Raw genomic sequence first — 142,895 nt, 5'->3', positions numbered from 1 at the left:
GTTTACGGAAATGTCCGCTCAGGGAAACTATAAATGGCTACCGCTCTTACCAAAAGTTATGGAAATATACAATGGCAGATTTCATAGGACTATCGGTATGAGCCCCAACGAGGTGAAAGATTATTCTCTTCTTAAAACAGTTTACAATGTTGTGAAAAAAATAGACCACAGGCAACTTAAAGCTAGTGTCGGAGATCATGTACGTATCTCAAGAAATAGGGATTTATTTGCAAAAGGTTATTCTGTAAATTGGTCCCACGAGATTTTTAAGGTGATATAAATACGCAACTCTTACCCTAGAACATACTACTTGTCTTATCTAGATGGTAATAAAGTCAGGGGCGGTTTTTATTCTCAAGAAATTCAAGTGACGAAGTATATAGACACTTATTTAATTAATAAAATTAACAAGCGACTTCCTACACATCTTCTAGTCAGCTGGAAGTGATTCCCGGAATCAATAAAAACATGGATTTCTAGAACCGATGTGGAAGACTGATGGAGTGAACCAGCCGTAACAAACACTAACCGCGGCTCTCTGGAACCCTTGGAATGGGGGTGTGACACATGGTGTGTAGTAGACTCCTGCAGCACAGATGTTCACGTGTGAAAGTGTCGCAGCCGTGGCCTAAGGGTTTTTATATTTTTATTTTTTAGAGCTGGGCTGCTGTCGGCTGCCTCCCTTCTGTGATTGGTGGAGAGAGAGAGGGGGAGAGGGGGAGAGAGAGAGAGAGACGTGTCTGGGTTTAAACTCATTGACTGTTACTTTTTTTTTGGAAAACGCACGTAATATTTAATATTATTTGTAGCAATGCACTACTCGTAAAAGATATTAAAAACTGACGTCAGAAAAAATATATATACATACAATATTTTTTAACAGAAACATTACGTAAACGAGACTCGTAAGAGATATTTAAAAAAAAAGATGTGAGAAAAAAAGTATACAGACATTATATTTTTAAAAGTAACGTTACGTAAACGAGACTATAGCAAAAGAATATTAGTAGTATAGGATAGCCGGACCGAGGACAGGGTTCAGGGTGTGGAGCGTGGCGCCGAGCCACATCTCTGACGTCACGTCCATCTCTGATGTCACGGCGGCCATTTTTGACCCAAAATTCCTCAAAATTCCTCAAAAATGACTCAAAATGACTCAAAATTTCCCGTTTTCGAGGGAAAAATTCCCGTTTCGAGGAAAAATTAGGATTTCAAAAAACCACAAATGTCTTTTGCCTTAGAAAGAACACAAATTCCTAAAATAGGCTTAAGCATCCTTAACTCAAGCCTCAGTTAAGCCATTTCTAGGAATAAGGATACCATGACCTTTGACCTTGACCCCGGCGGCCATCTTGGATCCGCCATCTTGGATACCGTCGGCTTTGTTTCAGCTGTTTGTTCCTAGATAGCGCCAGCATCGCTCTTGACTTTTTTCTGTTCCACTGGGGGCCGCCATCTTGGATACCGTCGACTTTGTTTCTGTTTGTTCCTAGATAGCGCCAGCGACGCTCATGTTTTTTTCTGTTCCGCCGCAGGCCGCCATCTTGGATACCGTCGACTTGGTTTCTGTCGTTTGTTCCTAGAGAGCGCCAGCGTCGCTCTGTCTCATCACATAAGGTCGATGTTCCATTACCTACCATAGCTATTATGAACCTTATCGACATTTTAAATTTAATTTTTTACGAAAAATATATTGGAAACGCTGTGATTCGAACCATCGCAGCTCTGATCTCTAGGTTGGAAAAATACGCATTTAACCGCTCGGCCATCGAGACATTTACCAGACCGAAGATTAAATAAGGTATATATAAAAATAACATGCATATTTGGACTTGTAATTTTTTAAATTTAAAGTAATAATAGCACCACCTGTTCGAGACAGACCCACCATCTTGTCATTTGGCCGCCATCTTGAAAATCCGTAATTTTTATGCTAGAGATGCAGGAAAAAGTTCAAAATTCATTAAATAAATTGACAATAAATATAATGATTGATTATATCGATTCCCGTCCTTGGTTCGAAACCGGTGAGGGCAAAAAATAAAAAAACATCAGATCCTTCCTCCACGGAAGCCACCTACAGACCGATCTACCGTCACCAATACCAAGGTTCATATATCGTCAGCTGATATGACGTCATGTCCGCCATCTTGTCTTCATATGCTGGAGACCACCATCTTGTTTTCGTCTGCTAGAGTATGTCGATACCACGTTAGTATAATTATCTGGTCACCACACCATTGACCTTGACCTTGACCTTGAAATATGACCTTGACCTTTGACCTTGACCTTGAAATATGACCTAAAACCTTGAAATTTGACCTTGACATTGATATTTGACCCTGACCTTGAAATTTGACCTTGAACTTGAAATTTGACCTTGACCTTGAAATTTGACCTTGACCTGGAAATTTGACCTTGACCTTGAAATTTGACCTTGAATTTGAAATTTGACTTTGTCCTTGTCGACCATCATGGACCCGACATTTTATGTTCAGTACATGCTACAAGAAGCTACCACCTGCTGGAATATGCCATATTGTGTGTGTGTACTTGTATTATAGAGTACATTTCCATCTGGATAATTTTATTCTAACCCGCTACAGTGCAGTAATCATTTATTATGGAGATGCCCCCCGCCATCTTGAAATTCGGCCACCATCTTGATATCATGTAATAATGTAGCTAGAAAAGCGGGAAAAAATCCAAAATTCATGAAATAAATTAGTAATCCTATAAAATGATTGATTGGATCGACTAAGGTCCATGGTTCGATCCCTGATCGATACAAAACAACTTTAATTAAAAAAATAATACTAAAAAAGTGTTAGGTTTGAGAAAATGAAAACATCACAAATTCTTTTAAAAAAAATGTTATTACATAAATTCAATACACTACTACAAGTACAAAAAAACACTGACAAATTACCAAAGCCTTTTGGATTCCTCGATTCAATCAACCTTTTTATTGTACGGACTAAGCCTTTTACATGACTTTAAATGTCTATCCGATCCGTTCATCACCACAGCCAGAGACGGACTGAAGTTCATAGCACTTATATATATAGTCTCATTAGCCGGTACAACACATGAGTCAAATCAATAACCATGTTCATTATACGTCTCGGAGAATTTTTTATAATGACGATGTAAGCTATCGAGTCGTGAAATTAGTTTATTGCACTTATTGCACTGAAATTGTATTATTTGAACATTATTAGAACAACCGCTTCTTTCATGTCTGCGAGCATTTGAGGTGATAGTAAATGATGCACCACAGTATTTGCACTGATGCGAAGAACGCTCTTCATTAATTGAAGTATTCAATGCTGATGAAACTTCAGCTGATGGTGGAACAGCACATATCGAAGTCTCCTCCAGTGTTGTCAGAGGCGTTGCCAACGGGATCTGCTCCAACATCGTCGGCGCCGACGTCATGGTTCCCGTAGTCAGTTGGTACATTCTCCATCGAGTACGACATTAAAGTCGGTAAAGATGCCATCGAAGTCTCAAGAACAGGCAATTACGCGACTTATGCACCAGAAGAAACCAACTAGGTGATCCGTACACCGTCGACGGCAGTAACAAACTGAGTGTCCTGCTGTCTAGGACTCGTTTATATACATTAACCGGTTTGAATAATACGCTAGTCAAATCAAGAACAATTTACTAAAATACTAGAGTCAAAACAACATTAAAAAAATAGAAGCACCATCAACAAAAAAGGAAGCACATTTGGAAGCACCTTCAAAAAGGGAAAAACAATAGGAAGCACCGACAACGAAAAGGCAGCACAATAGGAAGCACCGACTACGAAAAAACAGCACATTTGACAGCACCGACAACGAAAAGGCAGCACATTTGGAAGCACCGACTACGAAAAGGCAGCACATTTGACAGCACCGACAACGAAAAGGCAGCACATTTGGCAGCACCGACAACGAAAAGGCAGCACATTTGGAAGCACCGACTACGAAAAGGCAGCACATTTGACAGCACCGACTACGAAAAGGCAGCACATTTGGAAGCACCGACTACGAAAAAACAGCACATTTTACAGCACCGACAACGAAAATGCAGCACATTTGGAAGCACCGACTACGAAAAGGCAGCACATTTGGAAGCACCGACTAAGAAAAGGCGGCACATTTGGCAGCACCGACAACGAAAAGGCAGCACATTTAAAAGCACCGACAACGAAAAGGCGGCACATTTGGAAGCACCGACAACGAAAAGGCAGCACATTTGGCAGCATCGACAACGAAAAGGCAGCGCATTTGGAAGCACCGACTACGAAAAGGCAGCACATTTGGAAGCACCGACAACGAAAAGGCAGCACATTTGGAAGCACCGACTACGAAAAGGCAGCACATTTGGAAGCACCGACAACGAAAAGGCAGCACATTTGGAAGCACCATCATCAAAAAGGAAGCACATTTGGAAGCTCCATCATCAAAAAAAAAAAAGGCAAAAAGGAAGCACAAGTTACGAGATCTAAGTCTTAGTTAGAAATCAGAATACAAGAAATAAAAACATTAAATTCTTATAATTTAAATTATTTATTTTATTGCTTTACATTATACAAATGCAAGTAAAACAAGCCATTATTGTATGTAGCCAGCATTCCTCAGTTCCTTGAGTATGAAGGATATTTCTTTGATGCACGAATAGTTTCCTGCACTAAGCGAACCATGTAGAAGTCTTAGCCGGTCAACCAATACGTTTGGATCTTTCCACGATGTGTAATCATTCTCTTCTACCACCATCTTCCTTACACCTTTATAAATATTATGATTTCTGGTGTCTTCCGCTTTACCACCAACCTCAGGGTAACTTTGATGTTTGAGACGTTGATCATCACAAGCTTGATCAGATTTATTTAATATATCACGTCGTTTCCACCGTTTCGGTCTCAGGACACCGCCACATTCTTCGATCTTGGCAGCTTTAGGTGCTTCATCATAGTCTATGTCTTTGTCAACAGCCTCAGAGTCACTGTAACAATCAGCATAGAAGTAATCGTCTTTACCCAATTTACCGTAATAATTCGATGTTGATGATGTTGAAGTGTCTTCATCGTCTTCATGGTTCCTTTCTAGGAGTCCATCATTTTTACAAAGTAGGAAAGATTTACTTGAATTCGGCTGGAATATATTCTCACTTTTTACGTTAAGGATTCTTCCATTGTCTTCATTCTTCCGTAAATCATCAACCTCCTTCAATTTAAGTTCTTTGTCAAGATCGGAAGAGCCAAGAAAATTATTGTCGTAATGCAGATCACTCTTCCTTAGGCTAGTAGATTCATCGTTGTCCTCCAGCTTGTACGCAGGCTTGGCGCTACAAGTTCTGCCATGTCTTTTTAGGCTCTCTCTCCGCGTAAACGACTTGCTACATCGAACACAACTTATCATATTGCGCAGTGGATTTTTAACACAGTCATTCTTCTCGTGTTGTCTTTTATTCTTTCTCAAGATAAACTCTTTACTGCAAAACTTACACCTATGTGCTTTCGATACAGCGTCAGATCCCAAATCAGAATTCATATTAGTTACTGAGATTAATGCCAGATAACAATTGAGTGTTTTAAATTAGATCCAATACTTAAATAGAAATTTTTTCATATTTCATCAGCGAGAATTAATATATCTCATGCAAAAGTACTTTATGCATGTAGTTCTGCTTTTCAACAACAGATGTCGCCACATGTTGCTTGCAGGTAAATAATATTTAGTTCTTTTATGCGGGATGCGGGATGCTCACTAACGATCGCAAAAGAAGGATGGCTTCGCAAGACTCCAAGGAAATCGAAGTTCGTCTTGCATGTTGGTGCTCCACAGATGTCTCATGGAATAATATTAATTTGACTGAGTAATGATATGTGTAATTCCACCTTATAAAAATATTGCAAGTTTTGATTTAGTAACAGAAATAATCGAATTAAATGTAACTCCAAATAAAATGACATGTCTCATTAGACAAAAAAAAATCCATGCAGAGAGCGGGATCTCAGAATAGTCAGAAACACTTGAAGAAACCACAGGAATGATTACAAGAACACGGGAAAAACCATCAAAATATTGACAAGAATAATCAGGAGCACACGGTGAAAACCATAATAATATTGATAAGTATAATCGGAAGCACACGGAGAAAACCGCCACAAGTTTTCTTTGTTATCATAAAATTACAGAAAAATATGAATAAAAAAAAACACAACAAATTCAAAAACAGATTATGCTAGCTTGTGAACATCTCATTGTTGAGCAAAGATAGAGTTCTAGTCCAAGCCAGAATCAGTTTTTGAATTTGTTGTGTTGTTTTTATTCATTTTTTTCTGTAATTTTATGATAACAAACAAAACTTGTGGCGGTTTTCTCCGTGTGCTTCCGATTATACTTGTCAATACTATGGTGGTTTTCTCCGTGTGCTCCTGATTATTCTTGTCAATATTTTGATGGTTTTTCCCGTGTTCTTGTAATTATTCCTGTGGTTTCTTCAAGTGTTTCTGACTATTCTGAGATCCCGCTCTCTGCATGGATTTTTTTTGTCTAATGAGACATGTCATTTTATTTGGAGTTACATTTAATTCGATAATTTCTGTTACTAAATCAAAACTTGCAATATTTTTATAAGGTGGAATTAACACATATCATTACTCAGTCAAATTAATATTATTCCATGAGACATCTGTGGAGCACCAACATGCAAGACGAACTTCCTTTTCCTTGGAGTCTAGCGAAGACATCCTTCTTTTGCGATCGTTAGTGAGCATCCCGCATCCCGCATAAAAGAACTAAATATTATTTACCTGCAAGCAACATGTGGCGACATCTGTTGTTGAAAAGCAGAACTACATGCATAAAGTACTTTTGCATGAGATATATTAATTCTCGCTGATGAAATATGAAAAAATTTCTATTTAAGTATTGGATCTAATTTAAAACACTCAATTGGTATCTGGCATTAGTCTCAGTAACTAATATGAATTCTGATTTGGGATCTGACGCTGTATCGAAAGCACATAGGTGTAAGTTTTGCAGTAAAGAGTTTATCTTGAGAAAGAATAAAAGACAACACGAGAAGAATGACTGTGTTAAAAATCCACTGCGCAATATGATAAGTTGTGTTCGATGTAGCAAGTCGTTTACGCGGAGAGAGAGCCTAGAAAGACATGGCAGAACTTGTAGCGTCAAGCCTGCGTACAAGCTGGAGGACAACGATGAATCTACTAGCCTAAGGAAGAGTGATCTGCATTACGACAATTATTTTCTTGGCTCTTCCGATCTTGACAAAGAACTTAAATTGAAGGAGGTTGATGATTTACGGAAGAATGAAGACAATGGAAGAATCCTTAACGTGAAAAGTGAGAATATATTCCAGCCGAATTCAAGTAGATCATTCCTACTTTGTAAAAATGATGGACTCTTAGAAAGGAACCATGAAGACGATGAAGACACTTCAACATCATCAACATCGAATTATTACGGTAAATTGGGTAAAGACGATTACTTCTACGGTGATTGTTACAGTGACTCTGAGGCTGTTGACAAAGACATAGACTATGATGAAGCACCTAAAGCTGCCAAGATCGAAGAATGTGGCGATGTCCTGAGACCGAAACGGTGGAAACGACGTGATATATTAAATAAATCTGATCAAGCTTGTGAAGATCACCGTCTCAAACATCAAAGTTACCCTGAGGTTGGTGGTAAAACGGAAGACACCAGAAATCATAATATTTATAAAGGCGCAAGGAAGATGGTGGTAGAAGAGAATGATTACACATCGTGGAAAGATCCAAACATATTGGTTGACCGGCTAAGACTTCTACATGGTTCGCTTTGTGCAGGAAACTATTCGTGCAATAAAGAAATATCCTTCATACTCAAGGAACTGAGGAATGCTGGCTACATACAATAATGGCTTGTTTTACTTGCATTTGTTTAATGTAAAGCAATAAAATAAATAATTTAAATTATAAGAATTTAATTTTTTTATTTCTTGTATTCTGATTTCTAACTAAGACTTAGATCTCGTAACTTGTGCTTCCTTTTTGCCTTTTTTTGGTTGATGGAGCTTCCAAATGTGCTGCCTTTTCGATGATGGTGTTTCGAAATGTGCTGCCTTTTCGTTGTCGGTGCTTCCAAATGTGCTGCCTTTTCGTAGTCGGTGCTTCCAAATGTGCTGCCTTTTCGTAGTCGGTGCTGCCAAATGTGCTGCCTTTTCGTTGTCGGTGCTTCCAAATGTGCTGCCTTTTCGTTGTCGGTGCTTCCAAATGTGCTGCCTTTTCGTAGTCGGTGCTTCCAAATGTGCTGCCTTTTCGTTGTTGGTGCTTCCAAATGTGCTGCCTTTTCGTAGTCGTTGCTTCCAAATGTGCTGCATTTTCGTTGTCGGTGCTGTCAAATGTGCTGCCTTTTCGTAGTCGGTGCTTTCAAATGTGCTGCCTTTTCGTAGTCGGTGCTTCCAAATGTGCTGCCTTTTCTTAGTCGGTGCTTCCAAATGTGCTGCTTTTTCGTTGTCGGTGCTGTCAAATGTGCTGCCTTATCTTAGTCGGTGCTTCCAAATGTGCTGCTTTTTCGTTGTCGGTGCTGCCAAATGTGCTGCCTTTTCGATGTCGGTGCTGTCAAATGTGCTGCCTTTTCGTAGTCGGTGCTTCCAAATGTGCTGCCTTTTCGTTGTCGGTGCTTCCAAATGTGCTGTTTTTTCGTAGTCGGTGCTTCCTATTGTGCTGCCTTTTCGTTGTCGGTGCTTCCTATTGTTTTTCCTTTTTTTAAGGTGCTTCCAAATGTGCTTCCTTTTTTGTTGATGGTGAATCTATTTTTTAATGTTGTTTTGACTCTAGTATTTTAGTAAATTGTTCTTGATTTGACTAGCGTATTATTCAAACCGGTTAATGTATATAAACCAGCCCTAGACAGCAGGACGCTCAGTTTGTTACTGCCGTAGATGGTGTACGGATCACCTAGTTTGTTTCTTCTGGTGCATAAGTCGCGTAATTGCCTGTTCTTGAGACTTCGATGGCATCTTTACCGACTTTAACGTCGTACTCGATGGAGGATGTACCATCGACTACGGGAACAATGACGTCGGCGCCGACGATGTTGGAGCAGATCCCGTTGGCAACGCCTCTGACAACACTGGAGGAGACTTCGATATGTGCTGTTCCACCATCAGCTGAAGTTTCATCAGCATTGAATACTTCAATTAATGAAGAGCGTACTTCGCATCAGTGCAAATACTGTGGTGCATCATTTACTATCACCTCAAATGCTCGCAGACATGAAAGAAGCGGTTGTTCTAATAATGTTCAAAGAATACAATTTCAGTGCAATAAGTGCAATAAACTAATTTCACGTCTCGATAGCTTACATCGTCATTATAAAAAATTTTCCGAGACGTATAATGAACATGGTTATTGATTTGACTCATGTGTTGTACCGGCTAATGAGACTATATATATAAGTGCTATGAACTTCAGTCTGTCTCTGGCTGTGGTGATGAACGGATCGGATAGACTTTTAAAGTCATGTAAAAGGCTTAGTCCGTAGAATAAGAAGACTGATTGAATCGAGGAATCCAAAAGGCTTTGGTAATTTGTCAGTGTTTTTGTACTTGTAGTAGTGTATTGAATTTATGTAATAAAATTTTTTTAAAAGAATTTGTGGTGTTTTTATTTTCTCAAACCTAACACTTTTTAGTATTATTTTTTTAATTAAAGTTGTTTTGTATCGATCAGGGATCGAACCAAGGACCTTAGTCGATCCAATCAATCATTTTATAGGATTACTAATTTATTTCATGAATTTTGGATTTTTTCCCGCTTTTCTAGCTACATTATTACATAATTTCAAGATAGCGGCCGAATTTTAAGATGGGGGGGGGCACCTCCATAATAAATGATTACTGCACTGTAGCGGGTTAGAATAAAATTATCCAGATGGAAATGTACTCTATAATACAAGTACACACACACAATATGGCGTACTCCAGCAGGTGGTAGCTCCTGGTAGCATGTACTGAACATAAAATGTCGGGTCCATGATGGTCGACAAGGACAAAGTCAAATTTCAAAGTCAAGGTCAAATTACAAGGTCAAGGTCAAATTTCAAGTTCAAGGTCAAATTTCAAGGTCAGGGTCAAATATCAATGTCAAGGTCAAATTTCAAGATTTTAGGTCATATTTCAAGGTCAATGTCAAAGGTCAAGGTCATATTTCAAGGTCAAGGTCATATTTCAAGGTCAAGGTCAAGTTCAATGGTGTGTGACCAGATAATTATACTAACATGGTATCGACACACTCTAGCAGACGAAAACAAGATGGTGGTCTCCAGCATATGAAGACAAGATGGCGGACATGACGTCATATCAGCTGACGATATATGAACCTTGGTATTGGTGACGGTAGATCGGTCTGTAGGTGGCTTCTGTGGAGGAAGGATCTGATGTTTTTTTATTATTTGCCCTCACCGGTTTCGAACCAAGGACGGGAATCGATATAATCAATCATTATATTTATTGTCAATTTATTTAATGAATTTTGAACTTTTTCCCGCATCTCTAGCATAAAAATTACGGATTTTCAAGATGGCGGCCAAATGACAAGATGGTGGGTCTGTCTCGAACAGGTGGTGCTATTATTACTTTAAATTTAAAAAATTACAAGTCCAAATATGCATGTTATTTTTATATATACCTTATTTAATCTTCGGTCTGGTAAATGTCTCGATGGCCGAGCGGTTAAATGCGTATGTTTTCCAACCTAGAGATCAGAGCTGCGATCGTTCGAATCACAGCGTTTCCAATATATTTTTCGTAAAAAATTAAATTTAAAATGTCGATAAGGTTCATAATAGCTATGGTAGGTAATGGAACATCGACCTTATGTGATGAGACAGAGCGACGCTGGCGCTCTCTAGGAACAAACGACAGAAACCAAGTCGACGGTATCCAAGATGGCGGCCTGCGGCGGAACAGAAAAAAACATGAGCGTCGCTGGCGCTATCTAGGAACAAACAGAAACAAAGTCGACGGTATCCCAGATGGCGGCCCCCAGTGGAACAGAAAAAAGTCAAGAGCGATGCTGGCGCTATCTAGGAACAAACAGCTGAAACAAAGCCGACGGTATCCAAGATGGCGGATCCAAGATGGCCGCCGGGGTCAAGGTCAAAGGTTATGGTTTCCTTATTCCTAGAAATGGCTTAACTGAGGCTTGAGTTAAGGATGCTTAAGCCTATTTTAGGAATTTGTGTTCTTTCTAAGGCAAAAGACATTTGTGGTTTTTTGAAATCCTAATTTTTCCTCGAAACGGGAATTTTTCCCTCGAAAACGGGAAATTTTGAGTCATTTTGAGTCATTTTTGAGGAATTTTGAGGAATTTTGGGTCAATAATGGCCGCCGTGACGTCAGAGATGGACGTGACGTCAGAGATGTGGCTCGGCGCCACGCTCCACACCCTGAACCCTGTCCTCGGTCCGGCTATCCTATACTACTAATATTATTAAAATTACTTTTAACTGATAATAATAATCAAATCGCATGTACAGGTAACTAACACACCAGGTACACGTAATATTTTTAAGTGTGGGGAAATATATATTTTAACTTTGGAAGAAATTACATTTGCATACAGCTCTCAGCGAGCGCTTCACGCCACGCCGCGTCCCTACGCCGCGTGAGGCCGTGTCTGGGTTATTATTAATTGACAAGGGTTGGGGGAACGCGCAGTCGCTGACACCGTCTGCGAGGCTTTCGCGACTCCAGTGCTTGGCCATATTTAAAAATTTTTTTATAATATAATGACTATAAGAGAGAAAACTATCTATATATGCACAATACATTCTTTTAAATGACAAGTGTATGTGACATAATAAGAAAACTTCTAATAAAATGGTGTTTGAAATCGCCGAATAGTACTAAATATATGTAAAGAATATTTTTTATTAACACAGTAATATGTATATAAGCATAGCTAATGCCTATAGCTTTTTTCATCTTAGTGGTATCCAAGATGACAGACATGCTACACAACAAATTAAGCATAGTATGACTATACTGTTCTAGTACTATAATAAAAAATAAACATGGCTACCCTCCAGTGTGTGTATTGAATTTGGCACCTAGTACTACTACTATAGTCATAGAGTAGTGGCTGCCGAAATAATAATTTTATTTAAAAATTCAAACTTGAGAAAAAAACAATGACTTAAATGGGAAAAAAGATAACTGCCTGGTATGCTGTGCTACAAAATGGCGGCTTACAGCAATCGATTGTCATATATAATATTATTTTATTTTCAAAGTTGGCTGTTCTGGATACTTCCTAGCAGCCGAAATTAATTTTTTTTCCCAATGTTCACGTAAAAATAAACATGGCGGCCGCATAGCAGCCGACACTATATATTTTTAATTTCCCGCTTACCACTATAAAAAAAAATATATAAACATGGCGGCCGACTAGCAGCCGATGCGGCTTGTTTAAATTTACCGCATACCACTATAAAAATTATAAACACGGCAGCAGACTAGCAGCCGATTTGGCTCGTTTAAATTTACCGCCTACCACTATAAAAATATAAACATGACGTCCGCATAGAAGCTTGTTTAAATTTCCTGCCTAGCACTATAAAAAATATAAACATGGCGGCCGACTAGCAGCCAACAATATATTTTTAATTTCCCGCCTACCACTATAAAGAATATAAACATGGTGGACTACATCCCTTTGCTTAAAAATTACACGACACAAAATTTTATAACCATATATACAACATCAGAAATTATTTTTCCAAGATGGTCTCGTTGTCGTGTGTTTAGCGTCGCGGACTACCAATCCAGAAATGACGGTTCGGATCCCCGCCACCTGCCATCCTATTTTTGTACTTGTAAAAATATTTCCATCGCGTGCAACACCAACGATCCCTAGCTTCCTCAATTAGAATCATCCACACAGCCTCCACGTGACGTCAACAACCACCTGCGGATTCCCTTCACGTGGCTCCCGGCAACGCCCACCCGGCCACATGTTGTCACGCCCACCTCCTGCCACGCCTACCCAGGACACGTGCTTAGACAACTACCTGTTTGATTGTTTACAGTGTCCTGGAACCATCCCGCTCTCACTACTTGCTCAGAAAAATGAAAATAAATAGGCAAATTTTTATGTATTCGAAAAATTTGCCAACGTCGTTAATGTAAACAAGATAATATAAAGCAAAATAGAAAAATGAAATTAATCATTTTTGCATTAATTTAGTACTTTTTTTTGTACTCTCTTCATGCTAGATTAATTACAGCTGTTAAATATTGTTTAAAATATAAAAATGTTGTTACTTGAGTCAAGATTTGACAAAATGCTGGTTGATCATGATTTTGGTTGCATTTCGGTGCTAAATGATGTATTAAATTTCATTTCTGTGTTGTATGGGATATTTACATGCTTTTTGGTGCTATTTCGGTTTCATAGTAATTCACCAAACAATCTTGTCCCTACTTATTTGTGCTTGTGCGTCATTCCAGTAGGTTTTAGCGCTGCCCAGCACTAAATTTCGTATTTACATAACTCATTTCCAAATATCGTGACAACTCACATAGCCCAATATACACATATCCAAGTAGTATTTAAAATCGACACGATAGATAGCACTACTATAGCAAGTTAGTTCTTTTGTATATCCATAGAGAATTTTAATACTTATTCAATAATAATTGAAATGTTTATAATGGAGTTAAATGTATAAAATAAGTAATAAATATGTAGTACTTAAAATATAATTTAACATGATTGTTTGTTGAATGTGGTTGTTTCTATGGTAATGTGTTCTCAAAAGATTTCTTCTATAATAACTTAAGAAAATGGCATTATCAGTTCCAAATCTAATATAGTTCCAAATCTAAAGAAGATGTGAATATAATAAAAACAATTTTTTCAGCATCCGGAAATTATATAAAGTATTCTGGCAAATAAATAAATTTTTTGATGTTTATTATTATTAATATCTTGATATCCAGTGCCTCCATTCAAGCTTAAAAAAATTAAAAAAATCTATTTTTTTTTCAATACATTCTATCATCACGCACTTTCGTTCACGTTAGTTAATTTGCACAGTTCACTGCAATAATGCACTGAATATGCAATTAGGTGCAATAACAGTGTAATAGGTGATTGTATGCGGGTACAGAAAATAACCTTGAGTTTTCAGTCTTTCATATGTAGAGTCGTTGCTCATAATGGCGTATGTGTGGTCATTTCTCATAACAGTGTAAGTATGGTCGTTGCTCATATCGGCGTTTGTGTGGTTGTTGCTTATGACGGTGAATGGCGCTGTGGGAAGCGCGTAGCTGAGTCAAGACCAGACACTGGACATCAGGAATATGCACAAAGACACACCGCACTCATCGCAGACCGCGCTCAATTCGGTGACTCTGGAGAGTGTACGACAGTGAAGCATTTATGGCGCACGGATAACGTTCACTAGCAAGTTGATGTGAAGCGGTTCTAGGGCGAAGAAAAATCTGCAATGGAAAATATCATTAACAATCAAATTTGAATAATAAATATTAATGCTGCACACTTGGTTAGAAATAGGAAACCATGCAGATAGTCGTAGGGGGAATGCAACATGCCATATAAATGTGCAAAAAATCCATTTCATCTTAAATAGCAAAATATTTGTTTCAGTATGTGTCGGAAATTAGGTATTTTGGCACTTTTTTAATTTTTATTATAATTTTAAATTATTTCTGGAAATTTTATTTTCTATATAATTTGGTTACAAAAAAGTGATTTACACTTTGTTAGGCTGGTGTACTCTACTTAGTAAAACTTTGTGCCGGTAGCCTGAAGCACCTTTTCTCAGGGACCTATCTGATCTTTTGCAAGTCTAAGACATTGTTGGCAGCCCGTTTGACATCTCTCCCGCTTACAGTCACACTCCCGGCCTGTAACATTATTTCCCTGCATGACCAAAACTGCATACAACAGCTCTGGACGAGTTGTTACCATTTCTCAGAGACGAGCTTACCATAGCCTTTCCCGTCACGCATACGTCTTAGGTTCTCTCCTAGAAAGTCACGGCTAGGACGCTCGTTCCCAGCGTCGTTGCGTTTTTTGTCCCCCCTTCCCCTTCCCAGCTCCCTCTCAGTTCTCAGAATTTGGCCCAGGATCATTGGCCTAACGTGAACCCTGCCAAGCATTGGCCGACTTCAAGGACGATTTGCTATAGAAAAAATATGTGCAAAGATGGACCACACACGACATCTAGCGGCGGAAATAGTAACTTCTCTTGTCGCCAGCGCGTGGAGCTGACGCCCACGACATCTGGTGGCAACTTTGCTAACCTCCCAGCTACCATCCCCTGTAGGCCGCCAGAGAGCAGCCCCTGACTGCGCCATTAGCCCCAGGCTATAGCATATATCTTGGGCGAGTCGATTCTTTTTTATTTCAGACACCCCTCAACAGGTAGCGCTAAAATCGGCCAGTGCTACCAACTTCGAGACATCGAAGTCAGAGATTTTTTTTTGTGATTCCCACTTGGGGAACTTCGGAACCTTTCGGTCCGGACGCCCCAGTCTCCCCCTCCACTTTTGATTGAACATTTACTTTTAATTATGAGACGCGGCTCTTCCGCAGACACTTCGCGTCGCGATTGCAGACGGACTGTTTGAGATTACCAGCGGATTGACGAGACGCACTACAAGACTTCCATCCGGCCGCAGCCGACGATGTAGTCGATTAGATAAGGGATGCTATCCCTGTAAGTTTCTTTAAGTAGTTTAGTCCGTCTGTATAGTACAATGAATAATAAATTTTTTTTATTTTAAATATTTTTTTTAAATAATGGAAACGTCCGCGCCTGCCACATATTCGCGAGCTCCAGATCCGGATTGGCGACGCATCAGAAACTAGAAGCCAACTTCCCTGTCTGACAGGGTCCAAGAGCCGGATGCCTAATTGGCATTTTCACGCTCTTCCTCTTCAACAACCAGGCGCCTTGGCACCATATTGACTACTGGTCTCCGGGAAGCGAAGCACCGACCTCCGGTGCTACAGTATTTATAAACCTTTTTTTTTGGAACATTCTTTATATTACGACGTTCAAAGTAGTGAATCATATAAACATCATTTCTGGACTTCAAGAAAATATACTGGGTTGGTTTAAACATATTTCTATTTTTTTTTATTGGTTTATGTATTTTTTTAATGAAACCTTTTTATAATCTAATTTAGGGCCGGCCCATATTTTTTTCTTTCTGAATATACCTGAGAGCTCTTTAAGTACGTAATTGGTATTGTATGTTAATATCTTTTAATATCTGTTATAAGTATCCTAAGTATGGAGTAATTTATTATATTCAGACGGAATTACACCTTGTTTCTGTTCATTCCTCATATCCTTGTGACACCTTAAAGATCCCCAGCACAAGTACTAAAATCTTGTTGTTAAAAAAATACTTGAATTTCATTCAGAAACATTTAATCAGTACTGAAACCGATACCTCTACGCACGTAGAATCAAACATGCATCCTACAATAAATGTCATAAAAACTTTGACAAGTATATTTTCTCCACCACAGTTCACATTATTACCCTGGGGTACTAAAAATGTGACAAGCAATTTCACGTATCTATTTTCTACAAATTGCTAATATATATTTTTCCTTAAAAATAATGAATTTATCATGCTAATTTCACTTTAAAACTCTGAATAAATACTACAGGTTATAATGCGTTAAAACGGACGAAATATTCGTCATATTATGGATGTTAAAACCATTTTTCTGTTTATGAAAACTCCTTCCCCATTTATACCCCCTTAGTCAGATTTTGTCCAACGAAATCGACCGGGATTTTCCTTTACTAGATTTTATGTATTATTTAATAGTGATTTGTGCAAAATTACAACAGTTATCGTGGCCATTAAAATGCGACATATATATCCTACTAATATTATAAAAGCGATAGTTTGTGTGTATGTTTGTTACACCTTGACGCCCGAACCATTAAACGGATTTGGATGAGATTTGGCATACAGCTAGATCATATCCTGAAATAACACATAGGCCAAATATTACTATGAATTTCCATCACTGATGAAGTGAAAACGGGATAAATAAATTTTTATAACAGAAAATTCATAGGTCATAGACATACAAACAGTGAATGTGTGTCATTTCTCTATGTCCGCCACACGGTCATACACATAGTAAGATCTGACAAATTTCCATCCTTCTCCTTGGTGAGACCCGTCCGCTTAGTGGAGCTAGCGGCTGCTAGCGAACTAACGACGCTAATAACAGTACAGTTTTGAACTTCCTAAATAGATGGCGTGGCCTTGAATTTTAAACGCGCTATCGTTTGGGGCGTCCGTCACGCCTTGAATTTTTGTTTGTTCGTCCCGTACGCGTTCCTTTACCATTCATCCGATTGCGATGACATTTTGGTGAGTTGTTATGCGCGTGCCCACGAAGGTTTCTGATTAAGTGTAACTATTTTTCAATAGGTGTCACACGAATCGTTTCAACAAATATGTATATTTCATATAGTTTAGTGGCAGTTCGTGTGTGTTCGGTGTAGGACTGCACACACATTAAAAAATTGAAATGAATTAAGTAGAAACAATTATAATTCGCAGAATTGAATTGAATAAAATACAAACAGCGACATTTCAGTTCGTTTGTGATAGAAATTATAGGTAACCCGAGAGTAGTTTCAACAAATGTGCTATTCCAAATTGCATAGCGGAAGTTCGTCTGTTTTCGTTGTAAGAGTGCGCACGCATTACACAATAAAATTGAGTTAAATATTAACGAGAGACAGAGAGATACAGACAGAGTGATAGGTATAGAGTGAGATAGAGAGATACAGAGAAATATAGGGAAATAGAGCGAGGTAAAAATAATGAAATGCAGTTAGAAAAATAGATTAGTATATAGAAGAGTAAGATAGAGATAGTGAGTGACATATATGTATATATTTAGAAAAAGAGATAAATAGAATTAGAGATAAATATATATATATATGGAGAAAGATATAAAGAGATATATAGATTTATATATGCATATAGAGATAAATATATTTATTTATTTATTAAGAGGAATAGAGAAATGCTTTGTATGTGTGTACCTACTTTTAAAAAATTGGAAAACCTAAATTTATTGAGGTATTGCAACATATGCCAAGAATTAGCTAGATATTGTAATCTTTTCAATATCAGTAATGTTTTATTTTTCCACTTATTTATATAGTGCTTTATAGAGTCTAGATTACAAACAGACCGTCTATTTTTAGATATATCAAGGTAAATAACTATACACTATCAGAAAACTTCTGCCATGTTCTGCCAGTGATAGAAATTATTTTGCACACTTCACATTCAAATTAAGAAGACAATTACTGTCTACATCTGACTTCGAAAATTGTCCCCTTCACCCTGTGTTCATCCCGGGCAATGCTGGGTACTGCATCTTGTAAATCGTGTATAAACTTTTGATTTGACTATTTATTTGAGGTCTAGGGACCCTGAAACAAACAAAAAACAAAACAAATATAACATTTTTCTGGAAGTCGCACCACGGTAATGGCTACAAGATCATATATATTGACTTTTAATGCTACTGCACTGGCATATCAGTCAAGTATCTGCTTGATGATATATTCATCACAGTAAAACAGAAATAGCACTAATCATTTGTTTTTTTCCGAATCGCCATTTATATTTTAGGTTTCTTCGAAATATACCTAAAAATGCGTTCTCCAATCGCATTACAGCTGATGTACCCATGCTTTGGCAAGGAAGTCTACGCACGGAACACTTACGCACGGAAGACCTACTTATACATGCCCCTCTTCGTGGGTACGCCATTGCCGTTGCAAAAGATGGAGAAAGAGAAGGTATCAAAAAATCAAAAGCCCATTGTCATGGATACCAATAAAGCTTATATATACATTTAGATACGACTAGCGCGTCACCTATTGTACGTTGATGCTTTTATATCAGAAAATTTCCATAAAGTGCCATCAAAAACTGTACAAAGTCTCAACTCAATCGGATCAACGCGACGCACCAACGCGAATAAGACGAATACACAAACAAACATTAGTAAATATTATTAATGAAATTCCAAGGATTCCGGGCGTTTCTGACAGCCAAAATACAATCCAAGCAACATGCAGAGCTCTGGGCATGGACTTATATTTATAAAACAAGAAAGATTTATTAAATAGGTTAGACTGTAAATAGCATTTAAGAGCATTTAAGAGCCAATGTTCCTTTGTAAAATGGATTAGAGAATGATTACAAAATTGTCTTCACAAGCCAGGACTTGTATATTCACTTATATGAACACCGGGGGATATAATAATGTCGTTTGTTAATGAATTTTTGTGACAGCAATACTATTTTGGAATACATTTAATAAATGTCATACCAAAACAAGTTTAAGTCGTCTACTTATTAGGTACAGAAAAACCTGTAATGTTTTTATAGTTTTAGTTGATACGTTTCAATTTTTTTTATAATCCTTCGTTTTACGGAAATTCTATTCCTATTAAGAATAAATACAATTTAAGTAAGAACATAATAATTCTTTCTCGTGGGGGGGGGGGGGGGTGAGGCTGAATTAATTGACATTGTTCCATTATGTTTTTGCGCACTTTAGATCCACATAATTCCCTTAATGCACGACAGATAATCTCTTGCAACCTTGAAGAGATCTACAGACACGCGTACTTTTGATTGTAGTGTGTGGCTCGTAAGCCCCAACAACGTGAGAGACGAGCCCCCGCCAGCAGTATATAAGGGCCTCCTTCGCTCGATGCCGGTGTCGTTGGGGAATTACTAGCTCCACCACCTGACCCGCCCCCAGCCCACCTCCTCGCGATGACGCACTTGTTGGCATTGCTGTTCGCTCTGGTGGCGGCCCAGCAGGTCGTGTCTGGCGAGGATCTGGGGACCATCATCTTCTCCAGTGTGGTGAGGATCACGTGTCGTTTCTCCAGATCACTAACCAGAGAGATCATCTAAGTACGCCTGAAATTAAAATCAAAACCTTTAGTAGATTTTCAAATCGGGCCTGGAAAATTACTGTCGAACTCGTCACCCCAGCAGTTCGTGAATCGATGCCGCAGTAAAATAGAATGGCGATTTAAAAGATCACAAATGTTTAGGGTTTTGGCTGTTTTACTGTGATGTACATATCATCCAACCTAAACTTGTCTTATATGCCAGTGCAGTAGCATTGCAAGTCAAGATATATGATATTCAACAATTTTAATTCTAATATACTTGGTGTACAGAAATGATCATTAACTATGCCTCGTCTCTGTTTTGAAAACTGCAGTTTTATCAGCCAACTGGAATAAATGTTTGACCCAACAAGACCAATTGACATTTGTTGTCTGGCCGCTACAGTTAGACATGCTTTTAACTAACTTTAATTTTAGTTGGTTACACGGAAAGGTATATTCACATCGATTACGATTGTTTTCTGTATGCCGGAGTCAAGACGATGGACGATGAACGATATTTCGTAGCCCATTATCTTGAGAATTTAGTCATTTGGGATTTGGTTTAAGCCTAAGATATGGGTTTAATCTAACCCAAATTTATTGGTTTCTATAAACATATTGCCTTGTTTGGTTACGAAAGTGTCATATAAATTTAATATTTATACTAATATGATTGAATAAGCTGGTTTCTTCTTATTCATTTTGCAGCTCTACCGCCATGGAGATAGAGCGCCCGCTACTGACTACCCCAACGACCCGTACAATGATGTGGCGCAGTATTGGCCTAGAGGGTATGGCCAGCTCTCTGAGGTGAGAGTTAACTTTTCTTCAACCATTTTACTAGACAAATAAATGATGTGTTTGAAAATTAGTAGTATATACGACAAGGGGGCGACAGAATGGAAACAGACAGTATAAGTCACCATACAATGTATGCCCAACCTAACTAGTGAAGTGCTAGAGGCGATTTCGCGGCAAACGATAAAAACGCGCAGTTAACAGAAATTAGCGTCATGTGTGCTGTGGATCTCTCAACGAGAAGAAGGCCAATTGACATGCGGGATTGCACATGGCAGCGCAAGGGAAGCATAAAGATTGTATCAAGAACATTTTCCAACAAGACGCATGTGAAGCCTGTTTTTGGTGGTCGCAATTTCGAGGAGTAGTCGTAAATTATGATTGTTGAAGATGTCAGTTCTATTTCCGTGTATGTCTGTCTTGTTTATCATTATTTCATAATAATACTTTAGACAAAGGCGGATCCAGAATGAAGGTAAGGGGAGGGCCAAATTATATTTTATAATTAAATTGTAGTACATTTAGAATTGAAATATTTAGTACATTTTATTTGTGGTTCAAAAAGTCCTATTATCTATAGTACTGCAGTATCACAATACTTTGAAAAGTTTGGTAAACTAGGATAAGGAACTTGACTTGGATAAAATCTGAAAATTATTCTGGATGGGGGGGTATGCCGCTTGAGTTACTGATTTGTTCTTGTCTAGTTGTGTTCTGTCACCCTCTAACGTATCTACCACGAATTTTGAAACATTCCTATAATTAACAATATAAGATTTTTTTTCTTTGATTTCACCACTGCAGCTCTTGAGTGATCGGTTTTGTTTTATGTTGCAGATCGGCGAAGAGCAGCACTACAGGCTGGGCTCGTACCTCAGACAGAGATACTCTGACCTGCTGCCTCTGACTTACAACTACAATGACACCTACATCAGGAGCACGGATGTGGACCGTACCCTGGTGAGCGCCCGTTGTAATCTGGAGGGACTGTACCCGCCGACAGAGAGGACCTTGAGCCAGCCCAGCATCAAGTTCCAGGCCATCCCCATACACACCGAGACTTCGTCGAATGATGATGTGAGTGCGCATATAAACGTGCATGTTATGCTTTCATGGTTCATAAAATTTAAACCAATTGATCGTTGACTGCGTAACGTACTACAGCTGCAAGAGTATTTATGTATAACGTTTCTTTAAAACATAGCCTACTTATTTTAAGAATATAGTTGCTAGTTCTGAGTAAATATCTTATCTCGTCGGCCTTTATTTCTCAGTTTTCTTTTTAAAATTCATCATAATTTAATTTTTATTTATTTTTGATACATAATATAGGTATCAAATTTGAAAATACACTGAATAAATTTTTTAATTGAATTTCGGATCTGATCTGATGCTAAACTAAAGTAGCCTATCTCATGTAAGAAAAAAAAACTAAAATAATATTAATAGATTGAATTTAAATATTTCAGCCCCCCCCCCCCCCCCCCATTAGAGTAGATTTAGTTGCCATTGCGGCTAACAAACGAATAATACCTAAGTTAGTTTCAATTACAAAGAGTAAGGAATCTTGCCGCTTGATATTTTATCATCTGAAATGTTTACAACGTCAACCATAGTCCTCTGCTCAGCACATCGTACCTTGCCTTGATAATGGGAATTATTGAAGTTATAATCATTAGCGGAACAAATAAAAAAAAGTCGTGTTTTTATATATTTCATTATAAATGCCTACGATTTTCTACATTGGGCTTTAAAGATTAAAAAAAACTCTTAGAAACACACACAAACCAGATAGTCATACCCGGCATTGCCCGAGTAATACATATTTATATTAGACTAATTCTGAGTGGGGTTGGATGGCGGAAATGCGCGATGTTACAAAATGTGTTTGGTTACTATTTTTACAAATAAAAAAATATATATACTTGAGGTTATTTTATTACAATCTTTTTTCTTACTACACTTTCAGTCGTATTTCGCTACGAAATCTTCATGTAGAACTCTCTCCCACTGCTAATTCAATTACGCATTTGATTAACAAACAATACCTTATGCAATGTCTGGCGTTGTCGGGGTAATAATATATTAATATCCTAGATTTGTAGTGGGTGGTTGATAGTTTGTTGATAGTCAAACTATAACTCAATGAAAATTAAAATCGTTAAAAAATCATGGTATTTTGATTAAAGGTATTCGGGTTATAAATATCATTTCCAGTTTTTCTTTGATGGTTATTTGGCTCGCTATGATTATGTTATTTTGCAGACGTTCAATACAGAGACATGACGTAATTTCTGTGAATTCAGATTTCGCAGATAAATCTCAGTGAGCCAACCTTTAGTTTGAGGCAGTGCATTAGCGTTCCTGGCAAATTGAAAGAATTAAACATTTTTCCAGAAGACATCGACAATGCAAAAGCCTTCCCATATTAATCATCGAGAAAACGTGGTCAAAAATTAAAATTTACAAAGAAAAAAATATTAAAAACCCACAGCCACTTCCACTATACCCTCTTAGAATTGATAAGAGACCAAAGGACCATCACAATCACGAGTGGAAGGCAATAAGTGGTTGTGGAGGCAATTGAAAATTTACAAAAATATACAACTTTACTTATATATAATAACAAAAATACATTTTTACTTATATATAAGTAAAGGTGTATTCTTAATAAATATTTTTAAATAAATTTCCAAAATATATCTTTACTTAAAGGTAAGTAAATGTGTATTTTTATTTTGTATATGAAAAGGTGTTTTTTGTAAATACAATAATTTTTCCTAAATATCATTCCACCACTTGTGATTAGTTTTTATTAATTTCAGGAAAACAGGAACAAGAAATCTGATAAAATAATATTTTATTTGAAAAAAAAACTATTACTAAAGCATACAATATGATATTCGTGGACTATAATTAAATCATTATCATTTTTAAAAAAAATTGACATGTGGGTACTGATTTCTAAAAGGGTGTATCTGACAATGTACCTTCAATAAATAATTATGAAGCAATTTTATCACTTCACTTTACCAATTTTTTTTCCATGCTTCCAGCTCCTGCTGTCGACTTCATCCTGTGCCAAATACACGACCATCCTCTCATACCTGGAAGAATCCTACGAATACCAGTGCGTCATGAACGAGACAGCGCAGATTCAGGAGGAAGTTGCAGCCTTTGCCGGGTACTCGTCATTTACGTCTTACATCTACGACATCCTCTTCATCGAGGTTAGTGTTTCTTTTGGAGTAACTCAAACTAGACTAAAGAAAATCACCACAGTGTTTAAATATCAAGTTAGCAAAATTAAATTTTTTTACAAAGGTATGTTAACATTTCTTGAAAAAGAATATATTCACACTTATTATGGAGAAAATATGATATACTTTAGGTAATAAAATTTTATAATCTGTAAACAGCATTATATTATTATTATTTACAGGAGCTGTATAATATGACACTGCCAGACTGGGTGTGGCCTTACTATCCGAACCCACTGAAGAACCTGTACTTGCTACAACAGTTTATTACATCAGCAGGAACAACTGAACTTCAGAGGTTGTCCGCAGGTGAGAAACATCCGAGTCTCTAAGTGTATCAAGCATTTTCCACCAGTTACTAAACTATTTGAACCGTGTAATTGTCAAGTAAAGGCTTTACAACTTTCAAACAACCCTAGATTATGAATTTTACACTTTTTATTCCCATCAGGTTACAATTAGGGTAATTGTTGAATCACTCAGTCACGAACTTGAATTTTATTACTAATTAATCTTTTAAAAGTCATGTAAAATAAAAAACTATAAAATAAGGAAAAATATAGATTACCATATGCCTTACTGAATTAAAAGCAAGATTCTTTAAAAGTACAGAGTAAAAATCATGTAAACTCTGCCAAAGAATAAATACTAGGTCGTGTTATTCAAATATCGATTAATCATCCAGAAAACTTAATAACACAATTGGAAGTCGAACAGATTTCTGTTGAATTATTGGAATGTATAAAGTATTTCTTTATTTATAATTATTTTTACCGGGGATTAATTTTGAACTCAAAATAATGTAGTGATATAGTAGAACACAGTAAAAAATGACAGTCGATATTTAACTTCTAAACCTTTAATCACAAAGTTTAGTATGCATTCGCCACAGCAAGACACAATCATTAATATTTTTGCTGTAGGTCCGATGCTTAAGGAGATCATCGAGAACATGCAGGCAAAGGTGAATGCCACGCTCAGTCCAGACCGCAGCCTCTACGTCTACTCGGCCCACGACTCAAACGTAGTCAACACTCTGCAGGCCTTGAAAGTCTTCAATGGCATCCTGGTCCCTTACGCAAGTGCGGTTATCATAGAACTACGAGAGTTGAACAGCAGTAACTACGTGACGGTAAGTAAACATCGTCGAGTTGAGCAGTTTTACTGCCTCGATGTGACACTAAAGAAGTAAAGATAAGAGCATAAAATACATAAATAGTTTACATTGTAGCCAGATGCACACTCGTGAGGGGGGATGAAAAGGGAGTTATAAGAACATATCATTCTCGCCAACAAAAGGAAAGAATTTGCAAACGAACAGCGGGAAAAGTGATTACATCCCCCCCCCCCCCAAAATGAAATTTTGGCGTTCACTCCCGATCGCTTGCTGCTGCTGCTGCTTTATCTTCCTAGTGTTAGCGTGGTGTTTCTTTCGGCAGGTGTCGTACAAGAACAGCACGGAGACGGAGCCGTACCTCCTGCAGCTGCCGGGATGCGACTCCCTGTGCCCTCTGGACCAGTTCGTGGAGCTGACCAAGGAGGTCATCCCCGACGACCTGGACACCGAGTGCGCCGAGGAAGTGACGGCAGGGACGGAGTACCTCTTCCAGGTCCCCGCCGCCGGTAAGAATGTCCGCGTGTCCAGATACACTGGGCGTGTGCCGCGACCTCTCTAGGACTGCTTTATCAAGTTGCCGTCAAGGTCATGCTAAGCATTAATGTCAGCTTTTTATGGTTTTCTCTTTGGAACCCTCTACTGAGCCATGTTGATTCTGTTGCAGCTATCCTGCCGGAGTGGGAGCACTGCTTCCAGAAGCCCAAGTCCGACAACGGCCTGTTCCACTTCCTTTCGTTTCAAACTTCCAGCAAGTAGACGACTAACAGCCAATCACAAAACTAATATTGTTGAGAATGTCTGCTCTCTGAATAAAGCATTTTGAAAATTAAAAGTGTTATTAGTTTTTGTATTTTAATTTTTTTTTGTTTAATGTAGCAACTAGAATACTTAAAGAAACCTAATAATTTACTAAGATATTACGATAAGAACAAATGATATTCCTTCAAAAGTAATAAGATAATTTAAGAATATATGTTGCGTTGCATTGTATAACTTTTCTAATGTGAATTGCTGTTGACTTTTGGCTATATTTATTCTAGATAATTACTATCATTTTAATTATTTCAACAGATAACAAAAAATATATATTAAAATTATTTAAAACCCTGATTACACAAATTAATATCATCGGCTAGAAGTAAGATAAAAGTATGAAACTGGTGACAAAATGTTGAAAAACTATCCAAGTTTTGTTCAAACATCAGTACACTTCCGCATGAGAATCCTTTGCTATTACGTAGCACATCTAGTCGATATTTAATTTCCGTCCACACATTAGCCAACATCATTGAAGGGATCGATACAATGACTCTGGTTATCCGTTGTCGCAGGATTGCAATATCTGGTACATGTGTTCGTTAGACCTCGTCCTTAACATAACTTCAAAAAAAGTCTAATGGGGTTATGTCAGGAGAGCGTGGAGGCTAAACCGTTGGTCCATCACGACCGATCCATCGTCCAGGAAAGGTCAAATCAAGATAGGCACGGACCTCCAAACCCCAATGAGGTGGTGCACCGACTTGTTGAAACATGACATCGGGGTGATACTCAAGCAGCTGAGGAACAGCATAAAGTTGTAACATGTCCAAATACACTGGAGATGTGATGGTTGCCTCAGCGAAGAAGAATGTCTCGATAATTCGGTCATGCAATAGCGCGCACCAAACATTCACTTTTGGACTTCCTCTGGTACACTCCATCACCTCGTCAGGGGGCTATGAACCCCCAATGCGCACGTTATGGCGATTCACTACTCCACTGACAAAAAAGGGACGCCTAGTCAGAAAAGGCAATTCTTTGGAGATAGACATTATCGTCTTCCATACGTGATAACATTTAGACCGCAAAGTCATATCGACGTGTATTGTCATTGGGCAACAGAGTGTCAACAATTTGCACTTTGTATTCACGAAACATTAAACGTTTGTGTAAGATATAGTGGAGAGAGCTTTTTGGCATCTGTAATACACATGACGCCCTTCGCACCGATTTCTTCGGACTTCGCAGAAATGACTGTCTCACAGCTTCCACCCTTTCAGCTGAGGTTGATGGTCGACCAGACTTCGAAAGGTCAGCAACCGATCCTGTGGTCTTGAACTTCTCATACCACGTCTTTATGCTCTTGAAATCAGAGGGAATCATTTCATATGTTGTCTGAAAGTTTCTCTGCACTGTTATTGGTGATCGTGTCTCGTGGTACCACAGGACACACTGCGCTTTCTCCTGATTGGTAATCATGTCCAGCTTCCTGGGCACCACACCTCAGACACTGCACACCTACTGCGAACCTATAACAAAAAAAACTTGAGTAATGACCTAACATGTTGACACCACTTTCATATTTTTATCGTACGTATAGCAGAAGTTATAACTTTGTGTAATCAGGGAAAGATTATTCGGATACCCAATATACATATTATTTATTTTTATAAACTTGAAAGAAGCATAACTATGGCTAAAAAATTATGTTTTGACAAATATTTTAGTTGAGGAAACCTTAATGTAGTGGATCATATTTTTATGTTAAAATTAATTCGCAAAATAATTCTTGAATAATTTCGTTAAAATATAATTTAAAAAAGTGACATTTGTAAGCCAAGGTGATTTTATGGTTCGAGATTGCGATTATTATTGCCTCCAATTTTGTGCCGTCTGACTTTCCGGGATGATTTAAACATTATCGTCTCCTTATATCAACATTAATACCCTAACTCATCCAAAGATAAGCCGGTGTTTAACACGAGACATCGGTACTCTCAGCGACGTGAGCAATAAAAGTCATCCACTGAGAATGCTCGGAAATAGACGGGGGTATAAATTTAATGGTTCACGGGGCATGTAAAAAATAAGTAAATTTTTTTGTCAATCGAAATGTGTCGCAGACGCAAGTTTGCGAAGATACACGGTGCGGCACAGTAGCGCGCGCGCGTGCGGGCAGACCTCCAGTGGCTGGGAGGACGCGTGATATCAGCGCCGTGACGTTCCAGTCGCGACGAGCTAGGCGCACACTTCCAAGGTCACGACATCCACTTGCTATAGGTACCAGCGGTCTGGCATGTGACTAGTCCCTCTTGGCGCACGCGCGCTGCTGCTGCTTGCAAGCGCTCTCTTGCCCGCGCGTGCCTCATAACCACGTCGGCCATCGCCGGGAACGTGAAGCCTTTGTTGCCGCTGGAACAGAAATATCCATGTCAAATTACATACAATTAGTACATTTGTAAATTTAAATGAATAAAAAAAATTATATTACCACGAAAAATGTTCGCAGTAATACTGGATTCGTATTCTTTACCAGTACGTCCGATAGAAAAAAAATAAGCTAGGTAAAAAATAAGTTGAATATTAGATTATATTTCCCATCGTTTAAAAAAATTATGTTTTAATAAATCATAAAATTTTAAATTATATGCAAATTTTAGTAAGAAATACTCAGTATCATCTCGAAAAACGTATTTCGTATGTGCATAACTAACAGTAGCTATGTTTTGTAGTATTACAAATTGTTACTCGGTAACTTATTTCCGAAAGGAATCTTTTGGTAAAGTACAGAATTTTTTTTTTGTTATGGTTCCCGTGTTTTCGCAGCACCGTATTTACCAAACCAGTGAAACACCGCTCTAGTCACCCGAAGCCAAACGTGTGAGCGCACCGCAACAGACCTGCGGATCGCTGGTCGCTACTACGAGTGGGTAGCTCTGATCGCTCGCAGCTCACCACCTGCTCCCCTCGCGGAGAGGACTACCACCGAGTCCTCCCAGTCGGCGATGATAGGCTGTGACCAAACTTCAAATTTGCACGCTACTGTTTCGCACCTGTGACTTTGCCGGATATTTGCTCTGCTCACAGAAAAAAAAAATGTATCTGTACTTTTACTTGTACTTTTACTTGTACTTTTGGAAACCAGTTGCAAGAAATAGTTTCTAATGCTTCAAGAAGATATTGTTAAGTCTACAACACCTGGCTATGGTTATTTTTTTGCTTGTATGATATATTATTGTTTTTCGAGATGATACTAAGTATTTCTTACGAAAACGGGCGCATAATTTTATATTTTAATTGATGTTTCATTCAAGCAGAAAATTTTTTTGAACCAAAAATTCAACAATTAGAATTTTTGACGTGGCAACGTCTAATAAATCGATGAATGCCGGCTGCACGCACGAAAAAGTGTCCCGTTACGCACATTGTTTAGTTACGCTGTGTCCCGTTACAAGCATTGTTCCGTTACACTGTGTCCCGTTACGCTCATTGTACGCTTGCGCCGCACCGACAGAAGTGAAAACTTAAAACTTTGTTTATAAATGTGTAATATTAAATAATTTCTACGCAAATGTACGTAAGAAAATGAATCTGATTACTAGTATAATTTCAAGTATTTATTTATTATTAATAAAAGTAGCATCTGTCGGCGAGTGCAGTAATAATAGATTATGTTAGATATTTGATTACATTTATTTTTATGAATACTTGTTCATAATTATATTTAAACGAAAAGTTAATCTGGTTTTCATTGCTTATTACAACAACAATTTCGGCAATAAAGGTTAGTTATTATTGCATTTTAAAAATCTGATTACTAATATAATTTCAAGTATTTATTCTTTTATTATTAAAAAAAGTAGCATCTGTCGGCGAGTACAGTAATAATAGGTTATGTTACAATTGTCTAAAAAATTATGGTGATTCATATAATTGATGATAAGTAGTATAGGATAGTATGTTCTGGCACAGGCTTCCAGGCTGTGGTGCTGTGTGTCCTTTCCGCCATCTTGGATTGTGACGTCACGGCGGCCATCTTGGACGAGCGTAACGGGACACAGCGTAACGGGACATAACGTAACGGGACAAGTAGATCACGGCAGCCATCTTGGATCCGCCATCTTGGATCCGCCATTTTGGATGACATCATTTTGTTTTCTAGAAAATTCCGGCATTGTGTTGTCCGCCATATTGGATGATGACGTCACCGTTGCAATTTCCGTTACGGCCGCCATCTTTAACTTTTTTATTTATTATCCGATTTTAATGAATTTTTTTTAAAAATTATAAAAAAATTTAAATAATATAAATTTAATAAAATATTTATAAAAAACAAACATTATCGATACGGAGCTCGGAGTCCTCGGTTCGAACCCGATGAGGTCAAAAAATTAAAAATGGCGACCGATCCTTCCCCCTGTGGTGGCTGCTGACAGACTGCCCCCCACCACTTTTTTCAAAGCATATATATCGACAGTGAGCATGACGTCATGTCCGCCATCTTGTCTTCGATGTTGGAAACCATCATCATTGTATCGGCGGCGAGAGTGCGCTGACGCCTAGTTAGTTTGATTATTACCCGCTAGAGTGCAGTAATCATTTATTACTGTGACACCCGCCATCTTGAAATTTGGCCGCCATATTGGAAATCCGTAATTTTAATGCTAGAGATTCGGGGAAAAGTTCAAAATCCATTAAATAAATTTGTAATCTATATACTGATTGATTAGATCGACTAAGGTCCTTGGTTTGATCCCTGGCCGATACAAAACAACTTTAATTTAAAAAATACCACAAAAGTGACAGGATTGAGAAAATAAAAAACACCGCAAGTACTTTAAAAAAAAATTTATTACATAAATTCAATACACTACTACAAGTACAAAAAATAATACACAGACATAGAACTAAAGTCTTGTGGATTTCTCGATGTCTGCATCTGCCACCCACGAATTAAAGCGAGGTGGAAAGCCCCACCACTTGACGTAGGACAGTCCGTTTCTTCGTTTTATAATCTTCTCCACCAAGTACATATCAGGATACATCGTAGGCTGAATCTCTTCGGCATAGAAGCCGCCACGGATAGGTTTGTGGTCCAAATCTTCGAGGTAGTAGGTCCTAGGCTCTGATTCACGAACATGTGTCACACGGAAAAGTTCGGGACTCCAGTTCGCAGTGAAACCTTTCTCGAAGATACCTTTCTGCTTGGAGATTCGCACAATGTCACCGACGTTAGCTTTACGCTTTCGTGGATCTTTCTTCTTCATGTTGGAAAACACTGTTCGAAGCAGGCGATTGTCCCTTACGTCCTTTGGCTTCATTTTCGTGGTAGAATGCACCGCGGAATTATACTCGTTTATTAGTTTCGGCAAGATGTCAAGCCACTTGTAATTTCCGTTAGCCGTGAACTGCCGCCACATCTTGGAACGCAAAGTTCTGTTAAACCTTTCGACAACGGAGGCTTTGACGTTACTAAATGTAGAGTAGTGTTTGATGCCATACTTCTTCATCAAAGCCTTGAAGGTAGCATTGTAGAATTCTTTCCCGAGGTCCGTTTGCAGGTGCGACGGTACACGCCCATCACGCAAAATATTGTTCATGGCCTTGGCTACTTCAGTTGCAGTCTTTGATTTGACAGGTCTAGCCCAAGCGAACTTGCTATAAACATCGATGACTGTCAACATGTACTTGAAACCTTTATTCAATCGGGAATACGGTATCATCTCAACAAGGTCCGCCTGGAATAAATCATCAATTCCACGAACTATGACTTTGCGACGAAGGTATTTTCGTCTAGCAGGAGCATGAAGTTCGTGAGCGATTCCGGTTCGACTCATTGTATGTAGCCGGCTTCCCTCAGTTCTTCAAGTATGGAGACTATTTCGTTGATGTGCGAATAGTTTCCTACGCTAAGCGAAGCATGTAGAATTCTAAGGCGATCAACTAATTCATTAGGATCGTCCCAATATACATAGTCAAATATCTGACCACTTTCTAGCTTTTTTAAACCTTCGCCATGTATTGTTAGTTCACTGAAGAGATTAGCGAGAATGTCGATTTTTTCATGATCTACGTCTTTATATACTCCACTATTTGGATCGTTATCGCGAAAATGTGCATTGGTTAGCTCTAGCAGTTTTTTGTACTCTTGTAAGTCTTTGTGAGAATATCCTTTAGGCTCCCTGCGAAACAGCAATTCGTACAGACCAGGAGTCCCGCGCGTTTTGAACTCTTCTACGCGAACGATATTTCCTGGTAGAAAGTCTATTTCTTTAGCACCGAGGAACCACTTGTTATGTTTTCTGTACACTCCGTAGGTCGTGTCATTTTTCCGACTCGTAAACGATATCAGGTATGGTCGGACCATTGCATTCACTTGATGTCCCTTTTTCGGTATTTTTTTCTTGTGCATGGTCTCTGTACTTGTTAAGTCTTCTTCTTCTCGATCTGGTTCATACTTTCTCTTCTTTACAGTTGGCATTTCATCTTCAACTTCTGTCTTTACAATGATAGCTGGTTCTTCCATGTTTTTAAGTTCGTCGAGACGACTAGTGATTGGTTTAAATATCTCCTCATTTTCCATCTCACGTGCAAGTCTGGTTCGTCTAGCAAGTAAATATTTTTCACGAACAGACTGTATAGCTCGATGAAGGTCACTGGCCAGGTCTGACATTGTACTGGCTGAAAACTTATTGCAAGTCCTCTTTATATACTTTTTTATTCATTCGCAGAAACTTCTTTCTTGTGTGTGGCAAAATCTTAATTAGTTGTCAAGTGAGATAGTGATGCTTTCAGACTACTTTGAAAAGTCCTCAAATCATCACGTCTTTGTGCATTCGATACTTCGATCATGTCGCGAATGCGAGAATCCGAGGCTTCCACACGCAGGTCGATGGCAACGAGATACTCTATTATTTCGTTTTTCACACTTTCTACTTTTTGAGACAGTAGTATAATGTATTTGCGGATATCAGAGTCGGGGCATACAGTATGTCTGCTGCTACGACCGAATTTCGAAATGCTATGACTCATGTTTGACGATAAACTGATCGAAACCTCGTCTGTACCTGCCCTTATATAGAGGCCAGTCCTTTACGATGACTATGAATCCGTGCTCGTCTTTCCAACACAAGGAACACATGTCTTTAAATTCCTGAAACGACATGTCGGTATTTACGTGGTCGTCGTAGGCGTGACGTAAATTAAGTTCGTCCATGCGAAAAAGCACTATAATATTCGCATTATCTCGTAGGAGATGTTTGGGTATTCTACTGTACGTCTGACACAGGTATACGCAGTCTACCTTGACGTGCCTGCCCATGGAAAAGTACTCTTGTATAATACCCTGCTTCTCGCACATTACATCGTCGAACACAAACACGGAATTAGGCTTTGCTTCGTCGGTAGACACCACATCGGTATTATCGCTAAACGGAAAATACTCCAGTCCTTCCACCGAGCGTAGAACAGTTGCTAGGCGCTGGTACTTTGGCTGTTGCAACGACTTGGAATACAAGTAAACGTTCTCGAACCGAAGACCGTTTGGCTCCTCCAGTAAACTCAGTAGAACGCACGTCTTGCCACAGTTTGACGGTCCCGCCATTATGCATCGTACAGCAGAAGGCAACAGTAAGCCATGTCGCGATTCGCGACCGCTAGTTTCATCGTTTTGCGTAATGCGCACGGGCAAACAAACATCTTGCTTGACGACCTGCATTGTACTAAATAAATTGTATAAAATCAAACACATTTATACTTTCTGGTCAGTTGCGCGTAATGACTCGAAGAGGTAAGAACAAAAAACACAGTGGTGCAGGACTCGTGAACTCGCTGATAAACAATCTGCCATTCGAGCTACACATTCCCGGATACAGATTTTGCGGCCCCGGCACTAAACTATCGAAAAGGTTAGCTCGCGGTGACGTGGGCATTAATTCTCTCGACGATCAGTGCAAGCAGCACGATATCGCATATTCATTAAGCAAGGATCTGGAATCCAGGCACCGGGCCGACGAGATATTGGCACAGGAAGCTGAAGAAATAAGTAAATCGACGCACGCGGGTCTAGGAGAAAAAATCGCGGCCTGGGGCGTATCTAAAATCATGAAGGCAAAGACGAAATTTGGACTGGGTGCTCGTCAAGCCAGCTCTATCAAGTCAAAGACTAACTCACGCAAGACCAAACGCAAGACTGGAGCAGGCATACAAAAAGCCAAGCAAAAATTACAGACTCTCGACAAGAAGATTATAGGAGGATTTCTTCCTTTGCTTTTGCCTGCATTGGGTGCTCTCGGCGGCCTCATCGGTGCAACGAGCGGTATAGTGCGGGCAGTCAACACTTCGAAGAATGAGCGAAAGCAGTTAAAAGAAGCACAGCGACATAATGCAAGCATGGAAGCCATTGCCATGGGTAAAAAAAACGGCGCAGGACTGTACTTACGTCCTCACAAATCAGGTCGAGGCATGAAAAAGAAACGAAAATCCTAAGTTCTCTGCCGAAACGACCGCTCACCAACGTAGATTTAATAAAGTACGCACGCAAATTGAAAATACCAAATTTCTGCGGCGTGTTTATGCGAGACACTTTACCCAGCAAACCAAAAACCAACGAACGCGCCATAATTAATTTAGACACGACTGCAGGTCGCGGCACGCACTGGGTAGCGTATATAAAGTCTGGAAAAAAAGCTACTTACTACGACAGTTTCGGTAATTTGAGACCTCCGCCTGAACTTAGGCGGTACCTGGGCCGGACCACTACACTGTTCTACAATTACGAAACGGAACAGAGGCCTAATCAAACAAACTGCGGACACTTGTGTCTTCGCTTTTTAACTAAAAAAATAATTTAGCTGACAAATAAAAATTGCTACTTAAAGGTTGTGCAGTGATGATAATTTATTAGTCATGTCGATAACACTTACCTTGACAGGTCACGCATCTGAGCTGCGGGCGGTTCATTTCCCGCCTCTGGATTTAGACGGAGAATGGTGTATCGGACTCGTAGATTTTCAAACGTATAATGCCATACCGAATATCGACGAAGAAAACTGCAAGATCTGCTTCCTGAAAAGCGATGGGACCGCTCATGAAATACAGTTACCTGTTGGCTCTTACGAAATTGACGACATTGCAAATTACATCAGGGATATGTTACCACAGGATGTTGACTTTCAACTTCGTGGAAATCCAAACACTCAAAAAAGTATTCTAACATGCAGTGTAAATGTCGACTTTACGAAACCTGGCACCATAGGTACGATGTTAGGATTCGAATCAAAGGTGTATGATACAGGAAGAACGTACGAATCTACGCGCGCAGTAAACATTTTGCCTGTGAATGTCATAAGAATAAACTGTAATTTGGCAAGTGGAACGTATCTCAATGGAAGACTAAGCAACATGCTGCACGAATTTTCGCCGATGGTCCCGCCAGGATATAAACTGGTCGAAGTACCGCAAAGTATCATTTACGTTCCAGTCGTCGTGAAGTGTGCACACGAAGTCGTCGTCAGAATCGTTGACCAGCGAGGACGATTGGTGAATTTTCAAGACGAAGAAATTACATTACGGTTGCACTTGAAGCGATGGGCATAAAGTTCGTAACACCGAACAGTTATAAAAGAAGTCGTATTGACGTGAATAAGAACAGTTCTCTACCAGACATCGGTGCATTAACACCTGACAACATAAAGTATCTTCTTAGTATTGGTCAAGTGCCGAATAAATATGGAAGACGAAATCCTCAACGTGGAAGATCCGGTAATTTTTGATGACGGCATTACGAAAATGGAATTGCACGAGTACCAGCCTTTCCTGCTCGGACCGTACGCACTTCCATCGGAAGTACGCATTGCTGTACAGCACCAAGATATTTGTACTTTACCTTCACAGTCATTTCTACGTATAAGAGGCATGCTTACAAAGGCGGATGGTACGCATCCGACAACGACGTCAATATCCTGCAATGGTATTCTTCACCTCATCGAGCGCATTACTTATGTACTCAATGGCGTCGAGGTAGACCAGACAAGAGATGTAGGCATAACATCTGCTATGAAAAATTACCTTTCGCTCACGCCAAATGAACTGACTGCTGCAAAGATGGCCGGTTGGGCTCTCGAGGATGAATATAAGCTTCCAATTTATGCCGAAGGAAAGTTCGAAGTTTGTGTTCCTCTGGCCATGCTTCTTGGATTCGCTGAGGACTACAGGCATATAATCATTAATTCGAAACAAGAGCTCGTACTGCTTCTAGCCAACACACACATTAATGCAATTGTCGTCGCTGCAGAAAACCCTCAAGATGTCTCGCTAACACTACAGTCTATCGAGTGGATGCTGCCCCACATCCAAGTGAGCACCGTTGAACGAGTCAAGATGTTGAAGAACATAGAAAATGGCAAGAACTTCGATGTGCCATTCCGATCCTGGAGCCTGGAAACTTATCCTGGCTTGCCTCATAGTCAGCGTATCAATTGGATAGTAAAGTCCAGCTTCGCTACGGAAAAACCAAGATACATCATCGTCGGGCTTCAGACCGGAAGACAGCTCAATGCAGGAGTAAGTCGTTCCTTATTCGATAACTGTCAATTACGTAATGTAAAAATATTTTTAAACAGCGAAAGTTATCCGTACGTTGATATGAACATGGACTTTGAAAGTGGAAGATTTCTTCTCGCATATCAAATGTATGCCAAGTTTCAGCAAGCTTACTATGGGCGGAGACAGTCACCGATACTGAGTCTCGACAGTTTCAAGAACAAGGCTCCGTTAATGGTGTTTGACGTTTCCAAACAGGATGATCGATTAAATTCAAACATCATCGACTGTAGGATCGAGATATCGACTAGCGGAAATATTCCACCAAACACCTATGCTTTTTGTCTGATACTTCACGATCGGCTTGCATCATACAATTGTCGAGACAAACTTGTGAAAATTCTGACTTAAATACTGTTTCGTTTGCGATAATAATTCAGTTACGATCGAGCATTGCTAGCGACAGGATGTACTGCAACCTGCAAGGTTTCCAGAGTCAAAACGGCTTTGTTCTCAAAGAAATTGCCGTCACCTCCGGAGACAAGACTCTAACCCGCAGCTTCCGACCTCCGTATCCTTGGAAACTACTAGACGAAAAAAGTAAACGTTCGAACGAATGGCTATGCAAATATTATCACGGACTAGAGTGGGACGAAGGAAAAATCCCATACCACCAAGTGAAAAACACACTTCAAGATTTACTAGTTCAAAACGAAACAATATACGTTGCCGGACCTGAACAGAAAAAATGGCTGAGCAAGTTGTGTGACGACGGAGCAGCTGAAATTGAAGACCTACAGACCGACTACGGCTGTCCTTCCCTGCGCAAGCTTAGTGCAATATACGACATGCAGCCACGTGACAAGTTTGAACGTGTCTGTGCCTGTACAAACTCGCAGTTAATGCAGAAATGGCACACTCAATGTTAGTAGGAGTCTGCATATATAAATGTCGTACCTACGTACGTGTCTTCAGTTGACGTTCGACCTGCAAGAAGATGTTTACGTTTCATCCTGCTAACGTGTACGTGAGCGCAAGACCTAGCTTCAGCAGTGTCGAGTACAGCTACTGGGATTCCGGGTATCTACGTACATATACAGAAACCTGTGATGGAGGCGCTCAGCATTGGCGGTTTGCTCACTTTCCTGTGTCCTACGAACCAACCCAGCAGCTATTAGACTGTTTCGAACCTGGAAACTGTGCCGTCTATCACATGAGACCGCACACAATCCTTCCTGCTAGCATCGATGAGGTAGTCGCCTCGTCTGCACGTGCAACACCAAACATGAGCGTGTTGCAACCTGTTGCTACCTGTGATGCTTCTACGCAGACGTCCAAACGACGTTCGTCTCGTCGTCGAAGTTCAGGCAGTGAATCTGTCCCAACTAGCACTGCAGTAGAGCCAAGGCGCAGACGTGGTCACAGACGCCATAGACCATGTCTTGCTCGAGATGACGACATCGCAAAAGATGACCGGCTGGAAACCTGTGTTCCTGATCCCGTGACCTGCGAACCAGTTGGATCCGTGGAAACCTGTGTTCCTGATCCCGTGACCTGCGAACCAGTTGGATCCGGAGTCGAAGAGGCAGTTCGTGCAGCATTAAAGACTTTGCTTGCGAAAATGCTTGATTCCTTAACCTAACATGCATTTGTGTAATTTTTATAAATAAATGTGTAAAACCTGAACTTGTGTTTGTTTTTTATTTCTACAATTTTTAGGTACCCAATAAAAATTAATTTTAAATACAGACAATATTTTGACTAATGTAGTATTCCAGTAGACCGCGGGTATATAAGCGAGGTTCAGACGAGTGGACCCTCAGTATACCTCTGGACGCGGTGCAGTACGGACTTGCTCTCTTCAGTAAATTACGGAGTCGAAGAGGTAGTTCGTGCAGCATTAAAGACTTTGCTTGCGAAAATGCTTGATTCCTTAACCTAACATGCATTTGTGTAATTTTTATAAATAAATGTGTAAAACCTGAACTTGTGTTTGTTTTTTATTTCTACAATTTTTAGGTACCCAATAAAAATTAATTTTAAATACAGACAATATTTTGACTAATGTAGTATTCCAGTAGACCGCGGGTATATAAGCGAGGTTCAGACGAGTGGACCCTCAGTATACCTCTGGACGCGGTGCAGTACGGACTTGCTCTCTTCAGTAAATTACGTGAGGTTTAGTTATGTCGACCGGAATAGACTGTTTACCGTCAGCAGCGGGGACCTCGATGACAGCAATGATGATGGAGTCGGAGATTCCGATACCAGATGCAGAGGAGTCCACGGCAGCGGAGAACTCAATGACTGCGTTGTCGACAGCTGCGGAGATCTCGATACCGACTGCAGAGGAGACTTCAATTAATGAAGAGCGTACTTAGAATCAGTGCAAATACTGTGTCGCATCATTTACTAGAACTTCAAGCGCTCGCAGACATGAAAGAAGCAGTTGTCCGAATAATTTACTGAAACGAATACAATTTCAGTGCAATAAGTGTAAAAAACTAATTTCACGTCTCGACAGCTTACATCGTCATTATATAAAATGCTCCGAGACAGTTAAGTGCAAGTATAATGAACATGGTTATTGTTTTGACTCATGTGTTGTACCAGCTGATGAGAATATATAAGTGAGACCCTGCTGATATGAACTTTAGTCCGTCTCTGGCTGCGGTGATGAACGCATCGGGTAGTCAGACTTGAATAATAGACCAGTATCTAGCTGTTCTTGAGACCTCGATGGCGTCTTTACCAGTATCAACACCGACCTGGATCGAAGGTCTACCATCATCAGTGCAGACCACGATGACTACGTCGTCTACAGCTACACCTGCTCTCTCAGCACAGCAGGAGATTTCGACGCGTGCAACATCTTCTGCAGAGCAGACCTCAACGGCTTCAGAAGTTAACATGTCAGCAGTGTTACAATGGTTGTCAACAGTTCCAGTGTCATTGATAAAGGAAGGATCATCCAACGGTGTTCCATCGCCCAACTGTACGTACTGTGAGAAGATCAAAAACTTGAAATTACGCGATTATGTAATACACAATTGTAATAATAACTCTGAACGCATTAAATATCAGTGCAACAGGTGTTTAAGCAAGTTTAAACGTTATGGAAGATTAAAACGTCACCTCAGGAATTGTGATAGACTGTCTGTACATTCATCAGAATCAAGCTGTATATTTTGTAACAAATCATTAGCAACTATTCAAATTGCAAAACGACATGAAATATATCACTGTCCTTTTAATGAAGTCGATAATTCGGTTTTGTGTGAAAATTGTGGTGCACCATTATGTCGACCTGATAGACTGAATAGACATTTACGAACATGTAAAGGACTTAGTCCATACAATAAGAAGACTGTTTGAATCGAGAAATCCACAAGACTTTAGTTCTATGTCTGTGCATTATTTTTTGTACTTGTAGTAGTGTATTGAATTTATGTAATAAAATTTTTTTAAAAGTACTTGCGGTGTTTTTTATTTTCTCAATCCTGTCACTTTTGTGGTATTTTTTTAATTAAAGTTGTTTTGTATCGGCCAGGGATCAAACCAAGGACCTTAGTCGATCTAATCAATCAGTATATAGATTACAAATTTATTTAATGGATTTTGAACTTTTCCCCGAATCTCTAGCATTAAAATTACGGATTTTCAAGATGGCGGCCAAATTTCAAGATGGCGGGTGTCACAGTAATAAATGATTACTGCACTCTAGCGGGTAAGAATCAAACTAACTAGGCGTCAGCGCACTCTCGCCGCCGATACAATGATGATGGTTTCCAACATCGAAGACAAGATGGCGGACATGACGTCATGCTCACTGTCGATATATATGCTTTGAAAAAAGTGGTGGGGGGCAGTCTGTCAGCAGCCACCACAGGGGGAAGGATCGGTCGCCATTTTTAATTTTTTGACCTCATCGGGTTCGAACCGAGGACTCCGAGCTCCGTATCGATAATGTTTGTTTTTTATAAATATTTTATTAAATTTATATTATTTAAATTTTTTTATAATTTTTAAAAAAAATTTCATTAAAATCGGATAATAAATAAAAAAGTTAAAGATGGCGGCCGTAACGGAAATTGCAACGGTGACGTCATCATCCAATATGGCGGACAACACAATGCCGGAATTTTCTAGAAAACAAAATGACGTCATCCAAAATGACGGATCCAAGATGGCGGATCCAAGATGGCCGCCGTGATCTACTTGTCCCGTTACGCTGTCCCGTTACGTCGGCTGCACGCACGAAAAAGTGTTACGTTACGCTGTGTCCCGTTACGCTCATCCAAGATGGCCGCCGTGACATCACAATCCAAGATGGCGGACCGACAATCACAATCCGCACCATCCACAGCCAGAAGCCAGTGCCAGAACATACATTCGTATACTACTATGATAGATATTTGATTACAATTTATTTATATGAATACTTGTTCACAATTATATTTAAACTTTATAGCTAAACGCCAGTTTTTAAAATTAATTACAAGTCATCTACACGTGAACTGTTTCGTCGACTGTTTACAAAGTGAAGTGAAAAGTTAATGTGGTTTTCATTGCTTATTACAACAACAATTTCGGCAATAAAGGTTAATTATTCTTGCATTTTAAAAATCTGATTACTAGTATAATATCAAGTATTTATTCTTTTATTATTAAATTAAAAATGATTTAATTTTATTCATAAAAGTATGCAATCATTTCATCAATGTTTTGTTATGACGTTGTCACGTTAAACTATTGTCCGTAAACAGACTTCACAGATAACCAATTTTTTTTTGTTTTACTTTTGTGTGCGGAGTTATTACTGGAAAGCTAGTCAAGAAACGTTTACAAAATAACTTTTCCTATTGGAGATAATGGGGCAATATAACGCATAAATTCCCGAGTAAGAATTCGAACCCCGTATTACTGAGAACACTATTGTGTAGTGATACAGTAGATTTCATGTAAATGTACAAATGTACAAATATTATAACATTACATCAATATTTCTGTTCCATTTAAGATGCATAGACAAAAAAAAATTATTTTGGCTGTGGCTTTACATCGCGGAAACATCTACCGCGCTATGCCAACCATGCGGCTATCGGCACCGGCTGTCCCATCGGTGTTTGTACACCCCTGGCCAGAAGGCAGCGCGCACCCTCCAGGAGTACCGCGCGGATGCCAAGGGAATTATCACCCCTCCTCCGTGCTGGCTAGCAGGCTGGCGAGGAGGAAAGAAGAGACAGTTCCAGTCTGCCTCTTTCTCGAGTAGGCTGTTGTGCACTGTAGACGCGTGTAAATTTCTTAGCGCACTCGACGGCACAAATAAATAGTGTGCAACAGTAGACCTATTGTTTATTATAGCAAGGCCTACCTGCCAGGGGCGCAACAACAAGGGGGGGCAAGGGTATTTTAACCCCCCTATGAAACCTTGAAGTGGGGGCAAAGGGGGGCAAAGAAAGGGCTTTGTAATCCGCGCCGCACGTTATCCGCGTCGCACATCACCCGTGCCGCTCGTCATCCACACTGCCGCGGAAGTAGAGGAAATGAACGAGTTCTGTGACTCATCTAGAACATACTTCGGACTTCCGAGACTCGTTGTGACACGCAAGTAGAAGTTATGTTGATGTTCGGCAACACAGTCCAGGCAGTTGCATCGTGCTCCAGCACATAATTGCACCTCGTTTTTTTTAGTGTGTCAGTATCACTCTATAACACTTCCGCAGTTATGGCTGAACCCCCATCATCAACCGTCTCCATCGAGCGTGTTGCGGTACGCATTCCACCCTTCTGGGCTCCGGACCCGGAAATGTGGTTCGTTCAAGTGGAAAACCAGTTTGCCCTAGTAGATGTCAAATCCGACGAAACCAAGTTCAACTATGTGGCAGGTAATTTGGACTGTATATACGCGACCGAAGTGCGCGATATACTTGTCCATCCCCCGACTGAGGACGAGTATGACCGACTCAAATCAGAATTTATAAAGAGGTTAAGTGCTTCACAGAAACCAGAGGTGCCCCCCCCCCAAACACTATGACTCACCCCCCCCCTAACCTAATGATGCGCACCCTCCTCCCTCCCCGAAATTTTTTATGCCATTTTCTCAATGATTTACTCAATTATTTTATAATATTATACTTTTTTAGTATTATATTTTATCACATTTTGCATTAATTTAAACTGATATTCTAATAATGTTTGGTCATATCAGGTAATATTTCCATCCTGAACCGACAGATGCCAAACTGCTTTTGTTGAGGAAAGTGCGGGGTTGTCAATTTGATTTACAAGATCCCTTTCAATTATCAAAGCACCAGAAACATATTTTCACATTAGAAGCTATAATTATGTAAATAATATATATATTTTTTTCTCGTCTTTTAACCACCCCTCCCACCTGAAATTTTAATGACGCAGTCTGCGTCGTTACCCCCCCTTGTGGGCACCCCTGCAGAAACGGAAGACGAAACAACTACTGGAACACGAGGAAGTCGGTGACCGAAGGCCTTCGCAGTTTCTACGGCACCTCCGCAGTTTGGCAGGAACAGTCGTTCCAGATGACCTTCTCAAGTAATTGTGGCTGGGTCGTTTACCACCACCAACGCAAGCGATCTTGGCGACACAGACAAATTCTTCGTTGGACTCATTAGCCGAGCCTGCAGACGCCATCGCGGATACAAATCCGAGACCACAGATGGCAGAAGCAGCCTCATTGGAATCCATGTTCGAGAAAATGTCAATCCTCATGACTGCCAAAATAGGAGAGATGGCCACAACACTGCGACAAGAGATTGCAGCTGTAGTATCCCCTACTCGTCTTGGCCAGCACGACAGTCGCCGAGACCGCTCCCGATCTACATAACACCAGCAATGCTCCCGCAGCAGGAGTTTGCAGGGGATCTGCTGGTACCATTGTTGCTTTGGCGATGGGGCGCGAAAGTGTGTTCAGTCCTGCGAATACAGCTCGGGAAAAATGCTGGGGACTCACTGATGGTGGCCAGTGATCCAACCCCGACTTCAGGCAGCCGCCTTTTCATCTCGGACAAGGGCACAAAGGTACAGTTTTTGGTTGACACGGGTGCTGACATGTGTGTGTTTCCTTGCGCTAGACTGCCTGGAAGGCGGCCCAAGTCTTATTATGTTCTTTTCGCAGCCAATGGCTCAAATATTTAGACTTATGGCTTCCTTACCCTAACTTTAAACTTAGGACTCAGGCGTGATTTTATCTGGCGTTTTGTAGTGGCCGATGTTACCAAACCAATCATCGGAGCTGATTTCCTCCACCATTATGGCCTGTTGGTAGACATTCGGAATCAGTGCCTAGTAGACAGTACCACATCTCTTGCCTCTGTCTGCCACAAGGCTACAAGTGACATCAGTAGTGTCAGGACTCTGCCTCAATCATCTCACTACCTCGAACTCCTCCAAAAGTATGTATGTCTTACCCACCCATCTGGTACCCCACATCTTGTCCAACATTCTGCAGTACACCATATCTGCACTACAGCTGGGCAGCCTGTGTTCAGCAAACCACGTCGTTTGGCACCGGACAAACTCACGATTGCAAAGAGGGAGTTTGAATCAATGCTCAAACTTGGCACTGCTGGCCCTGCTAACAGCTCCTGGTCTTCACCTTTGCACATGGTACCCAAAAAAGGGGAGGAATGGAGGCCATGTGGGGACTATCGGTTGCTCAATGCATGCACAATTCCAAACAGATATCCAATTCCCCACATACAAGACTTCTCTCACACTCTTTGCGGAAAAACAATTCATCTCAACTATTGACCTTGTGAGGGCCTACAGCCAAATCCCAGTTGCACCAGCTGATATTCCAAAAACTGCCATTTCAACTCCCTTTGGACTTTATGAATTCCCATTCATGTCTTTCGGCCTTCGTAATGCTACTCAGACGTTTCAGAGGTTCATAGACGAAGTTCTCAGAGGACTTGAATTTTGTGTGTCTTACCTTGATGAAATCTTGGTAGCTTCCATCAATGAGGTAGAACATAGACAGCACCTCGAGGAACTCTTCCGATGCCTTGCTCAGTATGGGCTACTTATTAACTCATCCAAGTGCATATTTGGCAAACCACAAGTGACATTCTTAGGACATAATATATCAGCATATGGGACCACACCCATTCCAGAGAAGGTTGATGCTATACTCCACTACAAAAAACCAGTTACGGCGAAGCAGCTACGCCAGTTTACAGGAATGCTAAACTTCTACCGGTGCTTCATTCCCAAGGCTGCCCAGTTGCAGGCTCCCCTTCACGAACTTCTAAAGGGTGATGGGAAAGGCAAAGCCCTGTTAACATGGACACCTGACAGTGATAGTGCCTTTGAGAAGTGCAAAACTAGCCTTGCTGAAGCCAACCTGCTCGCCCATCCAATTTCGTCCGCACCCTTAGCAATAATGACAGATGCTTCAGATTTTGCAATGGGAGCAGTTCTCCAACAGCTTGTGCAAGGATCCTGGCAGCCATTAGCATTCTTCTCCAAGAAATTCAACCCTGCTCAGCAAAAATATGGGGCCTATGATCGGGAGCTACTAGCCATTTATTTAGGGATACATCAATTTTTCCATATGGTGGAAGGCAGACATTTCTCTGTTTTTACCAACCACAAGCCTCTCGTTTATGCCTTCCAGCAAAACCCCGAAAAGTGCTCACCTCGGAGATCCCGACATCTTGATTTTATTAGTCAGTTCACCACAGACATTAGGCATATCACGGGGTCCCAAAACATCGTGGCAGATGCCCTGTCTAGAGTGGATGCTGTCGCTGCAACCCTATATAACCAAGCCCTTGCGGCCTCACAGGCTGAGGATGAAGAGCTACAAAGGTTTCTACAACTAGATTCTGGCCTGCAGCTGCAGAAGATATGCTTGCCATATTCCCCAACAGAGATCTACTGCGATGTCTCCACACCAACAGCACGACCCTTCGTCACAGCCCCATTTCGCCAGGATGCATTCAACTTGGTACACAAGCTGACTCACCCAGGCTTCAATGCATCTGTACGGTTGGTCACCCAAAGATTTGTATGGCCCTCTGTCAAATCGGACTGTCGAAGATGGGCCCGTACCTGTCTACGCTGCCAGTGCTCAAAAATTTCTCGCCATGTTTCTTCCCCTGTTGGCTCCTTCATTCAACCATCCTCCCGCTTTGACCATGTCCACATCGACATTGTGGGACCCTTGCCTGTCTCACAAGGCTACTGTTATTGTATGACTATCATAGACCGCTTCACCCTCTGGCCAGAGGTAGTTCCAGTAGAGAACATTGAGGCTAACACCATAGCTCGAGCATTTTATGCCAACTGGGTTGTACGCTTTGGAACTCCCCTACAAATCACTACCAACCAAGGGCGCCAGTTCGAGTCCTGCCTTTTCAGGGACCTCAGTAACCTGATGGGAATGACTCGCTTTCAGACTACTGCATTTCATCCTGCCTCTAATGGCATGGTGGAGCGAATGCACAGTCAGCTTAAGGCCGCCATACGTTGCCATAAGACAAAGAACTGGGTGGACATCTTACCCACCATACTCTTAGGCATCAGAGCAGCATGGCGCGAGGATCTCTGTGTTTCTGCAGCAGATTTGGTATATGGCCAACCACTATGCCTACCTGTATAGTTTCTTGTCGCCCATCCTGGTTCAGGACAAATGGAGGCCCCGGGCCTTGTCCAAGAGCTTCGGCAGCACTTTCGTGAATTCCGACCAGTTGTTGGCACAAGACACAATAAGCCGAGAACATTCGTTTTCAAGGATCTTTCCACATCCTCTGAGGTCTTTGTTCGCCGCGATGGTCCAAAAGGGTGCTTGCAACCTCCGTATAAGGGGCCTTTCCCTGTTGTTAGTCGCTCAGGAAAAACTGCGACTATCCAAATGCATGGTAGGCAGGCTACTGTTTCCATCGATCGCCTCAAACCTGCATACACCATCCATGACATCGTTCCAGAGGACCACGACATACCACGTTCTGCTGCTGGGATGGCCGCTCCAACGAATCATCTGGATGTCAACATCGTGCCTCCCCAAACTGCAACACGTCGATCCGGCCGCCAAGTCTGCTTTCCCAACCGCCTCCAAGGTGGTTTCATGTGACTTGTGCGCAAGTCACTGGCATGGGGGTATTGTGGTGGTACATCGCGAAAACATCTCCCGCGCTACGCCAACCATGCGGCTATCGGCACCGGCTGTCCCGTCGGTGTTTGTACACCCCTGGACCAGAAGGCAGCGCGCACCCTTCAGGAGTCCCGTTAACCCGGATGTCAAGGGAATTATCACCCCTCCTCCGCGCTGGCTAGCAGGCTGGCGAGGAGGAAAGAAGAGACAGTTCCAGTCTGCCTCTTTCTCGAGTAGGCTGTTGTGCACTGTAGACGCATGTAAATTTCTGAGCGCACTCGATGGCACAAATTTATAGTGTGCAACAGTAGACCTATTATTTATTCTAGCATGGCCTACCTGCCCCTCCCGAATAATCAATAGCCTCCCGGCTACTTTGGCTTTCCCTGCCTCCCATTAAATTTAAACTCAAAAAATTTTAAACGATCTGTAAATGTATCATTGGTGCAATAGCTGTGTAGTGAGTAGCACAGAAGGCATTTGTGGTGGTGAAAACTATTTTTTTTACCATTTCCTTAACTAATGATATCGATATTTCCAAAAATAGCGTAAAATATTTTAGAGATACAACCACCTTATGTCGTTCATTGCAATTCAGTCTAATTGTTTTGAATTAGGGTACTACATTGTTACATACTAGCTAAATGCAATAAAATATATACAAGACTTTTTGAAAGTAAACTTAAATCAAAACTACTGGTAGAGTAGGGCATAGCCATGATAACATTTGTGTTCCACCCAAATAAAAGATTTAATTTTACTGCTTAGCATCTTTCTCTGAATTCAATCTGTAGTATCTTGGCAACAAATTTCTAATGGGAAATATAAAATGTAAACTTTAGTAGGCTAGGTTGATTACGGGGATATAGAAGACTAGGGTCAGATAAAAGCGCATGGAATGTTGCATCAGACAGGTCCAGAGGCCAATAACAGACCACAAAAGCAAGGATATCTCAGAACGTCTGCAAGATAAAGATAGTAAGGCTTGTATCAGGTACTGCTGTGTACATGAGTCATTAAAATCTTTAGTATTGTACTCAGAAAATAAATAAGTTTTGAGGATTTCGTAATTTGGTGGGAAGCAAATGAATTTGCATGCATGCCATTTTAGATATCGACACCATGATTTTTCCAATGAGTGACTCTCAGAAAAGTATGCTAGCGTACAGAATTTGTGTTTTTAAACTCCACTATATAACGAAATTAATTATAACTATTATCTTGTTATCAAGAATCCTTACGAGTGAAGCGTTTTTTAACTTAACATAAACATTAGACCAACAAAATCTTGTATAATTATACCATTTTATTTTTATACAAAGTGAAGATTGCCAAGATTCTATATTGAACTACATAGTTTCTAATGGCAATTGCGCATAAAAAATTAAACACCATAAAAGTTTCACAAAAACAATTGAATTTCTGCTTAAAATATATAATTTTCATAAATCGGAGTATATATCAATATGTAAGAAGTTGATAAATATTCCTCATACATAGGTATATTACTTTTTTTATTGTATTCAGTTTTTAACTTCTAGTAATGGATGCAATAGAGAGAAATTAATGTGAGCTTAAATCATTACTACATTAGCCCGTGACCTTCATCTATCCATCATCCGTCCTTCAATCACGTGACTTACGATCAATCTAATAGCACAAAAATTTCCATTCATCTGTTCTTCAAAAGTTAGGCAAGATCATACTTTTGACGAGAGGATGGATTATGCACATGTTGGTTGAGACAGTCAGTTGTTATTTAGTACAAGCTTGTGGAGATTGTTTTTGTTTGTTCAAGTATGCTGGTGTGTACATATATATATATTAATATATATATATATATATATTAATATATATATATATATATATATTAATATATATATATATATATATATATATATATATATATATATTGTAACATTGGGGTTGTTAAAAATCGCGTCTAAAAATTCAAATAAGACTTGGAATTGTTCCCGAATATTTGCTAAAACATTATCCACGGGAAACCGAGTTATCATTGCAAACATCTTCGAGATAAATACTAGTGGTATGGGTGAAACTGCATCGAACTTTACAGATTGCGATAGTGGGGATATTCTATTTTTGAGTTATTACAATTTTAAAGTAGACACAGTCTTATACCAAACACATTAAAATTCACTCTTTTTTTTTTTTCCTGATAGGTACGTTTTTAAGACGTGCTTGCTGGCTGTACTGATGTTGGAAAATATTTTGGCTGACGGATGACGTCTTGTAAATCGCTAGGCTAGCTGCGTGGCGCTTTTGGACTAAAGTGTAACGGACGAACGGATGTCGGACGAATGCTACAGGTATTGTAGTTCCGGCTAAAGACTTTTAAACCTATTGTGCTAAACTGGCTTAGACATGCATTTTCTTCGACATGTTACATTCATAATCCGTAAGGAAGCGAAAAAGCATGCGAGAAAATAAAGAAAGTTTTAATACTAACTACACTGTTAAAATTACTCACCTTAAATTTAAAAAAAGGAATGTTTGTTACAAATTATCCAGAGATATTAAAAAAATTACGGCTTTTTCTCCGAAAATTTAGGTACTGTGATAACTTATATTACTAATAATAAATCACTAATAATAAACTTATTATAAAAACAAAGCATTCAGAATATTGTCGAATATACGGGAAAAGCCTATTATTTCATTCCTCGCCCTGTGTTTACTTTGTTTACAACGATATGTTAAACTTGAAAGTCGGAAATAGGCGCAGTTTTACGAAGTTCTTGTTTTCTGAAATATATGACGAGCTCAAGTTAATTCTTCGTTGAAAATTCCGTACTTTTACTGTGATTTTTAACAATGTAATAGACCACTGTGTTAAAATACTATAACAATATAGTTCGCTAAATTGTAAAAATGCTTAAATAATACTTACATAATCTTTAAGCACGTGATATGCCTTGCGATTAGATATGAACTGTCTAGTCTCCGGATTATCAAAGGGTCCAAATAACATAGCACGAAGCGTAAAACAGATAATGAAATCATGGACACTGTAAAACAAGACAAAGCCCAAGGTTTACAGCACCACAATAGCGCCTGTGTTACTGCAAGGAACAGAAACCGTAAACGCAACACATATTAAGTATAGCGAAGCAGAAATTTGAATAAACAGAATGTAAAAAATAATATGGACGTCACCTACATTAGTATTGTAGTTAATATAAAGAATATCTCTTGATTCGACTAAAAACTTCGGATGCAGGAAGAGTTAAAATTACACTACAACTTATGGTCTAAAGTGCTTTCCAAGGCTGGTATACGGCTTTGAAGTCGGAGCTGATCCACTGGTTTATCGCAAATATTAACAAAAAAAGTATTTGACATACTAAGTATGGAACAATAAATATCTGGAAAATGTGTAGTTAAATGATTTCTCCAAATTATGTTTAAAATCACAAAACACTTCCATCATTTCCTCCCAATTTCATTTCTTCAGTACCCTATTTCTGTAATCGGGAATCTCCATTTCCCAAATGGCTAGTATTTTTTTTTGTATTTCATAAATAAATAGATCAGTATCTAAATGATCCTTCTCCATTTTGGCCTACGTGCGTCCACTCCACATGTGCGCGATCGAACATACAGCACGAGGCCGACCACGTGTCTCAGCAGCACGCAGCTCACGCCCGCAAATCCGACAACGCGCGTTTGGCACGAGCTTGGACAGAAGCGCGCGCATGCGTGTGAATACGCTATAAAGAGTGAGTCTGAATTCAACCGACTAGCTTCGGCCACAGGTTCATCACGACAGAATAAATTTGAAAAAATCTGTACGAGTTATGGTCTAAATTACTTCCCAAGTCTGGTGAACGTGTCTGAAGTTGGAACCGGACAAACTTTTGTTGAAAATATAAAGTACTTCATATGGGAAACTGAGTTTTTGGATTATGTTTAATTGAATGAAGTTCTATAACCACAGCAAATTTTTCCGCTGTGATATTATTATTTCTTGGAAGTAATTAGGAGTAACACCTTAATTTTCCACTTATTTTTGTAAACTGTCACTGCCCCCAATTAATTCAATGGATTTTTTTTCTGAGGTTACAAATTGGCAGGAGTTGAATAACTTCAAACAATTAAACATAATATAGACGCTAAGTGTTCCATCTAAAGTACTTTCACTATTATTTAAAAAAAAAATTTTCAACCCCAACTTCAAAAGCTTACATCAGCTTTGGTAAGCATTGAGACCATAAGTTGTATAGAGGTTTTCAACTTATTTTCTAGTGATTAACCTGTAGCCGAAATTCGTCGGTTGAATTTAGACTCATAGATATTGACTGGAAGAATACGCATTTCCAGTGAACTCTAGGATGAACTCCACAATCATCTACATACTCGGGCAAACGACACCTTTTCATTGGATAGTGACTTGTGAGACCTTGCCTACTGGGATGCTTGCGATTCGATACTTTTTAGGTTGGAGGGTTTTTCATCGGCTCATAGTCCTTCAGATATACTGCGAGCAAACCAAAGCAGCAATATAAATATACACGTGTTTGGATTCTAGTATATCGCGAAATGAATCCGCGAAAATTTCCTGTCTCTAGTTCATTGATTATGCGTGTCTCAATTTTAATTCCATGTGCAGTGAAATTGCACTGAATCTTGAGGACGGACATTATCATGGATTCGTGCGTGTCATGCCGTAGCGAATAGACGTCTGTCCTTTCCCTCGATAAATAAGTAACTACATCAGTTGCATGTTGCTCAGTTTGGGCGAGTATCATCCGCATAAAATAATAAAATAACTATACACTACTGAAATAATCAAAAATTTAAACATTTGTTTTGCTTTATGCTTGATAAACTTACTCGAATTGATATTAGGCAAAAATATTTTTAGTCTGAATACCTTGACATCTGCTTACCATTTATTGAATGTTTAGTTTGTAATTATATTATACAATTCTGTATTATAGCGGCATGTTCAAAACATATTAATATAATACTTGCATTAATGCCCATGGTCTCAGAAGTGAACACATAATTAATAACACATTATTTGAACTTGAGGATTCCTTAATACAAACTGAAACTTTGATTCTCGCTTTTATCATTAAAACGAAAAGAATTATCTAGATATCAATTGTGATTTTTGGAGCAGTCTAATCGGATATCTTCCACGTCAACGTGTGTCGGATTGATATTGTTTGCAATCTTGAAGAGTTCCATTATTGTTGTCACGCAGATTGTTCATGCTATCGAGGTACGTTCAAACTAACTTTATGATAATCCTATCGCACCGGTATATAAATGACTTTCGCGCTCATTGTCAGCGTCCTTGGAGAATCACACGGGTCAATTTCTCAAGACGCCGGTTGTATGAAAATGACATACTTGACGAATTTATTACTAGTTTTGATCCTGAACCAAGTCCTGGCTTCAGAAGAAAACTTAGGAACCATCATATTCTCCAGTGTGGTAAGCAGAATTGTTTTTGTCTCCTGCGAAATTACATCGGAAACTTCGAGTCAGAATTATAAAAAAAACACTAGAAACCAATACTGGACAGTTATATGTTATCAACACAGGCAATCGTGGGATAAATAACCTAGTGAGATACAGTTACTAATTACACTAGAGACTTAAAACTGTGAGAGCTTGAAAAATAATCTAATGGCAAGAGGTGTGACTACCATAATACTTTAAAGATAAATTATTGTATTATATATTATATTATCTCGTATCGAATATGATTAATGTCTTTTTAAGAAAATTGAAGCATTGGCGGAATATCAAATCCATAAATATGTAAAATGATAAAAAATTCTAAGAATACAATAAATAAATTTTCCTCGTTATATTAGTACCATATGTATTAAACAGATACAGTGTTCATACTAAGCATACCGTCTGCCCTCTATCGGACAAACGTGATTACAACGCCAGGTTTTCACACAGAAATCTTTTATCTATCCGTTATGAGTCCCTAGTGTATTTGGAGTAACACTCCAATAATGTTTGGATCAGTTAATATTTAAATAATGGATTTTATTATCTGACGATTAAAATTAATCACTTGTATTAAGAAATTTGAAGCAGTGAAGGTTTATTATTACAATTAATACTGTGTAAAGATAAAAAATTCTTGTTAAGAAAATCAAGCTCTTTATACTTTAATAATTTTGGTATCATAAATGTAAAATAGAGACAATGTTATTACTAAACATATATGCATGATTTCTATTGAACTGGTGTGACGTCAAGTTGATACTCTCAAATACATATCTTAAACCTATTTTATGTATTAATTTTAGTGCCTTTGATTATAATCAACTGAGAATAAAGCATTCTTCCTCTAGAGAGTATCTGTTGTAAATTGCACGCGTAAGAAACAGTAGGCCTACCCCGAGAAAGCCCACCAAATCACGTTAACTCCGCCAAATTCCCCATTCATAAAAAATATACGGGTTCAGCCCTACAAATAATTAAACAACTCACTACCGTATTTTATATTTAATGAAAGTTTTTTACGAGGAATAAATGTATATGTTTATAATCTGAAGAACAAGTTAAAACAAATTTATATGATTTTTAGATCAAACTATTTGGATTTTTTTTTAAAGTTAATGTAAAATACTATACAATAGATTCACAGATAAATACTGATAACACCTTGAACTGTCAATTATCATAAACAATGGCTAAAACTGTAAGGTATGTAATGGCATGTCTCGACCGACTGTAAATAAGTGTGTCATATCTCTTGTTCCAGCTGTACCGCCACGGGGACCGCTCGCCAACACGCTCATACCCCAACGACCCGTACAACGATGTGGCGCGCTACTGGCCCAGAGGATACGGTCAGCTGTCAGAGGTGAGGCGAAGTTCCTGCAATGATTTCGAACGGATTTGATACCGTGCTTACTAAGGGAGTTTCAATTTTTTTTTTGTTCTTGCAGTAATCAATAAAACATTTGAAACATAATATTTTGCCACTACTATTAGGATGTATAACATGTTCAAACTGATGGAATTTTTTATATTAAGGGAGTTATAAAGATATTTTTCCAGTTTAAAAAAAAAATTCTTCGTTTCTACGCATTTTATCCGATTTTGTCCAAATCCACTGAGACCTTTCCATCTATGTATTTCAAGAATCAGCCTGGAAGAAATTATTAGGACAGTTATTGTGTACGTACCCATTTGTAGTGCAATAGAGGCTTTCTAGCGTTCGACTTCTTACGTCCTTGGAAAACCTTCCCACAGTGAGTGCGAATGCACAACCAAGAGCGCATTCTAGAGATGGGGGAAGCAGTGGAGTGGACAGCTACCCCCCTACAGTAACTAAAAAATATATATATATATCTTCTATATCTTCTTTTATGTACACATATATATATTTATAGTTTCCGTTAGTTTGTTTGTTATACAAAACAATGGTTTTACTCCGATCTCGGTGAAATTTTACACACTTGACCTTCGAAACACGATAAAGGTCACTGACTACATGAGATTTCGATAAAACTACCCTTTGAAGTACAATTTCGAAACTGCTTGATTAAATTTCGTTATTTAATTTTTTTATGCTTTCTTCGTGTCCCTGACAACAACTGTTGCATTGTTTGATTCCCCCTTCCCCCCTAAATTCGTGGCGCGGCAGGCGAGTAGGGGCATGTATAATTGCGCGTTCAGACCACTTCAACGTGAGCGCCACGCGTCGCTCTGAGGTTCTGGAGCCGATTGTCCGCTCCCCACAGGGTTGCTTTCAGCAGCACGTGGGGTTACCGTTGCAAGAGCACCTGGTCCTTCCACGAAGCCGAAATCAGTTCTCCACACGACGGGAAGAAATCGAGAGGAGGCCAGGGAACTGAGCCACCTCTTCCAATACATCTTTCTGGGAGTTTTACATTCGATCTGTTTTGGGACTTCCAAACTCCAGTGTGGAAGTGGTTCCGTCCTGCTTGAAGAGCAGGCGTAGGTGTCGATGTTGAACTTTCTTCCGATGTTCGTGATCGGCCACCACAATGACTTTTGGACACTGATCCCGTCTGTAGTAAAAAAAAAAACAGCTTTCCACGTCTTAATCGTCCGAGCAACACCTGATACGTGTCTGATACACCGTACGGAAACGTCTTTGAACAGCTATTATGGATTCACAATTCTGCGTACCACACTGTTTGCATTTTCGCAACATCGGTAGAAAGTTTCAACACCTGCCACAAAAAAGGGAAAAAAAAATACAGTCACCTTCCTGTTCAGACGTAATTTCAAATTCCCACAGCTAAGTTAACATCAACCACTTACGAAGCTAAATGTTTAAAAATATTAGGGAGGGTCGATGCGGACATTCTGTATAATAATAAAATATTAAAATTTAAAAAAAACGGTTGTGGTTGATTTTTAAACTTTCTAAGGAGCTGATGCCGTAGTTAGAATATTTCTACCTAAATCTCACAAACTATTGATAATTTTTTTTTTAAATTTGTGATTTTCTTTTGTATTTGCATATTATTGTATGGCACTATTTAAGAGATTGAACTCAGAATGACTGTACAGATCGGTGAGGAGCAGCACTACAGGCTGGGCTCGTACCTCAGACAGAGATACTCTGACCTGCTACCTCTGACGTACAACTACAACGACACCCACATCAGGAGCACGGATGTGGACCGCACGCTGGCGAGCGCCCTCTGCAACTTGGCGGGGCTGTACCCGCCGTCCAACAAGTCGCGCGTCTGGCCCCACGTCGCCTTCCAGGCCATCCCGGTGCACACCGAGACCCAGGACCACGACCACGTGAGTCTCCCGCATCGGCGGGGATAGGGAGAACCCGGGTTTGGCAGGGGAATAGCAGGGTACAGCCAGGTAAAATGGTATTATTTTTAGTTCGGACGGTTTGAACAAAATGGTTACACAAGAGTTCATACAAAGTGTCAATCGCCAAGGAAAAACAAGCGAAAACCTTGAACTGTCAGGGAGATGGAAATAACTGAAAAAATAAAACATAGGAAATTGTACCTAATTTAGGTCAGAGGGTTTATAATAAATGGTTGGATAAAAGTTGATTCAAGCTGGGCAGCATCAACGAAAACAGGGATAATGTAAAATTTTCAGGGGATTTTGAATTCCTGGAAAAATAAAGGCATAGTCAGCGAAATATAAGTGATGTCAGGGGATTTATATGAAATTGTTAGACATAGGTTGATCTAAAGTGTCCAGCATCAGCGAAAACCGGGAGAACATTGAATGTTCAATTTATGGAAAAATGAAGCATAGCAAGGGAAATATATGTTAGGTTAGGGAAATTAAGATTACCGGTTGAATGTTTGTCTTATAAGATGTCGAACTTTATCATAAACAAGGAAAGCATTTAATTTGTCAAGGAATTTTTAGGAAATAGTCAGGGAAATGTATGTCCCATCAGGGAATCTCAATGAATATGTTATAAACAGTCCATCTTGTATGACCTACCTATTAACGGAGGTATGACACCATATCCAATTTTTATGAAGTAGAGATGGAATCGTTGGTAGCACGTACATGATGATCTTTATTTAACCATATAGAGTGTAATAGAGCACTACATTCAGTTTTCAGAAATGGTTACTAGAATTGTTCTATTTTGTCTGTAACTAAGGTTTCTTATGACATACAGCGTAATCAATCATCTCAAATCTTAAATAAATAGTACCCATTGTAAGACTCATTCAACATTGACGTAGTACCGACCATGGCCTCTAAGCCCGTGCTCCACACTGCCAGTATAAGATCCTGTTTTCGGAGCGGACCCCTAGCCCAGCCGGAATGAGTCAAACGAGCGCCCCGGGCGTGACCTCAATAAACTCGAATAAACTTCAGGACACGAGACCCCGGGGACTAGATTCATAAAACAATCAATGAATGAGACACTAGAACAATAGTAATTATCATAAGCATTAAGCAAGTGCGTCATAGGTAATCCATGTGAGCACCGCACGCACGGAGTGGGCAACGAACCTCATTACCAGTCGCCGTGGTCACTGGCCTTAATTACAGTGCCCGTGAACCTGAATAAGTCAGGTTAGGAGAAATCCAACCTAAACAATTTACACGGAGACAATTTGTCACTATATTGACAGTCGCCAACTTGGTGCGACATTTCAAATCATTAAATAATACAAAACAGCTGTTAAGCCTTAAGCACCCAATTACCAGGTGCTAGATTTTATTTAAGCTCCTGGAATGTGTTTTTTTTTATAATTCAACCAATTAATATAATATAAGTTTTTGGCGCCGTCTCACAAGGGAAGTGAAAGCTTCCCCCCCTTGCGAGGCGGCCATGTTCGGCAGTCTCTAACCACTCCACGCCAGGTAAAGAAGTGTTCGTCCGTGAGCAGCCTTCACCTTTGTGTTCACCGATCGCTCCTTCTGTAAGTAATGTAATCACGTAACCTTCTAATTCGCTGCTGCTCACATCGACTCGGCGTGTATTCCGCGGAACCGGGCCTATCCCGACCGTCTTTCTAGTGATTCCGCACCGCGTCGCGGATCACACCACTTACGGTACTGGCCGACTCCAGCCACAGTGTTTTTTAGTTAATTCACCGCGCATATGCCTGCCGGCTCCAACATCACGTAAATGTTACAGTTAATTTAGGGTCACACTCGTCGAGCCCTCCCAGACTCGTTAACTCTCAGCGCTGGCCGTTTCCAGCAAACATTAATCACGTTCCCGCGAGACTGCCGCAGTAAATTCCAGGTGTTGTTGCAGTGTTATGTTTTGTTTTAAAGTGTAAATGAATTACGGTGTAGATGCCACACAGCACATTAGCGCAGTTTGTGTAGCGACTTTGTACCGCGTAGTGTACGTGTAGGGCGTACAAAGTACCCATGTGGACCACTGAAAAGTACGTTAATTTAACACTGTTTAGTATAAACTGTGTCGTCTACCGTCATTCTGCCCCTTCCGTCCTCAACACGGCCGAGCGCCGCAACTCAGAATAGGTTTCAAGCCGCGTACCTGGCCGGGCACGCGGGGGCAGAGTACCCACGACCCACCATCAACGGCCTAGTATCGCACTAGCCTGGCGCCCCCCGGACATCAGCAACACCGCGACGCCTGTAGCGCCCGTCAGGTACCTCCCGGGCCTTAATCAGAGGTCGGGTGATGGCAACGTAAGTTCCAAATTTTTTGATTGTGTGTTGGTAAACAGCTTTGTTATGACATTGAAAAGACCATAAGTACTTTGTGACTGTGGCAGTGTTTGAAAGTACTGCAGAAATAATGTTGATTTGTTTACTATGGAAATACTATATGTTTTTACCAAAGCAAAATTATATTTTTAAAATAAATGAGTGTGAATCTTTCAGTACTCACCAGTGATGTGTAGACATCTAACCTTGGTTACGAGCAAATTCATGTGTTCTTATGTTGCAAATAAACTTATAATACGAAACTCGGATACAAAATTTAAAGTATAATTCTTTAAAGTAATGCCGAGCTAGATAAGTGTAATAAAAGTATGTATTCATTTGAAGGAAAATCAGGAAAATGTTCCCCCATTTTTAAAACCTAACTATGATTCTGTTTACCAAGATGGTACCAAAGATTACTCAGGGCTAGTTGAACCACAGGAGTACCGAACGCGTCGCAACTAAATGCCAAAACAATGAACCTGTGACTTTTCCCCGTAGATCGGAATTATTATCGACTGTGCCTCTGCCTTCTTTGGGCGCATTGAGAGGGAAATTCTAGTATGCGCCAGAAAGGCATTGGAATAAGTGCGCATTGCACAACGGAAATGTAACAGGTTGAAAGCCCAGTGCGCATGCATTCATAAACTGCTACAGCCACGAGCCGAAGTCGTCAAGATGGCGAATCCATGAGTGGCAAGGTGCACCAATGCATGTTTCGCGAACATCGGGGGATGTAGTAAGCGTATTGGTGTGCCAAACTAAACTTTATGGTAGTGAAACTATCCCGGAATATAATTTGTTAAATTAAATTCGTCATAACAACATAAAAACACAATTTTAAAAATACATATTATTTATAACCGAGAAAGTTTCGTTGAAACAAACATGGCGTCAAAAGTATTTAATATTTTCCTTATTCTCTAAAGAACTACGAACGCGGTGCTTTCTTTTATTTGACTATCCAAACTAAAATTCTCAGTCCAATATATTATATATATGGGTTGTATACATAATTATTAAAAAAAACCTGGAACCTTATAAAGCACCTATTGTAATACTAAATTTAATATATGTATGTATATTTGTTTTTGCTTAAACGATGTACATCAAATATTTCATACAATCAAAACTTATATTTATTGAGCTGAATAAACATTTAAGATTTAACAGTAAAAAATTTCCTCGCGAAATTTTTTTATTTTCTTGGCATCGAGTATAATTAGACTTGTACTCTTAGGCCCAGCGCACACGGAGCAACTATTTTGAGACAACAGTTGTAAAACGGTTGAGCTCGCAACTGTTTTGTGACCTTGGCAGCGCATGGGGACGGGGAACCGCACACGAGGCGATTGGTTTGAGACCAGTCTCAAACCAGTTGTATGCAACCGTGGATCCGCGGTCGCAGTTGCATTGCAAACTTCAGTCGAACGAAACCACGAGGTGTTTATTATTTATTTCAAAGACAACATAAGTGACCAAGAATTTAATTTAAAATTCGTAGGAGAGGTGGAAACACATAAAGTACTTTACAACTATAAACTTCCAGGATATTCAAGAAAAGAATTAACAGAGAAGGCATGGCAAGAGGTGGCCTGCCAATTAAATATGTCAGTTGAGCAAATTTTATCAGGCTAGAAATGGTTGTGTGTATCTACTATAATAAAGCCACAAGTATTACTGATTGAACTATCAAAATGTACAGGCACTTCTAGATGGGCTAGAGTAGTGAAATATGACACACTTATAAATTATTACCAAACCGCTCTACTAATAATTATCTATTAATTATAACAATTGGTAATAATTAACTATGTCCTCCACATCTAAATCTGAATTTGACATAGCAAGCACCGGAAAACCAACTGCACTGCTCGAATTAACACCAACTGATCCACAATCAGTCTCAACAGTGTGCGGACAGAAGTTTCGTTCTGGTTGCAACCTGGTTGCTACCTCAACTGGTTTGCAACCTTCATCTCAATACAGTTGCTCCGTGTGCGCTGGGCCTTACTCTCAGATGCTAAAGTACTTCCTCTGAAGTATACTGTTGAGCACAAGGTCAATAGATACCAGGTCATCTCATCCCGCTATTTTGCTGTTATTGGTCAATCGCGTCTGACGTACATGCTAGACCACATTGCCGCGGGAATTCAAATTAATCACGTGTCTAAATAGCACTTTCTTAAATAATTTTCCTATTTTTATAGACTGATGTAATTTATGTAAAGGTTAAATGTATCATGTGTTTCCGCGAGTAATATATTTAATCTTTGTTATGTTGTCAGTTATTTAATCGTGAATTAGGCTCAAATGTGTATTTTAAAATATAAACTGGTGTTGTTGATAAACATTGTGATGCGTGCTGTTCTTGTAATATTCACAACATTGTGTTATTTAATGCTAATATGTTTATGTTTGTTACCATCGATAAGTTATTATATATTCAAAATTACAATTAGCTTCCTTGCTAGATGTTTAAGTGTCAACACATTATGTTCATTTGCTGTAGTAAACAAAGCCAATCTTTGTAAGTGTATTAAGAATATCATACAATATAACAAGTTTTATGGTAATGACTATCCTCCAAAAATATTCTAAGAATATTTAATGGCCCTTTAACTACCAAATTTCATATTTGTGTGCAATAATATGATTTTGTCTAATCCATTGCATTCTAACCTGTGGATCTTCTACATGTGATCCCTCTGCCCTTTACCTATCTCTTAGCTTTCCAAAATCCCCTCCCTTTAATTACCTTATACAATGTCACCATTCTTTCTTTCTCCTCCTTTACAGTGTGTCCCACATAAGCTCCATCATCATCACTGATGGTCTATGCATCTTCCTTCTTCCGTCATCGTTTCTCCTCCACATATTTGTCACTTATCTTGCTACATTGCATTGTACCTTTCTAACTCTTAAATGTCCCTCGCCAAATACGGGTCCCAAATTCCTGTGGTGTATTCCATATCTGGTATCACCAGCATGGAATATGCCTTTTCATTGACTTTTATTTCTCTCCTTTAGTGTCATAGCAGTTAACCCCAGACACCTACTCCCTTCTTCACCATCCGCTGCATCTTTTTTTTTCCAGTCTAGGTCTCTCTGTAGTGTTAATCCCAGATACTTGTTCTCATCTATTGCTTACAGAATCTCCTGCAATATATTCCAGTAATATACTTGCTTGTCTATGTTTCTATTTCTTGTGAATCTATCTATTTTTTGATTACATTTATCCCCATTCCATTATTCCTTGACCAACACTCTAATTTCATCTTATAGATGTGCCACTCCTCCCAAGGTTTTGTATATCACAGTCACCTACGAACAATCTTAATCTACTCATCATGCTTTCCCAGATATCTTTCATTATGAACAGCAAGGGCCCCATGGCACGTACGTGGTACGTACTCCATGTCACCACTCCCTCTTACTACCATTAACTTCATATTAAGTGAGCTAGTAATTTTGCATAGAAAAGTTTTCTTACAGACCTGTCATTTATAATTATTAATTGAAGTAAAAAAATTAAACTGCGCTCTAAAGCGGTCTGGCCTACTATCAACCATGTCCCTTTCCATCAGCTGTAATTCTTAAGAATGGTAACTCCTGAATAACATGGTAAATGATCACTATGTAAAAGGTTTGCTACGTTAACTAGGACCTGCATTTCTGAAAAATGGTAGCTCTAAGTGAAAGATTTATTAGTGTACAATAATAACACAATTATTTTTTTAAGTAATTAATTCTTTAAAAGATATGTATTTCCCTGCTTAAAATCTTTCATTTTAATCCTTATTCAACTTATTTACCAAAAACTAATAGTATCCAAAATTACCACATATACTATTAAATTTTAATATAACATCTGAAATTAAAATTCCAAAACAAACTCCCAAATCATTTACCATGACAAAAATATTTTGGTATTTTGGCATCCTTGGCAGGTACATGTTTCCAAGCTGGTAGTCCTAAATATGCTCCTTTCCCACTACTGCCACTACTTACGCACCATAGTGCAGGCAGTGAGGCATACTCAGTTTCTGATTTACCTGAACACTTCTTCTGGAAGAAAACATGCCTAAAACACTGAAACACCTTATTCCTACCTTGTGATACTTTCCAACGAGTGGTCCGCAAATATGTGGCTTAAAACACAAATATCACAGTCCATTGTTCAAGTCTTTATTACATGATACATTGCTGGGTAATTTTATTTCATCTCTTAACATTGGAACATAAAATTGTACTAAGCCGGTAATGAGAAACAGTATCACATAAACATCATTTTCAGTTTAGACACACATTTTTTTTTTGAACGAGAGTAACTAGAATAATTTTTTTTTTAATTTGTCAGAAAATTAAACTACTGATACAAGATGGAGCATGGGAATAGTTTTTTTATTTTTTTTTATTTTGTAATCAGATGTTCACAGTAGGTAGTAATCTTATTTTGAACTACTATTTACAAAAAATTTCACCACAAAATGCCAAAATTCTGCTGTAAGAGGTAGAAAAAGAGGCAGGTTTTTTTTAATGTGTAGACAGTGACATTCCTCTAGTTTCAAAGGTTAAATGTGCAAAACTTTATTAGTGTAGAATAAAATTGTAGATTTGTATATAAAAAACAGCATGCAAACAAACATATACATTTAATTTGTATCAATATAAATGATTATTTACATGTTCGTAATTAAATTCCTTGATTGTGTTTGTAAGATTAATTTTTTGTTACAAGTAAAAAATATATACAAATGTTGTAAGACCACCTAGTGAAAAATGACCAAGCTAATAGTAATTACAACAATTAGGTGAACAAATAACCATCAATAATATAATCCTGTATAACTCTAGAGTGTTATAATGTAGTAAAAATTTATGTACCTACTTAAAATAATTCTTAAGTGACAGGATTTAAACCTGGAAACTTGTAATCCATAACCACGTACAAACCACTGAGCCAAATAAACATAATAATTTAATAATTTACTGTGAAAAATATTTCATTGTAAGTATTTATATCCTAGGATTGTAACATCTTTTAAAACTTGCAATATTTATTTTATGACTATTAAATTTTTTACTAAATGTACTCCAGTCATTACATTGATGATTTGCATTTCGAAGTCACCATAAATTTATCAGAAATTCATTATTTTTCATGAACATAACACATTTCCCCATATCTTAAATTGTTTTCATTTTATTAGATGCAGTCTGTATACTCTCATCATAATTCATTATACCAGAAAATGAAGTTCATTATGTGTGGTTCACATCAAACATGCTTTCATTTAATGAACGATGAGCAATATCAGGAGCCTTATTGTTTTCCTACAAACATAACACATCCAATAACATTTAGTCATGTCAAACAGTTTTATAAGTTCTATCTTGCGAAGTCATAAGTTTTTGTTAAACAATTCTGTAGCAAACACACATTTTGAAATTATCCATGACTGCAATTTACATGTAAATTATTTCATATGAAATACAAAAGATAACTTTCACTCTAAACACACCCCACAATTATTTTTTTTCTAAATCTAAATTAAATTAAACTTCGTTCAAAAAATCGATAAGCCTACTATTTAAGTTACAATTTCTTTCATTTTCTTGCACACTTTCTTGCTGCTTCTTCCAACACTTTTTTCTTAGCTATCAATTGATGAGATGATTCAATCTTATAAAAGTCCTTATTCTTACAAATGAAGCAACTAATTTCTTCTCAACAGCGGGATACCTCAATGATAATTCTTCTGTAAGAACAACGCGTCCCAGGCATTTTTAAATTACTAAACCACAGCACGAAAACAAAATCTAAACAAGCACGCAATTTCACTTTTGTTTAGTTTGAAGGTCTAGCGAATACGTCATATCACGGAAACACCCGAACGACCCATACTCGTTTCTCTTCTGTTGAGATGACCTGGTATCCATAGAAAAGAGAGGGAGGGATAGAAAGGCCACTCTCTGAATAACAGCTCGAACGCTATTTGCAGCGCTGTTGTAGCCGTGCACAGTATTAACCGTATACACATTGGTGGAAGAATGACCTAAGTAGCTATTTATGCTGAAACCACCTATGTCACAAGCTAGCATTACTATTGAAGTTTGCAATCACATCTACAGCATTAAGAGGGTGGAGAGTTTTCAGCTTCTCGACGTTTATTCTCTGTATCATTCATTGTATACCGTTTCTTCGTAAACTGGGAAGCGGTGTCTAACAGCAAATTTATCATCGCAACCAGGCACACAAAATTTCGTACACGTGGCGGCATTGTATTTTACTTAATACGTAATTTTATACTCAGTTTAACAATCTTACCTCAATGAAAATATGACCTCTAATAATTGAATAAATAAACGCCAGATATTTTCCAGTTTCCACCTACGAAGCAATAAGCAAGTAGCACGCAAATAACCTAAAGTCCTAAACAAAAATACGAAAGAAAAATTGCCGCCATTACAAATGAGCCTTGGCAACGAATCGTAAACAAACTTTTAGAACGGAGTCTAGCGGCAGCACCACTACTTCCTGCAACTGGCTGCAAATGCCAAGCCTTTCCGAAGTTGGCCGAACGGGAGCGCCAACCCCCTGGATGTTTTTTTTTATTTTTACGCGCGCGTTTATTATCTCCAGTATAAAAAAGCCACACAGACTGTTTAATGGGTGGTTGGTTATATTAGGCAAGTATAGCTACATTAAAAATACTGTAAAAATCATTTTATGGGTGCTTAGCAAATAACTTATTAATATGTAGCTATCCAGCGATAGGAAACCGTTTACATTATTTCACAGTATCTTTAATGTAGCTATCCTAACAAAATTAACTGTCCACAATGTTTTAAAGTATTTATAATGTAGCTAACCTAACCTAACTGACCATTAGTTATCATGTCCTTACCTGAAAATTACAAGTTGCGTAAAATTGCAAGGGAATATGGGGCGTCCCGAGAATATTTGTGGAAGACAAAGACTTCCTAGATTTTATGCGGTATGAAAAATATACAAATCCAAGAAGTATGTTTCTTCAATTAGGTATTTTCTTCTAAAAACAATTATAAATAAATACCGTTGCCTTGTTTAAGGACTTTCCTTTAAACAACACCTCCATATTTATTTACAATGAACAAAAAAAACGAAGATGCACGATCGGGCGTTTCGCTCTCTCGTCAGTGAAAAGAAGGCTTTCCGTTGCGGGATCGCGCCGCCGGCCCCGGAACGAGCGTGAACGGTGCGGCATTTGCAGCCAGTTGCAGGAAGTAGCGGTGCTGCCGCTAGACTGTGCAGTGAGCACACTAGCGCTCTTACGGCCGTGCACACAAACAAAACGTCGTTCAAGCATCTCTCTAATGAGTGCACATCCCGTGCTGGTATCTAAAGACCTTGGTTGAGCACCAAAGAAGAAAACGACATGAACGAGCAAAGATTAATATATAATGTTAAGGCGAAACAACAACCATAGAGTACACTTGCTAAAGATAACAAAAACACAAAATTCAAAATTTTTGACTCTGCACTATCTTTACATTTTAATGTTAACTAAGGATTTTCAAAATTGTAATGCATATTTTTTTAAAAAATTTCATAATTTTATGACTATGAATTATAACATAAAGTATTAAAGGATAGTTACTATTATCTTTGAATATATATACTGTATAGAAGTCGCGAGTGGATAAGATTTACTCTACGTTTTTCAGGAGTGTATGATGAACAGCTTGGGAATTTCACCGCTGCAGTGCGCTGCCGTAACGCCCTGTATCGTCTTAGGTTATTATTTACACGTAAGAGCGCAGCACTGTCGCCCGCTGTCATTCTCCCGCACCCCCGCCGAACATTCCATGCAGCTCAAGGTCGTTCAACGGGAGTTTGTGCGTCACAAAACTGTAGGGTTGAGAGGTCGGGTAGAAGGTGGGTGGAGGACAACGCATGTTTGAGGGAGGGTGGGGAAGGGGTTTTTGAAGAGTTCGACACTTGTCCGCTAGGGACCACCACAAGTCTATGCCCTAGAGATGGTGGCGATTGCGGCGGTGAATTAACCAACTACCTCAAACCATATTAGAAATTTTAACCTGGGCTGGCGACTTCTATACAGTATATATATATATATATATATATATATTCAAAGCTATTATATAGTTGAAGTTATCGCACCAAAACACTTAGTAAATTCCCCAATGTTTGCGATGGTTAATATATACAGATTAATCATGTGTTGTGCCATCTTTTCAAGATTTCTAAGACTTCCACAAATGGAAGCACTTTTTTTAGGGACACAGTTCAGATTTAATCGACTGCCGTTCCATTCACGAAATTACTTCTACCAAATGTCGTATACTGAGAGATAATATGTTTACACATAAAAAAATATAAATGTGTCGGGGAAAAGTCTATTGCCTATGGCTTCCTTCACATTAATTGCCACCACGATGTTTCAATTATCTCGTGCAGGGTTATATTTTCTGTACAAAATGATTTGAGATCAGGTTTGAAGGTTTTGTCAAAAATTTAATGTCAATGTTTAACAGCCACATGTACCGTACAGAAGATTTTCTTTTCCTTATGATAACTGCTTATAAGTAAACTCTGTTTTGAATTTTTATCGTTAGGTACATGCGGAGTACTTTTTTGACGTGAAAACGTCTAATAAATCGATGAACGCCGGCTGCACGCACGAAAAAGTGTCCCACTACGGATTTCCCACTACGGATGTGTTCTGTTTGCTCATTGTACGCATGCGTGGCATCTCTCTTCCACTCGATTGGAACAACCATCGATTTGACTTTTCAATTATATTTTTGTCGTTTGAATTATTAATATTATGTAATTTAACGATCGTCCACCGATTTTTAGCACAATCGGTACGGTTATTTAAAAGTAATGTTGAAAATTCAAATACGTTTTTAACCAACAATGGTGTTTTACAGTTACACATAATAATTCAAATTACACCCGGGATTTTTTGCACAATGTTTTAAAAAATATTGTAACACATTATAAATATGTTTGGTGTATTTGGGATGCGTATTTGTTATAAAATAGTGTTAATATTATACCCCTACTGTGAACAAAGTTTTTTATAAATATATATATATAACATTTGAAACTACATTACTTTAGTATGGCCTGGTGGGCGTGTGGTTAGCGTACTGAACTAATAGTTTAATGGATGTCGGTTCGAAGCCTGGCAGTTGCGGTTTTTTTTAATACTTGTAAAAATAAATATGGCGCATGCAACATTTTAAAAGTAATAAATATATTTGAATTAATAAATGCAAATAAATGTACATTTATTAATTCAATTGCACATTTCATTTCACTCCTTTGTATCCATACAAAATAGTGATAATTCAATAAAAATGATTCAATTTTATTCATAAAAGTATGCAGAGGTAGATTTTATCATGCAAAAGATTAAATAATTAAAAAAAAAATTCTTTCTCAAAGAATATAATATTTTTAATGCCTAAATGGTTTGGTTGCAAAAACCTATTACGGCTCAGTCTCAGGCCGAATATGATATTTCCTTTTCTTCTGGATCAATCATTTCATCAATGTTTTGTTATGACGTTGTCACGTTAAACTATCGTCCGTAAACCGACTTTACAGACAACCAATTTTTTTTACAGTTAGAATCTAACTACAAATGTTTTTTTTTATTTATGATAATATTATAAATAAGAGTGTGAGTTAATTTTTTAAGAAGCAAACTCGAAAACTACCCGACCTATTTCATAACTTTTTCACTGTTGTGAAGCTACCGTATTTCAGATGGACATGCTCTCTATACATAGTTACGCTCATCATTGATTCACTAACTCTGTAACGCCAAAGAGATACGTATACCTTGGAGACAAGCGTATAAAAAAAAACACATATTAGCCTACTCCATAGAGATGTGTATAAAATATAAAACTGGAAGTATAAGATTAGAGTAACATTTGAAATACAGCAACATTAGTGAAATCCGCCTTAGATTATAATTAAGTGTTAGTTATATCCCTCAATTTTAAATGGGTGCCTGAGGCACCTTATGAATAACTATGCTTATTATTTCTAAAAAGTCTTATATATCAAAAAGTTTAGCTCTAAACGTTAAACTGCGAGAATGTTTCTCTTTTGTAAATTTAAGTTTGCGTCATTGGGAATCCTTTGATAATGTTATGAATTTTTTACTCATGCCATTTCAAAATTCTTGGATTTTATTTTTTAAATATTCTTAGGCTACATTTTGAAATTTATAACTTATTAAAAAAACCTTTGGTATTTTTGTCTTATAATTTATATAATAAATATTTGTATGCCCGAAAGTTTTGTTGCAGGTTTTGCATTTTTGTAGTCATGCCATTTAGAATTTTTATATTATATTCTTCTTTTGTGATCTCTTAATTTCTTGCGGCTAAAATTATTGGTAAAGAACACAGCTGCACTTAATATATATAAAAATAATTTTTGTCTAATGTTTTGTAACATTTCACACACATACACACACATATATATATCATAAATAATATTCATTTCCACAATATTAAAATAAATTAAATTTTTTATATAAATTTTGTGTATGCTAAATTAAAGTTTTTGTTATATTCATAACTAGCGACCCGCCCCGACTTCGCACGGGTGCAATGCTGATACTAAATATATTACACAATGTCTTTATATACAACGTTCACAGCTTTTTTGTTATTAGACAATACAAACATGTTTTCTTTAGAGCTTACTCTTGAGAGAGCGACATATAATTAGCCATGTTAAATACACTCAACGTTCAAATCTAAGCCTGCAACGTTGAATGTTTGACCCTGCGATTTATTAATGGAGCTCCGATAAACGCGTGAGACCGCTGCTAATCATAAAGTGCTGTAGGGCGAAGCGCGGCCTTCGACGCGCTATTTATAGGCACACGCCGCCGGCCTCCCGGCCAGTACCGCCGCAACCGCTATGTCCCTGCATTTTAAATCTGTAATATCTTCGAAAATATTAATTTCAATTACATGCTGTAAAGGGCAATATTGATCTATATTAAATGCACAGTGTATTTAAGGTACTTAATTGGATAAGGATTAACGCTGTATTGCTTAAAATCGCTTCGTAAATAAGCCATTATTTCTCGTAAAAAGTAAAGGATAAAATATGGTTATTGTGGGTTAGAGATAGACATATACCATCGCGGACGTTTTTGTAGAACTTTTTAAGATGTACAATACTGTAGTACATTATTTTGATCTATCTCGTAGGGTTCAGCCAGCGTTTGCAATGTAAGCGCAAAAAAAATGTGTTTATTTACATCACATTAGAAACCTCTAAAATTATCAGTGTTTCTCTACTATATTATGCATGTATTATACATACAAACCTTCCTCTTGAATCACTCTATCTATTAAAGAATCTGCATCAAAATCCGTTGCGTAGTTTTAAAGATCTAAGCATACATAGGGACAGACAGACATGGGAAGCGACTTTGTTTTATACTATGTAGTGATTTTTCAATGGAAGCTTAGGCGCCTTACAAACTCCTAGTTAAATATAAATATGCTTCCATAAGATATGAGAATATTTCTTACTGCAACCATATAGACATATGGGTTAAATAAATTCGAATTCGAAGATCAAGTACAAAAAAATCACTTGGAACAAGACATTAATTTAGATATCAGTTTTTAAATACTGACTCTTCAAAGAAAATTTTGCCTGTTAAAATATTTATTTACCAGTGCGCAACCGCCTACTGCTAATAATTAAGTATAATTACATGAAATGTAAAGAATATTGAACATTTAAAGACCGCGTGCGATGTTTTGCTGTTTGAAAAACTATGATAACTAGAAATGTATTTAACTACTGTCGTGTGAAGTAGATGTTTTTTTATTAAAATAAAATAATATTTTGATATAAAATAGCTTACAAATTAAGAGTATCTGGCGTAGAACACTCAAAACACGAGTACCTGCTACTCTTGGTATATTAGAAATAGTGTTTTAGAAAATATACGTTCGTTCATATTAATAATTTATTTATTTTGTGTTTTTCCCTTTAAAAGAGAATTAATCAAAGTAGTATAGTTTGGCCGGAGCTGGGACACGGGTTCTGGGTGTGGATTGTGTATATTGTGACGTCACGTCCATCTCTGACGTCACGGCAGCGATCTTGGATGAGTATGACCTAAAACTTGACCTTGACCTTTGACCTTCAAAACTTGCCAAATGTTGCCAAAATTTGCCAAAATTTACCCAAATTCCTCAAAATTCGCCAAAATTACCATTTTTCTGGAAAAAAAAACCGTCATAAAATCTCAAAAAATTCCAATATTCAAAAATTAGGATTTCGAAAAACCTCAAAAGTCGTTTTGCCTGAGAAAGAACTCAAAATCCTAAAAATGGCTTAAGCATCCATGTCTACAGCCTCCGATAAGCCATTTCTAGAAATAAGGATACCATGACCACCATCTTAGATTATGACGTCACCGTTGCAATTTCCGTTACAGTCGCCATCTTGAAAATCTTTATTTATTATCCGATTTTTATAAATAAAATTTTATAATTTATAAAATAATTCAATGAATAAAATTTAAATAACAAAATTTAAAAAAAACAAATATTTACGACATGGATCTCGGAGTCCTCGGTTCAACCCTGGTGAGGGCAAAAATAAAAAAAATGGTGACAGTCTCCTTCCTCAATGGTGGCTGCTGGCAGACTGACTCCCCCCACCACTCATGTCAAAGTATATATATATCGTCACCTAGTATGATGTCATGTCCGCCATCTTGAAAATCCGTAATTTTAATGTTAAAAAAAGGGAACAATTTTAAAAATCATTAAAATAATTAATCTTTTTAATTAAATAATAAAAATCTTTAAAAGCATCGTTTTTCTTTTCGTTACGGCATCCATCTTGAAAATCCATAAATTTAATGCTAGGAATTCGGGAATAATTCCAAAATTCATTTTAAAATTAACTTATTAGAAAAATGCTTGATTAGATCGATTCCTGTCCTTAGTTCGAAAACGCTAAGAGAAAAAATACCGATCCTTCCAAACTTTGACCTTGAACATTAAATTTGACATTGACCATGAACTTTGAACTTGACCTTGACCTTGACGTCCATAATTGATCCGAAATTTTGTGTTCAGTACAATCTACCATGACCTACCACCTGCTAGAGGTCATTGCCACCATCTTGTTTTCGTCTGCTGGAGCACTCCATCTTGTGTGTACTCGTCTTATAGAGTACATTATCATTAGACTTGTTTACGTTTTACCCGCTAGAGTGCAGTAATCATTTATTACTATTACTGTGACACCCGCCATCTTGGAATTTTGGCGCCATATTGAAATCGTGTAATTATTTAGATTTAAATTCGGGAAAAACCCAAAATTCATCCAAAAATGTACTCATTAAGGTAATGATTGATTATATCGATTCCTGTTCTTGGTTCGATCCTTGAACGATACAAAAAATTTAATTTTATGTAAAAAAATAATAATTTTAATAAATCATGATTAAAGTCCTAAAATAGACTTAAATTCATCTACTACTACCATCATCCTCTCAACCATTACGACCGCCATCTTAGATATTTGTATTTATTGACTTATTAGTTCGGGAAAAATTCGAAAATTCACCGAAAAATCACACATTACTTTACATCAGGCGTACTCAACCTGGTGCTCGCGAGCCCCCGAGTGCTCGCGGAAGGAATAATGGTGCTCGAATAGTTGTGGTCGAAAAGTGCTCGCGAACACCCTTATTCCACATTTAAAAAAATATATAGATGTACTGATTTTATTGTATTGTTGATATGCTTTCGTTCGCAACACACGTAGTACATAACTTTGCCGACAGGTTGCAGATCAGCATGGGTGTGTCACAATCGATTGAAATATTTCGGGCTCCACACGATAGCGTGGCGCGTACCATTGTGATTGCCGTGACAATACATATATTTTTCTGCGCACCGAGCACAGTTACGTGAAGTGTGAGGTTATGGTTTGTTATAATGAATAAATTTGTTGTTAGGAAACGTACTGGGAATGAAGAAGAGACATCGACATCATCGCTGTCATTATCGGTAGTGGTTTCAAATAAGGGCAGCGAAGGGAAGAACCAAAAAACGTACTCATTTCAGAAAACCTTGGAGGCTGATTATCTTGTAGTGCAGAACGACGATAATACTGGTGTAATCTGCCTACTCTGTTCGGCTTCTTTATCTGGATTTCGAAAAGCAAACTTTTAAAGTCATCACGAAACTCATCACAGTGTGTTCATGAAGGAATGTCCAGTAAATTCAGACGCACGATTGCATAAGGTGAGTGACTTAAAGATAAAGTTTCAATGTCAGCAAAAACTGTTTTCATCCAACAGTACAGAAGTATCCATAGACATGTCTAACAAACTAGTTCGGCAAGGAATGACATTTTCAGTTGGAAAGGTGGTCAAAGACTGTATTGTTTCAGCAGTGACAACTCTTGTTGAAAGCATACCTACCTGAAAAATACCGGAGTATTATTATAAATGCGGCAAAGAATGTTCCTTTAAGTAACGATACAGTCGCCAGACGTGTTAATGTTATTTCTGCTCAAATCAAGGAAATCACTCTGTAAAAATTGTCTGACTGTGTTTATTTTTCGCTAGCGGTGGACCAGTCCACCGATGTTGCTTCGGTAGCTCAACTAATGTACTTCGTGCGTTGCATTGATAGTCACGGGACAGTTGATAATTTATTTTTGACAGTTCTGCCCCTATCAGGTTCAACTACGGGTCAAGACATTTACACAGCTGTTACAAACTTCTTCGTGTCTAATGAAATTGATGTGTCAAAGCTTGCATGTGTGTTTACGGATGGCGCAAAACCGGTAGGCAAAAACAAGGGATTTGTTAAACTTTTGAAGAAAGATGAACGCTTTCCTTCTTTCATCCATTTCCACTGCTTGATTCATTTTGAAAACTTAGCCTGTCATTTTCAGTCAGTTCCAGAAATGCCAGAGCATTTCAAAGTAATCGTGAAAGTGATTAATTTCCTTGCTGCAAAACCTCTGAACAAACGCCTGCTGAGAGTATTCCTACAAGATTTGTCTGCTCCACATTCCGATTTAATTCTTCACACAGATGTTCGCTGGCTAAGCCGTAGAAAAACTATTTCACGTGTTTGGAAACTTTTTGAAGAAATTAAGGCATTTATTTCTTCCAGTGGTTACGCCCTTCAGTTCCCTCAGCTGTACGAAGATGATTTCAAGGTCACCCTGGCTTTTATTGTTGATTTGTTTGAATATCTGAATGCGGTAAATATCCACCTTCAAGGACGACAAAATACTGTTATTGATTTGAAACAAATAATATTTGCCTTTAAAACAAAAATTGAAAGATACTTATCACTCGCTGAAAAAAATGAACTCTTGCACTTTCCTGAAATGGAACGCACCTTGCAGAGTTTGGGCAGCACAGACTGTCCCAAGTTTGTTGTTCGTGCACTTCAAGACCTTACAAATGCATTCAGCACGAGATTCCAAACCTTGGAAGAATATGAGTCGCTGTTCGCATTGGTCTTTAATCCACTAACTTTTCCTTTTAACTTAGTTAGGAAAGTTAAACTTATTGAGTGACATGATCTGGGATACGCTGAAATGGAAGTAATAGAAATTCAGTCTACGCTGGCCATGAAAATGTTATTTCAAAATGAAAATCTCTCGACTTTTTGGGGTTCAAAAGAAATAGAAAAGTTTCCCATCCTACATAAGATTTCTCTCAAATGCCTAGCAATGTTTGGAACTACATATATGTGTGAGAGTGCTTTTTCAGTGATGAAGTATGTTAAGAACAAATTCCGAGCACGATTAAGTGAATCTCACTTGGAGGAGTGTCTGCGGATTGCCACAAGTGATTTCCCGTTGGAGGTCCAGGATCTTGTGAATAACATTCAGGCCCAAGGGTCTCACTAGACATGGTGAACTAGCAGTGTTCTTTTTCCATGCTACTGTATGCATCCATCATTCCTGTGTTTGAATGCAGACTGTGAATTGTCTGGAATTATCTACAAGCATATTTAAGGATAGCATTAAAATTTATTTTAATGTTATTTCAAACGATTAATTTTAGGAAATATGCCACGTAGTATGTTGTCATACATCCTTTCCATCAGTATGAATAAAAAATTTATTTTTGCAGGAAAATTGTTTTTGGTTTTTCTTTCTTGCAAATAACTTAACAATTGTAACCAATGATTGTGAACAATTTGAAGGATTATATTTATTGGGCTATAGAACAAAGTGTAAAATACTTATGCAACCTAAGCTCAAAAATCCTAAACTAAATATAATTTTTAACTTTATGCCAGTATAATGAGAATACTATAATGAAATGTTTAGCAGCAAACTAATAAAATATACTTAATTTGTAATAAATAAAACTCTGCGTGCTTTTACAGCTGTGTCGTAAAATAAAAAAATAAAAAGGAGTATCTTTGCAAGAATAAGTAGGTATGTTTTTCAACTTAAACATTAGCAGTGCTCTTCAAATCTAGCGAAGAGTTGCAGGTGCTCACCACCTTAAGAAGGTTGAGTACACCTGCTTTACACATTGAATCGATACTTTGTTCGATCTATGGACGAAGCTAAAAAAATTAATTTAAATACCTTAAAAGTGTCAGGTTCGAGAACAAAAACACCGCTAGTTCTTTTACAAACATAATTATTTCTATTCTACTACAGGATCACTTGCGAAAGCCAGCGATCTTTTAAACATTTAGCCCTACATAGACGTGAAACGACTGCTTCAATGCTCCAACAGCTCCAAATGCTCCAACAGCTCCAAATTCTCCAACAGCTCCAAATGCTCCAACAGCTCCAAATGCTCCAACAGCTCCAACAGCTCCGACAGCTCCAAATGCTCCAACATCACCAAATGCTCCAACCGCTCCAACAGTTCCAACAGCTCCAAATGCTCCAACAGCTCCATCTGCTCCATCTTTATTTGGCTCCAACAGATTTCATTTACTTTTTTTTTATCAAACTTGACATGATTACTTGCATGACATTATTAGTATACATATTGGCTGTCAGTGGTGACTTTTTTACACCTTTAAGTTATAAGTTTTATATAGAAATGAGATTTCAAGAAATGATAAAATCCATTTTGAAAAAATATTAATTTTTCTTCATGTTTATACACATGAATTTAATTTAAGCCATTAATGTATGTAGCCAGCTTCCCTCAGTACTTTGAGTATGAAGGATATTTCTTTGATGCTCGAATAGTTTCCTACACAAAGCGAACTATGTAGAACTCTTAGTCTGTCAACCAATATGTTAGGATCTTCCCATGAGGTATAATCAATCTCTTCTGCTACGTTCATCTTCCTTGTACGTTTATAATAAATATTATTATCGCTGGTGTCTTCCGTTTTAACACCAACCACAAGGTCATTTTCGTCATCAAGCCAGTGATTATCACAAGCGTGATCAGGATAATTTATTTTATTACGTCGTTTCCATCGTTTTGGTCTCAAGCCACCATCACAGTCTTCGCTCTTGCATGCTTTAGGTGCTTCATCACTCACTGTACTCAATAATGTCAGCTTTAGATGTGACAGCACAGTCATCGATCTTCAGATGTGTCACCACAGTCTTCAATCATGTCAGTATCACAAGCTTGATCATGATAATTAATTTTATTACGACGTTTCCACCGTTTCGGTCTCAGACCACCATCACAGTCATCGATCATGTCAGCCTTAGATGTGTCACCACATTCTTCAATCATGTCAGCTTCAGATGATTCATCACAGTCTTCGGTCTTGTCAGATTCAGGCGGTTCTCCATTTTTCACATTTTCATGGAGACTACTAGATGTTGGTAGAAATATCTTTTCATTTCTAATGAGGTTGCTACTTTCTTTGTTATCATTATTGTCGTCTTACTCTATCTTTGCTCAACAATCATAAGTCCACAAGCAAGGAGATCTGTTTTTGTATTTTTTGTATTTTTATATATTTAATTTTTTAATTTCTTTTGTAATTTTGATTTTAATTTTTTAAAGAAAATGTGTGGTGGTTTTCTCCGTGTGCTCGCGATTATTCTTGAACTTGTGACGTTTTTCTACGTGTGCTACCGATTATCCATTTCAATATTATGATGGTTTTCTACGTGTGCTCCCAATTATTCTTGTCAATATTATGATGGTTACCTCCGTGTTCTCCTGATTATTCTTGTCAATATTTTGATGGGTTTTTTCCCGTGTGCTTGCGATCATTCCTTGGTTTCTCCAAGTGCTTCTGGTTATTTCTGTCTAACCGATCTCTCCATGAAGGAGTTTTACTCTTAATGAGACATGTCATTTTATTCAAGGTTACATTTAATTAGTTAATTTCTGCTACTAAATAAACACTTGTAATATTTCATCAGGTAGAATTAAAAAAAATACATTATTACTCAGTCAAATAATAATATGCTCTGAGAAATCTGAGAAACACTAACTAAAAGAACAAACTTTCTTCTCCTTGAAGTCTATCGAAGCCATCCTTCTTTTTCGATTGTTAGTGAGCATCCCAATCCCACATAAAATAAATAAATTGTATTTACCTGCAATCAACATGTGGTATCATCTGTTGTTGAAAAGCATAACTACTTACAACAAGTACGTTTGCATGAGATAACTTAACTCTCACTGACGAAATATTTTAAATAATTCTATTTAAGTAATGGTTATAATTTAAAACTTTTAGTTTGCATCTGTCATTAGTCGCAAAAGCTAACATGTACCCTGGTCCATTGTCTGTAGCTGTATCAAAACAACATCACTGTAGATACTGCAGCAAGGTGTTTACCCTGAGAAAGAATGCTAAACGACATGAGAGAAGCGACTACAATTTGGGTCCTTGTTAAAAACCATTTAATTGTAGTCAGTGTCAGAAATCCTTTGGTAGAAGATATTACTTGGATAGACATTGCAAGAACTGTACAACTAAGATGAATAAAGATAACGAAGACTGTGCTTCAACATCACGGAAGAGGAACGAAGGCGGAATATTAGACGACAATAATGATTACGAAGAAATAGCAACTTCATTAGAAATGAAAATATATTTCCACCAACATCTAGTCGTCACCATGAGAATGTGAAAACTGGAGAACCGCCTGAATCTGACAAGACCGAAGACCGTGATGAATCATCTAAAGCTGACATGATTGAAGATTGTGGTGACACATCTGAAGCTGACATGATCGATGACTGTGATGGCGGTCTGAGACTAAAACGGTGGAAACGTCGTAATAATATAAATTATCCTGATCAAGCTTGGATTACTGACATGAATGAAGACTGTGGTGATACATCTGAAGCTGACATGATCGATGACTGTGCTGTCACATCTAAAGCTGACATTATTGAGTACAGTGCTGAAGCACCTAAAGCATGCAAGAGCGAAGACTGTGATGGTGGCTTGAGACCAAAACGATGGAAACGATGTAATAAAATAAATTATCCTGATCAAGGTTGTAATAATCACTGGCTTGATGACGAAAATGACCTTGTGGATGGTGTTAAAACGGAAGACACCAGTGATAATAATATTTATTATAAACGTACAAGGAAGATGAACGTAGCAGAAGAGATTGATTATACCTCATGGGAAGATCCTAACATATTGGTTGACAGACTAAGAGTTCTACATAGTTCGCTTTGTGTAGGAAACTATTCGAGCATCAAAGAAATATCCTTCATACTCAAAGTACTGAGGGAAGCTGGCTACATACATTAATGGCTTAAATTAAATGCATGTGTATAAACTTAAAGAAAAGTTAATATATTTTTTTTTAAAATGGATTTTAACATTTCTCGAAATCTCATTTCTAAATAATACTTGTAACTTAAAGGTGTAAAAAAGTCACCACTGACAGCCAATATGTATACTAATAATGTCATGCAAGTAATCATGTCAAGTTTGATTATAAAAAAAAAGTAAATGAAATCAGTTGGAGCCAAATAAAGATGGAGCAGCTGGAGCTATTGGAGCATTTGGAGCTGTTGGAGCATTTGGAGCTTTTGGAGCATTTTGAGCTGTTGGAGAATTGAAACAGTCGTTTCACATCTATGTAGGGCTAAATGTTTATAAGATTGCTGGCTTTCGCAAGTGATCCTGTAGTAGATCACTTTTTGCTTCGTCCATAGATCGAACAAAGTATCGATTCAATATGTAAAGTAATGTGTGATTTTTTCGGTGAATTTTGGAATTTTTTCCGTACTAATAAGTCAATAAATACAAATATATAAGATGGCGGTCGTAATAGTTGAGAGGATGATGGTAGTAGTAGATGAATTTAAGTCTATTTTAAGACTTTAATCATGATTTATTAAAATTCTTATTTTTTACATAAAATTAAATTTTTTTGTGTCGTTCAAGGATCTAACGAAGAACGGGAATCGATATAATCAATCAATACCTTAATGAGTACATTTTTTGATGAATTTTATATTTTTCCCGAATTTAAAGCTAAATAATTACACAATTTCATTATGGTGCCCAAATTCCAAGATGGCGGGTGTCACAGTAATAGTAATAAATGATTACTGCACTCTAGCGGGTAAAACATAAACAAGTATGATGGTACTGTACTCTATAAGACGAGTACACACAAGATGGAGTCCTCCAGCAGACGAAAACAAGATAGTGGCAATGACCTCTAGCAGGTGGTAGGTCATGGTAGCATGTACTGAACCCAAAATTTCGGATCAATGATGGATGTCAAGGTCAAGGTCAAATTTCAAGGTCAAGTTCCAAGTTCAAGGTCAATGTCAAATTTCAAGGTCAAGGTCAAATTTCAAGGTCAAGTTCAAAGTTCAAAGCCAAAGTCATATTTCAAGGTCAAGGTCAAAGTTCGGAAGGATATGTTATTTTTCTCTTAGCGTTTTCGAACTAAGGACAAGAATCGATCTAATCAAGCAGTATTCTAATAAGTAAATTTTTTGATGAATTTTGAAATTATGTCCGAATTTCTAGCATTAAATGTACGGATTTTCAAGATGGCTGCCATAACGAAAAGTGCAACGGTGTTTTTAAAGATTTTTATAATTTAATTCGAAATATTAATTTTTTTAATGAATTTTATAAAATTTCCCCCTTTTCTAACATAAAAATTACGGATTTTCAAGATGGCGAACATGACATCATACTAGGTGACGATATATATACTTGGACATGAGTGGTGGCGGGAGTCAGTCTGCCAGCAGCCACCATTGAAAAAGGAGCCTTTCGCATTTTATTATTTTTGCCCTCACCAGGTTCGAACCGAGGACACCAAGCTCCATGTCGTAAATATTTTTTTTTGTGTTTTTATTAAAATTTTATTAATTTTTTTTTTATAAATTCCAAAATTTTCTTTATAAAAATCAGATAATAAATAATAATTTTCAAGATGGCGACCGTAACGGAAATTGCAACGGTGACGTCATAATCCAAGATGGTGGTCATGGTATCCTTATACCTATAAATGGCTTATTGGAGGCTGTAGACATGGATGCTTAAGCCGTTTTTAGGATTTTGAGTTCTTTCTAAGGCAAAACGACTTTTGAGGTTTTTATAAACCATAATTTTAGAATTGTAGAATTTATTGAGATTTTTGACGGAAATTTTTTTCCAGAAAAATGGAAATTATGGCGAATTTTGAGGAATTTGGGTAAATGTTGGCAAATTTTGGCAAGTTTTGAAGGTCAAAGGTCACGGTCAAGTTTTAGGTCACACTCATCCAAGATGGCCGCCGTGACGTCAGAGATGGACGTGAAGTCACAATCCACACAATCCACCCCCAGGACCCGTGTCCCAGCTCCGGCCAAACTATACTACTAATCAATTTCTTTTTAAGTCTCTTTAAAATGTAAAATCAGAAATTTTATACTCTAGAAGAGCGGTGTATCAGTGATGAAAACAGTGTCCAACACATCTCACTACAATAATTATGTTAGAATAGGGAGAAAATTATTCACTGAGGAACGGCAAATAACTAATTTTATTGCACTGTTTTTTTTTTTTTTTTTTTTTTCAGCTTCTGCAGTCGACGTACTCTTGTCGCAAGTACAACAAAGTGCTGTCATACGTGGAGAGGTCCAAAGAGTACCAGTGCGTCATGAACCTGACGGCACGGCTTCAGAAGGAGGTGGCAGCTTTTGCTGGGTATTCGACATATACTTCAGTAATCTACGACATCCTTTTTATCGAGGTGAGCTTAAATCTATGCACCTACAACCAGTGGGATCATTAACCTGCACTGAGTGTTCATCTTACATGTTCTTACAACAGTAAAAAAACGAACAAAGTTTTCTTGTAAAACGTTGCCATCCTGTTAATTTTGATTCACTGTAAAGTTTCTTTTTGTAAATGGAACAGAAATATTAATGTTAATATTTGTACATTTGCACATTTACACGAATACTGTATCAATACAAAATAGTGTTAGCGGTAATATGGGTTCTTTGTATTGTTCCAGTACCTTTAACAGTTAAAGTTGCATTTGTAAACCGTTCCCTGAGTAGATCTCCAGTATTAACTGCGCACATAATAAGCATAATACAAAAAAGCATAGTTGTTGAACATTCAATTATTTTTTCAATGAAAAATTATGAAAAAATGATGCTTAAATGAAAGCTTAATCCAAATATAAAATTATGCTCTAATTATGTAAGATTATTATTATTTCAGAAACAGTTTTATATTTATGCAAAAATAACCACAGCCATGTGTTGTACGAAGTTACAATATGTTTCTTGTAGTTTTACATACCATTTCTTGGGAACTGTTTTCCAAAGAAATCTTTTGTAAAAGTACAGAAAAGTTTTTTTCTGTGTAACTCATCATAAATTTTACAGTTTCTGTACTTTTGGGAAAACTCTTGACCTATCCACTCTTTAAATGCTGTGATTAGGTGATGAATTGGGTTCCAAAGAAGATGAGGAACACCAATAAAGATTACGGTATTCATAGTTGCCGTTATTTAGGTTTATAAAAAAATTGCCAGCGAAGCTGCAAGAATTTCAGACTTTAAAAATGTTGTAGGAAAATAATGCAGTACTACCAGTATGCACGAAATCCGTGTGGACTGCAAAGCGGTCTAATACCGTCACAAATAAAACACAAAAACACACATTAAACTTTTGGCGGTTCACAGGAGCTGTACAACTTGACTCTGCCCAGCTGGGTGTGGTCATACTACCCAAACCCTTTGAAGAACCTGCACTTGTTCGACGAATTCATCACCGCTGCAGGAACAACCGAACTACAGAGACTGTCTGCAGGTGAGTCCTAATCAGGCTATGTTGGTTAGGCATCCTATACTAAAATGGCATTGAAAAATATGTGGAATTCGTATGGCTAACTGAAAAGTATGACGATTCACATTGGTCAGGTTCTTTGCTGGTCAAAAAATAGGATTACTTTCACGATGACATATTCTAAACTAAAATAGGCAGAAATATTGGGTTAGAAGGCTTTTATTTTCCGTTCCTTGTTCACTTGTGATGTATTACTTATTACCCAATTTTCCCTATGGAATAGAAAAGGTATTTTGAAATTCAAAATGGCCTTCTTTTGTTATTCTATTGTTTATAAATTAATTTTCAGACTAACGAAAATATTTAACAAAAAAAAGACTCGATAAATATTGAAATCATATTTTATATACTCTTACATACATATGTTTGTATCTAACTTTGCACTTTTTTTTTTAGCAATGTTTAATTTTATAACAAAAACTCGCTAGAAACCATAGAAAATAAACTTGAACATCATAGCGCATATATATATATATATATGTGTGTGTGTGTGTGTGTGTGGACTTAGGGTATCATCCGAGGACTTGAGCATGATATTTCAGCGTGGATCCGAGGACCTTTGGCAATCCGAGGACCTCCCCCAGGTCCTCGGATTAAAAGACCTCGGATTCACGCTGTTCTGTCAACCTAGTGTGTGAAAACATGATTTTTAAATTTTTTTTTGAGGTCCTCGGATAGACCGTAGAGAATCAAGTGTGTAGTGTGTGTGTGTTACCACCACGTCGCGCTAGTATCGTTGTCACTTACACTCCTTTACACACGGTGTGTATCCCATGTTTCTCAACGCTCCAAACGAGGACATTTCGCTCGAGTTTACACACATCTAATACACATCTCCGTAGTGTCTAACGCTGGTTGCGAGGACGTGGTGGACGTCTCTCATTTCACACATTACGAAGCCACAGACGCATGATCCGAGGACCTTAACTGGGTGCCATTTCAGGCGTATACATGTAAGCTGTGCTACATGAACAATTAATTCTTTATTACGCGTTACTTTACAGCCTTTATCTTACATTCAATTCATAAACTTCTTAGTTGTAATATGTAGGAATATGTATTATTAGAAATATGTATTTTTAATTTTATTTGGAAGTCATAACTACCATAAGCCTTCGAACATGAAGATTAAAACATAAAAATAATATTTTTAAAAAACCAAACGGCCCTAAAAAAACACAAAAAAATACTATAGGTACTAGAAATCGAAAAATAAATAATTAAAATTATAATATTTTATTAAAATTATAGGTAATATGTTTGGACACGAATTCTCACATTATAATTGTATAAACAATAAAATTGTATAAACAATACAATAAATTTCAATGTGACAGTTCTTGTCCAAACATAATTATTACCTATAATTTTAATAAAATATTATAATTGGTAGGTGCTACCTACTAATCGGTTTAAAGTCGGTGCCAAACCATATATATATATATATATATATATATATATATGTACCCATGTGAAATGCGTACCTATAGCTTCAAACACACAAAGGCATTTACACTGTAATCAGAAGACCTTGCATTTTCTGGTGTTAAACGAAGAACTTGTAAGTATAGTGTGTTAGATGATATAAATATACCCATATGAAAAGAGGACCTATGGCTTCAAACACACGTTGGTATTTAAACTGCAATCAGAAGACCTTGCATATTCTGGTGTTAAACGAGGACTTGTAGGCACAGTGTGTTAATATGATATAAATATACCCATATGAAGTGCGGACCTATGGCTTCAAACACACGTTGGTATTTACACTGCAATCGGAGGACCTTGCATATTCTGGTGTTAAACGAGGACTTGTAGGCACAGTGTGTTAATATGATATAAATATACCCATATGAAGTGCGGACCTATAGCTTTACACACACGTTGATATTTACACTGCTATCAGAGGGCCTTGCATTTTCTGGTGGTAAACGAGGACTTGTACGTTGTACGAACATTGATTTTATATGTTACACATATGAATATATATATATGTGTATATATACACCCAAATGGTGTGTGGACGTTTTAAGTTTGTTCAATTTAGCCTACTGGATGCGGTTAAACATAAAAGTTGCAACCATTTGAATACAATAGCTGGAATTTGCGTTTTCCTGGAATGTATAAAACGCTGTTTTACAAACGAATTTTGCCTTCTTAGTTGTTATTTCAGATTTGTGTAGTGCAGTCCATACACGAATATTTTCGGACATTCACTGCAACCGTCTATACACGTTTACTTTATCGCCGATGTCAGTAAGTAAAAAGTCAGGGGCATCAAATAAAGTCTTTTTTTATGATTCTGAACGCTTTGACTTAACCAATGTTTTTTAATACTTCTGGCAATTTGCTTCTCCCCCTAACCTCCATCCTACTGCTCATCCCTAGATAATAAATAAAAATAATTTACGTAACCTACGTTGTTTCATTAAACAAATATATTTGTTGGGAAAAAAGTTTATTATTGAACAAAATATTTCTTAAGATTAATTTACCGCCCCGAAAATATTTTACTGCGTGTTTCATTAAGTTCATGGGAATTTGATCATAAATATGTATTTTTACGAGAAAACGTACAACACTACTTGCAATAGTTTTATAATGATGACAAATTATAATTTTTATGAAACTTGCAAATGGTATTTCAGTGAATATTGTTGCTATCGTTTCTCACAGTGAAGTTCAAACGCAGACTGTTTTATCACGGCTCGGGAACACCGTAAGGATCACAAAGTATTTTTCCGCCTTAGCGTTGTGTCACATGTCGCCATACGTAGCGAAAACACAATATGGCCACCTTTGAGATAATAAATGTATATGTAAGGATAAATAAACAGTTATTCAGATATTCTTGCGAAATTCTCACTTTCACGCCTTGTTAAAATAAACAGAATAACTTTGACCTAGTTTAATGTTAATGACATAGACAACTCTGTGTAGTTCTGCAAAATTACACCTATAGATACTTGTGTTTGCATATCATAATTGAACTCAAATATATAACTAAGTAACTTCCATGAACGTTTGTAGGACTTGAACTAAACACATTTTTGCCGGCCTCTTTACGTATTTTATAGCAAAAGAACATTCGGGAGATGGTTTGTGACGTACTTGACGTAAGTTAGATGAGATCAGTTTTTAAAACGTTCCCATTTTATGTTCCCGGCATCAAGTGGTGAAGTGATTGATATCAACAATTGAATTAACTTTGGTTTTAACAGAACAGCACGTGTTTTAAAGTAGCTTATTTATTTTGAGATATGTAGTATTTAATCACATAAAGTAACTCTTTAAAGGAGATAATAATTAATGGCTTTATGGTTATTTCAACTGTCAATAATGACACCGCATGGATAACAACATCACTGCTTTCAGCCTGTGGCCGGGTCCAGAAAACATGGATGCCAATCCTAAAATATAATGTTTAACAGCTCCCGCACTAGACGGCCAAGTTGCCGTGGCCAGTTCGCCGCGACCTGAGAGTGCGTGGCAACTACTGAGAGAGCACACACTTGTCCGCGGCGGCCAGGCTCAGGCGTGTCGCTACGACTTGAAGGTGGATGCAGACCATGTCATTTGTGTGATTAGTCGCCTAGTGTGCGGGAGCTGTAAGGATGAATGACGAGAATATAAAAACAAATAACTTACCCGTGCGAATAAAACATTTTATCTTGATCAGACATCGAATGGTAATATAATAATGGGGTAGTATGTAAATGCAAGTATTTATTAATGCAAAGTATTGAAAATATAGTACCAACAGATTTTTGCCGTATCGAATATTTATTTTTACACTTCTTACAGTTAAAATCTTCTTCAATAACAATGTTAGAAGTTATAATGTGATAATCCTTTACTTTTGGGCTGTATGTGCCTGATACAAACATAAATAGGCCTACCATTGAATATACCAACTCGTGAAAAAACCATGTGGTAAAGAGGTTCTGGGAAATATAAACCTGCCCTTTAAAGCGTCTGACCTTGTGATTTATTAATGGTCATTGTTATGCCTACTTTTCTTGGGAATTATTTCCTCATCATTTGGAAATACAAAGTTTTATAATAAATTGTGAGAATAATGCGGAGTCTATGAGCAAAGTTGCTGTGTAAATGCAAATCATACATTTTGATGAAGTACAATGGGAGATTTAGCGTAACGGCAAAGAAACACCTTTGAGAAATAATATATAGCCTAACAGCAGACAGAATATCAGTGTTATTGGGGTTTAGATAAATATAAAGTAACATTGCAAACCCTATATAAATAATTAATGAAAAAATTAAATAAGTTATGTTACAAATTAAGTTATAAAAGTATGTGGAACTTACTTCGGTTAATTCGCTTCAACAGCTGTCATGCATGTAAGATTATTTATATAGCTATGGCAATCTCAAAAATGGCGTAGACTTGTGACCAAAATAAGGCTTTTATAAACATGTTTTTATAATAATTAAATTCAAAACATTAATTTTTGTAAATTGTCTATTTACGTTATTAAATCATTAATTTTGAAGTTGTAAGGAAGATATGGCGAACTGACCAAAAACATCTTTGAGAAACTATCTATCTATCTATCTATCTATCTATCTATCTATCTATCTATCTTATCTATCTACCTATCTATCTATATATATAATCTGGGCGACTAGATCTTTTCATTATGGAGACCTGGATTTCCTGAAATAATAGAGTGTATTGTTATTTTTAGTCGAATTTTTTTAAAATAAAATAATGGCTTGTGAAACACTAGAAAAAAATACAATCTATGAAATAAACATGACTGTAAAATTATTGAAATCATAAAAGAAAAAGCAATATAATTACTAAATATTTTAACAAAATAATAATTTTAAATTATTTTCACATTAATTTAAAAATTGAAAACGAAAATAGTAATGAATTTCTTTCTTTCTTTTATTTGGTTATTGCAGAGGTTTAACTTAACTGATTTTTATAACTTTAAAATCAATTTTTTCTTTCCATATAATTTTATTTTAAAGCCCATTTTTTAATGAAGAAAGTTAAAAATTTTAAAACTAAATATTGTCTTTTTTTTTACTGTCTCTGTACTTCAGGTCACCTTAATGAAAATATTTAGACGACATAACAAACCCCGTTGTATTCTTTGAGGTCGCTCAAATTCTATTTTTGTATTTATATTTTCGTCAGTAATGCACGTTGCTACTTTTCCTATCCTCTTAAGAAGATTTCGAAGTCGCATGGTTGAATCATTAGAATCCAGACCGGCTGCCGGACAGGTATCCATATGCAAAATAAATCTTCGCACCGTTATCACCATTGTGATTAAAAAAACTGAGAGTTTCAAGAGCTTTGTAGAGGAATGGCGTAAATATTTATTTTATATTTAAAAATGAAGAATTTCAAAATAGTATAGGTTCCAGACTAGTCATTTAATCAACTTAACAGTAAAAACACAGAATAAACACAGCAAGCACATTTCTAATGGAGACATAGAGGGTCCGAGGCTCCATAACGCGTCTGGGAGAGGAGGCGTAGGCCGGCTGCGTTGCTAACTCCTTCCTGGAAGGTTACCAACCCATTCGCAAGGTCATCCTCTCACGTCTTCTTCTAACGCGTTGCGCGCGTGGTGCAAAACTAAGACTTTCCGAATAACATGCATGTTTGAGAAATGTGTTTCACTTACACATTTAAATTTTCTGCTGTAGTTCTTAGGAATGTATTTATTAATTATTATTTACCTCTCTTTGAGTTAATTTATAAATAATAATTGTTTAGAAAAAATTATAATTTATAAAATCATAATGGAATATTGTCTATAAATTACGTATTTGTTATTATAATCGCTCTTGTTTATAGCCAGCAAATGGACACGAAATATACCAATCGTAAATAATGTAATAAACTTATCTACTTAAAAGCCATTAAAAAATTTAAACCAATAAACATATTTGTTGTTGAAATTTATGTTTATAACTTCTCACTAGAGAATGTTGTGGTACACGGACGTGTTAATACGGTCAACTGTTGGAAACAAAACTTGCATAACCTTTTGGTTTATAACACTAGCCCCTAAAAAATAATTTAATAATGAATAGTATTTATTACACTCACGCTATAAGTAATTGGACTAAAACGTGTACTATAAAATAAGTATGTTACTGAAATAAATACAGTGCATTTAAATAACTTAGCAACTATATTGATCTGTTAAGTGCTGTTGACATATTCACCCCCGCTTATCATAAAATTATTTACTTTAATAGTAATATTTAAAAACGTGCTTTTAATTACTCGCATTTTTATAGTTAAACTGTTAAAAAAGCAGATTCTAACTAAAATAGGTACACACAATGTACCGTTTGTTACTTAACCACAGTGATTTTAATTAGGAAGGCCAGTATTTCTGCTCATTTCCACTTCGCATAAACGAAGGAAACGAGTAATTTAACCGACTTTTCCCTATAGATTTGATCATTTACAAAGATAAGTAAAATCATATACAGGGCCAAGGAAAATTTTGGAAGTAAAAAATAAAATTTTCAAAGAGAAGATAAATCAAGGATTATGATTGTGAAACGAAAGAAATTATTTATTACATGTGTTGATATTATCTATAATAAGTAATATTTTCCTAAGCCATATTAATTATTTTTATTATTTATTTGTAATGTAAGACTTTGTTATAATATTCTTCTTTATATGTAGGAAGCCGAGATACCATGGAGAAAATCTCATTTAGTAACCAACCTACGTAAGTGTTTTATTTTTGGAGACTATTGCTGGTGTATTCAAGGAAATTTTGCTTCATTGACACAATTACGTCTATTAATAGAGAGATGATTTAAGTTCATGGATATCTGTGCCGTTAGTGCAATGAAGAAGAACTGATGCTATCCAGTATGAGTAAGAATTCAAACAACAAACTTCGGCTGAAGGTTTATTACGAAAATATAATCCAAAAATATACAACTGATGGTTATTAGTGCTTTCCAAGTGTTATATACGCCTTTAAGTTGGAGATGAACAAATCGTTTATTGCAAATAATAGATCAAGTATTAAGGATAAATGCGTTTATTGTCTGCATAAAGTTTAATTTCAAAAATTCTGCAGTCATAACAAAACTCGTCGCTGTCAACAGGACGTATTCATAAAGGTATCTTCATAACTAAATGCTGGTCTCTTATTACAGAGGGCAGGTTAATTTATGTTACAAATTTCTGTAGAGATTTTTGTCATTTTTAATTTAGAGTAGAATCCCGGCGGACTCGCAGAAAAACTAATCTAATTCCTCCGACTAAGCACCTGGGGATTGGTCATTAAATGTAAAGATCAAGGCTTGCTGCGTCCTACAGCGCAAATCAAGTGCACAGCCGAAGAGTTCGTGGCGCTTCTGCCGCGTGCCGTATCTAATTGCTGTTGGTTCGGCCGGTCGCACAGTCAGGAGCGAAGTAAAACCACGGCTAGACTATGTGTGCCTATCTTGCTACTGGGTAGGTAGCTGGTGACAGCTTACAAACCTCTCCACTCCCCTCCCCCAACCAACACAATAAACTTATATTACAGAAAAACAACAGGACCCGTCTTAACTCCACAACCTGTGACCTTGAAGCCAAGCCGAGCACAGCCTGCATATGTTGATGACTTCATTTTTACGACATTTCTCTACTATAAGGGCTATTTCTATAGATTTTATCTTTAGAACTCTTTTGCATTTGTAGTTCTACTACAACAAAATGAGTGTAGACAGTTGCGAAACTGCTAATAATTAACACTTACGCAACATTTTACGCCCGTTATATTACACTTTATAAATATCAGTTGGACATATCTGTGACAGAACAACACACGCAAAGAAATATAATATTTAATTAGCAGTACTACCTATTGACCAATACTTATTGAGAGAAAATGAAAAATGTTACGGGGGGGGGGGGGAAGAATTAATATAGCGTGTAAGCCTGAGCCTGGCGATAGTGGGCTTTGAATCACTTGTGTGACTTGTGTGCCGACTCGGTGCTGTGAGGAGTGAAGTCTCTCTTGGGGGATCGGCTCGAGCATCGCAAGCCAGAACATCACCAGTGACTTGTGCAATCTGTGGTGTGTTCACCATGGAATGCAGTTGTTTTGATCCGCGGGAGGAACAGCAGGGTGGGGATGAGAGCGACAGATTTTTTTTTCTGGAAGTCCCTTGTGAAATCCGCGTAGTGCTTGCTGTATGTAATAAATAGTGACAAAATTGTTATTATCTGTTAAAAATATATTTTCCTCAAGGGGTGATAAAACACGAGAGAGCCCCAAGTAAACCCACCGAGCGTCGGCTACATTCACCACATTTCTTAGTTAGGAAAATTACTAATTTTTATCCAGTCCGTGCTTCATCAAACCAAATTTTTTTTATACTAAAACCTGTGAAATGAAATTCAAGTACATGGGTTGCACGAATGTTAACTTTAATTTTATACTAGGACTATAATGTACACGGACGCAAATTAATAATTTTGCTGTTGGTCTGTAATACATTGTGAGTGGGAAGCGCAAACACATTTTTGACCCCGTTGAAGGAAAGCCCTAGATCCGTCCTGGGCATGGGTTGGATTCCTCGTCAATAGAGTGAGGTTTTGTATTAAACCTCTGTTTCAATAGGTTGGGATGAATTATAGCTATTAATTTGTAAGGGATTATGTGTAATCTTTGAAGCACAAAAATCAAACTTTCTTTTTCAAGTTTTTCACATAAATTTCACGACGTTATATGACAGTGTCACATGAAAACGCTCTTATCTTTGTGTTAATATATATGAAAGTTTGCAAGTCATCTAAAAATATAATATAAGTTACATTTTAAGAATTTTTCATTATTTAAAATTTTTTTAGCGACTCTGATTTTTATGAACTTCGTAAGTAACTGTCACCAAAACTACGTAGCACACGCGTTATATGTAGGTATTTAGTTAAATTTGTAAATAAAATAAATATTATTTATGAGTTTTTATTTTACGTAACAATATAAAATAAATAAACAAATGAAAATTGTAAACTATTCATACTGTGCAGTTTAAATTGGTTGAAATAAAATGAACAAAATATTCTTGGTGTTATAAATTACTTCCAAAATCTGTTACAATAAATTGAAAGAATTCGAATACTATTCATGTTACTGTGGACGAAGTGTGCATATGTGTGTTATGTATGTAGTGTTATGTAGTGTGTTATGTTTTGTATGTACAGACGGTTGGAAAAAGTTAAATTATTAGTCATGCAATAGACATTTTGTAATATTTGAAGTTTAAGAATATACTTAACAAAATTATGAAACATGTATTCTATGAAAAGGCTCCATTGCTTAGCATATTATTATTTTTTCCATGTTACAATGGTAGTGTTATTCTGCAGCTGTCACTAAAATAGTTTTATTTTTATATGATAATTTAGTCCTAGTTTCAAATCTAAGTAAACTATCTGATGATAATTTATTTATTATTTAGACTTATTATGTTATTGTTACTGGAAAATTGTTGGATATGTTTATTATTAGATTATTTTTAAACATGACTTGGTTAAAACGTCAAACAGAATTTTTCACAGCGTGTGAATTTTACAACCAGTAACAAGTTGACTTTTATCTAAACAAATGTTTTTCATGTACAATCTTCAGGTCATAGAAAATAGGAATGAGATAAGCTCATAATAATAAAACAACACTTATTTATTTTAAAGCAGACGGAAAGCTAGTTTTGTTAAGTTAACTATCGACTGACTTCAGTCAAAAATGAAACTAAGGCCGGCTACATTTTTATCTCACGCGTAGGTATAAATTTTGTGTGACCTATTTCTCAAAGGGGCTGAAATTATTTGTAATGAATTGTTTCAAACCCATTGTCTATACATTTAAAAAATCAAGTATTGTATAAAATATATTTTTATAAAAATGTTGAACTTTTTAATTGGCAAATATTTTTTTCTAAAGATAGCTATGAACTGTATTATCGAGCGAGCCTGCTTTTCAGTCTAAATGCCATGTATTTAATTATTAGATTCAAGCTTGGTTATGTAGCTGTGGCAGTAGGCCCTAATACATACTTAGCACTGGAAATTAGAACTTCTATGGCAATAAAGGTTAATGAAAATTTTAAATAAATACTATCCTTGCATTTACTGTAAACTAAAGAAGCTTATCTAAGATGAGTAGTATCATTAAAAATGATTATTAATTTCAAAATTTTATTCTCTATGATAACTAAGAAATAATATCATATACCTGAAACTGATTTGAAACTTCACGTTTAAAGTGTTTAAGAAGGCGTTGGTGATGCTTAGGTATTTAACCATTTTTGTCAAAAAAATAATTTATATCGGCATGAAGTTTGGAAAATCTAAAGCGAAAGGTTTTAAGTTTTCTTAAAATAATTCGTTAAATAAAGGTAGAACAAAAAAAAGTGTCCTGGAGCACAAGTCAGAATCGCAGAAAGTCTCCATCTAACACCGTGTGGGCCACGCCAAGGGCGTTAGGGCCATAACTGCCCCGGCGCGGCGGAGTAACGGGAACATGGTTGGAAGTCGTGACGTCACGGGGAAGCCCAGGGGGTCGTCACAAGATAGGTCTCACGATGTGCTTATTTAACACTAACGATTCGTCTGTACTAATATCAAAATGCCATTCACATTCAGAGTTAAATTATATATATATATTACACCCAAGAAAATAAAGTTTACTATTCAAGCTTTAAGGAAACCATTTAACAAATGGTTTTAAATAAAAAAAAAGTAAATCAGCAAATGTTACACGGTCAGGGTGAAGTACTTGTATTTTTTTTAATCGAGCTCAAGAAAATATCGTTTTATTTGGCAAACGTCTGGCTTATGAATTAAATAAAAAATAAACAGGATGCATTGATGTTAAATAATGGGAATTGCATCAAATATAAATGAGCAGCGTTACCTCGACAAAAGTTTGTATTTCAATACAGACATGTGTATTAATATTTTTGTGCCCATGTGTATATTAATGTAACAATCGAGTGTTTGAAGGCACTAATTTTAAATTCCTATTTGCATTTTTACGATATTTATAACAACTTCTATCAATAATGTATTTCAATATATGGGAATTTATGTAAATTAATAAAGTTATTTTAGAACCCAAAGATGTTAATGGAGTGTGAATCAAGTATTTTATAATCTAAACACATTTAATCTGTAATAAAACATTAAACAAAGACTTAACTTTTTTGACATGAATATCAAAACAAGGAAATACAACGTAAGACTTTTTTATTTAAACGTATATGTGTATTAAAATACCAAATCCTGTACTGGATGAATTCCGAAGAAAACCTAGTATTTAATATATTTTGGGTCAAAATTAAATCATTTGGTTTTATGCTGTGTTAGTAGCGTCAGAATCATTTATAGCCGATAGTAGCAGAAGGAGGAGGGGGGGGGGGGCAGAAATCATGTTTATTCTAAGGGTGAAATCTCTGTCTACTTTTATATTCCTTGGGCTGGTTTTTAGCAACATGCGGTCAGACAACACGTGCCTTCCTGCTAAATTACTGTTGTTTTGGAAATCTTTGAGTTTTTATAGAAGCTTTAGTAAAATAATTATTTTACCGTTAGCAGCTGCTCTCTTGAGAGATTTTGTGTTTTCAATTGCTATCGTGTCAACAAGAGAGCGCTTTACAGTTCTCTCGTTGGATGAAACAAAAGGTGATGCTAGAATGTGTTACAATCAAAAGGAAGACAAAGCAAGTAATAGGCACAATTACAAACTCCGGATTTGAAAATTTAAAGAGAATGGAAAAATCTGGGTTTCAAGTCTGCTGTTGTGTTAGGGGATGGTGACGTCAAAGATAGTGGAAAAACCGTAAAAATTTATCCACAGTAACCTTAACACTTTAGCAGACAAACATCGTGTGATTAGAAAAAGGTGTACCTAAAACATACATAATGTTTTTGAAAGTATATATATTTACACCAATTTAGATATTCGTGGCGGAGTGAAAGAGTGTGTTAGGTCATGGCTTAGTAACTTAAACCAATCACGTTTTGTAAGTTGAAATCTATCTTAATTCAATATTTATTTGTTTCCAACTTACACAGATTTAATTTTTATTCTAACATTTACAGACTAAACATATTTTTTAAGTAAAACCTAATTTTTTAATAGTCACCCTCGGGACCGGTCCTATGACGGATAATTTAATAGACGGACAATAGAAATTCAATTTCAAACGTGAACAGTTACATTTAAATATAAGTAAATAAGTAGTACGAGATTTTAAATTATTTGGGGAAAAAAGTTAGCCATTTTTAATTAGATAACATATATAGTAGTTTTATTTACCAATTTAGTATAACATAGTTTAATGAGCAATCTTGTACAATGTGTACATATGTACGGACTTTGGAGAATTTCTTTAAGTTAAATTGTTTACATCCTTATAAAAAGAAGTCATTTTCTTCTGTTTATTTGCAGCTCGAGCTTTATTCAAGCAATGTTCTGTTTTTTTTTTTTTTTACGGAAACAGCATGAATAACGTTTCATAAAAAATTGCATACAAGTAGTGACGGATAACAGAGATAGTTGGTTAAAGTAGTTTTACTTATTTAGAATTGTTAAATTTTAACCTTGCCTTGCTTTATAAACATACCTACATAAATATTTTTAGTGATATAATTTTCGTACTTAATATTCAATTAATATTTTAAAAACATACATTATTAAATATTATTTGTTATTTTTAAATGTACTAAAAATAAGGGCCGAGTTGGCATCCATTTGGTTAGGATTCCACTCTAATAATTATGTTGCAATTCCTGCTGTCATCAACACTATAATAAGATAACCGTGCAACGAAAGTATTATTTAAGGGAATTTTCTTGACAATGTATAGCCTGCTAATTTAAATTATGCACGTATTTTTACGTATAAATATTTTGTATAATTATTTTTTTGTAATATTAATAAATTATTAGATATAACTTTATGCGAAGATATGGGAATTGATTTTTGCACAAGTTCTCGTAGTCAATATCATGTAAGTAACGATAATAAAAACTGGATAGGGTAGATTTTTTTATGAAAATTAGTTCTCACAAAGTGAATTTGTGTCATCGAAACCAAACTTGCGCCCATATGCAAATGCAAGTTATTGCGTTCTTACATATGTACATGATATTATCTACTTAAGTCTTTAACATGCAGTTTTAAAACGATAATCGCAAAAGGTAGGTATCGCAATTAAATTTTAATGCACTTTTACAGACAACTGTTGTCATTTCTGTAGACATATATCAAAAATATAATAAAATATCATCTCTAGTTACCTGTACTATGAAAAATACCCTATTCCAGTTCTACTATCAGTTTTTCTTTCATTCGATGCCATTTTCTGTGACTATAAATAAATGCTGGTTTTAAGAATTGACCATTCTGTCGGTAAAATAGAATTTGAGTTGTGAATTAACACTTTTACAAGTTGGGGTTTTCGAGGTAGTTTGTTTTATATTTGTTGAGCTTTACTCAGATTCATCCATTTCGGTACCTGGGTAAGTAAATAAATACAAAAGTGTTTGAAAAAACATTTTTGATTTTAATGCGTAGATGTGCGTTTCTTTATGAATCTATAAATACGAACAAACATATTATTTATTTATCGCTATCATGTTTTCACGCGTCGTATGTCATGTTCATTCCACCTCTTCATTATAGATGTATTAAAACAAGGGAAAAAAATTAATTATCATTGCGAGTAAACAGTATTTTAGTAACAGTTAATCTTTTTTCCCTTTCTAATTTCTCTTACTTTCCAAGCTCACATACAAGATATCTCTTCTGTTGTTGGTGTGTGTATTGATACCAGTTTCAGGCAACGTTGGAAAAATGCAAGTGAGCTATCCCACACACAGCTACTGCGCTAATTTGGCAACGTTGCACTTGGTTAAGAATGGGTTGAGAGTACCTCATTACCTCCCTCCCTGCCTGCCTGCCTGCCTGCCTCCCTCCCACTCTCCCAACCTCCCACCCTCCTTCACCCCTTCCACCGTCCTACTCCAACGCTTGAAATGTTTACGCTGTTTCAACACTTCGATTGGACATAAACACGTTTCAAGGAAACTAAATATATATTGTCTCACCTGATATACATTTTTCCTGACTAGCCACGAAAAATGCTACTTTCATTAAGGGTTCTTGGAAGTAAGAACTTAAAATTTGTTTGTGGTAGGCAGTTTTCACTGATAAACTGAGCGCTTCATGTAAATATTTTTACAGAAATGACATCACAAAATACGTAATTTACCTATATTTACATCATAGGTATTTCAGTATTTAGGATCGGCACTTTTTTTTTTTTTTTTTTCACTTTTCCGGTGCCGAAAGTTTGCCCGATTTGTACCTTATCTTTTGTTGTAATGCAATATGATAAAATATTTTTTTATCTGTATATAAATAAATAACATTTATATACAATGTTCCACTCACTTCTCCCCAACCCACACAATGTGACAAGCCACCTGAACTAATGCCCCTTTGCCCAACCTCCTTAAATATATCCGGCTATGATATGCAAAACATTTAAACTAACGTTCTCCAACCCCATCTTCATTACTTATTTAAAACAGCGGCATGCTAATCAAATAAGAACACATAAGGGCATACATGGTGATAATCACATAGTTTTTATAAAACTTTATTATTGTTTTTAACACTTTCAAGTTGATATTCTTTATATGTTTCGAATATTTCATTTGTACATTTCACTCCCATAGAATTATACAACTTTCATGAAGTACTATAAAAACATAAAAACCATTATCGGAATGTATCTCGTCCTTAAAAGTTTTCGATCTAAGCAGAAACAAAAGTTATTCGAAGAATAACCTTAGCCTAAACTTACTGTACAGGTGCATTAAAGATGCATAAATACAAAAATGTTCTACTGTATAATCAGTTTCGTAAGTGTTCTCTATATTTAAACATATGAACATACATCTTTCTTTTCAAGACTGAACAGTGTCCAGTTGGTATTGAAGAAATTGACGTATATATCTATCAATCTCTAGTTTCATCTACATGATAACAGAACTTTTAAAGTGTTGTCTGTGATTTGTTAGTATTTTGTAGGAGAATAGATTATTCTATGGAGTAAATTTAAAAATCGCAGACCATAATTTTTTTCATTTAGGAGATTCAAATGGAAAATGCACAAAAAACCATAACATTCTCAATTAAAAAAATAAAGGTTCAACCTTTTGAAGCAAGAGAAATTTCTAAATTAATAAAATTATGGCGACAAAAATACAATTTGGTATGTGATTATTATAAAAATCTCACATGTAAAAATTTAATTTATGTATGCTGATGACGAGGACTTTGTTTATAAGTACATTTTATTCCAATATTTATTTGGTATTTTTATAAATTGGTACATTAGGAATATAGGCATTTCAAAATAGAAAGGTTAGGGGAATGTATGAGTTTTTGTGGTAAGTTGGCGCACATTGGAAGGCCAAGTTTGGAAATAAATATCTGTTCACTGAGATGATTAGGACCAGGTAACGTTTTATGATTTTTCTCTACTTCGCATTGAAAGAAAAAAAAAAACTGTCGAAAAACTGAAGTGTGAAAAAATATAATAGGCTTCCTGCCGCATCTGACCTTTAGAATTTGGTTCAATATTTCAATTTAATACTTTTTAATTTTTTTGTGATACTTGTTTATCTAATTTATGTTTACGTGACGTCATACATGTGTTCAAATAGCCCCTTGAGAAGCTGTTAGTTTTCGAAATTTTCGGACGCACAATTAAAGTAGGAGGTACTGGGTCATCGGTCCCTCCCAATATTTGAAGCTGGATCCGCCACTGAGTGACGAATAAGTTGTCAGCACTGGAGAGAAGACACACGTGTTGAGCTGATTTTGTGTAGAGTCGCACGTTTCCACGAACTGCAAGTTGCGATGGAGCATGTTGACGAGCGGGCAGGGTGGAGTGTGGATGGAGGGGTGGAGGGGGACGGGAGTGGCGCCAGAAACACAAAAACACCACCACCCTGGAAACTGTGTAAAGGTCCTTAGATTGAGTGGTACAATACACAGTCCTCGGTTAAGTATTTAGTTTAAACCGGTGTGTAAATTTAACCAAATGGTCGTCTTATTAAACATATAATAGTATATCAAACTGTGTAAAGGTCCTTAGATTGAGTGGTACAATACACAGTCCTTGGTTTAGTATTGAGTTTAAACTGATGTGCAAATATAACCATGCAGTCCTCTTATTAAACATGGAACAGCATATAAACTAAATATTGAGTGATAAACGACAAAATACTCGGTAAAATACTGAGTTTTTACTGGTGTGTAAATATAACCACGCGGTCCTCTTATTAAACATGGAACAGTATATCAAACTGTGTAAAGGTCCTTAGATTGAGTGGTACAATACACAGTCCTTGGTTTAGTATTGAGTTTAAACTGATGTGCAAATATAACCATGCGGTCCTCTTATTAAACATGGAACAGCATATAAACTTTGTAAAGGTCCTTATATTGAGTGATAAAAGACAAAATACTCGGTGAAATTCTGAGTTTTTACTGGTGTGTAAATATAACCACGCGGTCCTCTTATTAATCATGGAACAGTATATCAAACTGTGTAAAGGTCCTTAGATTGAGTGGTACAATACACAGTCCTCGGTTAAGTATTGAGTTTAAACTGGTGTGTAAATGACCATGTGGTCCTCTTATTAAACATGGAACAGTATATAAAACTGTGTAACAGTCCTTAGGTTGAGTGGTACAGTACACAGTCCTCGTTTAAGTATTGAGCTTAAACTGATGTGTAAATGACCACGCGGTACTCTTATTTAACATGAAATAGTATGTTATCTTTAAAAGATTTGTGCAATGGGAGTGCATGACTTGATGTAAGTTTTTGGACATACGCCATTGCTAAGAACTTTTTCTGTTGAAGAAAAACTAATAAATAAAATAAATAAAAATACACAAGAAAGACAAAAAACACACAAAATTAAGCAAACAATTGCTGTTGTCAACAAGAATATAAACACCACAAAATATTCCGAAACAGAAATATGGTCAACAAACAAAGAAAAAAGTACTAAGTGAACAAAAAAACACACAAATGATGACAACACAAAAATATTGAAACCAAAATAATTCAGCACAACAGTTGAAACGAGACAAAAACACGACAAAACGAAAAGACAAAAAAAAATACAATAGTTTTACCAAAACAGAAAACTATTGTATTTTTTTTTCTTTTCTGTTTTGGTAAAACTATTGTATTTTTTTTTTGTCTTTTCGTTTTGTCGCGTTTTTGTCTCTATTCAACTGTTGTGCTGAATTATTTTGGTTTCAATATTTTTGTGTTGTCATCATTTGTGTGTTTTTTTGTTCACTTAGTACTTTTTTCTTTGTTTGTTGACCATATTTCTGTTTCGGAATATTTTGTGGTGTTTATATTCTTGTTGACAACAGCAATTGTTTGCTTAATTTTGTGTGTTTTTTGTCTTTCTTGTGTATTTTTATTTATTTTATGTATTAGTTTTTCTTCAACAGAAAAAGTTCTTAGCAATGGCGTATGTCCAAAAACTTACATCAAGTCATGAAATAGTATATATCAAACTGTGTAAAAGTCCTTAGATTGATTGGTGCAGTACACAGTCTACGGTTAAGAATTGATTTTAAGCTGGTGTGTAACTATAACCATGCGGTCTAAATATTAAACATGAAACAATATTCTAAACTATTTAATGTCCATTGTTTTTCGTAGAATATAGTTCTTATTTAAAGTTCGTAATTCAGTTTTTTCGTGAAACTAATAACATTCGTTTGGACAAGAATTTCGGAAAGTTTTATTCTCTTACCAAAAACTAATTATACCTTAATTTTTTTAATTTTTATAAAATTTAACTGAATACATTTTTGTAATTGTATCACACTTATTATTGGTTGCACTGTTGTTTAAACATTTCGTTGAGAATTTATTTGTTGGTTTTTAAATATTTTATATGTTGAGATTTCTATGTTAATATGTATGAAAATTAAATTTTTCCTTTAATACGATAAGTAGGATATAGTTCTGACTTCTTATTCTTAAATCACTAGTTTTATCTAGTTTATTATTTAGGTTGGTTGAAACCTTCGTTCAATACCAGCAGAATTGATGTCTTCAAATAAAACATTAATTATTTTTTTATATCGGAATTGGAACATATAGAACTGAAAAACGGGGTTCTACGGGTTCTCTTGCAAATATTGAATTGTAATTCATAGTTCAAAATCTCAATTAATAGAAAAATTAATCATCATAACAATTTTTTCGTGAATAACATTTAAATAAATGAAGTTTTTGGAGCGAAATTTATGTTTTAATTCAGTTAAAAAATATATTTTTTTTTGTATGTTTACACAAATTCGGATAAGTGGTTTTATCAAAAAAAAACTTTTACGGAAATTATAACATATAGGTATTTAGTAACGATGAAGCGAAGTCAAATGTAAATGGAGCAGCAGCGGGATTATAGAGGGAAGAAAACGGAAGAACCCCGAGAATCGACTCCGTATCACCTTAGCAAGGACCACTGGTTCGACTACACGACTACCAGGAACCCTGTCTTGTTGAAACATTTATACTGATTTTGCTAGTCCTGCAGTTAACTGTAAAACTTTACAGTCCTCGGATAAAGCGCCAGACACACTTTGTGTGAAGGTCCTCAGTCTGACAGGTCCTCTGATATGCTTGCTAAAGTAATAGTCCTCGGAAGCTACGTTAGTGTTTGTGTATTCCCGTCCTCTATTTAAGGGTAAAAAATGGGGTCCTCGAATAGGGGCCTAAACACGTATAGGTGTGTGTGTGTGTGTGTGTGTAACATCACAACCACTACGTACTTTTCAAAGCAACTAAGCTAAAGTAACATAAAAGGTGAATTAAAATATAGCTTAAGTTAAGAAGTATTGAGGAGTTGCTCTCTACGAAAGTGACACTCTGACCGCTGGTATTTCAGAAAAAAAAAGAGTAGGTATTCATGCTTTAACAATATGTTACAAGTGAATGATGAAAATTAATGGGTTAATAAGGTATGTACTGGAACATGCGAAAATGTAGTTTATGAAGATTTTGGTATAAAAGAAAAATGTATAGAATTATTATTTTTTTTTAAGTTTTTTTTTAGGTTTTTAAATTAAAAATAGAAAGAAAAGTTGAGAAAAAGAAAGATAATTGAATGAAAAGATTCTATGTTCAGCAGATTATGGTAGTTGTCGAATGAGCACTGTTTTATGCGAAAATAAAATTTAAAAATCTATATGAGGTGAAGAGAGTTGAGTCAAGCCATTCTGGTGACCAATGTTTTAAAATAAGGCAAGATAAACTTTAAATATTTTTTTAATGTTTCAGTATGTTGAAATATAAACAAATATGCGTATTTTTACTAAATATGTTTGGATATGTTAGTGATAATTAAGTTTAGTTAATTCTCACCTTCAAATTACGATCATTAAGGCAGTCATCTCTACGGGGTAGTAACTGCAACGTGGCCAGGGGTGTACAGCCGCAGTCATCGCTGCGGGGTAGTTATCACGGCGTGGCAACACTGTTTCCTCAACTAGGTCCCATGCTGAAGGAGATCATCGAGAACATGCAGCGCAAGATCAACGGCACGCTCAACCCTGACCGAAGTCTGTACGTGTACTCGGCTCACGACTCCACCATTGTCAACACCCTCCAGGCCCTGAAAGTATTCAACGGAATTTTGGTTCCATACGCGTCTACGGTGCTCACTGAACTCAGAGCGTTGAACAACAGTTATTACGTCACGGTAAGTAGTTTTTTTATTATTTATATACGCACGCTATCCGGGTTGATCACAGAATAATAATGAATCAAACAAGAAATAATCCATTAATTCTGCAAGGTTCCCTGGAGAAGGGGAAAAAAATATTTCAATTCTGGAACTTTGTTATCTTCTGTGATTAGGTACTATATATCATATGGTAGTGATTTTTAAGAACCTTCCCCAAAAATTTATTTTATGTAAATTATTCAAAAAAAATTACTAAGTATAACTTTGATTAGAATTGGTAGATTAGAAGAATTTAAATACCAAATTATACTAGACATAGTGAAATATGCAATATAAACGATATAGATTTTAGGTAATTTTTAAAAGCAGTATTAAACAAATTTTTTTAATATATATATATATATATATATATATATATATATATATATATATATATATAACAATATTGTGGACAAATTAACTGCAGCAATTTTATTATAACTCACTTTCAAACTGATACATAAAATCAAGTTGTGGAAAATCTCGGTTGAGTTCTTTAATGGGCAATATCCAACCAAAGGGGTAGAAATGGGGAAGTTTTTTTGAAAAACATAAAAATAGCTGGAACTGCCATAATATGAAAATATCCCATTCGTTTTAAAGTATTATAACTCGTAGGAGTAATACCAAAATCTTTTGTTTGGATAAGTTGTTGATACAACTAACCATAACTACAAGGGGTTGATTAAACAAGGGCTGGATGACAAAAAAAAAATTAAAACTCTCTTGGTAGGCACAACATCGAATTCGTACAATTGTGTGTTAATCTTATAATTTTTTATCTAAAACTTTTGTCTGAAACAATTTTTGATAATACAAACCATTTTTGCAAGGGGTTGAAAAAATCTGGGGTTGAAATAAGAAAGTAATTAAAACTTCCCTACCAAATTAATGTTAATTTTTGTTTTCCTTTAAAATGTTGCTTAAAACTTTTGTCTATAGTAAATTTTATATCCCAGATTATTACTGGAAGGGGTGGAAATAACAAATATATGAAAATTATTAAATTATATTGAATTATATTTAAAGTATTATTAAGTATTATTAGCGAACAATGACTATTTTTACGAGGCACGCAGACCGACTAATTACTAATTAAGAAATGAGTTATAGGGATAACGTCCCTTGCCTAGCTGACTACATATTTGAACGACAGCTGGACTGAAGCCTTGTTGAGCGTCTCGCCGAGGATACGATGTTGTCAGTCTGCTCTCGCGGCGCGAAGTCTTTTGTGGCAGTAGCGACTCATAATAAAAAAAGCCGATGGCTTTCGAAAGAAAGTGGAGAGACTTCGGCTTCCGGACCGAAAGGTTTACAAGATTTCCGAGGGGGTTGGTCGAGAAATACTGACTTCGATATCTCGAAGTTGGTGGTACTGGCCGATGTCAGCGCGACCTACTGAGGGGTGTCCGAAACAAGAAAAGATCGACTCATACATCTCTCGCACAAAGCGGCTGCTAAAGCATGGAGCTTATGGAGGAGACTATTGCAGCGCTCTGGTGGCTTGAAAATGAACTTCGGGGCACTGCTTGCTGCTTTAGGCGCCAGGGGGCAGGTGTTTAGCAGGCGTTTAAACACCCAGGGGAAATAACTTTCAAATCCGCCACGAGAGGGCAGAGACGGTACATTCGCAGACTAGTGTTGAGACCTTGAAGCGGACCGGGGTTGGTGGCCGGTCAGTGAACTAGGCATGGTTCCCTGGAAAGGCAGTAACGGGGGGTGGTGGAAAATGAGCTAGGGCAGTGGGAAACTCTCTCGCCAGAGGCCTGCGATGTGCCGAGGGCTTGAGCAAAATGACTCGTGATCGTGTCTGATGTAATACTACTGTATTTACAGGTTCACTGCAACTGTTTCTGATGCTCATTTCTTTGGTTTTTGTTTCCTTCCCTAACTTTTGGCAGTGTTTTGTTTGGCGTGGTCCCGAACGTTAGCGGCCTCAGACGTTGCCATAACGACGCATGAAATCAACAACATTCGGCCGTGGTTCGAAACAATAACATTATTATAGGTTGCTTGTAATAATGACGCCTAGCGTCTACGTTTGGACTGGCCGATTAATACCGACAATGTGAAATTTAAAATATTAAGAAAAAAGTGCTTCTGACGCCGGGAATATGGCGTGATTCAGCGATAATTCCCGTGCGGAATTTGGACGTTTGAAGCAGATCAGCGTCGTGTTTAACTACAAAGGTGTAGTTAAACGCGAGAACGAATCACTACGGACGTCAGCAAATGAAGACAAAGCGCGGCGACGACTTTGCTGCGAATTATAAGGGTGAGAAATTCCCTTGTAACAGGACTCAGGTATGGCTGGCTGCACCATCATTTAGAAACGTTTGCGCCGAGAATCGATAGCTCCGTCACAGTGAACACTATTAAAATCACGCACGAAATTAGCAATTGATGTGTTTTTAATAGTTTTATTAGATACAACGAACTATTTCATCAAACTGTCGCACACAGGTCCAGTAGTCCTAGGAGTCCGAGTCTCGTGTCTTACTTATTAAAATAAATATTAACATGTGCCCAACGTAACTGAACATAGATTTGGACATCATTGGTTTTCTTTTGGACTGACGTCGACCCAAGTGTCGTCCTAATTTCCGCAGTCCGTTATGTTGTGCCAACGTCTTCTCCTGCTTGTGGCAGTGGCGTGTAGTGTAGCGCGAACAAAGTGCAGTGTTAGTGCAAGGTGCAACGCGACGATTGGCCGCGAGCCGGACGTGCAATAGCCGCCCGCGCGGCTATTCTGTGGGAGTGATGGAATCTGTGTATCTTCCCCTCCTGGGACCAATTAACTATGTAATGTTTGATAAGTCATTTTGTTTATTTCTTGTTCACCGCGCGACAAGGCCGCAGTTCGAGCCCAGACCGTCTGCCGCGCTCCGCACGATTTTCGCGCGCGAAGTTCCGGCGGGGAGGGGGCAGTTCTCGCGACGAGGCTCTCGGGGTTGGAAGCGCCGCGCAACACGAGACCATCATCCCTCAACCATTGGGGATCCGTCATTAACTACAGGTCCGTTCGAACTCGTTAGCATTGCCGTTGAAGTCCGCCCCAAATTTCGGTGATATCAAGTCTGCCGTGTAACGGAGTAGTGAAAGAGTTCACCGCGTCCGCGTGATCGGTGTGAGGGAGCGAAACTCTAAATATTCAGGGTCTTAGTGTATCTCTATTCGTAACCCGTGTCGACCACTGATTGGTCAGTAATTGTACTGTGTGATACGTGTTGTGTAGGCTAGTCTATAAACACCTTTAAGTTCGTGCTCATGTAAACTGGGCGCCCCAAACCGGGAATACTATCGTCGTGTACCGGATCACCGATTGGTCAGGAAATGTACTGTGTGACTCGTGTGGTGTAGGCCAGACTGCAAACATCTGTGCGTTCGGAATCAACCAGAAAACGACCACTAGTGTGTTAGAGCCGTGCCCATGCACTCGCAGACGGAAAGGGCTAGGATTGTGACAGCGCCATGTACTAAGGGGAAGGTGTAATTAAACCATAACAAAGTTAACGCATAAACTCTTCATTTCGTCGCCACTGTCTCCCGCCACATGGCCAGGAACCCGTTCAGAGCTAGTCGGACCTAATAAACCATACAGGAGATAGTTCAGGTGACAACAGGACATATTCGAGAAATCTGTGTTTAGAGTCATGTTGATTAATTGTTGAGTATTCTAACAAAATAAATGTTGGTTTTATTTTATTGTGGTACTAATTATGGCTAGGTTATGTTAATCATGATACAAGGCGCCTAATCCTATTAAATAATTTTTTTTATTGTATGCTCATGATAGTACAGAATAAGTTGGTTACCATAACTTAGGGCATGTTATAGTGATCCGTATCCGTACAGAGTTTAAGTGGCTACCACAACGTGGGGCCGTATCTGTACACTGAAATCGCTAGCGTAAGGCTGGCTCTCAGAACCTAGCTGCTCTAATAGCTTGCAGGACATAGCACTTCTGGTCTCAAGCGACGGCTGTGCATCAAGGTGGGGATAAAATGAGCGCACTTTCTGAATCGCACTGGCTCGACAAAAATCAGATCTACCTCTGGGAACAGCATTGTGGATACTGGCCTGACAAAGATTAAATGGGAGTGTACAAGAGGCGGGAAAAGTTTAAATTTTAGCAGCAAAAAAAGATACAATTTTTTTTTTCAAAATTCAAATTTAGAATTGTGCCAAAAAATATTATTGGCGGCACAGTTGTAACTAATCATAAACCAATTGGAATTGCCAAAGTACCTCCTGCATTAATTAAAACTTACCTTGGTGTTTCTTTCGGCAGGTGTCGTACAAGAACAGCACGGAGACGGAGCCGTACCTCCTGCAGCTGCCGGGATGCGACTCCCTGTGCCCTCTGGACCAGTTCGTGGAGCTGACCAAGGAGGTCATCCCCGACGACCTGGACACCGAGTGCGCCGAGGAAGTGACGGCAGGGACGGAGTACCTCTTCCAGGTCCCCGCCGCCGGTAAGAATGTCCGCGAGTCCAGATACACTGGGCGTGTGCCGCGACCTCTCTAGGACTGCTTTATCAAGTTGCCATCAAGGTCATGCTAAGCATTAATGTTATATACCGTGACCCATGACCACATTATTTCAGACGATTCTGTTTTGTTTTGTTTTAATATATGGAACAATTAATTGGCAAATGATTATTTATTTTGCAGCTATTCTGCCGGAATGGGAAAAATGTTTCAAGAGACCGAAGTCTGAAGATGGTCTGTTCCATTTCCTATCATTTACGGTGCCACCTGGCAACTAATGAAGAAAAGGTTTTGCGCGCCCAATTTAAATAAAGCGCTGTTATAGTCATAGTCTAATTTTATTTCTCTCTTTGCATGTTACAATCATATAACTAGAATAACATTTAGATATACAAATACGAATATTGCGATGTTGGTGAACAAAATTTGAGAGAAGAGGAAGGAGTTTGCTGTAAATAAGGCCCTTATGTACCTGTGACCTTATTCCCATCAATTCAAAGTTAATATTAACCCCCAATAAGTATGGTATGTTTATCATAGCCAACACCTAAGTCATTTGGAGATATGTAAGACTTTGTAATATCACTACCCGAATTAGTGAAATTTATATCCTATGCTTGTCTTCGACAGAGTTGGTTAAAGACAACCAAAATATAAATAATAATTTAAAATAAATTTTATAACAAATTTATGATACTCACTTTCCAAAATACATTTAAATAAACTATATGAATACCAGACTAGAACCATATACAGACCGGTTAATCTATCAATGATATTACTACAATTAAACTATTATTGTGAATTCTTATCTTTGCTATAAACACATTCTGCAAAAAGTCATCTAGGTTCAACAATAATTAGAGTTTAAAATGAAACAGTGACTAATTTGAATCTCTATTATTACTGATAAAATTCTTGAAAGTTTGTAAGATGTCATAGAGTCAAAACATACAACTTAAATATATATGTCTTCGTCAAAATAAGTACCGTAGCTCAAGAAAAACACATGACAATCTATTATAATTCCAGAGCGTTATTATCTAGGACTACTAATTAGCTTGTTGATCATAATAAAGCATTAAAATATTTAAAATTATATCAATGCCTTGTTGAAGCCACTAATATTGCCAACACATAAGATACTTTAAAGGTAAAAAAAAATTAAATTGATAGTCTCATTCCTACAACTAACAAATTACAAACAATACCAACATGTACAATGGGACTAATACCTTGATTTTGCCGAAGTGGTCATCAATTGTCCATAGAAATCTTACAGTTATCACAATCTAAGAATCAGTGCAGAATATTTGCAGGACATCAGTTCTAAGATGGAACAGAATGTATAGTATCTTCTCTCCGCACAGCTGACTTCTCCAATCCTAACCGTCCCGATGTAGCAAATGCACTCACGAACCTTAAATCTTGTAGAAACGTTTCGTACTAATATCTTGAATATCGCTTTAATGATCACATTACTTTCACCAGTTCTTTTGTGATTATTAATGTACGTAGAACTATATAATACACTGCTTATTTACAGTGCTGAATTTAATAAGTTTTACAGTTTACGTCTTGCTATTACAAACTTTTTCTTAAATTTCATTCATTTTTCTTAACTTGACAAAGGTATCATAAAAACAAAATGTTATATCTTCCATCATAAATTTTTATATAGATTACAGTGTAGTACTCTAAGTATTTTAAACCAAACAATGATTTTGACATGATTATCTATAAATGTGAAATTACATAAAAAATTAATTAAATTCTGTACCTTTACAACTAGCTCGGTCAAAACAAGACCTAGATAACCCTGTCAAATATCCTAGTCTAATTTCTAACCGTTTTAAGTGCATTTTAGATATGTCGCAGGTATTGTCACAACAATACACACATTACAGGCGAAGAAGACAAGCCATTAACATTACGACGAAGAATGTGGTTCATGCACAACTGTGTGCCAGCCCACTTAATTCTTCGCATGAGCAGCTTTCTAAATCGCATGTGCCCTTGAATATGGATTAGCTGCAAGGACATGTCTCATAGTCATGGTCTGCTCTTTCACCAGATTTGAATCGCCTCCACTTAAAAACATCTGGGTACGTGCGAAGCATGTGGTGTATTATGAGTCAACTCCAAATGTGCTGGTGTTGGGGGTTAAGTATGAGTAACTGCGGTCCCTCTCAAAGTTGGGAGTGCAGCTACCCCAGCACCCAACTGAGATAAGAAGAAAAATCAAGAATTTTAAAAAAATCTGTGAAAACAAAGTTAATACGGACATGCGTTCACAAATGTATGTTTCCTTGTTTGTATGTTTGTATGTATGAATTAATGCATTCACGTATTAACTTCGCTCCCACGAAACAATTTTTTTATGGAATTTCATTTTCAAGATTGTTTTAGCTTCTATTTTCGTGTATCATATTTTCGGTAATTTTGGTTACCAAAAGAGAACACAAATCTTAAGGCCCAAACTAATTTTTTCCAAATTAGTTTTTCCCATCTTAATACCAATTATATGGATTCGGCTAATAATAGATTATATGGTATTAGCCAGTATTCAACACTAATATACGTACGTATAAACTAATAAGTTACCATATTATGATCCCCTTACTTTTTCTTTAGTTAAGTATACATACACACTCCACGGAATAAACGTTACAAAAATTATTTTAGAACTGTTTTAACTTCAAGTCTACGGGGTAATTTAAAGACTTCATCATTAAAATCTCAATTAACAATGCCATACAGCTGAGAAACAGCCCAATCAATTGGAGACTTAATCATTAAAATCTCAATTAAAAATATCATACAGCTCATAAACAGCCCAATCAACAGACAGTAGAATGGAGCCAGAAGATGTTTTATAGCTAAGGGAATTGTTACTTTCGCTTTCGACAGTTCCCTCAAAAATGCCTTCTGTGATTCCTGTGTGAAGTCATCAAACCACTTAATGTATAACCCTCCAGAAACAAGTCTCTGGACAAGCGTGCTGAACCTAGCAAGAAAAGGTGATGAAGCAGATGAAGCAAAGTAGCTAACAGGTAAACGGAATGCACAATCTTTGATGATGTGTGTCAGAGGTTGGCCGTCGCTGATCCACTCCGGCTGCCTCGCCTCGAGGATGGCCACGTTGCTCTCGGTGAATCTGCAGGCGTTCCTGTGCACGGCGACCATGCGCATGGCCTCCTGCAGATCCCGAACAAACACTACTCTTCTCAATAGTTCAAACATGTACTCGTCGTCGGTGTCGGACAAGTCGAGGTCCATGCCGTTGAACGTGGCCATTGCTGTAATGCCCAGCTCTGACTGCATGAGCTCATCTATGGTGTTCATGTCGGGGTAGTAGTGGGGTGTGGTGAGGACGCTGGTCAGAGATCCTTGGTAACTGTTCCCCACCAAGATGTTTAAAACCAGACCCACGAATACCACCAACCTCTGAACAGCAAACAGTGGCTTCCTCTCTGTCTCTCCAAGCACTATAAGTCTAACTGCTTCCACTAAAACCTCTCCTTTTTGCGGCGTCTCATTGTCGTACATCGAAATAACTTTCCATGACAGCATCACCCAAAGAGATGTCAGCACAAAATAAATCCACACTTCATTCGTGAAAGGCAGTGTTATGTTCAAGTAGTATGGCAAGCGAAGTGCTTTCGGGACAATCGCTGTTAGGCAACCAAAGTAGTGAGGGTACAGAAATTGATCTGAAAAGGCGATTGTGTATAATAGACTGTTTCCATATAGTGACTTGGAAGAGATGTCTTCACGTTCGTAAAAGCTCTCTTTATGAAGGTTTAAATAATAAGTGGCATTACAGTTGTGAAGTAATATGTTAAGTGTTCGACCATCAGGACCATTGAAATGTGGCTGTCCACTGGAGTCGTTATTTATGATTAACGCAGGATGTTCGGGGCTTGTGTTAATATGCACTTTGTAACCATGAATATCAACTAGCTTTTCCGCAAACAGTGTTTCGTACAGCGCTGTATCTTTTAATTCCAGTAAACACAACTTCTCTGTAAATGGATTAAAAGTTGAAATGTTTAAATTCATTCCACTCTCGTCACCATGTTTTCCCGTCATACAGATAAGTATTACATTGAGGAGATTATATTTGTTCCAGCAGTCAAGAAACATATTGGCAATTCGAGGAGGATCCCAGAAAACAGGTTCTGTGATCACTGTAACAAAGAATGCCCTGGAGTTCCAGAAAGATATTCGCGTCCAGTTGAAGTCAACAAAACACGAATCACTTATTCGTGGAGACAACATGAGGAAACCTACGCTCTTTTCATGATTGTCTGAGCGCTTATGAACATTGTATGTTGAATGTTCTCTCAGTTTCTGAACAGCGATCACGGGGATGGACTTTTCATGGTGGATGTGCCTGAGAATTTTCTGGACTGGTGCCCAGTTGGGCATGTTTTCTATTGCCGCCACGATGAAGTATACATTTTTAATTAAGAGTGAATCTATAATATTGTTAACATTGTCCATAGAACGAAAAAATGCGAGTTCTTGGTCGCTGTGTTCAGAACGCAGAATACTATTTCCGTTGGAAATTTTCATTACTGCAAATGTTATTAAAAATATCTTCATAAATATTGAAACGAAAAATGAATCTGAAAAAAAAAAAACAATAACCCATTATGATTTTTTTTGTTATCTTAGTGTTAGTAAATTTTTCTCCTTTTGGAATTATAGCAGAGCCATTTTAAATATATTTGATGCAAAACCTTTGATTAAATTATATAAAGCTTGATTTTGGTACTCATGTTCCTTATAATGTCTGCAGCAGGAAGTGTGAGCATCTCACTTTTGGAGATGAAAACGTCCTAAGCAGCACGTATGTTCCACATTGAATAAAAATAAAACACAATGTCACAATGTTGTACAGACGAGAGAGATTGGGGAGCGAAACCGATTGCAAGGAAAGGTTTAGTTTAGAAACTTTATTTTGCTTGAAATTAGAATGTATTGTTGTCAAAAATTGTATGCATAGTTTGAGTAAAAAAATTTTATCATTTAAATTGTTGGTAATGCCTCTTAGAATTTTATCTAATAAGAATATTTACCAAAGGTAATTATTACAAGGCTATAAGCGACTGTTCTACAAGCCACCAATAACTGATTGAGTTTTGACAGAAATAAGTAGTTCTCTGAAGTCCATTTCAATTCCACTTTTACCAGGAGTTGAATATATCTTACGACTAATCGTCTGCAACTACAAAAAAAATCATTGATTTAGACTCACGCGTGGATTTAGAAGATATGGGCCCTCATGCTCTGCTCTATGGACAGTTTGGCTACACCAGATGTGAAAACGTTGCCACGTTTTATTACACAAGGTTTGCTTTATCTTTCTGTTAACTGACAAAAATACTTAACTTAAAAAATATTTTTAACCCTGCTTTTAAAAATAGATTTTTATTTTTTTTTTATTTTACAGTCTAAATTTCTCAATAATACATATTTATGTAGTTCTTAAATACATGTGGCAGCAACCTACAACTTAAAATCAGCAATTCGTGTTAATAAATCACCACGTTGTTTTTAATATTGCATCTGCTAGTTAATGACGGAGAAATATCGCACTCTTCTTTACACAGAACCATTCATTTAAAAAGAAAAGTGGGATGAACACAAATCCTGCTTATTGATTTTTCACTGGTTGTTTAGTTTCACATCATAAAGTATTGAGTAAAATTAGGCTTTAATATATTTATTTTTTAAATTTCAAGCCAAAAAAGACTGGATTAATATAACACTTCCACACAAACACACATGGTAAAAATTTTGTATCAACAAAGTCATGAAATTTTAAAACAAATCTTTTCAGAATTTGTATATATATATATATATATATATATATATATATATATATATATATATATATACTCAATGGCAATACATTATACTAGTTATTTATCTTAACTCTAAAACATCTCTATATACTTTAAATATCTGCCTGATTTAACTTTCTGAAAATCAACTATGTTTATTCTAGCCTTTTCTAAGTACACTTAAATAAATAAATAAATAAATAATAGTAGAAATACTCGTGAAAATATGTTGGTGTAGATACGACTACAGTGAGATCAAAACATTAAATGATCTTAAAAAGAAAAAATAATATCGTGTTAATGAGCCAGCAAACACTTTTGCCTGCACCGAAAGCATATAATGTTTTGTGTAAGATACCATGCAATTTGTTTTCCTTTATGTATCTATATTTACCTGCTACAAAGATATTTGAAGACATTCTCGTTGATCCGCTCCTATGGTGCTGTCACCACTCGACGTTAAAAGCAGACCTCTGCATCGCGTGATAATCATGACGCGATCACGTACCACGCGCAGCCATTATTGAGATGAAGCGAAATGAAATGAAATTGAAAAGTCATGTTGGTAAAATAGATAGGTAGCAGAGTAAAACGTTGCACACCATCGAATAGTGCCAGATAAAAAATAAAAAATAAAAACATTTGTGGTTCCAAAATATACACACTTATGTATATATTTTATGTATCTCAAAGTGAACATTATTTTTATCTCCTAATACAGTAATGGTAAAAAAATAATTGGATATCCAAATACGAAAGATAAAAACTAAGTATTTCAGTCCTAGAACTAGATGTGTAACATTTAACCTCTGTAAAGAGCATATTCATGTGATCTAATGTTCAAACACACTTATATTAAAAACTCGGACACGAGATTTAACGTATAATTCTTTAAAATAATGTCGAGCGTGATAAATATACACAAATTATGTTTAATTGACGCGAATACATGTAGTTACCGCACCCACCCCTGGAATTCTCTGCCAGAGTAGCTACGTCAACTATAGAATCATTTGATTAGCAGACCAGTATTTTAAAATATATGATGAAACGTATGCGACAAAAGCGAAAAAAAAAAAAAAAAAAAAAAAAACCTTCAAACTATACTAGTAGTATGTTTTGGGGGCTACTGCAACAGGCTTTAAGGCTGAGGTTCCTGAGGTGCCGACCGCCATCTTGGATTGTGACGTCACGGTGGCCATCTTGGATGGTTGTGACCTTGACCTTTGACCCTGACCTTGAATTTGACCCTCAAAACTTGTCAAAATTTGCCAAAAAAAAAAGGCGAAAGTTGCCCAAAACTCCTCAAAAATCACCAAAATGTCCATTTTTTTTTTAAAAAGAATTCCGTCAAAAAATCTCAAAAAATTCCACAGTTCAAAAATTAGGATTTCGAAAATCCTTAAAAATCGTTTTGCCTCAGAAAGAACACCTGTTCCATATAGAGGCTTAAGGATCCATGTCTACAGCCTCCGATAAGCCTCTGATGTCATCATGGATTATTTCATCATAGATTATGTCATAATAGTATATGACGTCACCGTTGCGATTTCCGTTACGGCCGCCATCTTTAACTTATTTATATGTTATCCGAATTTAATGAAAGAAATTTAATTTTATAAAAAATTCTATTAATAAACTTTTAATAAAATATTTAAAAAAACCATGCATTTACGGCACGGAGCTCGGAGTCCTCGGTTGGAACCCGGTGAGGGCAAAAAAATAAAAATAGCGACCAATCCTTCCCTCACTGTGGCTGCAGGCAGACTGACCCCCACCACTTTTTACCATGCATATATATCATCAGGTAGTATGTCGTCATGTCCACCATCTTGAAAATCCGTAATTTTTATGTAGTCTTGTAGCCTCGCGATCACGTAACCATGTGGACTTGCAATTGCACAGGCTTGTAACCACATGGTTCGTAGTCACGTAGTCATGATGCATTGGAGCCTCGTAGACTTGTAGCTACGTAACCAAGTAGCCTTGTAATCTTATAACATAGTGCTGTTTGAGCAGTTGGAGCAAAAGAGAAAATTCCGTCGAAGACAGATACGTCAATTGGAGTCTTGTAGACTTGTAGCTACGTAACCAAGTAGCCTTGTAATCTTATAACATAGTGCTGTTTGAGCAGTTGGAGCAAAAGAGAAAATTCCGTCGAAGACAGATATGTCAATTGGAGTCTTGTAGACTTGAAGCTATGTAACCAAGTAGCCTTGTAATGTTATAACTTAATGCTGGCGGAGCAGATGGAACCAAAGAGAAAATTCAGCCGAAGACAGATGTCGCAATTGGAGCCATGTAGACTTGTAGCTTCGTGGTCAAGTACTCATGTAGACTTGTAGACCTGTATCCTCGCAGTTTCGTAAATTTGAAAACTCGTAGCCTTGTGGCCTCATAGTCTCTTAGACTCGTAGCATTCTAGCCAAATATCATTGTCGCTGTTGAAACCATAGGCTGTTGGAGCAATTGGAGCCTTTCGGAGCCTTTTGGAGCATTTGGAGCATTTGGAGCTGTTGGAGCATTTGGAGCTGTTGGAGCATTTGGAGCCTTTTGGAGAATTTGTAGCATTTTGGAGCTGTTGGAGCATTGAGAGCTGTTGGAGCCAATGACTTTTGGAGCCAAAAGACTGTTGGAGTCAATGACTAATGGAGCCAATGACTATTGGTGCCAATGACTTATGGAACTAAAAACTGATGGATTCATAGACTGATAGAGACATTATATCCTAACTTAACGTTGACGATAGCATCCTACCGAGTTGAATGTACGTGAGAATGTACCTCCTTTTCGTTAAATGAGTTTTCGTTTTGTAGAATGTGCTTCCTTTTGATTGATGGTGCGTCCCAAATGTGCTTCCTTTTTGTTGGTGATGCTTCCAAAATGTGCTTCCTTTTTGTTGATGGTGCTTCCAAATTTGCTGCCTTTTTTGATTGTGCTTCCGAATGTGCTGCCTTTTCGTTGATGGTGCTTCTAAATGTGCTGCCTTTTTATTGTGCTTCCAAAATGTGCTTCCTTTTTATTGTGCTTCCAAAATGTGCTTCCTTTTTGTTGATGGTGCTTCCAAATGTGCAACCTTTTTTGATTGTGCTTTCAAATGTGGTGCCTTTTTGTTGATGGTGCTTTCAAATGTGGTGCCTTTTTGTTGATGGTGCTTCATAATGAGCTGCCTTTTTGTTGATGGTGCTTCCAAATGTGCTGCCTTTTCGTTGACGGTGCTTCCAAATGTGCTGCCTTTTTGTTTGTGCTTCCAAAATGTGCTTCCTTTTTGTTGATGGCGCTTCTATTTTTAATGTTGTTTTGTCTCTAGTATTATAGTAAAATGTTCTTGATTTGACTAGCATATTATTCCATCCAGTGCATGTATATAAGCGAGTCCTAGATAGCAGGTCGCTCAGTTTGTTACTGTCGTCAGCGTTGTACGGATCACAAAGTTTGTTTCTTCTGGTGCATAAGTCGCGTAATTACCTGTTCTTGAGACCTCGATGGCATCTTTACCGTCTTTAACGTCGAACTCGATGGGTATTGTACCATCGACTACAGGAACCATGACGTCAGCGACGACGATGGTGGAGAAGATCCCGTTGGCAACGTCAACATCAACACTGGAGGAGACTTCAAGAGTCGAGATACCACCTGCGGAAGAAACTTTAATGCCGGTAGTGCTAGCTGTACAGGAAACCTCGACGAACGCTGTTTCGCCCTCGGTGGAGACTTCAATGGATGCTGATTTGACAACAACTAACGAACATCGATATCATTACTGCGACAGGATTTTCTCAAACAACAGCAATGTACGTCGACACGATAAGAGAGAATGTGCCAAGAACCTTTATCGAAAAATGTTTGGCTGTGAGAAATTTCGCAAGCAATTTACAAGAAATGCTAATTTGCAGCAACACTTGGAGTCATGCAAAGGACCTGTTCCGCGGCAGAAAGTAAAGGTTTCTATACAACAGCGAATGATTGATGTGCATAAGAGTATGCCTGGAAATGGCACAACTGCAGCAACGTCAATAGTAGTATATGAATGGGGATCCGGGCCCAGGGTTCAGGGTGTGGATCCGGGAGCCAGTCCGCCATATTGGATGAGCGTAACGGGACACAGCATAACGGGACACAACGTAATGGGACAAGTATATCACGGTGGCAATCTTGGATCCGCAATTTTGGATGACGTCATTTTGTTTTCTCGAACTTTCCGATTTTGTGTTTTTTACCATTTTGAATTACGACGTCACTGTTGCAATTTACGTTACGTCCGCCATCTTCAAAATCTTTATTTATTATCCGATTTTAATGAAATTTGTTTAAAAATTATAAAAAATTAAACAATAACATTTTTAATAAAAAGAGTTAAAAAACAAACTTTTACGGCACGGAGCTCGGAGTCCTCGGTTCGAACCCGACGAGTGCAAAAAGAATGGTGACCGATCCTTCCCCTGTGGTGGCTGCTGGCAGACTGACCCCACCACTTGTTTCATAGCATATATCAAATAGTATGACGTCATGTCCGCCACCTTGAAAATTGGACACCATCTTGAAAATCTTTATTTATTATCCGATTTTAATGAAAAAAGTTCGAAAATTCATCACAAAATTAACTTATTTGAATTCTGTTTGATAAGATCGATTTACGTCCTTGGTTAGATTCCCGGCGAGAGTAAACGGTTGAACTTCCTCCATGAAAGCTACCTAGACTGACCTACCACCAACAATTACAAGGTATATATCGTCAACTAGTATGACATCATGTCTGCCACCTTGTCACCATCCGCTGGAGACCACCATCTTGTTTATGTCAGCTAGAGTGTGCTGATACCATGTTATTATAATTTTCTGTTCACCATAACTTTGTCCTCAACTGTTGGCATTGAACTTTGACCTTGAATATGAACTTTGACCTTGACCTTAAACTTTGACCTTGACCTTGAACTTTGACATTGACCTTGAACTTTGACATTTACCTTGAAATTTGACCTTCAACTTTGACCTTGACCTTGAAATTTGACTTTGACCTAGAAATTTGACCTTGAACTTGAAATTTAACTTTGTCCTTGTCGATCATCATGGATCCAACATTTTAAGTTCAGTACATGCTACGAGGAGCAACCACCTGCTGGAGTACACCATCTTGTGTGTACTCGTCTTATAGAGTACATTTCCATCTGATTAATTTAATTCCAATCCGCTACAGTGCAGTAAACATTTATTACCTAGGTGCCCCCGCCATCTTGAAATTCGGACGCCATCTTGAAATCGTGAAATTATTTAGCTAGAAATTCGGGAAAAAATCCAAATTTCATGAAAAAAATCTTTCATTAATTTACATATTGAATCGCTGGATTCCTGCCCTCAATTCGATACTTAAACAGTGACAAGTGTAAGTAAATATTAAATAAATTCAATATTCTGTTTTTCCATTACCTTTCGCGGAGTTTATAAATCATTCTCTCTTAAAAACTAAAACACAAGTCAATGTACGACAATGTTCGACGAATTAAATACGTTGCCAATAAGCCTAACATGAAAGTCTAGTTTTCGATAATCTGAATAACCTCTAAACCATTCCTGTACAAAGCCACACATACATACAGACCAAGCGTCTTCGGACCGAGAGACTGGGTCATATTCAATGTCACACTATAGACCAGTTATTTCCGAACCTCACGACCTTCCTCATCGTCAGCTAGTTATATTCAATTGAACCAACGGATCATGTTTTTTACGCTTATAAGCGGACCAAGAATCCAACAAAAAAACAGCACATTTGAAAGCACCGTCAACGAAAAGGCAGCACATTTGGGAGCACCGTCAACGAAAAGGCAACACATTTGGAAGCACCATAATAAAAAAGGCAGCACCTTTGGAAGAACCATCAAAAAAGGAAGCACAATTGGAAGCACCACCAACAAAAAGGCAGCACATTTGGAAGCACCGACAACGAAAAGGCAGCACCATCATCGAAAAGGCAGCACATTTGTCATTGGCTCCAATATTCATTGGCTCCAATATTCATTGGCTCCAATATTCATTGGCTCCAATATTCATTGGTTCCATCAGTCTATTGATTCCATCAGTCTAGTGACTCCATCAGTCATTGGCTCCTACAGTCATAGACTCCAACTGTCTTTTGTCTCATCAACTCCAAATATATTCGACTAGAATTCTACGAGTCTAAGAGACTATGAGGCCACAAGGCTACGCGTATTCAAAAATCTAGCTGGTTACGAGTTATTCATGGCTACGAGACTGCATAGCTAACACCGCGTGGCTACGAAACTACATGTCTTTGAAGCTACAAGAATACAAAGCTACTCGGCTCCAAAAGCTCCATCAGCTCCAACACGCAATGTTCGTGCAATACACGCAATTTACGTGCAATAAACGTAATGATCACACAGTACACACAGGAAACGAAATGAAGAAAAAGTACACACAGGAAAAAACGGAATGAACACACAGTACACACAGGAAACGGAACGAACACACAGGAAACGGAATGATCACACATACAGTAGCGGAAACACGCAGGCTTAGTTTGAAAAATCAGAATACAAGAAATAAATCATACTTTTTTAAATAGAAATAATTCATTTATTTTTCAATAGTACACACATGAAAATTAAACAAATGATTATTGTATGTAGCCAGCTTTCCGCAGTTCTTTAAGTATGGACGATACTTCCTCGGTATGTGAGTAGTTTCCTCTACGAACAGATGCCACCAACAGTCTTAGACAATCAACCAATATGTTTGGATCTTTCCATGATGTGGAACCAATCTCTTCTACCACCATCTTCCTTGCATGTTTATAATAAATATTATGATATCTGGTGTCTTCCGTTTTAACACCAACCTCAGGGTAACTTTCATCATCGAGCAAGCTATCCCCACAAGCTTGATCAGATTTATTTATTATAACACGATGTTTCCATCGTTTCGGTCTCAGTACACCATCACAGTCTTCGATCTTGCCTGCTTTAGATGCTTCAGCACAGTCTTCGATCACGTCACCAGTTTCAGAGTCACTGTAGCAATCACCGTAGAAGGCATCGTCTTCACCCAGATTTCCATAAGAACTTGATATCGTTGATGCCGAAGTGTCTTTATCGTCTTCATGCTTCCTTTTTAGGAGTCCATCATTTTTACAAAGTATATAGGATCTACTAAATATACGCTTGAATGTATTCTCACTTTTCACGGTGTTGATACTTCCATTAGTTTCAGTCTTCCCGAAGCCATCATCATCCTTCAATTTATGTTCTTCGTCACGATCCACAGTGGGGCCAAATCGCAAAAAGCTGGCCAAAACCTCAGATTAACTTGTATTCAAACAGAAATTGGTATACAAGGGTTTTCAAGGACACTGGTTACAAATAAAAAAAATAATAACTGTAAACAAAATAGCGGGTCCAATATGGCGGACAAAAGTGGAAAAATATCGATATTAGATAGCAAAATGTTGGGGAGGGGGGAGATTTTATATGTGGTTTGAAAATTCGAAGGGCTTATAATTAGTACAAAACTCAACATTTCAAAAACTATATATATATAAACAAATAATATAAAAAATCATTTTCATAAAAACCATATTTTTTTATCTTTGGTTTAGTTCGTCACTTCAAATGTTATATTAAACTATCTATATTAATATTCTTAATTACATAGAATAAAATGTATTTTTTACAAAAACAAACTTTTCTAATTGAAATCATCATCAGAGTCAACATCCGAGTCGACATCAACATCCGTCGGGATACAAGGTAGGGCCAATTTCAGTGTTATTGTCAGTGGTTAATGCAGGAGAGAGTAGTAAGTTTATAGCTTCCTGGCATAAACTCTTTAATTTCTTCTGTGGTAATTTTCTGATACTGGAAATGTTGGGATCGGAAGTAATCATGAGTCTACAAAAAATATCTTCCGTGGTTTTTGTTCTGGAACATTTTTGTGAGAAGTCTTCACGATATTTTTTAGTATTTTTGTTACGAACTTTTTGAGCATCTTCAGATAACTGGCCAATTGGCAACAATGCGTGAGCGATTATAATTGGACCATGAATTAATACACTATGCACCGAAGTTGGCATATAATACCAAGGGTATAGTTCAACAAATTTTCTTGCTGTTTCCAATGCATATACTTGAAACTTATCACAGTCTATATCATAGCCACTCAAAATAACTTGCAGAATCACATGAAAACGTTTGATTAAGATTTCGTCCAACCCTGTTATCGAAGCAGACACAGCCGAGTTTTCAAAGAAACGCCGCGTTGTATTCCCATCATTTGTACTTTTATATCCTGGCTTTGAACGATCAACTGTTAATCCTAACCTTACACGAAATTCTTTTTGAACGACTCTCTTGCAGTTTTCAGTCATCTGCTTCTCTTCCAAACTGCGAATTTGCCACTTTTTAATGTCAAGTCTGTAGGACAAATGTAAACAGCATTCAAAGAAACGTATCCAAGCATGTAATGTCGACAATCCAAACTTTATGTTGGCTTTGTCAACCTTCTTTTTTAGAATAGAATCAATATCATTAAAATTTTTGCTTGTAGCTCCACACAGATAGCAACGTTGCGCAGATTTCGTAGATGTCACTGCATTGCACACTTTAGTATCTATCATTGTGAATGCCATATTGTACATAATCGTAATTTCTTTTTCATCGATTACAGTTTCGAAAGGCACAAGTTTCTTTATCTGTTCTTCGAAGTGTTGCACTTCATCCACTGTCTCTCTGTCTTTGTGCAAAAACTGAAGTCTTAGTGGTCTACAGAATCGTGTAGACGAAGACCTAGGATTCTTCCAAACTACTTTTTTTGCCTTAGATTTAGAGTCAACAGAAATAAGTTGTAATAGCATAACTGAAGTAAATAACACATTTGAATCTGATTTGCTGCCATCCACAAATGTCTGCTTATATTCACTTTGTCCAGAACTTCCATCGCAACCCCACTTGCACATTAAGTTCATACTGCTTACATTTTCTTGAGACAAACTTCTAATTACCTATGTCACTTTGGAGAAATAAAATGTGCTCAACATTATGGTCCAATAATGCTTGAAAATTTACTTCTGCGCTACTTTCTGTAATAACAATAGTCGTTGAAAGTGGAAAACACCTCTTTTTGGCTTCCACTACTTTCTTATAGGGAGGATACAGATTACAATGATTGGCTATGCTCACAGATATTATTCCTTGATATTGTCCTTTAGATAATTTATATTCAACCAAAAGGGAAAGTGCAGCATCATCAGATAAAGTATTTTCAGTTTTTGATAGATAAGATTCTCGATACTTGGAAGCTTCCGACGGAGTTGTCGATGCTTAGAAGCTTCTAATTGTCCTGTAGAACGTAAGCTCATTTGAGCAGCATACGACAACTCGTCCGAGCTTAACTTTGCACGAATTTCGTCGGTCTTCCTTCACTTTGATCTTTCACTGCATAATATAAAGTCAGTAGAAGGTGAACTCTGAGAAGTACCAGGCAAAGTAAAGAATACAGGCGCATCAAGCCATTCCTTGTTTTCTGAAAAAAATATCTCCTTGGTTCTACTGGCCTTTTGCCACATTTCTCTCATTTTATGAAAAAGCGCCGAAAATGATGCTTTCTCAACTTCACGTACATGTATTGAGAGTCCAATGTTTACAGAATTTTTTCTTTTAATTAATCTATTAGTATATCAGTTAATACATCTTTTAAATGCTGTTCAACTATTACAAAAACTTATTTTATCGTTAATTGTATTTGTCTCTTCAGATCCTGTAACAGAATAAAAATAAATATACTCTGTAAAGATTTGCAAGCCCTTTTCTCGTAAACTAGGTTGTACTAGAATCACAAGCAAAAATTGTTAAACATGTTCTGGTGTATTTTTCAAAACACTTAAGTAAATAAATGAATAAAATAAGTATTTTTAAAGAATTTTATCAAAAATTAAATGGCTTATTTACCTACATAAATTGACAAATATTGCTTATTCAGTTGAAAAATGGACAAGCTCATTAAATGTTAAGTTGTGAATAAATGCGTTTTTTTATATAAAATTCACAATTTCCAAGTCTTTGGATTATTCATATTATAAATTATAAATTGTTCTTATATTATGTTTATATTATGGAAATAACTAGTAATTAAAATAATGATTACATTAAGATGACTTATAGCTGTAACCGTGCATTGTTGGAAACATAGGTTATGGCTGTAACCTTGCATTGTTCAAAACATAATAATTTAAGAAAGTATTATTTATATAGTTTGCAATATAATCTCAGTCATGCATAATTCTTAATTAACAAATAAGCCCCGAAAAAAACCTCTCTTTCTTACATAACAAAGCCAAACGCATGACTAATCGGAAAATTTTGGAGGTTATGTAAATTTGTGATACAAATCTAAAAACTCGCGTATGTGAAGAATAATACATAACATTTAAAAAGGCAGCTAAAGGCAGCTAATTTTTGTGAATTTTGTAAGATGATAGATTGATCTAAAGGCATGAACTTATATCTTCATGTTATATGGTGTTATATGCAACTTTTTATCTAATAGAAACTATAAATAGGTAACTAAAATGTCATAGTTTTGCTAAGGGCTTTGAGTTAAAAGTTCTTTAAGGAAGAATAAATTTTAATTTAATAATGCCATAATAAAAATATAATCTAAATACATCCAGGAATGTCGTCCATGTCACAGAATAAAAAAATGATCACTTCACTTTCAGGTGATTGAATTTCTGAGAAACTGTATTTTTTGTTGCAGTACTGCTCACTCGATACATTTTCCACGATGGCTGACTTTAAACTGAAAAATCCAAGATAGATGCAAAGCCAAGAACTTCCACTTTCGCAGATAGACACCCAAGATATTCCACTATCAACTCCACCAGTCAAAATTACTCTAGCGTAGATTTCCAATTTTGAGGTTTTGGCCACCTTTTCAGGGTTTGGCCCCACTGTGCGATCGGGTGAGCTAATACCATCACGCTCAGGACAAGGAAAATTATTGTCGTAATGCAGATCACTCTTCTTTAGTCTAGTGGATCCATCGATGTCCTCTATGCCGTAAGTAGTCTTGGCTTTACATGTTCTACCATGTCTTTTTAAGCTGTCAATTCGTGTTAACAACCTGCTACAACGATTACAGCTTAACATGTTGCGTAGTGGGTTTTTAGCACAATCATTCTTCTCATGACGTCTAGCATTCCTTCACATGACTGTGATACCCCAAGTGTCTTAAAGAATAAATAAATAATAAGGTAAAAGATTTGGAAGCTTTGATTACTGAGGCCCTCAATTGATAACCATAAAAGTCAACAACAGAGGCGACACTAGAAGTAAACAAAGAAAATTTAGAGACTCCCTACGAATACTTGGGAGTAAAAGGATCGTTATTATATATTAAATAAATAAAAACAACTGTTACGTCTATAGACTTCCTTATTTTATTAATCATTGTTCTTTCTTTTTTATAGATTAACTTTTCCTTAGTAACATCTTTTTTTTTTGATAAGTGATCTAACATAAATTCCTCACAATTACACTTATTATATGATATTCCTTAACGTTATTTACGATAGGGCCGGCCCTGAATGTATAACAAAAATTACAATATTTAAAAACAATAATGAAATTAACATTGGTAACTTTAAAGGTTGTAATTATAGTCCTTCCAAAACATAATATAAATTTCTTCTCCTCGAACTGCTTTTTACTGTCCGCTGTCTTAACTGGGTTACACTATTTTTGAGTTCGTGAATAAAAAGATAGAATTATGCGGGTATCACCCGGGGCTGTAGGTAGACGGTGATCGAGGTAGAAGGCCTAAAGATGGTGGATTCTGCGCAGGAACCGACTCCAGAGGTTCTGGCAGAGGATTTTGGCTGCCCCAAACTTGGAACCCTGTCAGAAACAGAAGTCCAAATTCCAAAGAATTAGACCTGTTTCCAGACAGTATGCTTAAATGGCGCAAGAGGCCAATAGAGGGAAAATTAAAGGGGAAATGACGTCAAGACTTACCAAAACAGGGTGTTGGTCCTGGCGCTCAGGATAGGGCGTCTCGTCTCCGCAAACTCGAACCACGATTCGCGGTAGCCACGGAAGTCATCATGAATAATTAAAAAATAATTTATATAAAAATACTAAGTTTCTCTACTTTCCACTAAACTACTGACTGGTTAACAATTTTAGCTAGGGACTCCATCCCTCTAGTCTGAGAAGACTACATAATATACGATGTCGATGAGTCTCCGAAGATCGCAGATACAAACGGTACCAGTCAGTCAGGAGGCGCGCACCGAAGTAAGTTCAGAGCGGGATATCACCAGGATATCATCAGCGCGGGGTCTCTAGAGAATGAGAGGGGGGGTGGGGGGGGTAGGCTCTGAGCCGAAAATTACCGAGTCCACCCGAAGGTGTCCGGCATAAAAAAAATAGATCTTACTGGAGTGACTGCGCGACTGAGGCGCTATCTTTTGGTGGCGAGAGGAAGTACTAATAAATCGACTTGTGACCGACGAGAGTGTCAAGATAGGGGGTAATGGAGTAACCAGTGGTGCCACCTGGCGGCCTGAGACATAAGGAGGGGAGAGAGGTTGTCGTTACCTCCGCGCGAGCGCTGGTGTCGGCGCTGCCGACGCCCACAAGTGGCTTTAGTGACCACAGCCGTCACAAGATGTCGTTAAGGTGCAGAATCGTAACTGCGGCTGTCAAGCCTGAGATGGCCTTGACTTCGGTTAACGTACCCGAGCGTACGTCGCTCCTAGCCACTTCTGAGAAGAAAGGGTGGGTGAGCAGGCGGGGGATGGCTTCAAAAAACGCATGGTCTGTGGGACACAAGGCCCACGGGATCCTCCTGTCGTGTCTTGCTGCTAGTGAACCTTATACCGATTCGTGACAGAGTTAGCAGGGCTCAGCACTGCTTCACAAGCTGCTGTAGGCAAAAGGTAGTCACGCGAAGAAATAAAGTTACCGGCCCCGACGTGCCTGGAGGCGGGAGAAATATTAGCCAGAATGCTAGCCTAGCATGAGGCTGGGAAAGAAAATCAGCTCGCCTCTGAGAACAGAGGCTGAGGGCCTGGCCGTAAAGAAAATAAGGTGAGAGAGAAAAAAAAATATTTCCAAAAATATTTAAGATTACAAAAATTTTTTTTAATAAAACGTGCCTAAATCCCTAATACACGGCACATGACAAATCCTTGCCATAGTATCTACAGCGGCTTCCTTCCGATTCAGCTGAAGATAACAAACCATGATCCATGGTAGCTTCTGTGACTACTGTTAGATACAAACTGTCAGTTTTCTCCAATTGGAACCATTTCTTAAATAGAATTTTTTAAATATTTTATCTGCGAGAGTTAAGTTATCTAATGAGTAGTATAGAAAAGTATGTCCGTGATCAGGATGCAGGTAGTGGTGCTTGGTGCCGAGCCACATCTCTGGCGTCACGGCGGCCATCTTGGATGAGCGTAACGGGAAACAATGTAACGGGACACAGCGTAACGGGACAATTAGATCACGGCGACCATCTTGGATCCGCCATCTTTAAATCGAGCGCCCCACTCATTATGATGAATTTTTTTCGTCTCTGTCGCCATATTGATTTTTTTTATGTACCACTGGAGGCCGCCATCTTGGATACCGTCGACTTTTTTTCAGCTGTTTGTTCCTAGATAGTGCCAACGGCGCTCATGTTTTTTTCTGTTCCGCTGCAGGCCACCATCTTGGATACCGTCGACTTTGTTTCTGTTGTTTGTTCCTAGATAGCGCCAGCGGCGCTCTTGATTTTTTTCTGTTCCACTGGAGGCCGCCATCTTGAATACCGTCGACTTTGTTTCTGTCGTTTGTTCCGAGAGAGCGCCAGCGTCGCTCTGTCTCATCACATAAGGTCAATGTTCCATTACCTACCATAGCTATTATGAAAATATCGACCTTTTAAATTTAATTTTTTATGAAAAATATATTGGAAACGCTGTGATTCGAACCATCGCAGCTCTGATCTCTAGGTTGGAAAACATACGCCTTTCACCGCTCGGCCATCGAGACATTTACCAGACTGAAAATTAAATAAGGTATATATATAAAAATAACATGCATATTTGGACTTGTAATTTTTTTAAATTTAAATTAAAAAAAGCACCACCTGTTCGAGACAGAACCACCATCTTGTAATAAGATGTAACTGTTAAAATTATCGTTATGGTGTCCATTTTTAAAATCCGTAATTTTTATGCTAGAGATGCAGGAAAAAATTTATAAATCATTAAAAAAATTAATCAATCTAATTAAATAATAAAAAAATCTTAAAAAACACAGTTTAACTTTCGTTACGCCCGCCATCTTTATCCGGGGACTGGCTTATGGCTGTGGAGCCGGGAGCCGGTCAGCCATATTGGATTGTGTCGTCACAGCGACCATCTTCGATGGTTGTGACCTTGATCTTTGACCTTGACCTTGACCTTGACCCCGGTGGCCATCTTGGATCCGCCATTTTGGATGAGGTCATTGAGTTTTCTCGAACATTCCGGCATTGTGTGTTCCGCCATCATGAATGATGACGTCACCGTTGCAATTTTCATTACGGTCGCCATCTTTTACTTTTTTATTTATTATAAAAATTATAAAAAAAATTCAATTCATAAAAGTTCAATAAAAAGTTTATAAAAAATTGTACTTTTACAACACGGAGCTCGGAGTCCTCGGTTCGAACCCGGCAAAGGCAAAAAAATTTAAAAATGACAACCGATCTTTCCCCCCGTGGTGGCTGCTGGCAGACTGACTCCCACCACTTTTTTTCAAAGCATATATATCGCCAGTGAGCATGTCGTCATGTCCGCCATCTTGTATTCGATGCTGGAAGCCATCATCATTGTATCATCGACGAGAGTGCGCTGATGACATGTTAGTTGAATTCTTATCCGCTAGAGTGCAGTAATCATTTATTATTGCTGTGTCACCCGCCATCTTGAAATTTGGCCGCCATCTTGAAAATCCGTAATTATTTAGCTAGGAATTCGGGAAAAGTTCCAAAATTCATTAAATAAATCACTCATTAATTTACATATTGATTCGATCCGCTCGTGTCCTCGGTTCGATACCCGATCGATGCAATAATGTTTAATTTTATGTAAAAAAAAATAGTAATTTCAAGAAACCACGTTCAACATTCTTAAAGAGACTTTAAATCCTCTACTACCATCATCCTATCAGACATAAAGACCACCATATTGGAAATTCGTAATTGTAATGCTAGAGATTCGGGAAAAAGTTCAAAATTTATTAAATAAATTTGTAATCTATATACTGATTGATTAGATCGACTAAGGTCCTTGGTTCGATCCCTGGCCGATACAAAACAACTTTAATTTTAAAAAAGTACCAGAAAAGTGTAAGGTTCGAGAAATAAAACACCACAAAATCTTTTACAAACATAATATTTATTACACAATTTCTACCCTACTACAGAATCACTTGAGAAAGCCAGCAATCCTATAAACATTTAGCCCTGCATAGACGTGCAATGACTACTTCATAGCTCCAACAGCTCCAAATGCTCCAAATGGCTACAACAGCTCCAAATGCTCCAACAGCTCCAACAGCTCCAAATACTCCAACTAACATTTCTATCAACAGCTCCAATGATATTGGGCTAAATTGCTAAGAGTCTAAGAGACTACGAGGCTACAAGGCTACGAGTCTAAAAGGATCTAGCTGGTTCCGAGTTATGCATGGCTGCGAGACTGCATGACTAAAAGACCGCATGGCTACGAAACTACATGTCTATGAAGCTACATGGATACAAGCCTACTCGGCTCCAACACGCAATGTACACAGTACACACAGGAAACTGAAAGTACACACAGTACACACAGGAAACGGAACGTACACACAGTACACACAGGAAACGGAACGTACACACAGTACACACAGGAAACGGAACGTACACACAGTACACACAGTACACACAGGAAACGGAACGTACACACAGTACACACAGGAAACGGAACGCACACTCACAGTACACACACAGGAAACGGAACGTACACACAGTACACACAGGAAACCGAAATGTTCACACAGTATACACAGTAAAACGGAATGTACACACAGGAAAACGGAATGTACACACAGGAAAACGAAATGTACACACAGTACACACAGGTAAACCGTATGTACACACAGGAAAACAGAATGTACACACAGGAAAACGGATTGTACACACAGGAAAACGGAATGTACACACAGAAAAACGTAATGTACACACAGGAAATCGGAACGTACACACAGTACACACAGGAAAAAACGGAATGATCACACATATAGTAGCGGAAACACATGCTTAGTTGGAAATCAGGATACATGAAATATATCATACTTTTTTAAAATATAAATAATTCATTTATTTTTCAATAGTACACACATGACAGTTAAACAAATGATTATTGTATGTAGCCAGCTATTCGCAGTTTGTAAATTATGGACGATACTTCCTCGATATGCGAGTAGTTTCCTCTACGAACAGATGCCACCAACAGTCTTAGCCGGTCAACCAATATGTTTGGATCTTTCCATGATGTGGAATCAATCTCTTCTGCCACCATCTTCCTTGCTTGTTTATTATTAATATTATGATCTCTGTTGTCTTCCATTTTAACACCAACCTCAGGGTTACTTTCTTTATCGAGACAGTGATCATCACAAGCTTGATCAGATTTATTTAATATATCTCGTCGTTTCCATCGCTTCGGTCTCAGGACACCACCACATTCTTAGATCTTGTCAGCTTTAGGTTCTGCATCACAGTCTATGCCTTTGTAAACAGCCTCAGAGTCACTGTAGCAATCACCGTAGAAGACAACGTCTTCACCCAGATTACTGCAAGAACTCGATATCGTTGATGTCGAAGTGTCTTCATCGCCTTTATGCTTCCTTTTGAGGAGTCCATCATTTTTACAAAGTATGGAGGATCTGCTAAATATAAGCTTGAATGTATTCTCACTTTTCACGGTGTTGATACTTTCATTAGTTTCAGTCTTCCCGAAGCCATCATCTTCCATCAATTTATGTTCTTCGTCACGATCGGGTGAGCTAATAACATCCCGCTCAGGACAAGGAAAATTATTGTCGTAATGCAGATCTCTCTTCTTTAGTCTAGTGGATCCATCGATGTCCTCTATGTCGTAAGTAGTCTTGGCTTTACATGTTCTACCATGTCTTTTTAAGCGGTCAATTCGTGTTAACGACCTGCTACATCGATTGCAGCTTAAAATGTTGCGTAGTGGGTTTTTAGCACAATCATTCTTCTCATGTCGTCTAGCATTCCTTCTCATGACAAAATCCTTGCCACAGTATCTACAGCGGCTTCCTTCCGATTCAGCTGCAGATAACAAACCATGATCCATGGTAGCTTCTGTGACTAATGCCAGACGCAAACTAAGAGTTTTAAATTAGATATAGTACTTAAATAAAATTTTTTAATTATTTCATCAGCAAGAATTAATTTATCTCATTCAAAGGTACTTCTTGCAAGTAGTTCAGCTTTTGAACAACAGATGTCGCCACATTTTACTTGCAGGTAAATAATATTTAGTTCTTTTATGCGGGATGCGGGATACTCACTAACGATCGCAAAGGAAGGATGGCTTCGCTAGATTCCAAGGAGAAGTAAGTTCGTCCTTCATGTTAGTGCTTCTTAGATTTCTCAGAGATTATTTGACTGAGTAATGTGTGCCGTAAATTAGAGATTTAGGCACGTTTTATTTAAAAATTTTGTAATCTTAAATATTTTTGGAAATATTTTTTTTTTCTCTCATCTTATTTTCTTTACGGCCAGGCCCTCAGCCTCTGTTCTCAGAGGCGAGCTGTTTTTCTTTCCCAGCCTCATGCTAGGCTAGCATTCTGGCTAATATTTCTCCCACCTCCAGGCACGTCGGAGACAATAACTTTATTTCTTCGCGTGACTACCTTTTGCTAAGAGCAGCTTGTGAAGCAGTGCTGAGCCCTGCTAACTCTGTCACGAATCGGTATAAGGTTCACTAGCAGCAAGACACGACAGGAGGATCCCTTGGGCCTTGTGTCCCACAGACCATGCGTTTTTTGAAGCCACCCCCCGCCTGCTCACCCACCCTCTCTTCTCAGAAGTGGCTAGGAGCGACGACCGCTCGGGTACGTTAACCGAAGTCAAGGCCATCTCAGGCTTGACAGCCGCAGTTACGATTCTGCACCTTAACGACACCTAGCGACGGCTGTGGTAACTAATGCCACTTGTGAGGCGTCGGCAGCGCCGACACTACCGCGCTCGCGCGGAGGTAACGACAACCTTTCCCCTCCTTATGTCTCAGGCCGCTAGGTGGCACCACTGGTTTCTCCATTACCCCCTAGCTTGACACTCTCGTCGGTCACAAGTCGATTTATTAGTACTTCCTCTCGCCACCAAAAGATAGCGCCTCAGTCGCGCAGTCACTCCAGTAAGATCTAATTTTTTTATGCCGGACACCTTCGGGTGGGCTCGGTAATTTTCGGCTCAGAGCCTACCCCCCCTCCTATGCTCTAGAGACCCGCGCTTATGATATCCTGGTGAGATCCCGCTCTGAACTTACTTCGGTGCGCGCCTCCTGACTGACTGGTACCGTTTGTATCTGCGATCTTCTGCGAATCATCGACATCGTATATTATGTAGTCTTCTCAGACTAAAGGGATGGAGTCCCTAGCTAAAATTATTAACCGGTCAGTAGTTTAGTTGAAAGTAGAGAAACTTAGTATTTTTATATAAATTATTTTTTTAATTAATCATGATGACTTCCGTGGCTACCGCGAATCGTGGTTCGAGTTTGCGGAGACGAGACGCCCTCTCCTGAGCGCCAGGACCAACACCCTGTTTTGGTAAGTCTTGACGTCATCCCCCCCCCCCCTTTAATTTCCCTCTATTGGCCTTTTGCGCCATTTAAGTATACTGTCTGGAAACAGGTCTAATTCTTTGGAATTTGGACTTTTGTTTTAGACAGGGTTCCAAGTTTGGGGCAACCAAAATCCTCTGCCAGAACCTCTGGAGTCGGTTCCTGCGCAGAATCCAACGTCATTAGGCCTACTACCTTGATCACCGTCTACCTACAGCCCCGGGTGATACCCGCATAATTCTATCTTTTTATTCACGAACCCAAGATTAGTGTAACCCAGTTAAGACAGCGGACAGTAAAAAGCAGTTCGAGGAGAAGAAATTTATATTATGTTTTGGAAGGACTATATGTACAATCTCTAAAGTTACCAATGTTAATTTCATTCTTGTTTTTAAATATTTTAATTTTTGTTATACATTCAGGGCCGGCCCTATCGTAAATAACGTTAAGGAATATCATATAATAAGTGTAATTGTGAGTTATGTAAATAAGATCACTTATCAATGAAAAACAGTCTTTACTAAGGAAAATTTAATCTATAAAAAAAAGGAACAGTGATTAATAAAATAAGGAAGTCTATAGACGTCACAGTTGTTTTTAGTTATTTAATATATAATAACGATCCTTTTACTCCCAAGTATTCGTAGGGAGTCTCTAAATTTTCTTTGTTTACTCCTAGAGTCGCCTCTGTTGTTGACTTTTATGGTTATTAATTGAGGGCCCCAGTTATCAAAGCTTCCAAATCTTTTAACCTTATTATTCAATTATTCTTTAAGATACTTGGGGTATTACAAATGATATTTTTTTTTAATTTCCACCTGATAAAAATATTACAAGTGTTGATTAAGTAGCAGAAACTCACTAATTACATGTAAACTGAAAAAAAAATGACATGCCTCATTAAGTAAAAAATCCTTCATGCAGAGATCAATTTCTTATCTGTTACCAGAAGCATTTGGAGAAAACCATCAGATGTCTAGTCAGGAATAATCAGAAGCACCCAGAGAAAACCATCAAAATATTGTCAAGAATAATCAGGAGCACACGGAGAAAACCACCATAATATTGTCAAGAATAATCGGAAGCACACGGAGAAAACCATCATAATATTGACAATAATAATCAGGAGCACACGAAGAAAACTATCAAAATATTGTCAATATTTTGATGGTTTTCTCCGTGTGCTTCCGATTATTCTTGACAATATTATGGTGGTTTTCTCCGTGTGCTCCTGATTATTCTTGACAACATTTTGATGGTTTTCTCTGGGTGCTTCTGATTATTCCTGACTAGACATCTGATGTTTTTCTCCGAGTGCTTCTGGTTACAGACGATACAATGATGATGGCTTCCAGCATATGAAGACAAGATGGCGGACATGACGTCATGCTCACTGACGATATATATGCTTTGAAAAAAAGTGGTGGGAGTAAGTCTGCCAGCAGCCACCACGGGGGGAAGGATCGGTTGTCATTTTTTAATTTTTTTGCCTTTGCCGGGTTCGAACCGAGGACTCCGAGCTCTGTGTTGTAAAAGTACAATTTTTTATAATTTTTTTATTGAATTTTTATGAATTGAATTTTTTTATAATATTTAAATTTTTTCATTAAATACGGATAATAAATAAAAAATTAAAAATGGCGACCGTAACGAAAATTGCAACGGTGACGTCATCATTCACGCTGGCGGAACACACAATGCCGGAATGTTCGAGAAAACTCAATGACGTCATCCAAAATGGCGGATACAAGATGGCCACCGGGGTCAAGGTCAAGGTCAAAGGTCAAGGTCACCACCATCCAAGATGGCCGCCGTGACGACACAATCCAATATGGCTGACCGGCTCCCGGCTCCACTGCCAGAAGCCAGTCCCCGGATAAAGATGGCGGGCGTAACGAAAAGGGCAACGGTGTTTTTTAGATTTTTTTATTATTTAATTAGATTGATTAATTTTTTTTAATGATTTTTAAATTTTTTCCTGCATCTCTAGCATAAAAATTACGGATTTTCAAAATGGCGACCATAACGATAATTTTAACAGTTACATCTTATTACAAGATGGTGGTTCTGTCTCGAACAGTTGGTGCTATAATTAATTTAATTTAAAAAAAATACAAGTCCAAATATGCATGTTATTTTTATATATACCTTATTTAATTTTCAGTCTGGTAAATGTCTCGATGACCGAGCTGTTAAAGGCGTATGTTTTCCAACCTAGAGATCAGAGCTGCGATGGTTCGAATCACAGCGTTTCCAATATATTTTTCATAAAAAATTAAATTTAAAAGGTCAATATTTTCATAATAGCTATGGTAGGTAATGGAACATCGACCTTATGTGATGAGACAGAGCGACGCTGGCGCTCTCTCGGAACAAACGACAGAAACAAAGTCGACGGTATCCAAGATGGCGGCCTGCACCGGAACAGAAAAAAACATGAGTGCCGCTGGCGCTATCTAGGAACAAACAACAGAAACAAAGTCGACGGTATCCAAGATGGCGGCCTGCAGCGGAACAGAAAAAAAACATGAGCGCCTCTGGCGCTATCTAGGAACAAAAAACAGAAACAAAGTCGACGGTATCCAAGATGGCGGCCTCCAGTGGAACAGAAAAAGTCAATATGGCGACAGAGACGAAAAAATTTCATCATAATGAGTGGGGGGCTCGATTTAAAGATGGCGGATCCAAGATGGCCGCCGTGATCTAATTGTCCCGTTACATTGTGTCCCGTTACTTTGTGTCCCGTTACGCTCATCCAAGATGGCCGCCGTGACGCCAGAGATGGACGTGACGTCAGAGATGTGGCTCGGCACCAAGCACCACTATCTGCATCCTGATCTCGGACATACTTTCCTATACTACTCTAATGCAAAGCAAATTGATGCAAGTAGTTCTGGCTGTCATCAACAGATGTCGCCACGTGTTGCTTGCATGTAAATAATATCTATTTCATTTATGCGGGATGCGGAATGCTTACTATCGATCGCAAAGGAAGGTTGGCTTCGCTAGACTCCAAGGAGAAGGAAGTTCGTCCTCCCTGTTAGTGCTTCTTAGATTTCTCAGAGATTATTATTATTCTACTGAGAATTAATGATATTTTTTTTTTAATTTCCACCTGATAAAAATATTACAAGTGTTGATTAAGTAGCAGCAGTTCACTAATTAAATGCAACCTTGAATAAAATGATATTCCTCATTAATTAAAAAACTCCTTCATGCAGATATCAATATCAAATCTGTAACCAGTAGCACTCGGAGAAAACCATCAGATGTCTAGTCAGGAATAATCAGAAGCACTCAGAGAAAACCATCAAAATATTGACAAGAATGATCCGGAGCACACGGAGAAATCCACCATAATATTGATAAGAATAATTGGGAGCACACTGACAAAAACCACCACAAGTTTTCTTTGATATCATAAATTTACAAAAAAAATTAATAAAAATTTTTAAAATAAAAACGAAAAAAAAAAATACAAATATTCTGGCTTGTACTAGAACTCTAACTTTGCACATCAAGTTGTCAAGAAGTTGTATGTTATTTTTTAATTTTTTATTAAAATTTTATTAATTGATTTTTTTATAAATTTTGAAATTTTTTTCATTAAATTCGGATAATATATAAAAGGTAAAGACGGCGGCCGTAACGGAAATTGCAACGGTGACGTCATATATTATTATGACATAATCCATGATGAAATAGTCCATGATGACATCAGAGGCTTATCGGAGGCTGTATACATGGATGCTTAAGCTTCTATATGGAACAGGTGTTCTTTCTGAGGCAAAACGATGTTTAAGGATTTTTGAAATCCTAATTTTTGAATTGTGGAATTTTTTGAGATTTTTGACGGATTTTTTTAAAAAAAAAAAATGGACATTTTGGTGATTTTTGAGGAATTTTGGGCAACTTTCTCCCTTTTTTTGGCAAATTTTGACAATTTTTGAGGGTCAAATTTAAGGTCAGTGTTAAAGGTCAAGGTCACAACCATTCAAGATGGCTGCCGTGACGTCACAATCCAAGATGGCGGTCGGCACCTCAGGCACCTCAGCCGCCCCCGTGACTGATGGGAAGATCCCTAGACACGGGTGTGGTGGAGTTGGGGGGGAAGCTGTCCCTACCTGTAAACAAGGGGGGTGGGCGCCAGTTATCTCTTGTTGCCTGAGCAGTGTACAGTTCTGAGCGCAAACATCGTTTCTTGTTTTCAAGTTGAGGCGCAACGCGTGGTCCGCTAGTATTTTTACTAAATGTATATATTTGAAATTTATAGGTAGTTATTTAATTAGTAATTATTAAACTCTACTATTTACGTAAATATAGATAAATTTAAATAGTAATAATAAACTTCATTTTATCAATGGCTTCTACCGAGAAAAATAGAAAAGTTATACATACGTATATAAATAACAGCTTCTTCGGAACGCGCTCAGTTTTTAGACAATATGACGATTTTTTGACGAAATTGGTTTCAATAGCATGAAAATAGCAGCGCTCCGTGGTTTTGTCGGCGCTCTTTTTAATCTTTTAGCAAAAAATAACGGTTTGTAACGTTGGCAGTAAATAATTGTTCAGGTTTTCTTCTATAACATTCGTGTTTCGTGTAACTGGAAAATTTAATGTTGTGTACGAGGAGAGTAAATGTTTTCGCTCTCCGTAGTAGCGTATATTCCCTTGTCTGTCTGACCTTGAGACGTCATAGCTAGCCTCGGCAACCGCATTCCTTCCAGGGATCTTCCCATCAGACATGGATAGTACGTATACTAGTTCCTGGCTTTTGCCCTGACTGTCGACAATTTTAAAATTAATTAAAAAGTTAATACAATAAATGTTCCCTTTGACTTTGTGATCGTTGGTTCGCGCCATCAGCCAGAGATGGCAGCACCGTGGTTACACATTTACGTTCCATGCGACTACCGTTCTATTTACGAAATTACTCCTACCAAATTACTTATACCAAGAGCAAAGATGATATACAACAAAAATCTGGAGCTAGAAATAAATTAAAGTTAAGGTTTTTTAGTGATTCTTTAAAAAAACCAGCTTGTTCAAAAAAATATTTATTCACCAGGCAAAGCAAGGAACCATTGATAGTGTGTATATATTATATCTTAATGAATATATAAATGAGAAAGATGTAGTGCTCTGTTAAGTAAATGTTATACTACGGTGTCAAACCTTAGTTAAACCTTGTTAAATCTTTTAAACTATTTTGACGTCAAAAATTTACCTGTAATCATGTATCAACAAGGAAATATCTGTTTTAATTCTTATAATCGCGACACACCATCTAATTAATTTTTATTTCTACGGTATCCTCTACACAACACATAAATACACGGGACAATATTATCTTCATTTTTTTTCCGGCAGATTTCGATTTCATTTTTCTCATTGCAATCTCAACTTAATTTTTAAACTTATAAGGTTAAAAAATTTTTATAGCGTATGACTTAATTCAATAATTAGTTCACGTGTGTTCATCAAAACGTTCGTACACAACTTGACGGGCGAAATTGAGAAGTGAAAAAAAAATAATAATTTTTTTCGATAAGCAACACAAAGGAACCAGTCCACAAAAATATAAAAATTGAGTTTATGGTGTAACACATTATACACATCCATTTCCGTCTTTTTCATAATAGAACCAGTCCACAATGTTGATTGGTGCCACCAAAACAAAGGATATTTTAAATCCCAAATCCAAAAATAGTGTACTTCAATTTTGCTGGATGGAACCAGTCCTCAAGTTCCATTCTGTAAAATATTACAAATGCGACACATATTTTCTATTTGGAACCAGTCCACATAGAGTTCACTCTGCAAAACAGAGATGGTGCTGTTTGTATTATCTAGACAGAACCAGTCCACACAGGTTCCTTCCTGCAAAACAGAATTTGTACTATTGAGTGCATTGGTCTGGCCACAGAACGTCATTCTGCTAACAAAACGTTAAGTTGTGTTGCGGAAACTTATTTATCTCTATTACAAAATGTTTCTTTTAGTAAGATCAGAATGAAAAGATTGTTTTGTTTAATAGGCTGGATGACGTTACCATTGAATAACATGTATTGTTTTTAGAGCTTGAAAAATGTCTCGTCACCGTACTTTAAAAATACTTCATTTGGCACAATCATTACAAGATAAGTTAGTAGCAAATATATAGAATATAATATATATAGAATAAAATTTCTTATAAAATTATAATATTTAATTTGATTGTTGACGTATTAAATGTAGCTATTTAATTTCTATTAACTTAATTGGTGGAGTTTTAATAAGGAAAACATTTTAATTGTGTAGTATTATTGTGAAAAGAAATGTGAAAAAATGTTTAGGTGAGCAAGGAGGGAGTATCAACCTAGAAGCAAATACATCGCCATCGTTTTCAGATTTGTCAGAAAGTCGTGAAGAAAAAGCCGATTGTGTAGAAAATATTGTGTACAACGGTTCTGAGGAGGTACTCAATTCGACTGATGGCTCCAAATCCAGTGGAATTCAGGTAGGCCTAATAGTATCACTTAAGTTATTTATTTATTTTATTTTGTTCTGCTGAACATAATTAATCAATCTATTGTTCCTTTAATGTATAGACTGCCAGCATACCTACAGGAAGTGACCTTCCATGTGGCGCAAATAATAGTCAGAAGGACCAACAACAACTACTGGAACTTGTCATGGAGTTAGAAGTAGAACAATGCTCAGCTGCACAGCAACCATTGTATATATTTGAACTTCCTGATGATGATCCACTTCTTCAAGTATCTACAAACACTAGTCATGAGAAGAAAATTGCTGACCAAGAGACAGAAAGAAATTGTGACATTCAACACGAAATTTTGTTGGAGGTTGATTTAGAACAACATGTAAATACTCTGCAGCCACTTTACGAGTTTGATGTTTCTTTATTCCACGAGTCAGGAAATGAAAAGCCTGCATTACAACAGAGTATAGAGTGTGATTCACCCCAGGATGAAGATGTTGATGAACGTGTTGGCCTTGAAGAGGAAAATGATGGTGTCGAGAAAGGAAAAGGAAGAAACAAAAAGGGAAGAAAACGGAAACATGCTAGGCAAAACAGAAGTGATTGTAAGAAAAAGCGGGACAGTAATGAAACCTACATAAATAGTAAAGGAACAGAAGTAGCACCACGTGTATTTGAAGATTATGACTGTCAATGCACAAACAAATGTTCGTCAATAGTTGCTGTAACAAAAAGAAAACATTTGTTTAATGAATTTTATAGACGACTTTCATAACATCTCTTGTCTCAGAAGCACCAAAAAAGAGACACTACAGAGTAGATACAGAAAAAGTACAGTTTTCTAGAATATATAACTTGGATGGTCAAAGAGTGTGCAGAGAAATGTTTTGCAAAACATTAGGTATCTCAACAAAACGTGTAAATACAGCACTGAAAAAACCATGGAATAACCAGTTGTTGGACAAAAGAGGTCAAGTTCAAGGTGGAAAAAATGAAGTCTGCGCTGAATGTGTGAAAGTAGTAACTGACCATATCAAGAAAGTGCCCAAATATACATCACACTATACAAGAGAAGAAAACAGTACATCTGAATTCTTACCATTGGGCATGACCATATCTAAGATGTATGAACAATATAAAACAAAAACTCCAAATACTGTGAGCTACTCTAAGTACAAGGATGTGTTTTATAAGAACTTCAATCTTAAGACCAAAATTCTGAAGAAGGATACATGCAAAAAATGTGATTCTTTATGTTCTCAGATAAAGAATGAAAATGACCAATGTCAGAAAGAAAGGCTCCAGGAGGAACACAAAACACATTTGTCATTAGCAAATATTGCCAGACAACAGATGAATGCAGATTTGCTTAGAGCAAAGAATGAAGAAAACATTGAATGCTGTACTTTTGACCTTGAAAAAACTTTATCATTGCCTCGCCCGCAAACAAATATTGTCTTTTACAAACGGCAGCTGTGGGTGTACAATGCAGGAGTACACAGCGGCAAAACCGACGATGGCTTCTGCTATGTATGGATGGAAAATGAAGCTGGAAGAGGTGCGCAAGAAGTGGGTTCTTGTCTATTAAGACATCTCAAAGAAAATTTGACAGACAACATAACTGAACTGATACTATGGTCGGACTCATGTGGTGGCCAAAATAGAAATATCAAACTGATATTGATGTTGAAATGTTTCTTAGGGTCTTCCGAAGCACTGAACTTGCGTGAAATCACTCTTAGATTTCTAGTATCTGGCCACAGTTTCCTGCCGAATGACACAGATTTTTCCCACATTGAGCGATCATTAAAGCACCATCAAAGAATCTACAGCTGTTCAGACTACATCGACGTCATGAATGCAGCTAAGAAGAAAAAACCACTAAAAGTAACAAAAATGGCAAGTAAAGATTTGTTGGGACAGCAGCTGTTGAGAAACTCATTACTAACAGAAAAGTTTCTGTAACACATGACAAAGTGAATTGGTTGTTTGCAAGAGAAATAGTGATCAGAAGAGACGAACCATTTCTTTTCCATATGAAATATGAACTAGGTTCGGAAAGAGAGTACGAGGTTGACATTATGTGCCGTAAATTAGAGATTTAGGCACGTTTATTTAAAATTTTGTAATCTGAAATATTTTGGAAATATTATTTTTTTTTTTTCTCTCATCTTATTTTCTTTACGGCCAGGCCCTCAGCCTCTGTTCTCAGAGGCGAGCTGATTTTCTTTCCCAGCCTCATGCTAGGCTAGCATTCTGGCTAATATTTCTCCCGCCTCCAGGCACGTCGGAGCCGGTAACGTTATTTCTTCGCGGGTCTTCTTTTGCCTATAGCAGCTTGTGAAGCAGTGCTGAGCCCTGCTAACTCTGTCACGAATCGGTATAAGGTTCACTAGCAGCAAGACACGACAGGAGGATCCCGTGGGCCTTGTGTCCCACAGACCATGCGTTTTTTGAAGCCACCCCCCGCCTGCTCACCCACCCTCTCTTCTCAGAAGTGGCTAGGAGCGACGACCGCTCGGGTATGTTAACCGAAGTCAAGGCCATCTCAGGCTTGACAGCCGCAGTTACGATTCTGCACCTTAACGACACCTAGGGACGGCTGTGGTAACTAATGCCACTTGTGAGGCGTCGGCAGCGCCGACACTACCGCGCTCGCGCGGAGGTAACGACAACCTTTCCCCTCCTTATGTCTCAGGCCGCTAGGTGGCACCACTGGTTACTCCATTACCCCCTAGCTTGACACTCTCGTCGGTCACAAGTCGATTTATTAGTACTTCCTCTCGCCACCAAAAGATAGCGCCTCAGTCGCGCAGTCACTCCAGTAAGATCTAATTTTTTTATGCCGGACACCTTCGGGTGGACTCGGTAATTTTCGGCTCAGAGCCTACCCCCCCTCCCATTTTCTAGAGACCCCGCGCTGATGATATCCTGGTGATATCCCGCTCTGAACTTACTTCGGTGCGCGCCTCCTGACTGACTGGTACCGTTTGTATCTGCGATCTTCGGAGACTCATCGACATCGTATATTATGTAGTCTTCTCAGACTAGAGGGATGGAGTCCCTAGCTAAAATTGTTAACCAGTCAGTAGTTTAGTGGAAAGTAGAGAAACTTAGTATTTTTATATAAATTATTTTTTAATTATTCATGATGACTTCCGTGGCTACCGCGAATCGTGGTTCGAGTTTGCGGAGACGAGACGCCCTATCCTGAGCGCCAGGACCAACACCCTGTTTTGGTAAGTCTTGACGTCATTTCCCCTTTAATTTTCCCTCTATTGGCCTCTTGCGCCATTTAAGCATACTGTCTGGAAACAGGTCTAATTCTTTGGAATTTGGACTTCTGTTTCTGACAGGGTTCCAAGTTTGGGGCAGCCAAAATCCTCTGCCAGAACCTCTGGAGTCGGTTCCTGCGCAGAATCCACCATCTTTAGGCCTTCTACCTCGATCACCGTCTACCTACAGCCCCGGGTGATACCCGCATAATTCTATCTTTTTATTCACGAACTCAAAAATAGTGTAACCCAGTTAAGACAGCGGACAGTAAAAAGCAGTTCGAGGAGAAGAAATTTATATTATGTTTTGGAAGGACTATAATTACAACCTTTAAAGTTACCAATGTTAATTTCATTATTGTTTTTAAATATTGTAATTTTTGTTATACATTCAGGGCCGGCCCTATCGTAAATAACGTTAAGGAATATCATATAATAAGTGTAATTGTGAGTTATGTAAATAAGATCACTTATCAATGAAAAACAGTCTTTACTAAGGAAAATTTAATCTATAAAAAAAAAGAACAGTGATCAATAAAATAAGGAAGTCTATAGACGTAACAGTTGTTTTTATTTATTTTATATAATATATAATAACGATCCTTTTACTCCCAAGTATTCGTAGGGAGTCTCTAAATTTTCTTTGTTTACTCCTAGTGTCGCCTCTGTTGTTGACTTTTATGGTTATTAATTGAGGGCCCCAGTTATCAAAGCTTCCAAATCTTTTAACCTTATTATTTAATTATTCTTTAAGACACTTCGGGTAATTACAATTTCTAAGAAAAGACCAGGAAGACCGATTGAATGTGGCTCTTCCCTAACATATGATCGGCTTGTTCCTTTGTGGGAAAACGGGAAAACCATAAATCCTGCAAAAATACGAGACCTGAAGAGCCCAATGCAACTTGTACCACCATGCTATCAGGGGTTGTAACACTAGTTTATAATGAATTATTGTCATACTATTTTGTTTAATGTATAGTGAAACTTCGAATATTAAAGTAATGTATGTAGAATGTTGTGCATTAGTAGTTTAAAGACAAAACATTAAAATTCCTTCGAGCCTGATAACAACAATACTGCATAAGAAAAATACAGAACACATTTTCCTTTCTGCAAAATTCAGATGTTGTAAGTACCTATTTCTGCAGAAAAGAACCAATCAACAAATTACACTATTTTTAACTGATAATGAAATTAAATGTGGTTACGTTGTATGAGATAAGATAGCCTGTTTTAATCTGCTTTGTTTGAAAACACTATAACATTGATCTATGTTATGTGTGAATTAAAGTAAACCTCGAACTTTGGGCCTGTTTTTCTCAGTTTGGTTTCAGTGTTTATTTGTTCCTTTCTGCATAACACCATCCAATTGTAGATACCACGAATTTCGAATTGATTCCATGTTTCGATTCATCCAGTGTGCTTGACCGGGTCGTGTGGACCCGACTCTTGAGGCAGCCCCGCACGGGAAAAAAAAATCACGTACCGATAAATCCGGTGAACTTGGGGACCGAGGTATGTCACCGAATCTTGAAATGACAACGACTGCCGAACAATTCTTTAATTGCATTGTAGTGTGCGATGTCCCACCATCCCACTGAAACCAGGTTCCCTTTTTTTTTCTGTGTCACCTCGTAAAAGCTGAGTGTCAACAGCCAAGACCAGCTCTCCAGCTTCATTGCCACATCACCGCGTCGGCGGCAATGCACTTGTGTAGCCACGCCCGAGGCGATCCGGGAGAAAGTTAACGAGTTATGGTTGGCGAATGCCTCGAGGGAGTGGAAACACCTGCTCGGAAGTTTGGCTAGGTACGGTTGGGGGGGGGGGGGGGGGGGGTCGAGCATTGTCAAGAGGCACGACAAGCTTGAGACAGATAAAATTTAACCTTTCTCTTCCCGTCGTACTAACCTCCCCGTAATACCTTTACAGCGGCGAAACGTGTCCCAACACGCTTCGTCGGTCTGACACGCTCTGTTGCCTTCAATCAACAACAGGGGAGCGGAGAGAATGCGAATTTTTACAGGAAACTAACTGCTCGTGCGCAAGCATAGTTCCGGCAACTCAACTAACTCATTCCAAGCGGAGCGACAAGAGCGGTCCGGTAGCCTTGGAATGTGCGAAGTTGTTTTTTTAATTCTCCTACATTTGGTGTGTGTACGCGGTAACGCTAGTGCGCCGCGAATTTCTGCTATCAAACGTAACCTTTGTACAGTTTTTTTTTTTGTAAACGGAACCGAAAAATTCATGGAAACTTACATATAGTTGTACTTTTGTACATTTACATGACAACAACAAACTGCGTCACTGAAAATTAGTGTTCGCAGTAATACTGGGTTCGGAATTTTACCCGGGAATTTATGCTTTGTGTGGTCTTAGTACCTCCAATAGTTAAAGTTATTTGTAAACCAATTCCTTGAATAGCTTTTCAGTATTAACTGCACAATTTTTATAAGCATAATAAATCAAAATAAAGTACAATTATTATTAAATATTCGATTGTCTTTTCCATGGTTTAAAAAATTATGCTTGAATCAAAGTATGCAATTATTCGTCAATTTCCTTAGATATACTCAGTATTATCTCGAAAAACGTATTTCATATATTTGCTTAAATAACCATAGCCATACATTGTACAAAGATATATCTTTCTTGAAGTATTACAAATTATTTCATGTAAATTGGTTTCCAACGAATCTTTTGTAAAAAAGCAGAACATTTTTTTTTGTTTACGTAAAATCAAGCTGTAACCACAGTTAGCCCGACAGGCGCAACACGATGTGCGCAATGTGAATAAAACAATTTCCAAGCCAATCACTTTTGTCAAATCGGTGACATCGGCGAGGCTAAATTTGCTGTCTTCGCGGATTCGACTATACTGAAATGATCGATTGTTTTTGGAAATATCTTTGGATTGGCGAATTCGCAATATTTTTACCATTCTT

At 37.5% G+C, this 142,895-nt stretch overlaps 3 protein-coding genes across 3 annotated transcripts; 2 read left to right on the top strand and 1 right to left on the bottom strand.

Moving 5' to 3' along the window:
• The first annotated feature begins 19,825 nt into the window (after positions 1–19,825).
• LOC134542414 (prostatic acid phosphatase-like) lies at positions 19,826–26,013 on the top strand. Its single transcript, XM_063386626.1, has 8 exons — positions 19,826–19,971; positions 20,715–20,816; positions 21,642–21,881; positions 23,861–24,034; positions 24,247–24,373; positions 24,988–25,196; positions 25,504–25,687; positions 25,846–26,013. The coding sequence occupies exons 1-8, from the start codon at positions 19,879–19,881 to the stop codon at positions 25,935–25,937; spliced, it is 1,221 nt and encodes a 406-aa protein (XP_063242696.1). The 5' UTR covers positions 19,826–19,878; the 3' UTR covers positions 25,938–26,013.
• Positions 26,014–51,936: 25,923 nt separating this feature from the next.
• Positions 51,937–105,766, top strand: LOC134541948 (prostatic acid phosphatase-like). Its single transcript, XM_063385704.1, has 8 exons — positions 51,937–52,077; positions 53,372–53,473; positions 55,156–55,395; positions 79,820–79,993; positions 80,939–81,065; positions 100,715–100,923; positions 105,239–105,422; positions 105,622–105,766. The coding sequence occupies exons 1-8, from the start codon at positions 51,979–51,981 to the stop codon at positions 105,714–105,716; spliced, it is 1,230 nt and encodes a 409-aa protein (XP_063241774.1). The 5' UTR covers positions 51,937–51,978; the 3' UTR covers positions 105,717–105,766.
• Positions 105,767–106,246: 480 nt separating this feature from the next.
• LOC134542292 (uncharacterized) lies at positions 106,247–109,869 on the bottom strand. The gene is made up of 3 exons (XM_063386441.1): positions 109,732–109,869; positions 108,334–108,885; positions 106,247–106,255 (listed from the first exon to the last, which is right to left on the bottom strand). Exons 1-3 carry the CDS (start codon positions 109,867–109,869, stop codon positions 106,247–106,249), a joined length of 699 nt encoding a protein of 232 aa, XP_063242511.1.
• Between the last annotated feature and the right edge of the window lie 33,026 nt (positions 109,870–142,895).

Source organism: Bacillus rossius (assembly GCF_032445375.1).
Source record: "Bacillus rossius redtenbacheri isolate Brsri chromosome 4 unlocalized genomic scaffold, Brsri_v3 Brsri_v3_scf4_2, whole genome shotgun sequence".
NCBI classification, from domain to species: Eukaryota; Metazoa; Arthropoda; class Insecta; order Phasmatodea; family Bacillidae; genus Bacillus; species Bacillus rossius.
The sequence above is the reverse complement of the archived record's forward strand: the minus strand, read 5'-3'. Positions and strand labels throughout refer to the sequence as shown.

Excerpts from the sequence above, each read along its gene's own strand:
- LOC134542414 (XM_063386626.1), top strand. The coding sequence starts at position 19,879 with ATGACGCACTTGTTGGCATTGCTGTTCGCTCTGGTGGCGGCCCAGCAG. Across the intron at positions 24,374-24,987 it reads ACTTCAGAGGTTGTCCGCAG|GTCCGATGCTTAAGGAGATC; the intron begins GTGAGAAACATC and ends TTTTTGCTGTAG. Across the intron at positions 25,688-25,845 it reads CTTCCAGGTCCCCGCCGCCG|CTATCCTGCCGGAGTGGGAG; the intron begins GTAAGAATGTCC and ends ATTCTGTTGCAG.
- LOC134541948 (XM_063385704.1), top strand. The coding sequence starts at position 51,979 with ATGAAAATGACATACTTGACGAATTTATTACTAGTTTTGATCCTGAAC. Across the intron at positions 52,078-53,371 it reads CCATCATATTCTCCAGTGTG|CTGTACCGCCACGGGGACCG; the intron begins GTAAGCAGAATT and ends CTCTTGTTCCAG. Across the intron at positions 81,066-100,714 it reads ACTACAGAGACTGTCTGCAG|GTCCCATGCTGAAGGAGATC; the intron begins GTGAGTCCTAAT and ends TTCCTCAACTAG.
- LOC134542292 (XM_063386441.1), bottom strand. The coding sequence starts at position 109,869 with ATGCCCAACTGGGCACCAGTCCAGAAAATTCTCAGGCACATCCACCAT. Across the intron at positions 108,886-109,731 it reads CAGACAATCATGAAAAGAGC|AGGTTGGTGGTATTCGTGGG; the intron begins GTAGGTTTCCTC and ends TTTGCTGTTCAG.